The 107,637-nt window shown below is 42.2% G+C and overlaps 1 protein-coding gene across 5 annotated transcripts; it reads right to left on the bottom strand.

The window, feature by feature from the left end:
• Positions 1-13,038: 13,038 nt before the first annotated feature.
• On the bottom strand, positions 13,039-70,745 carry LOC144605081 (interferon regulatory factor 6-like). 5 transcript variants are annotated; one of them, XM_078420126.1, is made up of 10 exons: positions 70,643-70,745; positions 56,187-56,348; positions 28,828-29,026; positions 25,689-25,893; positions 22,700-22,734; positions 21,634-21,673; positions 20,189-20,479; positions 15,715-16,107; positions 14,493-14,611; positions 13,039-13,836 (listed from the first exon to the last, which is right to left on the bottom strand). In XM_078420126.1, the coding sequence occupies exons 3-10, from the start codon at positions 28,999-29,001 to the stop codon at positions 13,639-13,641; spliced, it is 1,455 nt and encodes a 484-aa protein (XP_078276252.1). In that variant the 5' UTR covers positions 29,002-29,026; positions 56,187-56,348; positions 70,643-70,745; the 3' UTR covers positions 13,039-13,638. The 5 variants fall into 5 exon arrangements, with proteins under 5 accessions (XP_078276252.1, XP_078276253.1, XP_078276256.1 ...); XM_078420127.1 differs by lacking the exon at positions 70,643-70,745 and adding an exon at positions 31,693-31,813 and having other exon boundaries at positions 56,187-56,459; XM_078420130.1 differs by lacking the exon at positions 56,187-56,348.
• Between the last annotated feature and the right edge of the window lie 36,892 nt (positions 70,746-107,637).

The raw sequence follows: 107,637 nt of genomic DNA on the forward strand, positions 1-107,637 counted from the left end.
GGCAGGCGGGGGGGGGGGGGTATGGATGATGTGGAAACGTTTTACCACAGAGATTGTGAAGATTGCAACAACGACTGAATAACAGGTCAAGAGAAAACTAGTGAGTGCTGGGATGTGTGGGGCTGACTGTCTTCAGGCAGCGTATTGGGACTGTGCTGTCAAGCTGGCTGAGTGGACGTAATCCCGGGGGTGGGTGAAGATTTGAGCGTGTGCAAGTGCTGTTCCGTCTGGTGTTGTAGCCATCTCGAGAACAATTAAAAAAAGAATAATAAATCTGTGTGTGTTTTTTACATTGGAAGTTAAAAAAACAGTAGTTTCTGCCGAATTTACACTTAAGCAGTGGGTCATTTCAGTCCATGCCGGAGTTTTCACTTCCCTTGAGCCACAGTTTCATCTAACCCCAGCAACATATGTTTTATTGCTTACCTTTAGGTAATTGAGTTGTTTGGTCTTAATTCTATGAAAGCTATTTGACTCGGTATGGTAGTGAGTTTTGTGCCTTTCTTTGGGTAAGGAGGTTAATCTTCCCATTGGGTACATGCAGCTCCTGAGTATGTTGCAACATTATTTTCAAATCTTGATTAGTGGTCTATTGGACGAAGACTGCCCACTTCCTCCATTCACTTTAAAGGTAGATGATTTTCTGGGCGACACACACACCCTCAATGTATGCATGAGTCACTCACCTGCGCATGAGAGCTGAATCACTTGACACTTCCTTGCACTCAGCAAAACCATTACTTTAAGCAGGTTTTTATTGTCATTCTTTCAAGAGAGGAAGGAGAGACAGGAACAATAGTCCTTTAACCTTTGCATCAGTTGACAAACTAGAGTTCTACAGCACGGAAACAGCCCCTGAGGCCCAACTTGCCACATCTACACTAGTCCCACTTGCCTGCATTTGGCCTATATCCCTCCTAAACCTTTCCTATCCATGCACCTGTCCAAATGGCTTTTAAATGTTGCTATATTACCTGCTTCAATTACCTCCTCTGGCTGCTCGATCCATATACCCACTACCCTCTGTGTGGAAAAAGTTGCTCCTCAGGTTCCTATCTTTTCCCTCTAAACCTATGTACTCTGGTTCCTGATACTCTTACTCTGGGTAAACAACTCCGTGCATTCACCGTATCTGTTCCCCTCATGATCTTATACACCTCTCTCAGATCACCCCTCAGCCTTCTGTGCTGCAATGAATAAGGTCCCAGTCTGCCCAACCTTTCCCAATAGTTCAGATCTCATATCCTGGAAACATCCTCGTAAATCTTCCCATGCACTTTCCAGCTTAATAAATTGCTGTGCATCAGTTATTAAGAATGTGACAATGAAATATTTTGCATAAACATACTATGGTTTTCTATGTGTTGGAAGGAACTGTAGTTGCTGGTTTAAACCGAAGAAAGACACAAAAAGCTGGAGTAACTCAGTGGGTCAGACAGCATCTCGAGATAGACACGAAATGCTGGATTAACTCAGCTGGACAAACAGCGTCTGGATAGAAGGAATGGGTGATGTTTTGGGTCGAGACCCTTCTTCAGACTGGAGAAATGGAATTGGTTTCTCCAGCTTTTTGTGTCTACATTTTTCATGTCAGCTGTGGTTTTATGAAAGGTTGACAAATCTAATGGTCTATTTGTTGGTGCAAGTTGCTACTTATTGTCTACCCTACAAAATGTGGTTACATAAAATAAGGGCTGACAGGGTTGGGGGACAGGGATAATAATGATAGAAGCTCGTTGATGGACAGAGAAATCAGGAGGGTTAAACTTTTTTTTCCATATTAATAGTATGGTGCTAATGGGGTGCATCAATTGGCTGAGAGGTAAGTGAAGGGAACATGTATAGGGTCTCCAAATTTGGTGCTGATATAGAACTCAGTGAGAAAGATTAAAAATGCAGTCTTTCAGGGGTTTGGATGTGTTGAGTGGGCAAGCAAGTGGCAGGAGTTTCCTAATGTAGGTAATGTGAGGTTATTTAGTACAATTGATTTTTTTTTAATGGTGAGAAACTGCTTGTCGAATACAGAGTAATCTGATTCATAAAAATGTAAAGTTAATGTAGGTAAAGCAAGTGAATTAGGAAGTTAAATGACTAGTGGTTGTTATTGCGGGAGGGGGGGGGGGTTTGATTACTAAAGTAAGGAAGTCTCTACAGTTGTAGAGGGATTGTTCTCACAATTTATGCTCTCCACCAAAGGAAGGATGTACTTGCCTTAGAGATTCACTAGATTGTTTTTTGGATGGGAGATATCGTACTTGGAGAATTTTAATTACAGTTGCCTGACACAGGTTTAGAAAAAAACATTGAGGGATTGGCATGTTGATGCTCAAATCTGTTTCCTCAGGCTGGAAAGTTCAGAGATATTTGGCATAATTTCATGGAGAAGATTGATATTTAGGATGGGTAGAGAAATTTTATTATTCAGTGACCTGTTAATCTTTAGATTGTCTGCCTGAGGGGGTCTGTGAATTCGCAGTCATCGGCATTGTCAAAGGGTTGGGTGAGAAAGTGAATGTTGCAAAATGATCCAGAATGACAGTAACTTTGTGGCACGGTCTAGCCTCCTGCAGGCGTTTGTTGCGTTGGTGACAATTTTGTACAAATTGTAAAGTTGCTGATGTGAATCATTGTTAGCAAACACAGGCAGGGAAAGGGAAGTAGATGAAAGAACAGGAAGGTTGGTGAGAAAAATACAGAACACAAACTGGTTTAAGCAGCATCTGTGGCAGCAAAAGGTGTAAGTCAATGTTTCAGGTCGAGACCCTACTTCAGAACTGCAAGGCCATAGATGGATGTAACCAGATGGCGTGGGAATGATGAGCAGGTGGAACTGGACAGAGGTAAGGAGGTAGATGTGGACAAAGGGAGAAGAAAACTAGGTGGATGATTGGGTAAGGGGGGAGGGAGTAACTGAAATTGGAAAAGTCAATGTTCATATCATTAGGCTGTAAGCACCCCAAACAGAATGTGAGGTGTTCCAATTTGCATTTGTCCTCTGTAGTGATGGAGAAGGCTGAGGACAGACAGGTCAGTTTAGGAATGGGAAGAGTTAAAATGACAAGCACCTGAAAGCTTGGGGTGGATGTTCTGGACAGAGCTTGGATGTTCTGCAAATGATCATCTATACTTGGTTTCACCAATGTTAAAGGAGGCCACATCGTGAGCATTGAATGCTGTAGACAAGGTTGGATGAGGCACAGCTGAACCAGTGCATTACCTGGAAGGCTTATTCAGCTCCCTGGACTGTGGTGAAGGAGGAGATGAAGGGACAGGTGTTGCTCTTCCAACAGTTGCAGGGGATTGGGTGGAATGGATGGGATGAGCAGACCAGAGAGTCATGGAGAGAGTGACCCTTTGTAGAAAGCAGAAAAGGAGGATGAGGGGAAGTTGTGGTTGGTGGTGGGATAGTTTAGACGCTGGTGGAAGTTGCAGAGGATGATGTGTTGGATGTGGAGTGGAGGGATGAAAGGCGGGGGCTGGGGGAGCTCTTCTGTCTCGGGAGGAGGATAAGAACAGATGTGATGGGAAGGAATTGTGTGTCGGGGCTACTTTACCTACGGTAGAGGGGAAGTCATGTTTCTGGACCAAGGAGGACATTTCGGAAGTTCTACATCATAAATCCTCATCTGGAGAACAGATGAGACTGACTAATTGAGAGGAATGGATGACAAAGTGGTCAGAAGTATAGTTAAGGCCCTGAAGGATTTGGTGGACTTATGGAAGATGTTAGAGACAAGTCTTTCCTGAGATGGAGACAGAGATCCAGAAAAGGAAGGGAAATATCAGAAATTATCCACATGAATTGAGGGCAGGGTGGAAGTTGGTGGCAAAGGCAATAAAATTGATGACTTTGCACCAGTACAGTCATCAACGTACCAGAAAAAGACTTTGGGGGTGTGCTGGATAGGCTTGGAACAAAGACTGACACACAAAGCCAACATGTATAGCTCGAGCACATGGCTATTCCTTAGACCTGTAGAAAGTGGGAATGTTGGTGGAAGAGAATTTGTTTGGTCTTTGTTGTAGAAAGAAGCCAAGGACCTGAAGACCATTCTAATGGGGCATATAGAGATGGATGTCCAGTCCAGTTGGGGCCAGGGAATTGAAAGGTATTAAATAGTGTAGGGCTTAAGAGATATCCTGGATATGTGGAAATGAAATGGGCAAGAGTAGACAGGATACAGCCAAGGTATGAAGAAATGGGATCAGTGGGCCCAGAGCAGGCAGAAACAATGGGTTTACCAGGGCAGTCTTATTTATGGATCTTGGATAGGAGATAGAAGTGTACAGTGTGGGTTGGGGAACCATTAGGTTGGAAACTGAAGGGGATATGATATTTCCAATGGTCTGGTATACAGTGACCCTGTGTTGTTTCATAGGGTTGTGGACCTGTTGAATGTATGAGGAATATTTGAGAGTTGCTGTCTGGTTTATAAAAGGTAGAGAACAGTGCATCAGACCTCTGCCCTTGTCTGAGAGGTTGATGATGAGGTTTGGATTGGGCTGAAATGGGATTAGTGCTGCACCTTTGGAGGGGGTGGGGTTGGAGTGTCCGAAGGGTGTAGTCACGGGCAATTGGAGAGGAAAAGATCAAATGGTAAAAGGCCAGAATGGGAAGTTCAAGTGGAAGAGGAGTGTTAGAGACAGGATAAGGAATCATCAATAGGAAAGTTGAGGACTTCTTGTTGAAGAAATAGTCGCAGAGGTGGAGGCAGTGGAAGAGCAGGTGTACATCATATTGGGCTCGTAACTCACTGCAGGGAGCCGCTGCTCAGTATCAGACAGAATGGTAAAGGCACAGCAGGTGAAGTATGGGGTCAGTGGGTGAAGGGTTATTTGAAGAGGGGGGGGGGGAGAGAGAAGAAAAATGGTGACAAGAACATGAGAGAGAAGGGTCATCAAACACAAAACGACAGACAGGACCAGGTTCTTCAGCCATAATGCCCGTGCTGAACATGATGCCGAGTTAATCCGCTGCTGCACCTGATCCATGTCACTCACTCCCTGCATATCCGTGTACTTATCCAAAGCCTCTTAGATGCTACGATCATATTTCTTTCCACTACAGACAGTGCATTCCAGGCATCCACCACTCTCCGTGGGAACAACTTGCCCTGCATAATCTCCTTTAAATTTTGCCCCTCTAACCTTAAACCTGTGCCCTACAGTCTTTGCCAATTCCATCCTGAGAAACAGGTTCTGCCTGTCTACCCTATCTTCTAACAGGTCTTCATGTTCCAGAGAAAACAATCGAAGATTGTCCAACGTCTCCTTATGGCTAATATTCTCTAATTTAGGCAGAATACTGGTAAATCTGCACCTTTCCCAAATTCTCCACATCCTCCCTGTAATGGGGTGAACAGAACTATGCACAATGCTTCAATTGCAGACTAACTAAATTCCTATATGTGGTCCTCCAGCCAGAATGATGCTCTTCCACCACAGCCTTTTAAGAGTAAGCCAGTTCTGAATTCAAACGACAAGAGGTTGGGGTAATTTGGGGTCTGGTGGTGGGAGATAGGAGCAGAAAAGTGTAGGGTCTCCAGGGAAACAAGGTGGGATCAGATAGTTTGTGGAAGAGTGGAGCCTCCTTTAGGTGTTGGGAGTATGGGGCCAGGAGGAAGAGGAGGTTCCAGTGGGTGTTGGGTCCTGTAGCTGGGTGTGAGGGAGAGAAATAGGAACTGAACCTACAACTTTCTAACTGAGAGGTAAGAATGTGACCAAACTGAACCACAATTGGGACAGGTTGTTCATCTCTTTCACCCTGCCAGGGGAATCAGAGAAAATCATTGGATTTTTTTTAAGGGACATGCATTCTGGTTCCCTGCTTACTGCAGCAAAGAAATGCCCAATGGAAGGGCAGAAAGGTCTGTGTAGGAATGGGAAGGAGAATTAAAGTGTCCAGCAACCAGGACATCAGATTGGTTCAAATGGGCTGAGCGAAGGTGTTCCGCGAAACGATCACCCAGTCTGCGTTTGGTCTCACCGATGTACGAGTCCACATCTTGAACAACGGATACAATAGATGAGGTTGGAGGAGGTGCAAGTGAACCTCTGCCTAACCTGAAAGGACTGTCGGGGTCCCTGGACAGAGTCGAGGGAGGAGGTATAGCGACAGGTGTTGCATCTTCTGCGGTTGCAGGGGAAGGAACCTGGGGAGGGGGTGGTTTGTGTGGGAAGCGATGAGTTAACCAGGGAGTCGTGGAGGGAACGGTCTCTGCGGAAGGCGGAAAGGGTTGGAGATGGGAAAATGTGGCTTGTGGTGGGATCCTGTTGGAGGTGGTGGAAATTTTGGAGGATTATTGTCTATTGTGTGTTTGCAACGTCTGATGGGGACTAGGGGGACTCTGTTACGACTAGGGGGAGGGGAGCAAGGGCGGAGCTGCGGGGTACCGAGGAGACAGGAGTGAGGGCCTCATCTATGATGGGAGAGGGGAACCCCCGTTCCCTAAAGAATGAGGACATCTCGGATGTTCTAGTATGGAACACCTCATCTTGGGCGCAGATGCGGCATAGACGGAGGAATTGAGAGTAGGGGATAGAGTCTTTGCAGGAAGCAGGGTGGGAAGAAGTGTGGTTGGGATAGTTGTGGGAGTCAGTGGGTTTGTAATACACTTCGGTCAATAGTCTATTTCCTGTGATGGAGACTGAAATCAAGAAAGGGGAGGGAGGTGGTCCAAGTAATTTTGAGTGCAGGATGAAAATTGATGGTGAAGTTGATGAAGTCCATGAGTTCTGCATGGGTGCAGGAGCAGTTGGTTGTTACTAGCTCTGGCAAGCCTAGAGCACAAAATCCTGGCTTCCTGTTCAGAGTAGGGGCCACTGCCACTCTGAACCAGGGTTTACTGCATTGACACATCTGCCTGATGGTTTTCAAATGAAAGTGCTGAGATATTGAGAGTCTGTTGCCTTTGGGCTGCTGCTGTCTAATGCTTTGAACTGCCTCTGACCCATGCCTAAAATTCCCCATTAATAGTTTTCCTCATACATGCTGCCACTGGCTGAATGATAATTCCTTTTGGATAACTACTGGATTGAAATTTAAACTTCTGGCTGGCGATACGGGAGAAATGGGTGGGTTTGAGTTACTGGCAAGCTTGATCCTGTACTCACCGGGAACATTGCTGTGTGGTCACGCATGTTTACTTTTCAACTCAGATCATGTTGGCCCTCTCTCCCCACCCACACACACTTTTTAAAAATCTGGACTTTGCTTATTTTTAATCTCTTGGAATTGGAAGCCCCCCCCCATCATCACATTTTAACAGTGCTTTTCATCTTATTCTTTACAAGAGGTTATACAGTATTTTGAACAATTGCAAGGAGTTAATTTAAGATTGGTTGAATCCTTTGATGGTAAACTGGGATAATTGTTACAGCCTAAGAGAGGCTTAGCTTGATTATTTTTCCTCAAGTTAGTAGGAATTAAAGGTTGTGTTTTCCTTTGGATTTTTTCATCCTATTTTAATTTTGTCCGTCTATTGTCTCCTTTCTGCAATTCTGATATCCCTCTTACATTGAGGCACCTTGAAATTCAATTGACAGCCTATACAGAATCTGGTCTGCTAACCTCCCACTTTCTATTTCATTGGGATAAATGAGAAGGAAGTTAGGGGCCCTGATTAACGACAATTCTCATTCTGTTGTAATAATGCATGTTTTTGCAGGTTAGTCTGTACAACAATTGCTTAAAAAGGTGCAGGTTTCTGGCTGAATGCTAACTGCCACATTCCTGATTTCATGCCTGACAGATCAGAGTGAAAACTTTATTTAAATCACTGATCAAACCTGAAATACAAGAGGTGCTTACAGCTGTGACTGACTCTAATATACTGCCCAAGGCAAATGTGACGCACTTCTCACCAGCTAGTTATTTTATCAAGTTTGAACAGTATCAATTGTGAATCTTATGATTGGGCAATATTTAGTGACATCCTATCCACACCATAAAAACTTAGTGTGCATCAAGCAGTTTTACTTTTCACTGAAGCTTATGAACCGTAAATTAGTTGAACTAATTGCCCAATACTTCCAGAACCTGGATTGTCCAGGCTGGCCCATTGTTTCAGTCTGATTTTGCTACAAGAATGTGTAGGAAAATAACTGCAGATGCTGGTACAAATCAAAGGTATCACAAAATGCTGGAGGAACTCTGGAGAGAAGGAATGAATGACGGTCCGGGTCGAGGACCTCACTACATGAATGTATTCCTTCTTATGATCCATTCTGTCCTGGTCCAATCCCTTCTGACCTTCATCTGTGACACCTCTGACATCACCATCATTTTGACTGTTTCCAATCTCCTGGTGCTAGATGGCCCATCTTTAGCTGGGGCATGCTATCTTTCAGCATCAGGGCCTGTTTCCCCGCTGTGCTGCTCTGTGGCCGACATTAGGATGATCTATGGGCCCTCCATTCTTCCTTGAACAGAGATAGAAACTGTTCCCCTCCACCAACACCCTACCTAATTGAACAACCTCCATTAATTCCACTCACTTTATCCAAATCAAATGGTTGAACCTCGTTTACATGGGCCTAAAGTATGTCTGGGTTCTGTGGGATACATGAAACAGTGCCTCAGACCTAATCAAGCTTCCTCTCAACTTTTTCTAGGACATTGACGATTGCACTGGTGTTGCTGCCTGCATGCAAACAAACATTTGCTGCCAATTTCTATCCCATTTTCACATGGTCCATCTCTAACTCTTACTTCCTCTTTTTGGATCTCTTCATCTCCATAGACTAGCACCAAAAATCCATTGCAAGTCCATAGAATCCCTCAGCTATTCTGAGTTGACTTGCTTCCATTCGGTCTCCTGTTCTGCACAGGTGGCTTTGAGACATCTTCTTTCTTCCAGAATTGTAGTTTCTCTTAAATAATCAAAAGAGGCCTTCATCGCATTTTATCTATTTCCTGTTTTTTTGGTCTCATCATCACACCTCCTGGACAGAACAAGGACAGAGGTTCCTTATTCCTTGCATTCCACCCCACCACTGTCCATACTCAATAGATTGCCCATCATGTTCATCTCAACAAGATTCTACTCCTCGAAGACACACCTTCCTCTCAGCATTTTTAAGTGACTCTCTAGTCTTCTCTCGCCACTGAGCGCTCCCTCTTTACAACACTTTTCTTTGGAACCACAGGAGATGCAATACCTACCCTTTCATCTTTTCCCTTCGTAGCTGCCAGGACCCCAAATCATCTTTCCAGGTGTCCATTCACACTTCTTCCAGTCCAATTGGTTGTGATGTTCAAAATTTGGTTTCCTTGCACAGATCGGGTACCTGCTTTCAGTCTACAGGAGCACTGCAGAGATTCTTGTTCCCTGTCATTTTAATTCTCCACCCCACCCCACTCTGACCTGCCTGTGGACTCCAGCAGTTATTACAAAGCCCAACATTAACGAGCAAGAGCACTTCTGTGCATATTGCACCTCAGACTTAATATCGGATTCTATTTCAGGCACTACTTTCTGTGTTTGTGTAGAACAAGCTGTTTCTGCTGAAAGACCATCTCTGATATTGGTTCTGCCTTTCTCCATTAACACAGCCTAGCCTGTTGGACAAGTCCTATAACCCTGCAGTTCAAACCATGCATGACTCTCTTGTTTGTATTCTAACTACCCTCATAGCCTTTGTTAATTTGCTTCCTCTGTAACAGCTCCCCTTAACCAAATTACCTCCATAACTGAATCCCCAGAGAAACCTAGACCTCACTCTTATCAGAGACATTCCCCTTGTCCTACTCATTCCTCTCCACCTTCTTTGCAACTTAAATCTAACTTGTTTTCTCTCATTTCCAGTTGAAGATGTGTCTTTGGCCAGAATTGTATTCTGGGGGGGGGGTTGTTGTCTTAAAATACATTTTGTCGTTGTATTTTAACACAAGACCCTTTCGAGAACTGCAATGATGGCTCCGCATTACTGTAATATTGGAAGACATCAGTCACCTCTGTCATAACGTGCTACAATTAGGATGCACTTAATATTTTAGAGGCTATGGTTGACTTTAACTGGAACAAGCTAATCTGGTTCAGCCATTCACAAAAAAGGCCATCTACAGTCAATGACAACGAATGCAACTGATTGATTAACATTTAAGTAAATCTCATGTACATAAGCAAATAACATGTTTTCTACACCAGGTTAGATGAACCATTGAAGCAAAACATTAATGTTTCCCTCTCTACAGATGCCGTTTGATTGTCACCATTATATTTGGGGACCATCCAATTTAGGACCCTGATGAGCAAAAGTATACGGCACAAAATGAGCCCCTTTTCATAACAGGTTCCCCGCTGAATGTCCAACCCTAAGTTACCATTAGCATCCTATAATTCCCCAAATAGGGAAGAACAGCACCAACCAGAATAAAGTGAAAATGGTTTTGTTTTCAGCAAAAACCTTTTTCTGTCAACCCCAAAAAGAAAAGCAGCAGTACAAAAATACCAGATGTACTAAATCATTGGCAAATGAGGAAGTTAACAAATTCCCCTAGTGCAATACCCTGACTGAAATAGCAATTTGTTTACAACCAAAGAAATATAGGCAATGTGTTACTGAATCATTTTGTGTTAGGACAGCTACAAAGGACAGGTCCATATCCAGTAGTACTTTGAGTGAAAGTAAACCACTTACAATTAACTGTTTCATAATTTATGGGTAAATTCAAAATCTGAATGAACATTGCCCAGGCTGGATGTGGGGAACATGCCTCCTGTTGCTGCATGAGTTAGTAAAACCAGACTCCGTGGAACAGACTAGATGGACATCAGTTCCTACCCATCCTGTGTAAACGATGCATGGAATGGATACATTGCCATGTAAGCTGCTGCAGAATCTGTGTGGTTACCTCAACCTAATTTACACAACATCCTGAGAGAATGCAAAAGCACAGAATGGCAATCTCCAAGGAGGGCAAGTGATTTAGATGGGTTACTGTACCATTGACATGGCACAACAGGCCATCCAGCCCCTGCAGTCCACACAAGGAATAAAAGAGATGTTGTCTAATTCCACTTTCCAGCTGCTGGTTCATGGTATTGGGACTCATCCTGGTAATTATTAAAATACAGTGCTTCAACTCTAACTTCAGGCAGTATCAGAATTACCCAATTACCGTCCCCAATTAATGTTCTCTGAGCTGTGCGAAATAGAATAGATAATGCAGATCTAGCTCACATTTCCGAATTTTATGACCACAATTAAATCTCCTTTCTGCCTCCTTTGGTCTAAACAACTTTGGTACCATCGTTGGAAATCCCCTTTAAATCTTCTCTCGTGGTTTGAATTCCTTTTTGAAATGTTAACTGTCTACTGTCAATATAACTCAAGCTGTGGCCTAACTTGAGTTATATTGACAGTTGAACAAGATTTCAGTACAAAGGCAAGAATGCTCTATTTGGGCTATGGAAAACACAAGCTGTGGCCTAACTTGTGTTTTCCATAGCCCAAATAGAGCATTCTTGCCTTTGTACTGAAATCTTGTTCAATATAATATCCTACATGCTGTCAGTGTAATATATAAATTTGAAACATACCAGACAGAATAAGGGACACGACACAGAGCCCCATAAATTCTACGGCAATCAACTTCCCCATCAATAAATCTCTGACCGAAGGATGGACGTATACCGTATTAAAACTCTCCAAACTCCTGTCATCACAATCTGCCCTATAGTTTTAATATGGTATCAAAGGCATGTATTTATTCTCTTCATGGAACCGAGTAATGATGATCATTTACGTCCACACTGAATTTGAAACTCATAGCAGCATCTGTAAAAGCTGCCGAAACTGGTTAACAATGCTTTTTTCAAGAGCCACATAGATTCCTGGGCTTTGTAAATTTAGATGACGAACCTAGATCTTTAAACTGATTATGCTTATGCTGGAAATTTGGGTTCAATTCTGAGCTCCAAATTTTCGGAATAACATGAAGGCCTTGGAGCAGATCGAAGAGAGATTTACCATAACTGCTAGTGATGAGCAATTTGTAACCCTGGTGTGGTATTTCAGTTTTACACAGTGGGAGGCCTGTAACCATCAAGGGTTAAGCAGTGACAAATTTTAACCCATCCATAACAGAAAGGTACAAGAACAGTAAATGAATGGCAAGATATAAACCATATGAAGGCAGGTGGGATTACTTTGGATTAGCATCATGGTTGCCTCGGGCATCATATTTTCTGTTCTGTACTGTTCTTGTTCTGATATTGCAACAGCAGGACTGTAGCCAAGAGTATTGAATATGATTCCATGACTGACACCGAACTTCAGTTTACTATACAAGATTTTTGGCCAACACCGGAGTCAAGGATTATGGATATAAATGCAGAGAAATTGAAAATGAGGCAGAAATTATTAGATCAAAACCTAATGAGTATCAGAGCAGGCACAAAGAACTGTATGCCTTACCCTTATTTCTTGTTTTTGTTCGGTCATATGCAGTGACAGACCTATGCCCTCTAGTAGTGATTCAGTGTTATACAACAACGCACTTATAACCAGCATTACTGGATTCAGGAATTACACAAAAATACATTTGTAGCTACCATTATTGTATCCGTATCTAATACTGTACTGATATACAGGGGTAGACCCAGCAGTATACTGCCCTAGTAATGACCTGCTCCCACTAGAACCATCTCCCAGTATTGTAAAGTGACAGAATACTACCCACATGTACCATATCCCAGTGTTATACAGTGCCAGTCCTGTACCCACCAGTACTGCACAGCAATTGACTGACACCCCATTATTATATAACACAAGATATTATATATCTTGTACCAGATACAACCCTGATTTAGAAAGTCTCTCCCACCAACTAACTTCTAGGAGAGCTTCACTGTAATAACACTGATAACCTCCCATTCTCTGATTTTTCGCCCCACTGATCGCTGGTCAGCCATTAATACATACTCATATAATGAACTTTCCTGAAGCTCTAAATTCACTAATCGACAAATTCAGAAAGAAAAACATAGAAAAATTAAACAAATGACTTGTATTGCAGAAGCATTCCAATCAAAATGTTGAGAGTGTAACAGGTTGGTGTTCCAGAGAGATACACATGGATATTAACAGCTCTGGTTGCTTTCCAACTAGAATCAGGCCAATGGTCTCAGTGGAAGCAATCACCAAGAAGTACTATTCACAAATTGAGTGTCACACTGTGTCCCCTCAGTGTTTTGTGATGTGAAATACACTCACTATCAAAGTTTATGCATCACAATTTGTAGAGTGGGATCTGATATCAGAACAATTCTGAGCTTCAAAATTAGATATATATACTTTGTCTCTTAATAAAAAAAACTAGATGTCTCTGAACAAATATTATTCCCTCTGTGGTATTGCAGTCTGATGGAAGCAGGAAGCAGTCCTTTTGCTTTGAGGGAAGGTGATAATGAAAAGGCAAATGCACAAATCCATGAAGAGGAAAGAGTGGTCTTTTAAACTGCACACTCAGCCAGTTCCAGCACAACGTGTAATGTTGAGATGGTTGCCTTGGTCTGTCTTCATTCAAACTCAAGCTTGCCCCTTGAAAGGTGTTAGCAGCAGGTTTTGAGCGATGATGTAAAAGGCTGGGCAGTATTCTGGAAGCTTTGTTTCCTGTGCTGTGAGCTTTATAACTCACTGTGGGTTAGCAGGTTGCATTGGCCACTGCCCTTGGCCCTGCTGGGACTGAAGTAACCGATGGAGTTCCTTAAATTGAAATACTACATTGTCCTTTAGGTCTGGGTTGGAAATCTGGAGACGAATGCTCCCACTATCAAATGATAGCTCTCCAGAAAACATCTCAAACATCATCCGTGCAACAACAGGAATCACCTGAACCAGCCACAAGGGAGGAATGGAAAAGATTGAACATTAAGTCACAATCATGAATAAACAACCTGCAACAAAGGCAGCAGATTTTACATTCAAAACTTCTTTACATAAGGATTCTCAAGAATCATATGACTGCAACCCGGATAGTAAGTATCTTATAACATAGCGATATTTAAGCTGGGGGAACAATGTGGACAGTGAAGTTTCACAAAGTCTACATGCAAGGATGCTTCATGGGAAAGGTCTCTCCACATTTTGGATCCTCCTGAGGAAAAGCATTGAAACAGGAAAACTTCTCAGAAGGGAAGGTATATGGAGGATGCAGATAGTGGAACCCATCATATGTTAATATTTAGAAATGGTGTTTGTTTCAGGCAGAATACCATTTCAGGAAGAGCATGCAACCATCAGAATTTGTCCTCGGATAGGCACCCAGACAATTTGGGTTAACCCAGGGGACAACGTCTAGACTCAGATCTGTCTCAGTAAGAATGTTCTCCATGTTGATGGCAACCTCCTGGTATTTCACTCGTGGATTTTTGTTTACAGCCCAAAGATAATCAGCAAGAGCAAATCAATCCTGCCCTCCTTCACTGTTCACGGGGTTCCTATACAGAGAGTCTAACCATTTCCCCAGCTCTAAGTGATTTCAGTACCTGCACCATGATCAACTTCTTGTCTTTGGGTTTACCATCTGGCCACTCCTCACCAAAGCAGAGCTGGATCTCGTAGAGCGGGGCAACACTTACTTGCCCCTTCTGATACATTATCAATTCTGTGAAGTAGAGAAAACATTGAAAGTTAAAACAATACATTGGTCAAGAGAAACCTTAAAGCATGTGCTGTCCTTCCATCAGAAGAAATTCTCATTGTGCCCTTTCACATTTTATATTGCTGAATAAGAAGCAAGAATGGGGGTTGGGGAGGGAATGAAGGGAGAAAAAGAAATATGGGACAAGAGGGGTGTATGGATGGAGGGAGGGAAAAGAGCAGGGTGACTGGAAGAGGTGGAGTAATGGATGTGCACTTGGGTGGGAGTGGGAGAAGGGAAAGAGAGGGGGATGACTTGAAATTGAAGTTCTATTCCCTCTCTTCCAGCCTTCACAATGCTACCCAACCAGCTAAGTCCTTCAGCAGCTTATTTGTTCCAGCTCCAGATTCCACCATCTGCAGCCTCTTCCATCTCCAAACCTTAGCCAACCTATTAATTCAACCAATGCTAGAAGAGCCACAAGCTTCCCGTAGACGGTCTAATGCAAGAAGGACCATAATTACTTAACTACCTGCAACATTTTTTTGGAGTGACCCGATATTAACAACTTATTTATTATGACACAGAAGGAAACCAGACAGCCTATCAGGTCCATGGTGGCTCCCAGCTGAGAAATCCCATCAGTCCCATCGCTCCTCTCCATGTTGCTCAGTACCTCTGTAATTTATTCTCTCTCACATGCCCACCAAAACAATTTGCTCCTCCTGTCATTTATCTATATTATGAGGAATTTAATTGTGGCCGCACGTTTCTGGTTGTGAGAGGAAACTTGCAAGTCCAGCAGAAGTCCAAGCAGTCATAGGCAGAATGTGTAAACTCCACGCTGACAACAGAATTGAGAGGGGAGTCTCTGGAGCCGAGGCAGATCTAACTGCTTGCCACCAGGTGACCCATTGTGAAACGTGCTATACTTGGGAATGTTCTTCTAAAGCTAGAACTAAGGAAAGTTGTGAGGATGAAGTATAATACACCACAATCACAGAGCTACAGCTAATAAAAATGGGAACTATTCCACTCCTGAATACAACAGAAGAATATCCCTTACTACGAACAACAGAATAACCCAAACAAAAAAAACAACTAACATTTAAAAGTAGTCAACTCACCACTAAGGAAGTTCTCTAAACTGAAAAGCTTGATCTTCTTCTCCCTCTCAATGGGGTTAGGACCTGATGTTCCATTAGCACAGGGCCCCGACCAATATACTTTACACTGGCACAGACGAATGGCGTAGATATCCTGCCCGTTGATCTCCAGGATCAGGCCCCGGTCCATCACATCCAGCAAGTGGTTAGTGTAAAATCGCTGCTTCTCATGAGGCACCTGGTCTGTGCTGGGGAAACGGACCTGCTCTAGGGTAATGGGTCCGAAGAGCTCCACTTGGTCTGGGATAGGGCCTAGGTCACCGTAGTACAGGCGACAGCCGTGAGGATTGCTGACAGTGATTAATGATCCCATCTGTTTGCCTCTGTATTGGAACTTCACATCCAGATCGGTCACTGAATCAAAGGAAGAGACAGACCTTGGTTAGACCACGAAACAGACAGCTCCTGTGATCAGGAATGAAAATTGATCAATGGAGGTGTGCAAGAAAAGCACTGCTGTTGAGACAAATTGTATGGTTGCATTGCAGGGGAAACTTGCAGTGCCCTCCATAATGTTTGGGACAAAGACCCATCATTTATTTAATTGCCTCTGTACTCCACAATTTGAGATTTGTAATAGAAAACAATCACATGTGGTTAAAGTGCACATTGTCAGATTTTAATAAAGGCCATTTTTATACATTTTGGTTTCACCATGTGGAAATCACAGCAATGTTTAGACATAGTCCCCCCATTTCAGGGCACCATAATGTTTGGGACATAGCTATGTCATGTATATGAAAGTAGCCATGTTTAGTATTTTGTTGCATATCCTTTGCATAGCAACATAGAAAATAGGTGCAGGAGGAGGCCCTTCGAGCCAGCACCGCCATTCATTGTGATCATGGCTGATCATCCACAATCAGTAACCTGTGTCCAACATCTCCCCATATCCCTTGATTCCACTAGCCCCCCCCCCCCCCCCTCCCCGAGCTCTATCTAACTCTCTTTTAAATTCATCCAGTGATTTGGCCTCCACTGCCCTCTGTGGCAGAGAATTCCACAAATTTACAACTCTCTGGGTGAAAAAGTCCCTTCTCACCTCAGTTTTAAATGGCCTCCACTTTATTCTAAGACTGTGGCCCCTGGTTCTGGACTCCCCCAGCATTGGGAACATTTTTCCTGCATCTAGCTTGTCCAGTTCTTTTATAATTGTATATGTTTCTATAAGATCCTTCTAAACTCCAGTGAATACAAGTCTAGTCTTTTCAATCTTTCCTCATATAACAGTCCCGCCATCCCAGGGATCAATCTAATTGACCTACACTGCACTGCCTCAATTACAAGGATGTCCTTCCTCAAATTAGGAGACCAAAACTGTACATAATACTCCAGATGTGGTCTTACCAGGGCCCTATACAAGTGCAGAAGTGCCTCTTTACTCATATACTGAAATCCTCTCGTTATGAAGACTACTTGAAGACATGCAATGACTGCTTGAAATCTGCGATTCATGGACATCGCCAGTTGCTGGGTGTCTTCGCTGGTGATGCTCTGCCAGGCCTGTATTGCAGCCATCTTTAGCTTATGCTTGTTTGGGGGCTAGTCCCCTTCAGTTTTCTCTTCAGCATATAAAAGGTATGCTCAATTGGGTTCAGTTCGGGTGATTGACTTGGCCACTCAAGAATTGATCATTTTTTAGCTTTGAAAAACTCCTTTGTTGCTTTAGCAGTATGTTTGGGATCTGTCTTGCTGTAGAATGAACCGCCAGCCAATGAGTTTTGAGGCATTTGTTTGAACTTGAGCAGATTGGATGTGTCTATACACTTCAGAATTCATTAGGTTACAACCATCAACAGTTGTATCATCAATGAAGATAAGTGAGCCAGTACCTTCAGCAGCCATACATGCCCAGGCCATAACACACCCACCACCATGTTTCACAGATGAGGAGGTATGCTTTGGATCTTGGGCAGTTCCTTCTCTCCTCCATTCTTTGCTCTTGCCTTCACTCTGATATGTTAATCTTCATCTCATCTGTCCACATGACCTTTTTCCTAGAACTGTGGTTGCTCTTTTAAGTACTTCTTGGTAAACTGTAACCCAGCTATCCTATTTTTGCGGCTAACCAGTGGTTTGCATCTTGCAGTGTCGCCTTTATATGTCTGTTCATGAAGTCTTCTGCGAACAGTGGTCATTGAGAAATCCACACCTGACTCCTGAAGAGTGTTTCTCATCTGTCGGACAGGTGTTTGTGTTTTTTCTTTATTATAGAGAGAATTCTTCGGTCATCAGCTGTGGAGGTCTTCCTTGGCCTGCCAGTCCCTTTGCTCACCAGTACTCTCTTAGTAAATAAGCTCAGTATTAGTAAACTCACCAGTGCTCTCTTTCTTCTTAATAACATTGCAAACAGTTGATTTTGGTAAGTCTAAGGTTTGGCTGATGTCTCTAACAGTTTTATTCTTGTTTCTCAGTCTCATAATGGCTTCATTGACTTTCATTGGCACAACTTTGGTCCCCATGTTGATAAACAGCAATAAATGTTTCCAAAAGTGATGGAAAGTCTCGGTGCTGAGAGCTCTCTTATACCTGCATTAAGGAGGCAATTAAACACACCTGAGCAATTACAAACACCTGTAAAGCCATGTGTCCCAAACATTATGGTGCCCTGGAATGGGGGGACCATGTATAAACACAGCTGTAATTTCTATATGGTGAAACTAAAATGATTAAAAATACCCTTTAATAAAATCTGACAATGTGCACTTTAACCACATGTGATTTTTTTCTATTACAAATCTCAAATTGTGGAGTGCAGATGCAAATAAATAAATGATGGGTCTTTGTCCCAAACATTATGGAGGGCACTGTAGACATACAAGGGGAAGAAAGGAAGAGAAGATTATGCTGGATCAAATTCAATTGAGAGATGAGAGAAAGTTTGATTTCAGCAATAAGGCTGATATGGCCCAGCAAAGCAGAATGCCCTTTTCTGTGTTCTACACATCATTAAGGACTCTGTGGGACTGGTAGCTGTTGATCCTTGCCTCTGCAAGCAATAACTACTGGGTCCAAAAATAGTCGATTTAAATCACACTTGAAACGCTGCAGCACGTAATCTACGTGGATAATCCCAACATTGTACTGATGGAATTGCCATTTTTCAGATCAGACATTAAGACATGGAACCTATGGGTGGGCTCAAGATTTCATAACATTGTTTGCAACAGAAGTAGGGGGGTTCTCTCCAGTGTTCCATTCAATATTTGTCCCTCAAGCAATATCACTATAATAACAATGAAGAGTCATTGACCTTAAATGTTACCCCTGCTTCCTTTTCCAAACCTGCTGCATGGCCTGATGAGTGTTTCCAGTATTTTCTGTTTTTATAAATGCAACAATAGACAATAGGTGCAGGAGTAGGCCATTCGGCCCTTCGAGCCAGCACTGCCATTCATTGTGATCATGGCTGATCATTCACTATCAGTACCCCGTTCCTGCCTTCTCCCCATACCACCTGACTCCGCTATCCTTAAGAGCTCTATCTAGCTCTCTCTTTAATGCATTCAGAGAATTGGCCTCCACTGCCTTCCAAGGCAGAGAATTCCACAGATTCACAACTCTCTGACTGAAAAAGTTTTTCCTCATCTCTGTCCTAAATGGCCTACCCCTTATTCTTAAACTGTGGCCCCTGGTTCTGGACTCCCCCAACATTGGGAACATGTTTCCCACCCCTAATGTGTCCAACCCTTTAATAATCTTATACATTTGGATAAGAGTATAACAATAAAGGTCTGGTCATTATCTGCCTTTTGCTAGTTGCTGGCGAGGGCATTGGAGATCCATGAGATTGCAGATGCTGAAATCTTGAACAAAAAAAAGCGTGTTGGAGGAACAAGCTCCACCTACGGAGGGAAATGGGCAAATGTTTCAGGTCGGAACCTTTCTTCAGACTCACCACCGCACTTTGATTTTTGCCTCCTGAGAATAAATTGGCTGCCACCTTTCCCACACTACTGCATTGACTACATTTCAAGAGTGTCTGCATTGCAAGGCATTTTGAGCCGAGAGGTTGAAAAAAAAGGGGTTTGTTCCCTCCCACTGGCAGGTTTAGCTCAGTGATGCAACAACTACACTTCTTAACAACTGTTATGGGTTGGAAATTTAACAATGGCAATCAAAATATTGCACAGACCATAGAGCACAGAAGTGGGCCATTTGATGCAAATGACATGCTCGAATCTTTATGCTCCAAATGTTCTATTTAAACTAAGCAGTCAGCAAATTCCTCCATTCCTGTCTCCCTCTCAATATTCAATTCCAGTTGCCATTACTAAACATTTTAGAAGAGGAGAGGTTCAATGATTTCTCCGGGATGGTTTCTCCTAAATGCAGAAGAGCAAGGCACTCAACTCTTGCAGAAGGACATTTCTATGAAACGTTATACATTCCCCAAATTGTGAGAGGAAGCCAATGAGAAGGAACAGTAACTTACGTGGCAGAGAGTTGATAAACATTTCAGACGTGGTGAGTGATAGGAACTGATCCACTTGCTGCAATGGGAGTGGATTATGAGGTCCCTGAGCGATTGGAGGGACATTTGATTGAACAAGTCCTCCATGAGCAAGATTATGTTGAGAGAGTTCACTGTGATCAAGGTTTGCATGAGAGAGGTCCCTTTGTGGATGTGTTGTGTCCGCGATCCCTCCATTCATACAAGAATCCGATACTGCGACCTCCTGTTTGGGCCAGGTCTGGGTTGGGTATGGTGGTAGGCTGGCATTATCTGGTGTGAGAAAGACCCAAAAAGAACATTTAAAAATACACTTCTTTAAAGCCAGGACACACCGGCGCAATACATCAGATGGTGGCCTTGGGGGACTTTTCATGTGGCATTCTAGAAGGAGCTTTACTATGTATCACACAAGTTGTAGCTAATCTGTGGAATCTTGATGGGACAATGAAGAGGGAGTTTACCCCATAAGTAACTCATGTTGCACCTGAGCTCGGTGGTGAAGTAGTTAGTGCTGCTGCCTCACAGCTCCAGGGAACCAGGTTTGAACCTGGACTTGGGAAGTTTGCATATCTTCGTGACTGTGTTGGCTTTTGGAAGGTGCCGCGATTTCATCCCACATCTCAAAAATGTGCTGGTAAGTAACTGACGACTATAAATTATTCCAAATGGGAAAATAATCAATGTGGAGTTGATGAGCATGTGACGGAATAAAGGCTGCAGGGAATGAGAACAAAAGCCACCTGTGTTGTAACAGTCACCTTTTGCTGCCCTCGTCCTGTGTTTCATGGGACCATGAAGTGGAAGTTTTAGTATCTGACTCAGGTTGCACCTGAATTGGAAGCATTTGGTGCACAATGTAACAGTTTTACTTTGTACAGTTTCAAATTTAACGACATTTGATACTGGTAGTAATCACTTAAACATCACTAGAAGAAGTCCCAGATTACCTCAGGGTTCTGTACTGAGAACTGTTTGTGATCTAAAGTGATCGCAAGTCAGAAATGAACAAACAAGCTTGTAAGAGAGGATCACTGAAACAACCGTGGTGGGAGAGGGAGTTGGCACGGGAAGAACAGCCATTGGCTGACGTTGTTAACTCAGTGAGTGAGGCAGTGAGTCTGCTCAGAGCTGCCAACTCTGCTCAGCCAGGCTGATTGTTGCTGCGACTCGAGGTTGTGGGGGGGTGGGGAGAGATTGGTAGAGAAGGCATGAAACGTCCCATTCCCATCCGCCAGAAGATCCCAGCCCACAGAAACCAGCAAATCCACCCCATCATCTTGCCGATTTCCAAAACATTTGCTTAAGTGTTCACAAGTCGAGCATTTGTGACCTCAGGGAACACCTATAAATTCATTCATAAACAGTAGAATTCCCCCCCTAATTTTCTCTATCAAGAAAAAACAACAAATGGCATTTGTTCTCACCTTCCAAGGTCATTGAAGGGAATAAAGCTTGGAGCTGGTGCTGTAAGGAAAACAAAAGCTTGCTAAAATACTGAGAAAGTTTATCTGAGAAAAAGTTTGTAAGTGTCCTCTGTAATAATTAATTACAGCAAAAACAATCAACAATGGATCTTAACCAAAACCAAGGGGAGGTGATAGAAACAGAAACAATAGTGACATTTAATATACATTTAGACAGACAGATGAAAAGGCAGGGTATCGAGGGATACAGGCTACGCGCAGGCTACTTAGATTGGCATCATTCTTGGCACAGACATGGTGCGCCTGTTTCTACGCTGTGTTACGTTCTATCACAAAAGTCCCATTTTCCAATTCCCACAGTTTGTGACTGATCACATGTGGGGCTGGTGGCACCACAACATATGGCTTTCATGTCCCTGGTCTAGGAACAGCAGGAAAACATTCTGCCCTTACAGTTTTCATTAGATCACAGGCATTAACATTTTAATACCGCCAACCCACTTTTTCTCTATATCCCTTACACTTTGATAACCCATCGTTCTGGATTCCGAATACTCTAGTTAATTTCCAGCATCCATTGGCACACAGGAGAAAAAGTTCCAGATTTCCTTTATCTTTTGTTTGAAGAAATAACTTTTGACATTACTCTTGAACATTCTTGCTAACTTTATTACATCCCTTTGTCCTAGATACTCCCTGTAGTGAAAATGAGTTCTCTGTATCAATACTCAAATAATAAATCTGTTTTAAAATCCAAAATTTGAATCTGTTTCAGGAAAGAGTTCTTTCCGAACTATGGGATTAGAGGGATTTTGCTCCTGGAAAATCAACACTGCAAACTTCAGAAATTAAAAACAGAAAACCAAAGTGAATGGTTTAGATTGACCTGAAACATTAACTGTTTCTCTCTCCTTAGGTATAAGCCTTCCAAGAACTTCCAGCATACTTGTTATTATTTCAGATTTCCATTATCTGTTATATCTTTCTTTGGGCAGGAATTTATTGAATGGCAATTTTGATCAGTCACACATTATTCACAGAACCTTACGTTGGCAGTTATACATACCTCATCTTCATCATCCCATCCATAGTCATTGGTCTCTGAGTGGAAAGAGAATATACATAAGATAAGTTAGTTAGCCTGACATCAGTGGTGGGGAAGATGCTGGAGTCAATTATAAAAGAAGAAATTGCGGAACATTTGGATAGCGGTAACAGTATCGTTACGAGTCAGTATGGATTTACGAAGGGGAAATCATGCTTGACTAATCTTCTGGAATTTTTTGAAGATGTAACTAGGAAAATGGACAAGGGAGAGCCAGTAGATGTAGTGTACCTGGACTTTCAGAAAGCCTTTGATAAGGTCCCACATAGGAGATTAGTGGGCAAGATTAGAGCACATGGTATTGGGGGTAGGGTGCTGACATGGATAGAAAATTGGTTGGCAGAAAGGAAACAAAGAGTAGGGATATACGGGTCCCTTTCAGAATGGCAGGCAATGACTAGTGGGGTACTGCAAGGCTCGGTGCTGGGACCATAGCTATTTACAATATACATTAATGACTTAGATGAAGGGATTAAAAGTAACATTAGCAAATTTGCGGATGAAACAAAGCTGGGTGGCAGTGTGAACTGTGAGGAAGATGCTATGAGGATGCAGGGTGACTTGGACAGGTTGTGTGAGTGGGCAGATGCATGGCAGATGCAGTTTAATGTGGATAAATGTGAGGTTATCCACTTTGGTGGAAAGAACAGGAAGGCAGATTATTATCTGAATGGTGTCAAGTTAGGAAATGGGGAAGTACAAAGAGATCTGGGTGTCCTTGTTCATGTCACTTAAAGTTAGCATGCAGGTACAGCAGGCAGTGAAGAAAGCTAATGGCATGTTGGCCTTTATGACAAGAGGAGTTGAGTATAGGAGCAAAGAGGTCCTTCTGCAGTTGTACAGGACCCTAGTGAGACCGCACCTGGAGTACTGTGTGCAGTTTTGGTCTCCAAATTTGAGGAAGGATATTCTTGCTATTGAGGGCGTGCAGTGTAGGTTCACTAGGTTAATTCCCGGAATGGCGGGACTGTCTTATGTTGAAAGACTGGAGTGACTAGGCTTGTATACGCTGGAATTTAGAAGGATGAGGGGGGATCTTATTGAAACATGTTCCCAATGTTGGGGGAGTCCAGAATCGGGGACCACAGTTTAAGAATAAGGGGTAGGCCATTTAGAACGGAGATGAGGAAAAACCTTTTCAGTCGGAGAGTTGTAAATCTGTGGAATTCTCTGCCTCAGAAGGCAGTGGAGGCCAATTCTCTGGATGCTTTCAAGACAGAGCTCTTAAAGATAGCGGAGTCAGGGGGTATGGGGAGAAGGCAGGAACGGGGTACTGATTGTGAATGATCTGCCATGATCACATTGAATGATGGTGCTGCCTCAAAGGGCCGAATGGCCTACTCCTGCACCTATTGTCTATAACAATTTAAAAAAAGGTGCAGTCAAACCTTGTTCCTGAAAACAATCCAAATTCAGCCTGAGGTTTGAAACCAGAATTGTTACTGGATCTTATTTTTAGTCAGCTATATGCATGCAACAATTCCAGTTACATTTTTAAAACAAAACGGAACTATGCCCAGTGTTAATTGTGTTCAGTTCAGGGGAGATGAAAATGGAATAGTTAGCAGGCATTTATGCAAATTGTAGCATGGGGTGAGCTAGGGAGATGATGCTGGTGTACAGAGGTTCACTAACAATTATGAAACATAGGAAGCACACTTGTGTACTTCTTGAAAGGAAATTGAATAAATACGAGAATAAAAAGCACTAACAAGAGTATGGAAAAAGAGCGATGGGAGCGATGAGACTAATTAGGTAACTCCCACAAAGAGCAAACACAGGCATTATGAAAAATGGCCATCTTCCGCATTTACAATGAATTATTCTGCAATAACATTTTCAATGGACAGTACGCCAGCTTAGTTTTGTAAGGATCATAAAATAATAAATTTTGTTTTAAAAATAGGTTGTAAAGTAACAGTGATACAAGCAACTACTACTGGAACATAGCCAAACCGCGTAAAACCTAAATATATTAACTAATTTCATGGAATGAGCTGGAGAGATGGTGTACAGGTTCAGAACGTCTAATGCAGAATCCTGTACACCAACATCAACACCTGATGTTTGGTCTGCAATTGAATTTAAATGCAGAAAAAATTAAGAACCACATACATAAACTACTATAATGAGACTCTGTAAACAGAAGAGCAATATTTTTTTGTATTTGCCATTTTGAAGGGGAAATGAGGCAAAGGGGGAGGTAAGAGAGGCAATGTACGAGGGGAGAGAAAGGTAGTGAGCAAGGGGGACACAACTGCAGACTTGCTTTGACGTGTTTCCAAGCATCATTCAAATTATCACTTCATCCTTTTCACATTTATCTCTCGCCCCGAAGATATGACTGAACCAGGAAATGAAAGAGAACGTCCAATTTTTTTCTCCAATAGACATGGCTGGAATGAAGCCCAGGCATCTTTTCATCTGGTAAATAATCTGTTTCATTGAATTCCCACCCCCAAGCCCATAAAGTTGAAATTTATCCTTTTTGTTCCTGGAACATTGAAACCAGTGAAGTGGTAGAATGTTTTTCTCTCATTAAAACGATGCAATTAAGAGTCAAGTTCAAAATGTGGAACTTAATTCATAAGTAGGTTAGACCAGATATCAATGACATTTTACGGAACCAGTTGTATTTAAAAAAAATAGAGCTGCTATTATTTGATATCTGCCGCACTGTGTTCGGACTACACCCTACAACCAACCACATTTATTGCATTCAGCAATGCCTCTTACAAGAGGGGGATTTGATCAATTCCCAAGTTGCTGGTCTAACATGAGTTGCGGCATGAGTCTAATTATTTTTGGACGAATACCAGAAAGGGAAATAAAAGGTTAAAGTATAATGCAAAGTCAGTTTCATATTTCATGCATTTGAGAGCAGAATAATACTGAAAGAGAGATGGGGAGGGAGGGCCTAACTAAACTATCGTTTTCCTGCAGTCACTACCTGGAGTAACGTTGCCTCCGTTGGACTGCTGAACGTCACACACTTGGTAGATCTTGTATGGCTGAATTGGCGTTTCCTTGGTACCGTCATAAATCAATTTGAATTCACGGCTCTTGTTGAGGGCACAACGGAGGTTCGCTTTCCATTTGGCAGGGTCTGGCCCATCAACCCCCTGGTGATATTTGCCCGTCTCCACTGCCCAAGCCTAGGGATGGGGAAAAAGGAAGATCACTAAACTAAAACAAATCACCCAAGAAACAAAACAAATACCACTTATCCATCAGCTATGGCTTATATGCAATATTCTCACTCAGAAGGATAACCATCATTGACTCAGCTGTCAGACACCCCTCAAAAACCATCTGTCAGAGGGTCATAACTCTTTGGAACTTTCTCTCAGAAAGTTGTGGTCATGGTGTTATTAATATAGAAAGGGGTGGAGATGGGAAGATGTGGCCAGTAGTGGGATCCCGTTGGAGGTGGCGGAAATGTTGGAGGATAATTTGTTGTATGTGATGACTGATGGTGTGGAAGGTGAGGACAAGGGGGACTCTATCCTTGTTACAAATGGAGAGAGGGGGAGCAAGAGCGGAGCTGCAGGATATTGTGGAGACCCTAGTGAGAGCCTCATCTATCATGGAAGAGGGGAAACCCCGTTTCCTAAAGAATGAGGACATCTCCAATGCCCTACTGTGAAACAGCTCATTCTGGGCGCCGATGCGGCATAGACGGAGGAATTGGGTGTAGGGGATAGAGTTTTTACAGGAAACAGGGTGGGAAGATGTGTAGTCAAGATAGCTATGGCATCAGAGGGTTTGTAGCAGATGTCGGTCACTAGTCTGTCTCCTGTGATGGAGATGTTGAGATCCAGAAACGGTAGGAAGATGTCGAAGATGGTCGAAGTATATTTAAGAGCAGGATGGAAATTAGTGGTGAAATTGATGAAGTCAGTGAGTTCTGCATGGGTACAAGAGGTAGCACCAATGCAGTTATCAAGGTAGTGGAGGTAGAGCGGGGATAGGGCTAGTGTACGCCTGGAACAGGGAATGGTCGACGTACCTTACAAAGAGGCAGGAATAGCAAGGGCCCGTGCAAGTGCCCATAGCTACGCCTTGGATTTGGAGGAAGTGGAAGGAGTCAAAGGAGATTCTGTTGAGGGCAAGGACCAGCTCTGCTAGGCGGAGGAGAGTATTGGTAGATGGAAATTGGCTGGTTCTACGGTCGAGGAAGAAACGGAGGGCTTTAAGACCCTCCTGGTGGGGGATGGAGGTGGAGAATGACTGGACATCCATAGTTAAGATGAGGGAGTGGGGGCCTGGAAAACAGAAGTTATTGAGGAGATGGAGAGCATGTGAGGTGTCTTGGACATAGGTAGGGAGGGATCGGACCAGGGGGGATAGGATGGAGTTGAGGTAGGTGGAAATTAATTCAGTAGGACATGAACAGGCAGAAACAATGGGTCTGCCATGACAGTTCTGTGTGGATTTTGGGGAGGAGGTAAAAACGAGCCGTGCCGGGCTGGGGAACAATAAGATTGGATGGAGGTTTTAGGAGGCAGAGAGCCGGAAGAGATGAGATCAGTAATGGTGTTGAAGATTAAGGCCTGGTGCTCGTCTGTGGGGTCATGGTCCAAGGATAGGTTGGAAGAGGTGTCTGAGAGTTGTCGCCTGGCCTCAGCCCGATAGAGGTCAGCGCGCCAGACTACCACGGCACCTCCCTTGTCGGTGGGTTTTATAACTGTCGGGGTTGCTGCAGAATGAGTGGAGGGCTGTACGTTCAGGAGGGGAGAGGTTAGAGTGAGTCAGGGGAGTGGAACATTTGAGGCGGTTGATGTCCCACCAGCAGTTAGAAATGAAAAGGTCTAATGAAGGTAGATGGCCAGCCGGGGGAGTACAAGAGGAGGGGTTCCGCTGGTTTATCTAGGGCCACCTGGCTAAAGGGGGAAGGGGAAGACCCAGTAGAACCCCTACTGAGGTTCCCTGTAGGGAGGGCGGGGGGCAGTAGGACCCAGCGGAGTCAGACCACGTGCTGTGAGACTCTGCCTCGTGGGGACTTTGGGTCCGGTGCCGAGCCTTGGACTCAGGTAAGGCATAGGCTGCGGTTCGCTGGTGGGCGGTGGAGTGACGAGGGTCGGCAGAGTCGCTAGTGGAAGCCCACGGGGAACTGGAGTCCGGGTCAGATGGGCGAAGCGTCGGTAGGCCCGGTCAGCGGATGGCGAAGTTTGAAAGTATTGCACTGACTGTAAAATGCTATTTCATCACTTCTTTACATATGCATAAAATATTTTTCAAATAACAGATTACGATGCTACTGTGGCAAGGCTTGAGGGACAGAGATTAATTGGTAATTCCGAAAATGTTAAGGTTTAGATGGAGATTGGTCAAGCAAATAAACTATAAGAGGTCTCCCCTAATCAAAAAACAAGATTATTTTAATTATCTAATTTTACATTATATTTCTTGTGGGCATGTGTGAAGTCTAACATAGAAAAGTTTTTTATAAATCGTTGTACTAGTTTACAAAATCTGCCTCTCCATAAATCCCAGTCCAGGTCCACAAGGCAGGGAATGCCTTTAACCACAAGCACCCATCAGCATGTGGAGGATAGGCACAAAGTGCTGCAGTAAATCAGTGGGTCAGGCAGCATCTCTGGAGAAAACGATAGGCGAAGAAGGGTCCCCACCCGAAATGTCACCTATCCTTTTCTTTCCAGCGATGCTGCCTGACCACTGAGTTACTCCAGACTTTGTGTCTATCTTTGGTATAAACCATCATCTGCAGTTCTTTGTCTGTACAGGAGGTTTGGTTGACATACTGACTTTACTCCTTCATCAGTCTGAAGAAGGGTCTCGACCCGAAACGTCACCCATTCCTTCTCTCCTGAGATGCTGCCTGACCTGCTGAGTTACTCCAGCATTTTGTGAATAATTACATCCTATGAAGTCAGTGGGGAGAAATATTCAGCAATCAGTGTATACATTCAACATTCCTCCCAAGCCTTTGTTTGCTTCCCTTTCATAGGTGACCTGGGTTTAAAAAAAAATCACCCTAGCCTCATATAGCTCCATTAAATGTGTTTGCTTCCCTCAATTTACAGCAGAAACACTTTGCACAAAGCAAACCATAATTGGCACTTTACCCTGAAAATGGTGTTGTCGTCATCCTGGGTTGGGACGTGCCTGGTGGCATGTCGCCAGGGGATTTGAAAATGCTTCCGTTGTTCATCCAGCCACATGAGCCCAGGATATTGCCCGCTGTCGACCTGCGCCAGGAGCCAGGGTTTCAACCGGATCCTCCGTGGTTGCATGGCCATCACTCTAAGCTCCTTATGGTCCAACCTGATAAGAATGAAGGCAATTGTAAAGTACAACACGTTAAAATCTACAATCATTTATGTAGCACATATAATAAAGCATTACACGGAAGCATTATTAAAGAAAATTTGACACTGAGGTACATTAGGAAATGTTAGTAGCGATAAACAAATACTTGGTCAAACAAAGACATTGAGGAGCATCTGGAGTTAGGAGAAAACGATACGAGGAAAATCCAAAGCACAGACTTTAGAAGACACAGCCACTGAAAGAAATTGGTGATACGGAGAAGGTCAGAATTAAAGGAGTGTAGAGACCATGGAGAGTTGTAGGGTTGGAGGCCAAAGACTTTCTGTTTGAAACTCTATTTACATCGAGAATTTTAATAAAAAGGAAGCAACAACTTCCTGACTTATGATTCAGCCACTCTAAAAATGAAAATATTAATTAACCCTTTAAAGCTGAATTTCCATTTGTTACTGACAAATTCTTCTTCGTCCTCCGTCCTTCTGCAGTTGTATAGGGCCATGGTGAGACCACATCTGGAATATTGTGTGCAGTTTTGGTCTCGTAATTTGAGGAAGGACGTCCTTGCTATTGAGGCAGTGCAGCGTAGGTTCATGAGCTTAATCCCTGGGATGGAGGGACTGTCATATGAGGAAAGATTGGAAAGACTAGGCTTGCATTCACTGGAGTTTAGAAGGATGAAAGGGGATCTTATAGACGCGTATAAAATTATAAAAGGACTAGTGATGCAGGAAAAATGTTCCCAATGTTGGCGGAGTCCAGAACCAGGGGACACAGTCTAAGAATAAAGGGGAGGCCATTTAAAACTGAGGTGAGAAGAAACCTTTTCACCCAGAGAGTTGTGAATTTGAGGAATTCTCTGCCACAGAAGGTGGTGGAGGCCAATTCACTGGATGAATTTAAAAGAGAGTGAGATAGAGCTCTAGGGGCTAGTGGAATCAAGGGATATGGGGAGAAGGCAGGCACAGGTTACTGATTGTAGATGATCAGCCATGATCACAATGAATGGCGGTGCTGACTCGTAGGGCCAAATGGCCTCCTCCTGCACCTATTTTCTGTTTCTATGTTTCTATAAGCCTGGGAAAATGGGCAAAGCTCACAGCACAGCACACTAGCAATAAGCAAGAAGGTGAATCAAGGAGTTGTAGTTTGAAGATGTGAAGTTAGGCAATCACAAACTATTTAGGCTCAACACATCTTAGAATATCTTTAAAGTGTTTCAAATAAAACGAGTTACATAGCAATCATCTCAGTCAATGGTGGCAGTAATCACAAATCCAAGTGACTAAACAGATTCCATTTCCTCTTTCCTTCAAATTCAAGCCTCAACCTGTTTGTAAGTACAATCTCTGCTTTAAATTACTCACCATTCTTTGCTTCAAGAGCTACTTCAAACATCACACGAAACTGCAAATTATTTTGCTCTTTCACTTCATTCAAGCTTCCTGGTTCAAAATGTAATTTAAATTTAAAATGTGCCAGCATCTATTTATTGACATGGAATTCCACTCCCCACATTTCACTAATTCCATGATCCTACTTATATACCCCATACTCTTCAGATCTATTATACTTGTTCTGCTATTAGCCACCAATTTAGATGCCAGTCCCTGTCATTTCATATTCAAAATTATAAAATCTTACAGTAATCTTGCACGGCACCCAAAACAGAACACTTGAGATACTGCTCCTCACTTCCAGATTAACCACGAGACTGTTCTTACTACTTTCTGATTTCTTCTTTCGAACTGGTTTGAATATTCTATTCTTAATCACCCGAAATGGTTGCCTGCAAGGCACCACCCGAAACAGAACTCCAACTTTGTCAAGAACAATCTTTCTTTCCAAAGGTGCTTGTAATTATATTTTTCTTCTATCAATCTAAAGGTTACATAGTTCTCTCCAGTAGTGCTTTGCTAGTTAATGTTGATATTAATTTAGATTTGTCTCTCCTTGAAAGTTGCACAGACAGGTCTTCCTCCCTTCTCCAATATAGTAAATAGACACAAGATGCTGGAGTAACTCAGCGAGTCAGGCAGCATCTCTGGAGATAAGGAATGGATGATGTTTCGGGTCGAGACCCATTTTCAGATCAGTCTCTTTGACTCCCCGACACACTGGTGGGAAGCAACCAAAGGGAACATCAAGAGGTTCTTCATATTTAAAGAGGTTCAGAGAGCAAGACAGAGTCAGAGGGAATTGTGTCAACTCCAGACAGATTTGCTGCAACTGCTCTTTCTGCAGTCGAGAGGGGTGGATGTGAGGGAGGAACTTAGAGAATTCAAGTGCCGGCAAGCTAGGCTCTTTACCTCCGAATCCTCCAAGATCATCTTCCGATCCAGGGTCCGCCCCGTGGGGCAGGATGAGACGTGCTCACGCTTCTTCTTCCATAAGGTTCACAGGGATCAACAGCCTTAGGGAGGAGGACGGCTCGGTAACATCCTTGCAGACGGACATGATGAGGATCTGCAGATCCTTTTATACGGGTTTGTACGACAGAAAGGCCACAGACAGCACCGCCTCCCAGAACTTCCTGTCCTCCATCACGGAGGTCTTGAAAGACAGCAAGCGGGAGAGTCTGGACCAACCACTGACCCTAGAGGAACTGACTGGCTCCATCCGTTCCTCTGACTCGAGTAAAACTCCCTGAAGCAATGGCTTACCGGCAGAGTTGTATTTGGCTCTGTGGGACTGGGTGGGCCCGGACCTGCTGGGAATGTACAACGACATACTTCTAGCCGGCAGCATGTCAGACTCTATGAGGATCGGCACCATCACCCTAATCTATAAGCAGAAGGGGGAAATGAATGATGTTAGGAATTGGAGACCCATCACATTATTGAATGTAGATTACAAGATCCTGTCTAAGGCCGTCGCCAACCGGGTCAAGTCTGCTCTAGGACAGGTGATCCACCCGGACCAAACCTGTGCTGTACCTTGGCAGGAAGATCTCAGACAGCCTGGTGCTGCTGAGAGATACCATTGCCTACATGCAGAACAGACGGGTGGATGCCTGCCTGGTCAGCTTGGACCAGGAGAAGGCCTACAACAGGATATCGCACACGTACATGAGGGACGTGCTCTCCCAAATGGGCTTTGGGGAGAAAATCAGGAATTGGATCCAACTGCTCTACACCAATATCTGTAGTGCAGTCCAAATCAATGGGTGGGAATCAGAAAGCTTCCCTGTCAGGTTTGGAGTCAGGCAGGGTTGCCCACTCTCCCGTCTTATTCGTCTGTTGTATAGAACCTTTTGCCGAGTCCATCAGGAAGGACATGAGCAAAAGAGGAGTGACAATGCCAGGCAGTGGGGGCACTCAGGTCAAAACCTCCCTGTACATGGACGATGTTGCCGTCTTCTGCTCGGATCCAGGGTCGGTCCGCAGATTAATTAGCGTCTGCGACCAGTTGGTTGGCCACGGGAGCCAGGGTTAAATGGCAGGAAAAGCGAGGTCATGCTCTTTGGCAACTGGCCCGACCGATCTTCCGTCCCCTTCACCATCAAGCCTGATGTCTTGAAGGTGCTGGGGATCTGGTTCGGGGTGGCTGAGGCGTGTGACAAGAATTGGCTGGAGCGGATAGCCAAGGTGGGGAAGAAACTGGAGCTGTGGAAGCAGCGCTCCCTCTCTATAACGGGAAACAATTTGGTCATCAGCTTTGAGGTGCTCTCGGGGCTGGTGTATGGTGCAAGTGTAGCCCGTCTCCCCCTCCTTCACCATGGGGATCACTTGGGCCGTCTTCCGCTTCATCTGGAGTTCAAGGATGGACCGGGTGCGACGGGCCACAATGCACAAGTCGGCAGACAACGGGGGTAAAAGTATGCCCAATGTCACCCTCACCCTGATGGCCACCTTCGTGTGTGGTTACATCAGGGGGAGCCTAGAGTCAAGTCACGTGGGCACTAAGTGTCACTACCTGCTGAGGTTCTACCTGTCCCCGGTGTTGCGAAGGATTGGCCTGGCGCAGATGCCACGCAATGTGCCAGTCAGCTGGACAATGCCACACCATCTGTTGTTCGTGGAAAGGTTCTTCCGGACCAACACCTTTGATCACAAGTCCATCGGGCAGTGGTCAGCACGGAACGTCCCGCAGGCACTGCAGGGGAATGACTTAATGGACTGCCCAGCTTGTCTGGCAAAATGCCTCATTGCCAGAACTCACCAACAAGCACCAAGACCTGGCTTGGCTGGAGGTGAGAGGAGCCCTCCCAGTCAGATCCTTCCTGCACCGTCAGAACCTCACTACCAGCGCACGCTGCCCTTGGGACGGCTGCTATGGAGAGGAGACAGTTGCCCACCTCTTCGCAGAGTGTGGATTTGCAAAGAAAGTCTGGAGAGGTTTGCAAGGGTCCCTGTCACGATGTATTCCGAGCAGCTCCGTCACAGAGGACTCTGTGATCTACGGACTGTTCCCAGCGACGCATTCAGAGACTGACATCGAGTGCTGCTGGAAGGTCATCAACTCGGTGAAAGACGCTCATTGGTCTGTCCGAGCTTTGTTGACCTCCCAGCAGAGTGAGATGTCCGTCGGGGAATGTTGCCAACTGACCCACTGCTGCCTGCAGGAGTACATGCTGAGGGACGCACTGAAGCTCGGTGCAGCCAATGTCAAAGCTCTGTGGAGGAGGACCATAGTCTAGTGTACTTCTGCTGCTGGACATGGGGGGCAGGGTGTGGTGGAGACGCCCCTCAAAATAAGGGAAGTGATTCCACGCCACTGGGCCACTTGAGTGGTAAGGGTGGGGGGGGGGGGGGGGGGGTAAAACTGTGTAATTTGTGTAAATGGTTTTGAATATATGTATAGCTTCCGAGAATGTTGGATGGTTTTGTAAGAAAACATTTCTTCACACAGAGAGTGGTGAGTCTGTGGAATTCTCTGCCACAGAAGGTAGTTGAGGCCAGTTCATTGGCTATATTTAAGAGGGAGTTAGATGTGGCCCTTGTGCCTAAAGGGATCAGGGGGTATGGAGAGAAGGCAGGTACAGGTTACTGAGCTGGATGATCAGCCATGATCATATTGAATGGCAGTGCAGGCTCGAAGGGCCGAATGGCCTACTCCTGCATCTATTTTCTATGTTTCTATGTAAGGATCATGTATTGTATATATTTATTTCTCAAATAATGCCTATTTTGAAATTTTTAAAATGGTTAAAATTCAGGAGTATTTTTGTTTGATTTCACAAATTCAAATTAAAATCCTCAGCAACACTGCATTTTTATATAGTATCTGATCATACAAATAATACAGTAGCCAAATTATTACTTTAATACTCAAATCTGAAGGAATACATGAACAATTTGATTGTTGATATTATTCGAGAGTAAATATTGTGCATGTAGCTTTTACCACCTTTTCCCAGAGATAACAGTAAACGCTTTAGTTAACAAAAAGAAAGTATAGACACCAAGAACAGCGAGATGTGATGACACGTTCACAGAACGGCGAGATGTGATGACACATTCACAGAACGGCGAGATGTGATGACACGTGCAGAACAAATACTAACACAGCAGTGTGAAGCGATACAGATTGGGAACAAGATGCAGACGAATTTTGCCAGAATTGCAAGAGATGAGGAATCTCATTAATGTTGAAATACTAGAGGAGCTGGATTGTTACCTTTAAAACGAGACATAGCCCATAGAGCTGTTCAAGACCATGAATGGCTTTGACAGAATAAATAAGGGAAAAAAACGTATATTGCAGCTGAACTGAAGAAAGAACTAGATGTCGCATACGTCCAATGCATTCCAAGAAGATAAATCCATTGCTAATCATGAGTTTCTTGCACTCACGTGCTGATGGCCACTATGGATTAATATGTAGGAGGAGAATTTGGGGAAGGTTAATAAGCACATGTAAAAACTTAGATTATGTGGAAATGATGGGGGGGGGGGGGGGTTGTAGTATTGATGGGTTTGCTCTGAGAGATGGATTGTTAAGAATCATGAAAATAAATGGATTTCCAACCTGTGCCCAGTCTTTGTTGCTCATTGAAATGATCAATTTCCAATTTATGCCGTTCTTCTCACTTCTAATAATGGAATTCACTCCAGTCATGGATCGCTCACGCCAGCTAGAAGGGCATCTGAAAGGCTCTAATTCAGAAGTGCGGCGTAACATTTTATTGGACTCTAGCGTGTCACAGTTCAAATCGTTCCTTAATATCCAGAAGAATGAGCATAAGCTAACTTGGCGGGTCAGTTCTTTGTCAAGATAACATTGCATTGTTGTAGGTCCAATCTTTCCCTTAAAACACTAAACTGAGGCCCCCTCTATTTGAACAAGTGTATGCAAAAGATCACACCAAACTATTCAAAGCAGAGTCGCAGAGTTTTTCCAGCATAACCTTTATTCTCAAACAATATCAACAAGCAAATTGCTCATGTCTTCCCTTACGATTAGTGGGCTTTCGGTGCTTAATTTGGCTACTGTGTTTGTGTTTCCGATCAGATACTATATAAAAATGCAAAGCATTTCTTTGTGAGGTTTCTAATTTGAATTTGTGCATTATTCAAAAATCAAACAAAAAAACTCCTACATTGTAACCAGCTACCTGGAAAAACAAACTCCAAATGCCATGAATATAAAAATAAAAACAGGAAGTGCTACAAATAGGCGATGGGAGAAGATATGTTACCCATTTCAAAAGGAGAAGGTGGTAAGCCTCACTCAGCCAGAGCATATATTGCACAGGGCACTAATCTAGCGGTTTATGTGAACTGAATATTTGCATTCAAGTTGAAATGTACAAAATTCCTTGGCATTTTGTATGCATGATCGATGTTTTCCTAGGCTGTACTGTTTAAAATCAAGGGTCAAAGTCTCAAAATGAGTTGTTGCCATTCCAGAGAGTGTTCCCCAACCGTAAACCATGGATGAACCATGACGTCCACTTCCAAGTGAAGTACAAGTCTGCAGCATTCACATCAAATGATCCCGAGCGGTACAGGAAATCTATCCACGACCTCCACGGAGCCATTAAGAATGTCAAGAGGGAATTCCGGACCAAGCTGGAGTCCCGAGGCAATGACACGAACAGCTGTAGATTATGGCGTGGCTTGCATGCTTTAACGGGATGCAAAGTGTCAAAGAATACAAAGAAAGCAACTGGTCTGAATGGAGTGCCTGGCCGTGTCCTCAGGATCTGTGTGGACCAGCTGGCAGAAGCATTCACAGACATCTTTAACCTCTCGCTACTTGATTTTGCTTCAAGATGACCACCATACTCAGTGCTAAAGAAAAGTAAGGTAGCACGCCATAATGACCACTGTCCTGTGGCTCTGACATCCACATCATGAAGTGCTTTGAGAAACTGGTGATGACACACATCAACTCCAGCCTCCCAGACAGCCTTGATCCACTGTCTACCATTGCAACATGTCCACAGCAGAAGACACCTCACTAGCCGTAAACACATCCCTGGAACACCTAGATCAAGACACCTACGTCGGTTTCCTATTTGTAAACTACAGCTCCACCTTCAACACCCATCCAAATTCCTGTGCCAAAGAATCAGCACATCCCTCTGCCACTGGATCCTCCACTTTCTGACCCACAGACCACAATCAGTGAACATAGGTGACAACACATCCTCCGCAATAATTCTCAACACCGGTGCCCCACACGGATATATTTTCAGTTCCTGACTATACTTCTCATAGGATCAGAATTGTAGGCTATTTAGCCCAGAGTCTGCCCCTCTATTTGATCATGGCTGGCCTATTCTCCCTTTCAACCCCATTCTTCTGCCTTTTCTCTGTGGTGGTTGTCATGAATCCATACAGTTTTTGATCAATACATTTTAATTGCTCAGCACTCAATTCAAAGACACTTTTTGGAAGAAAAAAATAACTGCACAATGCTGTTTGCATCGCCATAAATAGAATGCTTTATCCAAAAAACATTAGCTGTACATAAAGTATAGAGCCGCTGGTTAGTGATGATGTATCAGTCAAGTGAAAAGACTGGTCAAAAGTATCCATGGATGATTCAAGGGCTAATGATTGGCTGTCAGCATGGTGCCTCTGGATAAATGTATGCCTATAATAAGCAGCACATTCATAGGACTAATAACACGGCTAGTCTTCGTTTAATGTATCTATACAATAAGGATAGTAACAAAGTACAATGATACTAATAATAGACTGAATTACAAGGGGTTTGCGTGGGAAGATGTGATTGCCCTGAGGTTTGGTTGCTGCTTAATTCAGTGTAGATCTTCACAGCAAAATGGACTTTCAACCAAGCGCAAGTCAACCATGTAGTGAAAGATCTCAAAGCAAACAGAATTTGACAACAATCATTGGACATGTGTAGAAACTTCAGAGTTTTATAGTGTAAGAAAATAACTGCAGATGCTGGTACAAATCGAAGGTATTTATTCACAAAATGCTGGAGTAACTCAGCAGGTCAGGCTGCTGCCTGACCTGCCGAGTTACTCCAGCATTTTGTGAATAAATACCTCAGAGTTTTATAGGGTTGGAAGAGAAAATATTAAGGTATGACCATGAACCATATTGTAAGCAAAGGCAAAGATTTTAAAACTAAATAGCAAGTAGCCAAGGTATTTTCCAAGTAGTTGCATTGGTTGCAGAAGAGAGTGCGAGTTTGAATGTGAGCCCACCAACTTTAATGTGATCCCACCGCCTGTCACATCTCACCATCTCCACCCCTCTCCAACTTCAGCAGAGACCACACTCTCCGCAACTCCTTGGTTCACTCATACATTCACACCTAAACTAACCCCTCCCCGGGTACTTTCCCCTGCAACCGCAGGAGTTGTAACACATTATCCCTAGTGTGACGCACATTCTTTTTGGGCAACCTGCAGCCCAATGGTATGAACATTGAATTTTCCAGTTTCAGGTAACCCAGGCATTCTGTGTGTCTTTCTCACTCCCACCAATCCACCCAAGTTCTCTCTCCCTTTGTTTTTTCCATCCCTTTGTGTTCTGGAAAATAACCTTGCACCACTTGGTTCCATCTGCCTATCACTCCCATAGTAACCTACCTGGGTTTCTTTTCCCAGGTTCATCTTTCCTATCTCCTTCTCCATCTGATTCTATCTGCCATCATCTCTTTCTCATGTGGTGCCACCTATCATCTACCAGCTTCTGCCTCAGCACTCCCTCACCTGGCACCATTTGCCTGTCATTCCTCCCTTCCTACCCACCTAATTCCATCTTTGCCTACTAGCCTACCACAGAACTGCACACTATATTCCAATGTGGTCTCACAAACAACGTACAACTGCATCATGATGTCCCAACTTTTGTACTCAATATCCTTTCCAATGAAAGTAAGCATGTCAAATGCCTTCTTCACCACACTGCCATTGGATTCACTACTTACAGCTCTGATCTGACCTGTTGGTTGTGGGACTATTCAGATTTGTCGATGCCATGCTCCTTCTGCTATTTATTAATACCTTGTTGTAGCCTGGCCGGGATGACTCTTCATTTCTGGGTGTGCCTGGTACTACCCTGGGCATGCTTGATTATACACATTGTACCAGAATTATTATTATGTTTAATAGTATATTTTAGGGCATACTAAGAAATCCAAGGAAGAGCCATTTCAATTGGCCAGACGAAGCAGCAAACTGCAGGGCTGGGAGAAATTTAGAATTCAACAGAGGAGGACAAAGGGGATAATTCAGAGGGGGAAAATAGAGCATGAAAGAAAGCTTGCGGGGAATATAAAAACTGTAAAAGCTTCTATAGATATGTGAAGAGGAAAAGATTAGTGAAGACAAATGTAGGTCCCTTACAGTCAGAAACAGGTGAATTTATAATGGGATGCCTCCCCACTCTCTCCCCCCCCACTCACCCCCCCCCACTCACTCCCCCCCCCACTCACCCCCCTCCCACTCACTCCTCTCTCCCCCCCCACTCACCCCCCCCCCACTCACTCCCCCCCCCACTCACTCCCCCCCCCACTCACTCCCCCCCCCCCACTCACTCCCCCCCCCCCACTCACTCCCCCCCCCACTCACTCCCCCCCCCACTCACTCCCCCCCCCCCACTCACTCCCCCCCCCACTCTCACTCCCCCCCCCCACTCTCTGCCACCCCCCCCCACTCTCCTCCCCCCCACTCTCCAAGAAGGGTCTTGACCCGAAACATCACCCATTCCTTCTCTCCAGAGATGCTGCCTGTCTCGCTGATAGAGAACTGGTTGGCATTCCTTCTCTCCTGAGATGCTGCCTGACCTGCTGAGTTCCTCCAGCATTTTGTGGATGCATTGGTGATCATTTCTCAAGGATCACCAATGATCACCAAGTACTCAATGAGGTGGCCCTAGAAATTGTGGATGCATTGGTGATCATTTTCCAATGTTCTATAGACTCTGGGTCAGTTCCTGTGGACTGGAGGGTAGCTAATGTAACCCCACTTTTTAAGAAAGGAGGGAGAGAGAAAATAGGAGATTTATAGACAAGTTAGCCTGTCATCAGTAGTGGGGAAGATACTTGAGTCGATTATTCAAGATATAATAGCAGCACATTTGGAAAGCAGTGACAGGATCAGTCAAAGTCAGCATGGATTTATGAAGGGGGAATTATTCTTGACTAATATTCTGGAATTTTTTGAGAATGTAACAAGTAGAATGGATAAGGGAGACCAAGTGGATGTGTCTGAAGAAGGGTCTTGACCCGAAACGTCACCCATTCCTTCTCTCCAGAGATGCTGCCTGTCTCGCTGAGTTACTCCAGCATTTTGCATCTGCCAGTGTATCTGGACTTTCAAAAGCCTTTTCAAGGTCCCACACAAGAGATTAGTGTGCAAAATTAGAGCACATGGTATTGGGGGTCAGGTATTGACATGGATAGAGAACTGGTTGGCAGACAGGAAGCAAAGAGTAGGAATTAACGGGTCCTTTTCAGAATGGCAGGCAGTGACTAATAGGGTGCCGCAAGGCTAAGTGCTGGGACCCCAGTTATTTACAATATATATTAACGATTTAGACGAAGGAATTAAATGTAACAGCTCCAAGTTTGTGGATGACACAAAGCTGGGTGGCAGTGTGAGCTGCGAGGAGGATGCTATGAAGCTGCAGGGAGACTTGGACAGGTTGGGTGAGTGGGCAGATGCAGTATAATGTGGATAAATGTGAGGTGTCCACTTTGATGGCAAGAACAAGAAGGCAGATTATTATCTGAATGGTGGAAAGAACTGCAGATGCTGGTTTAAATTGAAGGTAGACACAAAATGCTGGAGTAACTCAGCGGAACAGGCAGCATCTCTGGAGAGAAGGAATGGGTGACGTTTTGGGTCCAGACCCTTCTTCAGACTGATCTGAATGGTGTCAGATTAGGAAAAAGGGAGGTGCAACGAGACCTGGGTGTGCTTGTATAATCAGTCACTGAAAGTAAGCATGGAGGTACAGCGGGCAGTGAAGAAAGCCAATGACATGTTGGCCTTCATAGCGAGAGGATTTGAGTATAGGAGCAAGGTGGTCCTACTGCAGTTGTACAGGGCTCTAGTGAGACCACACCTGGAGTACTGTGAGTAGTTTTGGACTCCTACTTTGACGAAGGACATTCTTGCTATTGAGGGAGTGCAGTGTAGGTTCACCAGATTAATATCCGGGATGGCGGGACTGACATGTGATGAAAGAATGGGTCAACCGGGCTTATATTCACTGGAATTTTGGATGAGAGGGGATCTTAAAAAAACAATAAAATTCTTAAGGGATTGGACAGCCTAGATGCAGGAAAAATGTTCCCGATGTTGGGGGAGTCCAGAACCAGGGGTCACAGTTTAAGAATAAGGGGTAGGCCATTTGTGACTGAGATAGGAAAAACCTTTTCACCCAGAGAATTGTGAATCTGTGGAATTCTCTACCACAGGAGGCAGTGGAGGCCAATTCACTGGATGTGTTCAAGAGAGATTAGAAATAGCTCTTAGGGCTAACGGAATCAAGGGATATGGGGAGAAAGCAGGAATGCAGTACCAATTTTGGATGATCGGTCATGATCATATTAAAGGGCCAAATGGCCTACATCTGCACCTATTTTATGTTTCTTTGTCTCTGCTACAAGCCCTGAGGTTTTAACGAACAATGTAATACTATTTTACAACTTCTGATGGTTCTTTGCACCTCATGGATACTCAACTTTAAGCTATTGGGCCATAATGAATCAATTTTGTTTAACAATATAGTATTGCAACACAATACAATCAAAGGCAAACACTGCGCAGTCTCCACAAGAACCATGCAGTGGTCAGTCCCAGCAATACCATCATATGATACCATTCCATTTTTCACCAAAGTTCTGTACTATATATTCTGTATGTCCATTACCAAGTGTTACACAGTGGTAGTATCAGTAGGAGTTACTCATTAACAATTTATTTGTCTGATGCTCATTCTAGAATTCCATGTGGGCCTGACCCAAATATGGATTACGAGTGGAGTTCAAAAGGTTGGGCAAGAGTGCCATTTCTTGACATCAAACGAGCATTTGACCAAATGAGACGTCAAGGGACCAACAAAGAATCAGGAAAAAAACATTTCCTCAGTTCCAGTCTTATCTAGAATAAAGGAAAATAATTGTGCCTTTTGGATGTTAAATATCTTAGCGCCAGGACTATGGTTCTTTAAGGCAGGATCCTTCAGCATGAGCTGCTTAATCAGTGTTCTTCTCTCTATAATAACACGTGGAGATGTTTGCTAATAATATCATACTGTGCCCCCCACAATGTTTGGGACAAAGACCCATCATTTATTTATTTGCCTCTGTATTCCACATTTTGAGATTTGTAATAGAAAAAAATCACATATCATATCATATCATATCATATATATACAGCCGGAAACAGGCCTTTTCGGCCCACCAAGTCCGTGCCGCCCAGCGATCCCCGTACATTAACACTATCCTACACCCACTAGGGACAATTTTTACATTTACCCAGCCAATTAACCTACATACCTGTACGTCTTTGGAGTGTGGGAGGAAACCGAAGATCTCGGAGAAAACCCACGCAGGTCACGGGGAGAACGTACAAACTCCTTACAGTGCAGCACCCGTAGTCAGGATCGAACCTGAGTCTCCGGCGCTGCATTCGCTGTAAAGCAGCAACTCTACCGCTGCGCTACCGTTAAAGTGCACATTGTCAGATTTTATTAAAGGGTATTTTAATAAATACTTAATAAAACCGCCACTTAAAGCGGAAGTGGCGGCGCCTAACGGCTGCGGCTCGCTAGCAGTCTGTTCGTCTTTTTTCCTTTTTTTTTTGTTGTGTGTCGGTGTTGGGATGGTTTTTTGTTTTTTTTTTGGTTGTGTATGTGTGGGGGGTGGTGGTGTGGGTGGGGGGGTGGTGGTGTGGGTGGGGGGGTGGGGGAAACCTTTCTCTTTTAGGTCTCTTCCTCACGGCGCGGGGTGCGGCTCGGCCGCGGGGCCTTCCATCGCCCGGCGCGGCTTCGGCCGCTGGACTTAACATCGCCCGGCGCGGCTCGGCCGCTGGACTTAACAGTGCCCGGTGCGGCTTGGCCGCGGGGCCTTCCATCGCCTGGTGTGGCTCGCCCGCGGGGCCTAACATGCTGGTGCGGCTCGGCCGCTGGACTTAACAGTGCCCGGTGCGGCTCGGCCGCGGGGCCTAACATCGCTGGTGCGGCTCGGCCGCTGGACTTAACAGTGCCCGGGCCGCGGGGCCTAACATCGCCCGGCGCGGCTCGGCCGCGGGACTTTTCATCGCTGGTGCGGCTCGGCCGCTGGACTTAACATCACCCGGTGCGGCTTGGCCGCGGGGCCTTCCATCGCCCGGTGCGGCTCGGCCGCGGGGCCTAACATCGCCCGGTGCGGCTCGGCCGCGGGACTTAGCTGTGCACGGCTCGGTCGCGGGGCCTTCCATCGCCCGGTTCGGCCGCGAGACGTCTCAGCGCCCGGTGCGACTCAGCCGCGGGGACTTCCATCCCCTTGCGGGGACTGTGCGGGTCGGTCGGGGACGAGCTGTCTGTCCGTGGGCGTGGGGAAGAGAGTGGAAGAGAGTGGAAGTTTTGTTGCCTCCATCACAGGGGGTGTTTGGAGTCACTGTGATGGACGTTTGTGTTGGGGTCATGTGTCTTGTGTTCTTTTTTGTGTGTGACTGCTATGTAGTTTCGTTCGGTACCTTGGTACCGAATGACAAATAAAGCTCTGTTGAACTGTTTTATACATTTTGGTTTCACCGTGTAGAAATTACAGCTGTCTTTATACATAGTCTCCCCATTTCAGGGCACCATAATGTTTGGGACACATGGCTTCACAGGCGTTTGTAATTGCTCAGGTATGTCTAATTGCCTCCTTAATGCAGGTATAAGAGAGCTCTCAGCACCTAGTCTTTCCTCCAGTCTTTCCATCACCTTTGGAAACTTTTATTGCTGTTTATCAACATAAGGACCAAAGTTGTGCCAATGAAGGTCAAAGAAGCCATTATGAGACTGAGAAACAAGAATAAAACTGTTAGAGACATCAGCCAAACCTTAGGCTTACCAAAATCAACTGTTTGGAACATCATTAAGAAAGAGCACTGAGAGTACTAATCGCAAAGGGACTGGCAGGCCAAGGAAGATCTCCACAGCTGATGATAGAAGAATTCTCTCTATAATAAAGAAAAAACCCCAAACACCTGTCCGACAGATCAGAAACACTCTTCAGGAGTCAGGTATGGATTTGTCAATGACCACTGTCCACAGAAGACTTCATGAACAGAAATATAGAGGCTACACTGCAAGATGCAAACCACTGGTTAGCTGCAAAAATAGGATGGCCGGGTTACAGTTTGCCAAGAAGTACTTAAAAGAGCAACCACAGTTCTGGAAAAAGGTCTTGTGGACAGATGAGATGAAGATTAACATATCAGTGTGATGGCAAGAGCAAAGTATGGAGGAGAGGAGAGGAGGAACTGCCCAAGATCATTCTTGGGCTCATTCCACAGCAAGACAATGATCCCAAACATACTGCTAAAGCAACAAAGGAGTTTTTCAAAGCTAAAAAATGGTAAATTCTTGAATGGCCAAGTCAATCACCTGACCTGAACCCAATTGAGCATGCCTTTTAAATGCTGAAGAGAAAACTGAAGGGAACTAGCCCCCAAAACAAGCATTAGCTAAAGATGGCTGCAATACAGGCCTGGCAGAGCATCACCAGAGAAGACACCCAGCAACTGGTGATGTCCATGAATCACAGACTTCAAGCAGTCATTGCGTGCAAAGATATGCAACAAAATACTAAACATGACTACTTTCATTTACATGACATTGCCGTGTCCCAAACATTATGGTGCCCTGAAATGGGGGGACTATGTATAAACACAGCTGTAATTTCTACATGGTGAAACCAAAATGTTTAAAAATGGCCTTTATTAAAATCTGACCATATGTAATTTTTTTCTATTACAAATCTCAAATTGTGAAGTACAGAGACAAATAAATAAATTATGGGTCTTTGTCCCAAACATAATGGAGGGCACTGTATTCTGTTCCATTCACAGCTCCTCAGATAATTAAGTAATCTCTTCCCATATGCACCAGATCCTGAATATACACGCTTGGGCTAATAACTGGCTAGAAACATGTAATGCACAAATGACTGTAGGTTAGGCGTTTCATTAGCCATTAGATATTACCTCTCATGTGTAAGTAATTGGTAGTATATGGGGGAAGTTGATGGGAATGTGGGGGAAATAAAATAAGGTCAGTGTAAGTGAGTGATTGATGGTTGGCGCAGACACAGTGGGCCAAAAGACCAGTGTCCAAAAGGCTATATAACTTGGTATTTAGCATGAGTAAAACCATGGAGTTTGAAGAAAGGTTGGGAAGCGATTCAAGATCTTGAGGCTTCATCAACTGAAAATATGGCCTGTTGAGAGAGTGATTAAAAGTGGAATATACAGGAGTCCAGAATAGATTACGTACAGAGATATTCAGATAAAGAACATGATGGGTAGAAGCTGCAAATCAGCAGGGAGAATAATCAAATCCAGAGGCATCAAAGCATGGATCACATTTTCAACAGCAGCCGAACTAAAGCAGAGGTACAGTTGCAGAATTGATAGTAGAGCTAACACGAGTAGCATGTTGATTTATTTGTGCTGTTCGCGTGCTTTTCAGAACAACATAATATGCCAAAGCAAATCATAGGAATTGAAAATGTCATTCTGCTTCAGCTAGTGGTATTCTAGCTGAAAAATCTTTACTATTTTAAAGAATGGAGAAATTATAATCAAGCAGGAAAAAAAAAGCCAGGTTGGGGAGTGGAGACGGTGGGAAGGTTTGTTTTCACTCCAGAAAAGGTGGATAAGGAATGACAAGACAGGTCTTTAAAATTATGAAGGGTTTTGGCAGGATAGACCATTTTAAAACAATGAAATAGAGTCTCAAACTATAGGGCATGAATTTAAATACAGTGCATTCAGAAAGTATTCAGACCCCTGTGCATCTGTGCTATTTGATCAACTACATTGTATGGGGTAAATTCTACGTTCTCTCCAGTCTTTGAGTAAAATAGTTTCTCCCAAAGCCCTCACTGGATTTATCGTGCCTACAGTGCATTCAGAAAGTATTCAGACCGCTTCACGTTTTCCACATTTTGTTACGTTACAGCCGTATTTTAAAATGGATTAAATTCATTTTTAAAAAATAATCAATCTACACACATTACCCCATAATAAAAAAGCGAAAACAGATGTTTAGAATTTTTTGCAAAGTAATTTAAAAGAAATAACGCCAAGAGGGCCGTCATGTACCTTTTACTGAGGAGTGGCTTCCGTCTGTCCACTCTACCATCAAGGCCTGATTGGTGGAGTGCTGCAGATATAGTTGTCCTTCTGGAAGGTTCTCCCATCTTCACAGAAGAACTCTGTCAGAGTGACCATCGGATCCTTGGTCACCTCCCTGTCCAAGGCCCTTCTCCCCCGATTGCTCACTTTGGCTGAGCGGCCAGCTCTATGAAGAGTCCTGGTGGTTCCAAAGTTCTTCCATTTACGAATGACGGAGGCCACTGTGCTCTTCGGGACCTGCAATGCTGCAGAAATTGCTTTATACCCTTCCCCAGATCTGTGTCTCGACACAATCCTGTCTCGGAGGTCTACGGACAATTCCTTCGCCTTCGTGGCTTGGTTTTTGCTCTGGCATGCACTGTCAACTGTGGGACCTTATATAGACAGGTGTGTGCCTTTCCAAATCATGTCCAATCAATTTAATTTACCATTGGTGGACTCCAATCAAGTTGTAGAAACATCTCAAGGATAATCAATGGAAACAGGATGAACTCAAGTTCAATTTTGAGTGTCATAGTAAATGGTCTGAATACTTATGTAAATGTGATATTTCAGTTATTTCTTTTTAAGTACTTTGCAAAAATTTCTAAACATCTGTTTTCGCTTCTTCATTCTGGGGTATTGTGTGTAGATTGATGATTAAAAAAACCCAGAAATTAATCCATTTTAAAATAAGGCTGTAACGTAACAAAATGTGGAAAATGTGAAGGGGTCTGAATACTTTCTGAATGCACTGTGGGCACGATAAATCCATGGGGGCTTTGGGAGAAACGATTTTACCCAAAGACTGGAGAGAATGTAGAGTTTACTCCATACAACGTAGTTGATCAAGTAGCACAGATGCATTTTATGTAAAACCAGACGACAATACAAAGGTGAAACAAACGGAAGACTATGTGGATGAAGCTTGAGAAAAAGTTGAAGGAGACTTGTGCAGAGCATAAACATCACAGTGGATCAGTTGGGCTGAACAATTTGTTGTCTGTGCGGTAGACCTACTGGTGGAACATGCAGATATTTTTTTTCCCAGTTTCCCCATCTCATGCATCATACATTTGATAGAGTGATCAGAGATGCTCTTTCCAAGACTCCAGTTGAATTCCATTTTCCAGACAGTGCATGAGACTCTGCCTATGATTTATACTTCCTGCTAGGACCAATTTGGAGCTTGACGTGGAACAAAAAGAAAAGTCTCTGCATTCTATTTATTCCTTGTTCATCAGAGACATGGTTAGCCAAGGAATTCAGCCAACCGAAGAAAGCAGCTGGAGATTCAAGTCCTAGAATGCAGCACATTGGGCCTGTAGCATCAGTATTGGCTTAGAGAATTTGGAGTGTGCTCCACCTTTCAAACAGGTCATGACTAATCCTTTGTTCCATGTCTGATATCCTTGCTTAACAGGTCTTGGTAATAAGTCAGGTGTTCATTTCATTACTCCAGCATTCTCTTCTATTCGACTTTCCATTTTAACCTTACTTCCCCCCTCCTCTGGCTCTGTACTTACTGAAAACCTTTATAGACAATAGACAATAGACAATAGACAATAGGTGCAGGAGTAGGCCATTCAGCCCTTCGAGCCAGCACCGCCATTCAATGCGATCATGGCTGATCACTATCAATCAGTACCCCATTCCTGCCTTCTCCCCATACCCCCTCACTCCGCTATCCTTAAGAGCTCTATCCAGCTCTCTCTTGAAAGCATCCAACGAACTGGCCTCCACTGCCTTCTGAGGCAGAGAATTCCACACCTTCACCACCCTCTGACTGAAAAAGTTCTTCCTCATCTCCGTTCTAAATGGCCTACCCCTTATTCTCAAACTGTGGCCCCTTGTTCTGGACTCCCCCAACATTGGGAACATGTTATCTGCCTCTAATGTGTCCAATCCCCTAATTATCTTATATGTTTCAATAAGATCCCCCCTCATCCTTCAAAATTCCAGTGTATACAAGCCCAATCGCTCCAGCCTTTCAACATACGACAGTCCCGCCATTCCGGGAATTAATCTAGTGAACCTACGCTGCACGCCCTCCATAGCAAGAATATCCTTCCTCAAATTTGGAGACCAAAACTGCACACAGTACTCCAGGTGCGGTCTCACCAGGGCCCGGTACAACTGTAGAAGGACCTCTTTGCTCCTATACTCAACTCCTCTTGTTACGAAGGCCAACATTCCATTGGCTTTCTTCACTGCCTGCTGAACCTGCATGCTTCCTTTCATTGACTGATGCACTAGGACACCCAGATCTCGTTGAACTCCCCCTCCTCCTAACTTGACACCATTCAGATAATAATCTGCCTTTCTATTCTTACTTCCAAAGTGAATAACCTCACACTTATCTACATTAAACTGCATCTGCCATGTATCCGCCCACTCACACAACCTGTCCAGGTCACCCTGCAGCCTTATTGCATCTTCCTCACAATTCACACTACCCCCCAACTTAGTATCATCTGCAAATTTGCTAATGGTACTTTTAATCCCTTCGTCTAAGTCATTAATGTATATCGTAAATAGCTGGGGTCCCAGCACCGAACCTTGCGGTACCCCACTGGTCACTGCCTGCCATTCCGAAAGGGACCCATTTATCCCCACTCTTTGCTTTCTGTCTGTTAACCAATTTTCTATCCATGTCAGTACCCTACCCCCAATACCATGTGCCCTAATTTTGCCCACTAATCTCCTATGTGGGACCTTGTCGAAGGCTTTCTGAAAGTCGAGGTACACCACATCCACTGACTCTCCCTTGTCAATTTTCCTAGTTACATCCTTTATGACTTACATTTTTCAATCATGTAAAAGAGTCAGACTAAAAAATGTTAACTGCATTTCTTTTCACAATATTCTACCTTAGCTGAAGAGTGATTACAAGATTTTCAGCATTCCAGAATCCACAGTAGTTTGTCGTTGTGAAAGTTATAAGAGTCATCGGGTGATACAGCATGGAAACAGTCCCATTGATCCACCAAGATCATGCTGACCATCGAGTACCCATTTTTACACTAATCCAACCCCAACCTAATTTATTCTCCTTACATTTCCATCAACTTCAGGGTGGCACAGTGGCGCAGCAGTAGAGTTGCTGCCTCACAGCGCCAGAGACCCGGGTTCAATGCTGATTACAGCTGCTGTCTGTGCGGAGTTTGACTGTGACTGCATGGGTTTTCTCTGGGTGCTACAGTTTTCTCCCACATTCCAAAGATGTGCAGTTTTGTAGGTTAATTGGTTTCTGTAAATTGCCCCTACTGTGTAGGATTTGAAAGCGGGCTGACATAGAACTAGTATAAAGGTGATCGATGGTCGGCGTGGAGATGGTGGGCCGAAAGGCCTTTTCCATACTCCATCTCTGAACTCAACTACACATGAGGGAAAATCAGGAAGTCAAAACAGGAACTTAGGACACCTTTGGCAAATGAGGTAAAGGAGAATCCAAAGGGATTCAAGGAATATTCATTATTGCTTTATTGTCACATGTACTGAGATACAAGGTAATATTTTATTCTGCATGCTAGCCAGGCAAATCAGATCACACACGAGTTCATCAGATAGTGCAAAAGAAAATAAAAGGAGTGCACAATATATTGTTACTGTTAGAGAGAAAGTGCAGATTAAAAAAAGGCACAATAACGTTTTGGAAGATCAGGAATAGCATAAGGGAGATCCATTCAAGAGTCTGATAGCAGCTCGGTAGATGTTGGTGTTGAATCTGGTGGTATTAAGCTTTGTATTGGCTTGTGGGATGGTCTTGGCCAGAGCAGTTGCAATACCAAGCAGTGACGCAGCCAGATAGAATCTGTAAAAACTGGTAAGAATTATTGCATACATGCTGAGCTTCCTTACTTAGCCATCTGAGGAGGTAGAGGTGCTTTCTTGGGCATAGCATCAATGTAGTTGAACCAGGACAAATTGCTGGTGACATTGAGACCAAGGAACTTGAAGCAGCTTCAGGGAGTATAGTGAGTGGCTGAGCAAGCAGCCTGGTAGAGCACCTGTGTGGAAACAGGCCCATCGAGTCCATGCCGACTGCTGATCATTCGTTCACACTGGTTCTATCTGATCTCACTTTCCCACTCCCTACACACTAAGGGCTCTTTACAGAGGCAAATTAACCTTCAAACATACTTTGGAACGTGGGAGCAAACCGGACGGAGCACCCGGAGGAATCCCATATAGTTACAGGGAGAACGTGCAAACTCCACACAGCGATATGGTCAACAATTCAAAGTCTGAGAAAAGGTGTCAATAGACAATAGGTACAAGAGTAGGCAATCCGGCCCTTCGCGCCAGCACCGCCATTCACTGTGATCATGGCTGATCATCCACAATCAGTATCCCATTCCTGCCTTCTCCCCATATCCCTTGACTCCACTATCTTTAAGGGCTCTATCTAAGTCTCTCTTGAAAGCATCCAGAGAATTGGCCACTGCCTTCTGAGGCAGAGAATTCCACAGATTCACAACTCTCTGGGTGAAAAAGTTCTTCCTCATCTCCATTCTAAATGGCCTACCCCTTATTCTTAAACTGTGGCCCCTGGTTCTGGACTCCCCCAACATCGGGAACATGTTCCCTGCCTCTAGAGTGTCCAATCCCTAATAATCTTATATGTTTCAATAAGATCCCCTCTCATCCTTCTAAATTCCAGTGTATACAAGCCCAGTCGCTCCATTCTTTCAACATATGACAGTCCCGCCATCCTGGGAATTAACCTTGTGAACCTACGCTGCACTCCCTCAATAGCAAGAATGTCCTTCCTCTAATTTGGAGACCAAAACTGCACACAATACTCCAGGTGTGGTCTCACTAGGGTCCTGTACAACTGCAAAAGGACCTCTTTGTTCCTATACTCAACTCCTCTTGTTATGAAAGCCAACATGCCATTAGCTTTCTTCACTGCCTGCTGTACCTGCATGCTTGCTTTCAGTGACTGATCAACAAGGACACCCAGATCTTGTTATACTTCCCCTTTTCCTAACTTGACACCATTCAGATAATAATTTGCCTTCCTGTTTTTGCCACCAATGTGTTAACCTCACATTTATTATTGTCATTGTTATTCAAAAGCTCCATGATTGAGTGCACAACTAATGAGATGATGCCTGACATGGACCTGTTATGATGGTGTGTGGTGGACCAGATGAAGCTGTTCCTAAGTATGGTGGTGCACGCTTTCAAACTTCTGTACCTTCTGCCCGACGGGAGCAGGGAGAAGGAATGATCGGGGTAGGAAAAGTCTTTGATTAGGTTGGTTACTTTTCCGAGGCAGCATGAAGAGTAGATGGAGTCAATGGACTGGGCTACATCTACTACTTTCTGCAATCTCTAGGGCAGAGGTGCAATCAAACCAAGTTGTGATGCAATCCGACTGTATGGTTTCTGTGTTGAATCTGTAGACGTTTGCAAGAGTCATTCGAGACACGCCAAATTTCCTCGGTCTTCTAAGGAAGTAGAGGCACTAGTGTGTTCTCCTGGCTGTCGCATTAATGTGGTTGGCACTAATATTACCAACAATCTTTCGTGGATCAAGCCCTCAGCCATCTCCACTTCGGCACAATTGATGCTAATTGAGGCATGTATTTTACCACGCTTCCTGAAGTCAATAACTGGCTCATTTGTCTTGCTGACATTGCGGGAGAGGTAATTGTCCTGACACCATGTTACTAAGTTCTCTATATCCTTCTTGTACTCTGTCTTATCATTGTTCACGATCCGGCTCACCACAGTGGTGCTGGGTCTGCAAATTTGCAGATGTATCTTGAACCAAATTTTGCTGTACAGTCGGGAATGTATAAGGAGTATAATAGAGTACTGGGAATGCATCCTTGCGGGGCACTGGGAATTATTGTGGAGGACGTCACCTATTCTCAGGTTAATTGGCTGCTCTAAATTGTCTCAGTGTGTAGGTGAGTGGTAGAATCTAAGGGGAGTGGATGACAATATGGAGAGAATAAAAGCTATCCTACCCATGTACCTGTCTAACTGTCTTTTAAATGTTGCAATTGTACCCACTTTAGTTTAGAGATACAGCACAGAAACAGGCCCTTCAGTCCACCGGGTCCGCGCCGACCAGCGATCCCCGCACATTAACACTATCCTACACCCACTAGGGATTAGATTAGCATTGGATTAGTGTAAATGGGTGGTTGATGCCATGGTCTCAGTGGGCCAAAGGGCCAGTTTCCATATTGGATATCTCTGAACCATTACAAAGTACTGGCAAGTCCACATTTGGAGCGCTGTATACAGTTTTGGTCACACTGCTTAACAAGGATTTTACGGAGTCCGGAGGTTTGAGTCATAAGGAGATACTAGATAAGCTAGGTCTTCTTTTCCCAGAGCAAAGATAACGTGAAGTGCTTGTCTTGTCCCCAGGGTACGTGAGTCTAAAGCAGGAGGGCATAGGTTTAAGGTGAAAGGGAAAGATTGAAAAGAGGTCCTAAGGGTCACCTTTTTTCACACAGAGGTGTGTATATGGAATGAGCAGCCAGAGACAATTGTAGAAGGGCGGTCACGGTGGGGCAGCGGTAGAGTTGCTGCCTTGCAGCGAGTGCAGTGCCGGAGACCCGGGTTCGATCCTGACTATAGGTGCTGTTTGTTCGGAGTTTGTACATTCTCCCTGGGATCTGCGTGGGTTTTCTCCGAGATCTTTGGTTTTCCCCCACACTCCAAAGACGTACAGGGTTGTAGGTTAATTGGCTTGGTAAATGTAAAAAAAATTGTCCCTAGTGGGTGTAAGATAGTGTTAATGTGCTGGGATCGCTGGTCGGCGCGGACCCGGTGGGCTGAAGGGCCTGTTTCTGTGCTTATCTCTAAACTAGATTAGGTACAATTGCAACATTTAAAAGACAGTTAGACAGGTACATGGGTAGGAAAGCTTTGGAAGGATATGGTTGTAACACAGGCTAGTAGGATTAACTCAGTTTGGCAACTTGGTGGGCATGGACGGATTGGAGCGAAGGGTCTATTACTATGCATATAGCTCAATGAAAATAAGTATAAACCACAAAAATTCCCCAGATTGAGGTTGTAACTAGCGTGGTGTCACAAGGAGCAGTGTTGAGGTCTCAGCTGTTCACAATTTATCTCAACAATTTTGCTGCGGTGACCATGTGTAATATCTTCCAGTGTGCTAATGATACAAAGCTGGGTAGTGGTATGCTATGAGGCTTCAGAGGAACATAAATAAATTTCTATAAAACTCTGAAAGGAACAGAAGGGTAAAATTGAGTGGAATGGGAGTGCACCTGATGGAACAGTAACTCGAGTATGAACCAATAAGGGCAAATGTCTACTTGTGTCTTGTTCACTCTATGTAATTCACGGAGTCATAGAACTGTACAGCATGGAAAAGGGCGGCACGGTGGCGCAGCGGTAGAGTTGCTGCCTTACAGCGAATGCAGCGCCGGAGACTCAGGTTCAATCCTGACTACGGGCGCCGTCTGTATGGAGTTTGTATGTTCTCCCCATGACCTGCGTGGGTTTTCTCCGAGATCTTCGGTTTCCTCCCACACTCCAAAGACGTACAGGTATGTAGGTTAATTGGCTGTGCAAATGTAAACATTGTCCCTAGTGGGTGTAGGATAGTGTTAGTGTGCGGGGATCGCTGGGCGGCGCGGACCCGGTGGGCCGAAGGGCCTGTTTCTGTGCTGTATCTCTAAATCTAAAAAAATCTTTAAAAATCTAAAATGGCCCTTTGGCCCACCTTCTCCATGCCAATCAAGTTGAACTATTTGGCTAGTCCCATTTGCCTTAATTTGGCCAGTAGTCCCCTCAACCTTACTATCTGTATATCTGTCCAAATGTCTTTTAAAAGTTGTAATTGTAACTTCTATAGCTTCCTCTGATAGCCGATTCCAGTTACAGAGTACCCCGAGAGAAAAGATTGCCTGATCCCTCTTAAATCTCTAAACCTCTCATCTCAAGCCTATGCCCTCTAGTGTTTTAATCTTTACCCTGGGAAAAAGACTGTGAACATTCACCTTATTCATGACCCTCATGATCTTAGAACGTAGAATAGTACAGCATAGAAATGGGTCCTTCGGCCCACAATGTTTGTGCCAAACATGATGCCGAGTTAAATTGATCTCATCTGCCTGCACATGATCCATATCCCTCTATTCCCTGCACTTCCATGTGCCTATCGAAAAGCTTTGTAAACTCAACTACTGGATCTGCCTCCACCACCACCCCTGGCAATGCATTTCAGGCCCCACCACTGTGCCCTGCATATCTCCATTAAACTCCCCCCCCCTCTTACCTTTTAGCTATGGCCTTTAGTGTTGGACATTTCTACCCAGGGAAAAAGGTTCTGACTATCAACCCTATCTCGGCCTCTCATAATTTTATATGCTATCAAGTCTCCTCTCAATCTCTGATCTTCCAGAGAAAAGTCTCCCCTCAACTTCCGAAGCTCCAGAGAACCCTGTACACCTCAAAGGTCCCAGTCTATTCAACCTCTCACAATAACCTAATCCTGCAAACCTAGGTAACATCCCAGTGAATCTCTTTTACATCCTTTCCAAGTTAATCTGTGCAAAAGATGATTCTTGCATCATTGCCTGCAGATTGTTTGATTGGTGAACATTAGATTTCAGGCATATGAAACAAAAAAGTTGATAGAAATCTTACATCTAATTCTCTGTCGAGGGTCTATGTTAAAATATCCTTATTTAATTTTGAAATATTTGGGGCAAAACAGATGCCATGTGCAAGTTACATATGGTGGGGGTTGGTAGATAGGGATTTAAAAGTCAGGGGAAGATAAACCTCTGCAAAACAATTTGTCTGCTGATGCAGCAAGTTCTAAAACTCTCCTCACTTTCAAAAGAGGTTGCTGGTTGAGTAGAGATAACAATTTAAAAGTAGGTGAGTAACATAAAAAGGAAAACCACCACTAGACTAGCTTTCATCACCTCAAGGGAGGTTAGAAATTAAGTTTATATATATTTTTATTAACTAGCTGTAGGATTTTACATTGTTGCATCTCTTTGAAAATCAGATAGTTACTCCTGATTGAGGGCAGCTCACATACAACAGTCGGAAAATTTTACATAATTAAAATGCATTGTCGCATTTGTGGTTCCTTGAAATCATCATCACTATTTATTTTCTTGCAAGGAACCACAAAGAAATTGCTTTTCTTGGAGAGCATCTACCAAAACAATCTGTTTGGACTGGAGGCATGGAACATCCATTGCACCGGGACTATGATGAGGGGCAACATACACGGTACCAATGAGGAAGTGTTTGGATTTTCTATCAAGAGAAAAATCAGGACGAGTTTAATGAGAATGCCTGTGATGTGTAAGCATAGACCATTCTTAGAATGAAAATGCAGAAACTTGCTGATAACCACGACATGTATCGATGTCTCTCTCAGGATCATCTTAAGCACAAACTCTCACTGGGACTAAGAATGGAAGTGAACTTACTAACGCAAGAGAGGCGATCAATGCCCACTAGAAGGAACACTTTCAAGACCTCGTCAACAGTGACTGTCCTTAACAGGATCTTTGACTCCATCCATAGCAAACAATCCAATCTAACTTCACTGCAACATCTGGTCAATAAGTCGTCAAAAAGGCCAATACAAAACCCCGCCAAAGATTCAGGACGATGTTAATACTGTAGAAATTCTAGGAATTAAAGTCATAAATTCACAAGCTAATATCCCACAGCTAGGAAGAGGAAAACATGTCAAGAGGACCTCAAAGTCGCTCTAAATGTAAGTGTCTTCAAGAAAGGAGACAAATCTGCAGTCGGTATTCCAGAGTGGTCTCCATTATCTGCTAAAGTCAACACCAACTGCTCTCTTCAACTCCGAATGATATTGTCTGAGAGTGGATCTGCAGTTATGCAGCGACACTATGCAAATTGTACTTTCATGTTCAGCGTTCATTCACTGAAACACGAGACAATGGGCCTTACCCTTGACTTCTGCAAAACAAAAAAAGGTCCTGTACCAACCCTCCCTCCCTGGTTGTTCAACAACTCTCCCCAACAGTAAAAGGACACAACGTAACCCATTTCTCAACGAAGACGGACATCAAATATAAAATCCTCCATCACCTCCAGCACCAACAGTTTTTAGTTGTCTCAGGAAAAGCGTGAAGATCAAGACCATGAATATCACTGACAGGTCACTCAAACTTTTAAATACGTTTACAAAATGAATTCAAATCACATTAATCCTCCCACAAAAATAGATCGACTGTAATATTTGCAAAAATCATAAACACGTGACAGGTACTGTCACGGGTACACAATGATGCAACTACCTCAACGCTCTCGGAATCGCAGCAAATTGAAACACGGAAGCTGCTGACTTTAGCAGAAAACAACAAGTCACTTTGTCTAATTTGCAACACAGTTAAAAAGTTACGTTTTATTTTTTCTTACCGTAAATCCCGACTGACGTCGGAAATTTGACAAACTGATCATAGGAACATTGATTCGATCGATTCCGATCCCAGCTCCAGTGTCAGGTTTTTTTCGCGACCAGAGGCTTCTCCCTTTTCGCCTGGATTTTTCTCCGTGTTTTAACGCTATTGGAAAGATGAACTGTTTATTTGTCAAGTCGGCTCTGCTCTCTGACTTGTGATAGTCAGAACGAAAGTGTGTTATTCCTTTTTGAGCACCCAGATAGAGGATGTGAGAGATCTAACCTCACTTCCCGAGTTTCAAACTGAGCTATAACAATCTGGCCGTAAAATGACGCCGATCTTACAGCTGTTCCTTGCGCAATCCCCACCCTTCCGGGTTCTTGAGCCAGGCTCGGCCAAAACAGGTGAGAAATCACCTGGAGAAAACACAGAGTCCGGGGCAGAATTCGGAAGCCCGACAGTCCCGGGGAAGAGGTTACGCTTTCTCCAAAGCAGTTTATTTACAGCAGGTCGCTAATCACCCAACTTGGAAATAATGCTTTCAGAAAAGACAATGTGTGTGAGAGAGAAAGAGGAACATTCAGTAAAGTTACAAAGTCTTAGCCGGAGCTGTGTTCCTCGGGTGTACCTCGCCCGAAAATATTTTCAAAATAAATACGTGACTCAACCTAGCATTACTTCATGAAATATTATGACCGACAATGTTAGCAAATTTGGCAATCTCTCCCCACGTGGTAAAATTCTACAAACCTCATTTTCTAGAGTTTAGAAGAATGAGAAAGAGTATTTTTTGCAACGCATTAAAGAGTAGATGCAGGGAGTCTCGTGGGTTTTTAAGGCGCAGGATAGTACTGTTACTTCTACAATCATAAGGCTGGAAATCTTTGAATTTTTCTTTCTTTCAATGACTGAGTCAGCAGATCGAGTAGTGCAGGACAGGCCATTCAGCCTTTGATGCAACTATAAACTGCACATCTGCCTGCACATGGTCAATTTCCCCCCATTCCCTCAACGTCGCTATATTTACCATAAACCTTCCCTGATGTTTTCTCCCCACAGCGGGCATCTACCACTGTGAGAACAAACTTTCCTCATAAATCCCCCTTAAACTCCTCCCCCATCACTTAAGGCCATGTCCTTTTTTATCTGACATTTCCATCTGTGGAAAAAGATTACCTACCCTATAATTACCTCTCATAATTTTATGTACTTCTATTAGATTGCCCATCAGCCTCGACAATCAAAGTATGTCCAACCCCTCTTTACAACGAATACTCGCTAATCCAGGCAATATCCTGGTGAGCCTCTTCTGCACCCGCCCCAAAGCCTTCGCAACCTTCCTGTAAAGTGGCGACCAACGCGATACACCAAATATTGCCCACTCAACACCTCTACTGGTGCCTTATTTACCAACTCATCCACTTGTTTTGCCACTTTCCAAGAGTTAAGAGCTTGCATCAAAAGATCCCTTTGTACATCAATGCTTCTGAGTCCTGTCATTTCCTCTTATATTTGACCCTCTCATGTGCAAAACCTCACACCTGTCAGGATTAAACGCCATGTGCCATTTCTCTGCCTACATTTCCAATAGGTCCATATCGTGCCGAATCCTTTGACAACTTTCCTCACTATCCATTACTCTGCCAATAATAATTTAAAGCTACCTACTGCAATTGCTCTGTGGCTTTCTAAATCATGGATTTTTGCACACCAATGAAATCAAAGTACACAGGAATAGGGTAGGAAATTAAAGTCGATTAATATATTCAATGGTGAAGCAGAGTTGTGAAATTGTATGGCCTATTACTTTTCAAAGTTCCTGTTAAGTAATTTGGCAAAAAGGTTGGCATGGCATGGTGAGCTTAGGAGTCTGTTTTTGCATTGTGCAACTCTATGACATTGAGATTGACAGGCCAGCTGTCTTTTTTGATATTAATTCAGTGAGAAAAAGAAATGTGAGCCAACACAATGAGCCCAATCTTCGGAATTTTTAACATCCACCTGACCCATCACAGAATCTTCAAACACAGAAACAAGTAATTTGACCAAAGAACTCTACGGTGTTGTTTATCCAGTTCTTTAAACCCATGAGTGTAAACAGATAATTTAACATAGAATGTGTTACAACCATACACTTGACATCTCAGTTGTTGTAATCTTAGAACTACTTGGATGGGAATATGTTCTTAATACTACTTTGGAACAGAATAGAGGTAGCGTTATTCTACATATAATTATGTTGGCACTGTTCCATTCTCTACCAGTGACTTCCTTTTGCATGATGATATTAACTCAATAATACCCGAAGTGTAGCCTCATATAAGGAATAAAACCTGCAAGTGTGGTATCTCAGAATGAGGTGAAAATTTTAAGTTGTGTTATATTGACATATTTTCCTCCAACCCTTTCTCCACATTTTCAATGTTGACTTGCCATTCTTGATTAACCAGTGAGCACTGTAAATGCCAACCCAAATCAGAAAATTAAACCCAAGGTCTTTCTTATTTGTAGGGCTTAGTTAAACAAAAAGCAATCGCTTTCCCCCTACTATTTTTGTAAGGCTTGGAGGGCGTGCAGAAGAGACATGCCAAAAATGATTTTAGGGATGATGGACTTTATGTATATTGGAGAAGTTATGGTTATTGTCCTTGGAAAGTGAAGTTTACAAGGAGAATTGATAGAGGTACTCAAGAGAGAGCTGGATCAGTAGCTAAAAGGAAATTATATTCATGGCTGTGAGGAAGGAGGAAGGGAAGTGGAATTAACATGATCGGATATACGCCTATTGCAGATTCAATGGACCAAATGGTTTCCTTCGGTGTGTAAACAATTTGTGGTACAAATAATTTACAGCACAAAAATTGTGTCTATACACATTCTCCCGTTCTAAATACCTCAAAATATCCATTGTGTAGGAAAATAACTACAGATGCTGGTACAAATCGAAGGTATCACAAAATGCTGGAGTAACTCAGCAGATCAGGCAGCATCTAGGAGAGAGGGAATGGGTGACGTTTCAGGTCGAGACCCTTCTTCAGACTGAAGAAGGGTCTCGACCCAAAACGTCGCCCATTCCCTCTCTCCTAGATGCTGCCTGACCTGCTGAGTTACTCCAGCGTTTTATGATATACTCAAGATATCCATTTATCACTTTATCCACATGGGCTTCCATATTTCCCGTTTAGTGGTTAATGCTATATATATCTCAACTGTTCCTTGTGGCCAATTAGTTCCACTTTCTAATGACTCTGTCATTAGACCTCTAGAAAAGACAAGGTTTGGATTTGCCAGCTAAAGAAAAGAGAACCAGTCTGTTCAGTCTATCCAAAGAATCACCTGTCCATCAGTTGGTTAGACGCTTGCCTAAATCAAATTGCAGGCTAGTTAGCTGAAATTGAAGAATGTCCCTTGGTCGCTTACAGCCTAGTGGTATGAACATTGAATTCTCCAATTTCAGGTAACTAACCTACAAACAACCAACCACTCCTTTTCCCCTCCTCTTTAGTCTGTGCCCCTCCTGAATTTGCACCCGTTTCACCCCTTTCTCTCTCTTCCCCACCACCCCCTGTTCCCTTTCACCAATATTCCTTCCTCTGGCCTTATCTCATTTTTTTTGTTGCTTCATCTTTGGCCAAAGTCCAACCATTTACCTACCACCCCCACCCCCCCCTTCACCTGTATGCAACTATCACTTGTCTGGCTTTCTCCTCCTCCCCCCCCCCCCCCCCCAACCAATCATTCTGATGAAGGGTCTCAAGCTGAAGCGTTATCTATCTGTTTTCCAGAGATGCTGCCTGACCCGCTGAGTTAATCCAGCACTTTGTATCTCTTTTGTAAACCAGCATCTCCAATTTACAGGCATGTGAGTGAGGTCAAAAAGAGGAAAACAGCCGACAATAAACAGCGGGGTAAAAAAATTGGAATATGTTTTATATTTAGCGCCATGTAGATGTCACTAAAAATATTCCCTATGATTATTATACTCTTAAATGATATAACAGGTTGAAGACTTTATTATAATACCCAAGAATTTTCCAAGAATATGCCGTACGTGTATAATAAAATTACGAATATGAAATTAAACACAAATGACTCAAAAATGCATTTACATATGATTAGCAAGGGTGTGCATTTCTGCTCTACCTTGGTTCTAGTCCTGGGGAAAACAAACTCGCATATGACCACTAATTACAGTAATTTAGACTATAATGTCATCTTGCTTATTGAAGTACATATTGAAGTACTTGTTGAAATAAATTCGCACATTAATTGACAATCAGCCCAAAAAGGTGGTAATTGGCTTTTCTGCTGCGTGTTATATTTTAACCCCGTCTTAATCAATTTAGTTATATAATCTTGCACTTAAATTTAATATTTACTCATTACAGTTCCACCACTGATTTTCTGGCACTCTTGGTTCTAGAGCACTGCTGGTTTATCCAGCCAGCCAAGGAAGTCGGCTGCTATGGGGATAGATGTGCTGGCTCCAGGTGGGTTGGAGTTCCAGAGCCCCGACTGCAGGTTGCAAATTCAACCCACCGATCGGTCGCGGAAGTCCCGATGAGCTCGAGATTGGCTGCCTTGCCCAGCCTAGGTGCCACATTTTCGGGGAGACTTCCAGGGTGGGGGGATTTCTCGTGGAACCCCTAGCAACCTCTAGCGGAACCCTAATGTTCATTATAAGTCTATACATCGTTTATTTATTTTTTATTCTTTTTTATTTTCTGATCCGATTTCTCCATTTTGGCAAATGCGATTTTGACAAAGTGAAAAATGCGGAAATCATGCAAAAAGCACGATAATGGATTTAAAAAATGCGGAAATTTGCGGAAAATTCACGACTGAATTTAGTTTTCATTTAGTTTAGAGACCCTTCGGCCCACTGAGTCCACGACAACCAGCGATCCCCGCACACTAACACTATCCTACACACTAGAGACAATTTACAATTTTACCGAAGACAATTAACCTATAAACCAGTATGTCTTTAGAGTGTGGGAGGAAACCGGAGCACCTGGAGAAACCCCACACAGGTCATGCGGAGAACATACAAAGAGCACCCAGTGTCAGGATCGAACTACAAGGCGGCATCTCTACCACTGCACCAACGTGCTGTCCTTGTGCAGTTGATTGTGTCTACAAACTGGTAAAACTGATTGCTCTCTTCTTTTTATTTCTAACTTTATTATTAGTCACTTTTTGCTTTTGTTAACCTTTTGTAACTCAACCAGTAGTGTGCTTGGTATGAAAGTTCTGCTTTTTAGCTCCTTCCTGAGTAAGTTCCCCTTCTTAAATTTGGTTCTTCAATTTTTTTACTGGCTGACTTTCAGCACTCATTTTTTGTTCTTGCTTCTCAACTCAAAGCATACTTTTTATTTCTTCACTTTTTCATCTTTTCTGTTAATTTAATTGGAATTTCCCCTTTGCAGCCAGTGGTGGCGAGGAAGAAAAAGGAATTGACCTGCTTCTGGTTCTTTCCCGAACACTTGAGAATGATTTCAAGAATGAGTTCTACACTGGATCCTGAACATTTGGAAAGCACAAAGCAACAGGAAATGCTCAAAATTAATCATGGCCCAACATCTCCAACTGTATCTTCACCAATTTTTCTCCCCCCGACTTCTTGATTAGCCGAGGCGTAAACCCAGCAATCGCCAAAGGCCCCTTTTAGAGGTCTGATCTCCTGCCATCCTCATCCTTTCATTGACTACTTATCTAATTACTCCCTTGACCACACCCCCCAATCCTACTTGAAACTACCAATGGCTCCGATTCTTCTTGCACAACCTCCTTGAGCACTGTATCATTTGCAGATCCCTCTGCCATCCTCTTCCTTGCTTGCTGATCTAATCTTAAGTTTCTGATCACCTGAACCTTGGACATCACCTTAGCCATGGGCGTCATATTTTGAATTCTGAAAATATTCAACACCCTTTGCGCTATTTCCTACCTTCCCAAAATAGATTGTATGCAATGGCTTCATTTTATGGTCTTTGTAGAAAACTTACCGTACAAATCAAATGTGTCCGTTAAAAGGACAGGCTGCTCACATAAGAAGGGCTGACTGGGTAGCTTCAGAATTCACTGAATCATCTTCTAAAGTTTATAATATGCTTAAACTGGTGAAATCTTATTTTCAGCATTTAATTACTGACATTATTCAATTGATGTCTTAGCAGCAACATAGCTAAAAGCATTCTATTGGTAACCGTTCTGATGCATTGTAGAGTTTGCAGCAACACCGGCAGCTGTCGAACCAACGTCACTGTACAATGAAGGATGAGGATACCTTTCAACTTAAGGATAAGGGGAAGTCTTTTAGGACCGAGATGAGAAAACATTTCTTCACACAGAGAGTGGTGAGTCTGTGGAATTCTCTGCCACAGAAGGTAGTTGAGGCCAGTTAATTGGCTATATTTAAGAGGGAGTTAGATGTGGCCCTTTTTGCTAAAGGGATCAGGGGGTATGGAGAGAAGGCAGGTACAGGCTACTGAGCTGGATGATCAGCCATGATCATATTGAATGGCGGTGCAGGCTCGAAGGGCCGAATGGCCTACTCCTGCACCTATTTTCTATGTTTCTATGTTTCTAACAGCATTAGAGTGTTCAGAATCAGATAGAACCGAAAAAAACGTTGAAAATCATAACATTTCTCAGTAAAATTAGACAAATTATTTTCCTGTTTCATCTTGTGTGTGTTTTGAAGTCTTAACTACTTTGCAGTTCGCAAGGGAGGTTAAGCTTTGTTCTCATAGTAGAGATGGAATTGACTGGGTAAATGTAAAAATTGTCCCTAGTGTGTGTAGGATAGTGTTAATGTGCGGGGATCGCTGGGCGGCGCGGACTTGGTGGGCCGAAAAGGGGTGTTTCCGCGCTGTATCTGAAATATGAAAAAAATAAAATATGAAATATGTTCAAAACCAGAGTTTTAGGATATGAGATACGAGGTATAAAGGGATCTTAAGAAGATGTTTCTCGCCCAGGAGGTTGGAATCTGGAACACTGCCCGAGGTGTGGTGGAGGAAGAGACTGTCAAAAGATTTAGAAATTATCGAAACAAGCACTTGAATTGTCAAGGCATCGTAGACTTCTGGCCTAATAAATCGGATTAGAAAAGATGACTTGTTAGTCAGCATGGCATGAACATGGCAGGCTGAAGGACCTGCTTTTTTTCTGCATTACTCTCTGGCGTTATACTGAGTTTACGTTGTTGACGGTTGTGCAATTGACTAAAAAGCCAACCACCCATAAATGAATACATGTTTTGACATGCACTGCTAAGAATGAATTGACTAGAACTTTTAAAGGTGAAACAACCTTAATGTATGACTGTGAGATAAACTTATTCAGTACAATACAAGCAGATACCATAAAGATCAGGATAAATTAAATTTGTTAACTGGAATTAAATGCAAATGTTTTAAGTGGTGGAATTTGTATCTCAAAATTGAAAGATTGTGGGTATAAATTCAGCGCCATAGTTTTGAATAAAAAGCCCAGGTTGGCACTCCACCGTGCACTGATAGATTACTGCATTATTAGAAATGCTGTCTTTTGGATGAAGTGTTAAAGTTGGATGTAAAAAAAAAATCAATGGTACTATTTAAATGAAGAGCAGAAAGATTCTCAGAATCATCCTGGACCCAATATTTTCACTACAACTCAAACCAAAAAGTCATTTCCTGGCTATTTTATTTCATTTAGGGTACATACTGCACGTTTATTGGCAACTAGGTTTCCTGCATTTGTACAGGAAATATATATTTGAAATAATTAATTGTGAAATGCTTTGAAACATCCGACGGCAGAAAGGTTCTAAATTAAAAATGACATGGATTTATTTATCGAAGGCAAGGTAGTAATCATGACATTGCAATTGGCCTTCAGTAGCCAAGTGGTTTGTTTGCAGGGTACAAACTAAAATCAGTTGGGCCTCTTATCATTGCCCAGTGACTCATCCAGAAATTGTATGCGGAATATATTTTTTTCAATTTTGTGAATTGAGCAATAAAAATAAAAAAACAATAGAACTCGTTAGGAAGTTTCTGTTGTTGGAATGCTTATGGCCATTAAACTCAAAACTCAGATGAAATCTAATAGATTGGCCAAATGCTTGACCATGTACATCATTATATGATTATTTTATTTTTAGAAAAAAATCTTTCCACGGTATCGGTTACAAGATCAAAATCAAGTTCCATCTTGATGATAAACATCTGCACCAGTGTTTGGAGGACATGATAAGATTCCTTGTATTTTTTAAATGCTTTACAAACATAATTGTGGACAAATTCAAAACATCTTTACTTGATAACATATTCATTCACTCAGGGCCCAAGGAGAAATAAATACTTCATATAACTTAAGCCCCAGGAACTAAATGAACACCAATGACCAACAATTGTTTTCTTTAAGAAACAACAGTGAACATTGATAAAAGTAATGGATTTGATTTTATATACAAGGGTTATCACAAATCTTTTGACAAGGTGCTACTGATGCTAGTTAAATATAAATTCATAAAATTTAACTGATAAAGGCCACAAAGATACAAATTTGGCTAAGAAGTAGTTGATATGAATAGGAGAGTTAGTAGATTCATAGAATTGCTCACGCACAGAAGGCTATCAGCCCATCAAGTCTATGCTAGAGAATAATAATAATGTTCTCTAGGAATCGGTATTTAAATCGTTCAATATATTTTAATTGGACAGTACTTTCAAATGCTGACACAGATACTGCAGTCTGAATGGCCTCCTTCTGTACTGTATGATTCAATAATGTAGCTCTAAGGTGGCTCATAAACCACTGCACAATCAAGATAATTAAGAGACCATGGGATAACTGATGAAAAACTGCAGATTCACAGCAAATTCATGATATAAATTGAATTGAATCATGTAATAATGATATCCCCCACCCAATGAACCATAGACATTGAAATGGCATTAATATTAGGAGGGGTATTTTTGGCACCTTTTAGTGCTTCTCAGTTATTTCTTATCACTGATTGAAGCTGGCCTACAGTATATCACTTGAATAGAACTGCCCTACTTGATGTCATGAGATTCCTCTGTCATGATACTATAAGTTGAAAGAGTGGGCAGCGAGCAGCACTTTCTGTTCATGAAATTTGGAAAGTACTGTTAAAAGGAATTTCACGTTACATATCCTCTTCCAGTCTGAGTCTTACTTTCATTGAAAAAATATAGAATAAGAGCAAAAAAAAGCAATTATTAGGTGCTTTATGAAATAATCATTTAGTTTAAATTGGCATATCATTTCAGGAGGGCTGCTGTCTCACAGCGCCAGAGACTTGGGTTTGATCCTGACTACAGGTGTTGTCTGTGCAGTTTGTACGTTCCCTCTGTGACTGTGTAGGTTTTCTCTGGGTTCTCCGGTTTCCTCACACAAGGACATCCAAGTTTGTAGGTAAATTGGGCTTCTGTAAATTGCCTCCAGTGTGTAGGATGCAAAAGTGCGATCACAAAGAACTAATGTGAATGTGCAATCGATGGTCAGCATAGACTCGGCGGGCCGAAGGGCCTGTTTCCATACTGTATCTCTAAACTAAACTAAAGATTCTTGGCCTGGTGATAGCTTTCTTACTGAATTAGAAGGTTCTGGATTCATTCCCTGACAAAATCTTTGCCATTTTAATGCGGCGCTCAGGGTGTGCTGCACTTCGTAGGGAAAGCCTTAGTCAGGTAATCAATGGAAGTTTCGAGATTCACAACTTTCCTGAAGAGATGTTTTTCTAATATAAAGCACAGGAAGTCTGCCTTGTGCAATTTTACAGTTAAGAGATTTAGATTCCCATTAAAGCACTCAAGTTTTGCACAAAACTGCTACTGACACAAGTTATTCTTCACCAGGATTTTACAATTTTAAAGTTGTTTCTATTCTGCATTAATTTACATTTTCTAAACCCAACAAATGCACATAATCTTTTAAAATACCCTCATACATGGAATATTACCAGTGGCTCACACACTAGACTGCATGACTCTAAGCCAGTAAACTGTTCAGGTAGACACAAAATGCTGGAGTAACTCAGCGGGTCTGGCAGCATCTCGCGAGAGAAGGAATGGGTGATGTTTCGGGTCGAGACCCTTCTTCAGACTTGTTCAGGTCCTCGGGAGAAATTAATATTAAAAATTAGGTTGATATTTCTGTTCTCTTTTTAATTAATATGAAACAAGGACCCTCCTGCTCATTTGTGGATTAAAGTATCTTGCATCACGATTGTGGAAAAAAAAGATTTATGCTCGGTATCTTGATCAATATTCATCCCTCAATCCAAAATTATATTCATATTCTTTGTGGGAATCTGCTGTCTGTAAAATTATGATTTTATTTCATTGGCTGCATAGGGCTTTGGCATGTCCTCAAAGATTCTAAATGAAAGAAAAACTTTAATATTTTGCCATAAAAGATTTTCTCACACATAATGATTTTCACAAAACCACTATTCAAATGAGCTAATATCATGTGGCATTTCTTAAGATCCTCCCGTGTCTGGGATCATAAAAGTATAGGCTTCCATAAATTTACTCATCACACACACTCTTTTTAAGGAAGTGATTTTAACTAGTTATCTTAAGAGTAATTAGAGGCTAACGGTGTTGTTTTTCCCCTTTTTTGACAGTTGCTTGGTTTCTATTTTGAAGAGGTGATTTGAAGATTTTAAAAAATATTACCTTTTTTCCCAAATTTGTGAAAAAAATGACACCAAGCCAAATAGGAAGGTATCAGGTGTTTAAAAACGTGGCTACATATATACATATAAGGGTGTTTTTTTGAAAATATAGCTAGAACATGCTTAGTTTAATTGCACACATTCCTGGGAATGCATCAATTAATCTTTTCTTTGCAGGAAATCTCCCACAAAAATACTTCAGAGAAACTTGATTCTGATGGATGTTAATGATTAAAAAAAAGAAAGGTCCTTGGCAATTTTGCAACTAGGATTAGGTCAGGATCAGTCATGATCTTACATTGCCTGTTTGAGGGGGGCATATTTCTTACGGTGTCCTGCTCAACAATAAGCATTCATCTCTGAAAAGTCAATTACTAGTCATTATTAATGATATTCTGCAATATTACTGCACAATAAGAACAAAACATCATGTGAAGATCTTAGATATGATAGAGTGCTGATATTTATCTATGTGGTAGTAAAAATAATCATTGCTGTTGTTCAATAACTAATTGATCTGCAAATCTTGAGGGATAAAAGTATTGAGGATGAAGTGGCACCATGAATCTATCTATTTTTAATCTATTATCACTTTGGAAAAGATCTGTTGACTGAAAGATGCTCCTCGATTAATTTTAATCACCTCTGTATAGTTCCAGAGAGCCATGTTAGAGTACGACAGATGGAAGTCTTTATTCTTATACTTTATGAGGTTGTGAAGAACTCTTCATAAGTATTAATAGACATTCTCCTTCATATTTTTGAGTTTCTGAAATGTAGTTTTGGGTGCATTATCCCAGAGGGAGTCAGATAATCCCAACAGCATTAGAGATTGTATCACAAATAGAAAAAAAACATTTGGCTCAGACAAAGTCCTAGATTAGTTTGATTATCTGAGGGGTCATCGGACAGGAAAAGCACAAGAACAGGCCTTCAGTGCACAATGTCTGTGCCAAACATTAACATTAATATAAACATTAATTAACAACCCTAATGCATATCTCACCATTCCCTGCATATCCATATGCTTATCCAAAACTTTAAATGCCACTAACGTATCTGCTTCAACCACTGTCCCCAGCAGTGTTTTCCAGGTACTCACCCCCCTCTGTGTAAAAATCTTGCCCCGCACAAGATTTTAAACTTTGCCCTCACCTTAAAGCTATGTCCCCTCGGATTTGATTTTTCCATCCTGGGAAAAATATTCTGACTGCCTACCCTATCTATGTCTATCATAATTGTATTAGGTCTCCCGGCAACCTCCAGCATTCGAGAAAACAATCCAATTCTATCCTTGTAGCTAATACCCCCTAATCTAAGGATCGTACCAGTATCGGCTCTGCACCCTTCGAAAGCCTCCACATCCTTTCTGTTATGGGGGTGACCAGAACTGCACACAATATTGCAAATGCAGCCTAACTAAAGTTAATATCAGATGAATTTTCCAAAAAATATTTCTATTTTATTAGGCCTCCGACATTTTGCCAATGAAAAGGGATTAAGAGTTTGTTTGTGACTGTATGAGTTTTTGTAAGTACTGGGTATATTTAATGGACAGCTTTTTCTGTTCATTAACCTTCTCTTGTTACCCACACTAGAGAAAAAGTTGATGTTTTAGATTAATGTAAAAATTTAAGAAAAATGTTACTTGTGAGAGTGGGTTGGCATTTTACCACGTAGATTGTAGATTACTTGGTAGAATGTGTTCATGAATTCCTGGGCTAACACATCTTCCTTTCTCCATTTACTTACCTTTCTTACCTCCTTAAATTTTGTTTTATAATTTTTGCTGTTTTTGAACAATAGCCATTCAATTGTGATGTCTGCTTATTTTCCCTTTAACAGACATTGCTTAACCCATTCACAAGAACAGAAGAAAATAGGAGGCTACCTGGCACATCAAACCTACTCTGCCATTTAATATTATCAAGAGCTGTCTGCCCCTAGCCTCATTTCCACTGTTGTGCCTGTTCTGCAGAACCTTAATTTCCCTAATCTTTCAAAACATGTTTTGTTTTTTATTCCAACTTTCTGGATTCCAACTCATTTTGCTTTTGTATTATGCCGATAAACTCTGCACTTGCTAGCTGAAAAGCTTTCTTTTAGTAAAGTAATAATATAGCAACATTAGCAGTTTTTTACCTGTCAGAAAGGGGCAGCCTGAAAGAAGTTTGAGACACAAGAGACTGCAGATGTTGGAATCTTGAGCAAAACACAAAGTCAGGAAACATCTGGGGAGGTAATGGACAGGCCACTTTTCAGGTTAGAACTCTTGTTCAGTTTGCTCTGAACCTGTCAATTCCTTCCCCAGAAGCTGCTTGGCCAGCTGAGTTCTTCCAGCAGTGTTTTGCTGAAGGAAGTTGGAATAGATTGGAAAATAGCAAGTTGGACAGAAAGAAAATGTGCAAGAAAAAGTCAATTTAAAATAAACTGTTCCACTTGCATTGTTAATAGTGCCTGTGAGAAACTTAATCCAAAATTTATGTACCTTTGTCTCTCATTTAGTATACAATTTTCTTGGATAATACAGCAAAAGATGTAAAAGATACACAACTTTGGTAGTCAAAGGGTTCCATTGGGAATGCAATTCATGATTGCATCCACAATGTTGAAATCAAAGTTGATTGTCTTCTTGGCATGGAATGAATTGTGCAGCACAACTTACACCTAATTGTAATTGTTATTGAACAAAAATATCATAGCTTTTGCCAGAAATCAAACAGAATTTTTATAGAATTCTTAAATTAAAGGGGTTGGACATGTTAGAGGCAGGAAACATGTTCCCAATGTTGGGGGAGTCCAGAACCAGGGGCCACAGTTTAAGAATAAGGGGTAGGGGCAATTTAGAACAGAGATGAGGAAAAACTTTTTCACTCAGAGTTGTAAATCTGTGGAATTCTCTGCCTCAAAAGGTAGCGGAGGCCAATTCTCTGAATGTATTCAAGAGAGAGCTAGATAGAGCTCTTAAGGATAGTAGAGTCATGGGGTATGGGGAGAAGGCAGGAACGGGGTACTGATTGAGAATGATCAGCCATGATCACATTGAATGGTGGTGCTGGTTCAAAGGGCCAAATGGCCTACTCCTGCACCTATTGTCTATAAAGATCAGAATGGAGGGGAGCATTTTCTCCTCTTGATATACCACAGTATAATTATGCATTTTGCAGTAAACTTTGTTATCGCCCGGATTTTTATTTTTCAACAGTCTCGTGGCCAGTCTCATCTTCAACCAACTATAAACTTGAACTCATCCAAAACTCCATTATTGTCCTAACTCACACCACATCCCGTTCCACTCAACCCCCCTGCGTTTAGCAATAATTCTTAAGTAACACGTTACATTTTTATCGTTTTTTTAAAAATTCCTTGTTTCTTCGTCACTCTATAAGTTTCCCCAACTCCATAATCTACCCAGTTCTTATTTCTTTCCCGATGCTGGACTTTGTGCGCTTAGTTTTAATCACTGCATTTTTATTCCATTATTCGTCGACGTACCCCGAGTTGTCTCAGCAATAAAATCTGGAATACCCTAGAGAACCTCAAAACCCCATTATTTCAATTTAAAAACACTACTTGAGAGGTCGACCATGAGACCAAGATTAAGTTAAATCTCCTCTTGACTTACAAATGCTATCCAAATGGAGATATGTTACATGACAAGGCAGGGGTAATTTTGAAAACATAATATCGTTATTTACGACAGTGCGTGGCAAACCATGATTAAAGTGCCCCCCCAGAGGGATCCCACCTGAATGATATTTATACTGACTCACTGGGCATGTTGCTGCTAGGCTTGGGGCGGCCTGGCAGCTTCAAGACATCCAACACCTCAATGGCGTCGTAGCCCCGGCGGCGGCGGCCCATGGTTGCGGCCCATCAGCTCAAGAGGATGGAGGCGATTGGTTGCACCGAACATGACGGCGCTCGGATGCCCGCGCGCGGTTTCCAGAGTAACGGGCGAAAGGCGGCGGCGGCGCAAAAGAAGTACTTCGCGAAGCAAATTTACGTAAAGTTGTAATAACGTTTTTATATTTTTATATAGCTGTTAGTGATTTATGACAGAAAGACGTCGCGTTTCAACGTTTACTATCTCTCATCCACGACCAACGTTTCTCGATTGGGGAATAAACCAGGTACAACATGGAAAGATCAAGGTGGAGGTTCCACAGTAGATGCTGCCCGACTGCCTGTGTTTTCAACATTTACTGTTGTTTCAGGTTTGCAGAATCTACGGGCTTTGATTTGATTTTCAAATGTATCAATATCTGGTGAATTTCATCCATGAACCTATAAATGTTGGCTCTTAAGTCCCTGACTGGAAACAAACCTAAGGCCTAATTTGCTTTTGCTGTCCATTTTAAACCCGGTGTCTTTGACTCCTTGGGAGACCTTCAGTATAGCTAAATGAATGTTCTACAAATTATAGTAGCTCCCAGGGATCCACTGATATTTCTTGCATGGTTTAAAAATATAACTTTAAACTTGTGGAAAGATTTTTGCATCAAGAGTGGGGATATGTTTAGACCGATTGCCAAATCTTTTTGAAGAATGCAGTGACATTTTATTATGTATAATATGTATTATTATGTATATATTATTTCATTAATAAGATTCAAAATAACTATGTTGTGAATTTATACACTTTAAAACATATCAAAGTAATAATTTAATTAAATACGTGGACCAATCATTTGTTACTGAAGCAAATAGGCAATGCAATAGAAAATAGAGCATGAATGACTTTTTTGGTGATATGTGTTGGGCAAGAGCTTTGTGTTTCATATTTATTTTCCTCCACATGACCACTTCAATTTTATATCCAATTCAACATTGATGTGTACTAAATTCTCACTGGACTTGAGAAGGTAGATGTGGTGGTGAAGTTACCCCTGGCTGAGGTGTCTGGAACAATGAATTCCAGAATCTCAGAATAAGTGGTCAACCACCAATGAGAGAAATGATAAATAGTTTCTTCACCCAGCTAGCAATTAATATTTGTAAAAAAAACTGAAGAGGACAGTGGATGCTTAATTACTCAGTATTTTCAAGACAGGTCAATAGACAATATGTGTAGGAAGGAACTGCAGATGTTGGTTTAAACCGAAGGTAGCCACAAAATGCTGGAATAACTTCTCTGGAGAGAAGGTATTTTACAGATTAATACAATAGGTATTTTACAGATTAAAGGAATCAAGAATTGTGAAGGTTAATGGAGCAAAGTGATGTTGAGGTAAAACAAAGATGAACCACCATTTTATTGAATGGGAGAGCAGACACAAGAGGCTGAACAGCCTACTACTTTTTGTTTTTTTAATGTAAAGTAACCAGATCCTTCTTCTCAAGTCCCAAGGGAAGCATGGACTACCAAGGGGGCTGAGGATTTTTTTTTTCACATAGTAGGTGATGGGTATTACAGTATGGAAAAAGCTGCTTGATGAAATAGTTGAGCCAGGTACAATAACAACATTTAAAAGACATTTGGGTAGGTACATGGATAGGAAAGGTTTAGAGGGATGTGGGCCATACATGGACAGGATTAGATGCGATATCTTGTTCGGCATGGATGATTAAGGCAGAGGGACCTGTTTCCGTGCTGTTTGATCAAGTATCAAGAAGCTCTGATCAATCTTCTGACTCTAAGATATTAGTGCTGTCAATTGAACTAAGTTGATGAGACATACCAGAAACATGAGCAAATTTGTCTGGGATAGAGGAGACCTCTTTAGAACTTGAGAGACTTTGGTTGTTGCAAACTCTTAACTTCTATATTTGGATATTTCCTTTGACATGGAAAAAGGCCATTTCATGATTGAGTCTCACAGTCCAATCCCATTCTCCCACTAGTTTTCCCAATAACCTATTCTCTCTACATTCTGTTCACACCACTCTTCTCCAGATTCTCGCATTCACTAATATTGTTTGGTAGAATTTCAGATACAGTTTGAGGGTGAACTTCCCACGTCAAAAACCAATGTCTTCATCTTAAATGAGGGTGGACTGGATAAATAAGTGAAGAAATGGATCAGTAAATGAGCATTGACCGCTAATTCATAACAGTCAGCAGAAATTTAACCCAATGAGAAAGGATTTTCATGAGAAAAATAAACCATCTATGGTTGATAAAGGAGGTCAAGAGTAATATTAAATTGTAAAGTTGGGCAACATTAAATTGTAGCAAGGGCTAGTTGAAGACTGATGGATTGAGGAATGGTCTGAAACCAGGAACACAACATGATACCAGTGGATTGGAAATCAGCAAATCTAACTTTGTTCAAGAAGAAGGAAGACAAAAGGCAGTAAATGATAGGGCAATTTATTTAACATCTATTGCTGGCAAGATGCTTGAATCAATAATCAAAGAAAAAAAAAAGTTATCAAACCAAATTAATATGCGGCGGCATAGTGGTGCAGGTGGTAGAGTTGTTGCTTCACATCACGGGTGACCCGGGTTCTATCCTGACCATGAGTGCTGTCTATGTAGAGTTTGCACGCTCGCCCTGTGACTGTGTGGTTTCTTCCAGGTGCTCTGGTTTCCTCCCACATCCCAAAGAGGTGTGAGTTTGCAGATTAATTGGCCTCTCTAAATTGCCCCTTGTGTGTAGGGAGTGGATGCATATGTGGGATAATATCAAACTAGCGTGAATGGCTGATAGATTGTCAGCATGGACTTGGTGGGCCGAAGGGACTGTTTCCATGCTGTACCTCTAAACTAATTTAATGAAAGGCAAACCATATTCGACAAATGTGCTTGAGGTTTTTGCGGATGAAACAGGTAGATAGAGTGGAACCTATAAATGTGGTGTATTGGTGCTTTCAAAAGGCATTTGACAGGTCCGACATAAAAAATTTGTGCACAAGTTTGGAGTTCATGGAATTGGATGAAGTGTGTAGCATGTTAGTTAGCACACAGATACACAGAGAGTTAATAAATAGGTATTTTTCAGGTTGGAAGTATGTAAATAGTGAGTTTGGTTCTGACCTGGAGGCGGCAGGAGAACATGACGCATGTAGGAAAGAACTGCAGATACTGGTTTAAATCGAAGGTAGACACAAAATGCTGGAGTAACAATCTGAAGAAGGGTCTCAACCCAAAACGTCACCCATCCCTTCTCTCCAGAGATGCTGCCTGTTCTGCTGAGTTACTCCAGCATTTTGTGTCTACCCAGGAGATGAAATATCCAAGTTGTCCAATTGACATGAAAATTGGTGGAAGGTCACGCTGTGATATGTGTCTCTGCAAAGGAATATAGATAGATATGGGTGCAAACTTGCCAAATTGAGTTTAATGTGGGAAAATGTGAGGTTGAGCACTTCGCTAAGAGGAATCAAAAGGCAGACTGTTGTCTAAATGGGAAAGAACTGCAAATGAATGAAGTGCAAAGGGACCTGAATGTTCTTGTGCATGAATCCCTAAAAGTGAGCAGGCAATGGTATATTGGCCTTAACTGCAAAAGGATTGGCGTTTTGAAATAGAGATATTTTACAATTATACAGGGCGGTGGTGAGGCTGCACATGGTGTGTTGTGCAGTTTTGGCCCCTTTAATTAAGATAGCATAGAAACATAGAAAATAGGTGCAGGAGGAGGCCATTCGGCCCTTCGAGCCAGCACCACCATTCATTGTGATCATGGCTGATCATCCACAATCAATAACCCTTGCCTGCCTTCTCCTCATACCCCTTGATTCCGCTAGCCCCAAGAGCTCAATCTAACTCTCTTTTAAATTCATCCAGTGAATTGGTCTCCATTGCCATCTGTAGCAGAGAATTCCACAAATTCACAATTCTCTGGGTGAAAAAGTTTTTCCTCATCTCAGTATTAAATGGCCTCCCCTTTATTCTTAAGGGCCTGTTCCACTTAGGCGATTTTTTTTTAGGCGACTAGAGGTGACTAGGCTGTCGCCACATGGTCGCCAAGTGTCGCCTGTATGGTCGTGAGTAGTCTCCAAAGAATCGTCGTGTCTTTCTGGTCGCCGCTGGATTTTCAGAATGTTGAAAAGATTTCGGCGACAGTGGGTTTGATGCCGATGAGCGTAGCTTGACGTATCCTGAAGTAGGTGCTGTCATCGGTTGTCGCCAGGTGACGTAGGTTGTCACTGGTGCTGACTTCGGTGAATTCCAAGTGTGGATTAGATCACCCATCAGTGATCTCCCGGTGGCTCAGCACTTCAACTCCCCCTCCCATTCCCAATCTGACCTTTCTGTCCTGGGCCTCCTGCGTGGTCATAGTGTGGCCAAGCGCAAATTGGAGGAACAGCACCTCGTATTTCGCTTGAGCAGTTTACATCCCAGCGGTATGAATATTGACTTCTCTAACTTCAGATAGTTCCTCTGTCCCTCTCTTTCCCCTCCCACTTCCCAGTTCTCCCACTAGTCTTCCTGTCTCCTACTACATTCTTTCTGTGTCCCGCCCCCTCCTCTGACATCAGTCTGAAGAAGGGTCTCGACCCAAAATGACACCCATTCCTTCTCTCCCGAGATGCTGCCTGACCCGCTGAGTTACTCCAGCATTTTGTGTCTACCCATCAGTGTAATGTGTCCATAAATGATGTTAGGTTTTGTATGTTTTTGCACTTGTATTCTTTTTAAAGTTTGAATTTTAAAGTTTGAAGTTTATTGAAATTTATTGAAGTTTATTACAATATTTTTGTATGCACTGTTGTACGTTCTTATCGACCTTTTAAAAAATGTGTTTGTTTCAATATGAATAAAGGAAATTCTTGACATTTTGACGGAAAATTGATGTATGAAGTTATTGCATTTCAGAGTAGTTTCTCATGGCATCACTTTCAAATAGTCATGATGCAGAATGATTGGAAACCCTACCGTACACCCCATTTATAGGGAAACTGTGGGATTCCATTGTTTTGGAGGCCAGAATGACGTGAATTGTCTTCAGTTGCCTTCAATCTTTAGGGTTGTAGCTCGCGGGTGGACATAGTTTGACTTCGGTTGTTGTAGGTTGTCGCCTGTGTGGTCGTAGGTTGTCGTAGGTGTCGTCGTAGGTGCGGTCGTGGGTGGACGTCCTAGGTCGCGATGATTGGGTCGCCGGTTGTCGGTACCTTGCCGTAGCTTGACGTCGACTAGGTGGTAGGTTGTTGTAGCTTGTCGTAGACATTGTCATAGGGGGGGTTCTGTCGCCGGTTTTTCAGTGACCTGCTATGATTATTACAGTCTCCGGCAGTCGCCTAAATGATCGCCGAAGTGAGACAGGCCCTTTAGACTATGGCCCCTGGTTCTGGACTCCCCCAACATTGGGAACATTTTTCCTGCATCTAGCTTGTCCATTCCTTTTATAATTTTACATGTTTCTATAAGATCCCCTCTCATCCTTCTAAATTCCAGTGAATACAAGCCCAGTCTTTCCAATCTCATGCTATTATATTATCTTCAATCCTACAATCTCTTAGGTAGACACAAAATACTGGAGTAATTCAGCGGGTCAGACAGTATCTCTGGACAGAAGGAATGGGTGACGTTTCGGGTCGAGACCGCTCCTCAGTCTGAAGAAGGGTCTTGACCCAAAACGTCATCCATTCCTTCTCTCCAGAGATGCCACCTGCCTTGCCGAGTCACTCCAGCATCTTATGTCTACCTTCGATTCAAACCAGCATCTGCAGTTCTTTCCTACAATCTCTTAAATTGAGTAATGTTCCTGAGGGATATTAAATATCTTTCAGAGTCCAGGTACACAAAATCTACCATTTTTCAATGTTCTGAAGAAATGTGAAGAAGGGTCCTGACCCAGAACGTCGTGTATCCATGTTCTCCAGAGATGCTGCCTGACCCTTTGAGATACTCCAGCATTCGTGTCCTTTTTAGACTGATAATCTATCCTATCTATGCTTCTCATAATTTTGTATACTTCTATCACATTGCCACAGGGTCTTTGCTCCAGGGAAAACAGACCCATTTATTTTAACCTCTTCTTATACTCAAGCCTCCAATCCAGGCAACATCCCTGTGAATCTTTTTTGCACCATCTCTAGATTAATCAAATTTTTCCTGTAATGTGGTGATCAGAACTGCACACCATACCTCAAATGCAGCCTAACCTACGTTTTGTACAACTGTAACATAACGTTCTAACTCTTGTACTCAATGAAAGTAAGCATGCGATACGCCTCTTTGACCACACTGTTCAAATGTGTTGCCACTTTCAGGGAACTATGTATTTGTACCCCTGGACCTCGCTGTTCAACACTCACCAGAGCCCTGCCATTCACTGTGTATGTCCAGTCTCCCAGTCCAGGTTCAAAAAAACATATCTGCTCGGAAATAGGTCACAGATCATGTTTTCTAGGAATGGGGGGGGGGGGGGGAAGGTGAGGGGTATAAGTAATGGGATGAAATGAGAATAGGATTCCCCAGTCTCTATTGAGCATCCCTTACCAACACATCACCTCAAACAGTTGCATTGGAGGATAAAAAGGGCACATTTCTGGGATGAGGGGATTGTCTTATCAAGAGAGGCTAAACAGGTCATCTTTATTCTTTGGAGTTTAGAAGAATGAGGGGTGACCTTATTGAAACATAAGATCCTAAGGGGGGGCATTGTTTTCACAGAGGGAGATACTCAAATGAGGGGACATGGTTTTGTTAATGAAAACTGAAGAATGTCAAATTTCTTCTCGCAGAGACTGTTTTTATCCGGAATTCTCTGCACAGAGAGTTGTGGAGGCAAGCTCAATAGAAGTTTTAAAGTGTAGATAGATCTTTTTTTTGAAAGATTGGGAGATCGAGGGCTATCTGGATTTGGCAAAGAGAAGACTGAGACCTAGCGTGGACCACTGTGATAATGTTGAATGGCAAGGCAGGCTTGAGTGGCCAGGTGGCCTGCCTCTGCTCATATTTTCTTGTATACAAAAGAGTACTTTATAGTAGATAATTAACTTACCAGTCCACACAGTTTGAGATGTGGGAGAAAACTGGAGCACCAGGGAGAAATCCATGTGATCATAGGGAGAAGGTGTAAACTTCACATAGATAGCACCTAGCGTAAGGATTTGGCCTAAATTTTGGAGCAGGGGCAGCTGATTAATAAGATAGAACAACATTTTAAATAAGTATTTAATAATGCACACAGGAAAATTGCTGGAAATACTCAGCTAGTCAGCACCTTTTTCTTTGAGAAACCGTATTAGCATTTTGTCTAAGTGATCTTTCATCTGAAATATTTTGCTTTTGTAATTAATAAGATTTGTTTGTGTTTTATCCCAAGACCTATCCCATCCTCCATATCATTTGACTGTATCACAATCTCATTGCTGTCATTATTATCCATATCTTTCACACTTCCAAATTTGATTATTTAATGCAGCTTTTTCTCACTGTCTCAACTTACACCAAACATTAACTCAAAACTGACATGCAAGGCTTGCAGGTTTAATTTTATCTGTAGTTTTCTCAGTTAATCAGATATTGCTGGCATTGTCTATCACATGAACAATGGCATGAAGTGGACATTTTGCATTATGCATTTGATTGTATTATACATATATAGAAATTACTGGAAATATTAATTAATAATAATGAAGAAATGGCAAGTTGCATCCAGGAATCTCACAAACATTGTACTTAATAATCTATTTCCTTTACTAACAATTAACAATGGAGCAAGACAAATTAGGATCAAGGTATTTCATATTATATTTCATATTTCCTTATGAAACCGAAGGAGTCTAGGTTGGCCTAGAGCAATCCCATCAATCACATTCCCACACCTATTTTACAATAACCTTATCTCTCATCTACCTATTAACCAACATCAAAACTGCTCCCCGTATACTGATTTTTCCATCACTCACACACACTAGGGCCAATTTACAGAGATCAGTTCGCTTAACAACTAGTACATATGTGGTAGGAAATCAGAATACCCGTGGGAAATCCATGTGGTCACAGGGAGAATGTATAGGCTCAGCAGAGACCGCACTGGAGCTCGGAATTGAACAATGTTGCTGAGGCTGACAGCCTGCTGCACTACCTGCAGTGCCACTGCGCTGTAGATGCAGAAAGTCATAAAAAGAGAGGAAATGGAACAAATTGAGACATAGGAAAATATAAAACAAAAAGCAAAAGCAAATGCAATATAACGTACAGGTATGTAGGTTAATTGGCTGGGTAAATTTAAAAATTGTCCCTAGTGGGTGTAGGATAGTGTTAATGTACGGGGATCGTTGGGCGGCACGGACTTGGTGGGCCGAAAAGGCCTGTTTCCGGCTGTATATATATGATATGATATGATGATGATGTGTTATGTATTGGTATTGGGTTGTGGTAAATTTCATGTTAATGGAAGAGTATGTGTGCAAAATATGTAACTATTTTTACTTGCAATGTATCCCCAAAATATTTTCAAGATAAATTAATTAGCATTTCTGAATATCTTGCTTCAGAAAATTTCATGTTCTCTTATTATGACAAGAATACTGGAAATAAAGTATTGCCAGGGCATGTACAATTACAAAAAATAATTTCTGATATTACCAGTAGGCAGGAGCTGGGCAGAGAGGAGGGTTTGCTCCTGAAACAGCACTGACAGTCAGCATTTACATTCATTAAAGTCTCAAATTAATTTTCAATATTTATTTCATTTCAAAGATATTTTTAAAAACTATTAAAATTGAAACAAATGGATAAAGATGAAAATTTATAATATGAAATAATTTATCAATATTTTTCTGAATCAACCATTATCTACATCTGTTCTTGCCAACACCCGTTCTTTAGAAACTATGATAAGTTATAACAATGCATTATCAGTTCAAAAAGTAGATATAGGTTTGGCTTCTTGGCCTCTGAGATTTGATTAACTGCGGGATAAAAATTGGAAATTTTGGGGTAAACAAATCAAATGGGCAGTGTTTTGTATATTTATTGAAAGCTTGGTTCAAAGACTAAGTCACTGTAACCCCAATCAGCATGGTGCCTTTTCTGGATTAGGTACCTCCATATTGCCCCTTGTGTTGGAAAGCACTGATTCCCAATAGAGGTACAGATATGCATTCCATGTCTGTTATCAATGGGTGATTTAGTGGAAAGGTTCTCTGACATAAGAACAATATTGCAAGTAATAATGCTTAATTTTGAATTATAATGATGTTTCTCGTTTTTTTAAATTTGACCTTGCAGGTTATTTTTCAGTGCATAAAATTGGGAGAGGACTTCACAATTTATTTTTCCGGGTTTGGAAAAGCAGAAAGTGGTGGAAATTTGCAATAAAAACAGAAAATGTTGAAGATACTCTGGTCAGGCAGGGTCTCCAAAAAGAAAAAATATATATATATCAGGTCGATGACCACATTAACGTTATTTGAATAAGAGTGGGAGAGTTATCTTCCTGACGAATATGTATCCCTTAGAATTCACCATTTCAAAAATAGTTTATTTAGTCAAATATTTCATTGCTGTTTGAAAAACATTCTAGGATGTCCAGAGATAATGTAAGTTTCCATACAATGTAAATTCATGATTTTTTAATAAAAGTTAAATACTTTTTAAATGCTGTGACTCAGAATGTACATAATCACAGTTGGATGAATCCAGTCACTAGAAAATGAGTCCTTTTCTATCTTCTCAATTTAGAAACATAGAAACATAGAAAATAGTTGCAGGAGGAGGCCATTCGGCCCTTTGAGCCAGCACCGCCATTCATTGTGATCATGGCTGATCGTCCCCAATCAATACCCCATGCCTGCCTTCTCCCCATATCCCTTGATTCCACGAGCGCTCCATCTAACTCTCTCTTAAATCCATCCATGATTTGGCTTCCACTGCCCTCTGTGGCAGAGAATTCCCCAAATTCACAACTCTCTGGGTGAAAAAGTTTTTTCTCACCTCAGTTTTAAATGGCTTCCCCTTCAGTCTAAGACTGTGGCCCCTGGTTCTGGACTCGCCCAACATTGGAAACATTTTTCCTGCATCTAGCTTGTCCAGTTCTTTTATAATTGTACATGTTTCTATAAGATCCCCTCTCATCCTTCTAAACTTCAGTGAATACAAGCCTAGTCTTTTCAATCTTTCCTCATATGTCAGTCCCGCCATCCCAGGGATCAATCTCGTGAACCTACGCTGCACTGCCTCAATTACAAGGATGTCCTTCCTCAAATTAGGAGACCAAAACTGTACACAATACTCCAGATGTGGTCTTACCAGGGCCCTATACAACTGCAGAAGAACCTCTTTACTCCTATACTGAAATCCTCTTGTTATGAAGGCCAACATTCCATTAGCTTTCTTCACTGCCTGCTGTACCTGCACGCCAACCTTCAGTGACTGTTGTACAAGGACACCCAGGTCTCGCTGCACCTCCCCCTTACCTAATCTAACTCGATTGAGATAATAATCTGCCTCCTTGATTCTGCCTCCAAAGTGGATAACCTCACATTTATCTATATTATACTGCATCTGCCACGCATCTGCCCACTCACTCAACCTGTCCAGGTCACGCTGCAACCTCCTAACATCCTCTTCACAGTTTACACTGCCACCCAGCTTTGTGTCATCTGCAAACTTGCTAGTGTTGCTTCTAATTCTCTCTTCCAAATCATTAATACATATGGTAAACAGTTGCGACCCCAACACAGAGCCTTGTGGCACTCCACTCGCCACTGCCTGCCATTCTGAAAAGGACCCGTTTACTCCTACTCTTTGCTTCCTGTCTGCCAACCAATTTTCTATCCATGTCAACACCCTACCCCCAATACCATGTGCTCTAATTTTGGTCACCAATCTCCTGTGCGGGACCTTATCAAAGGCTCTCTGGAAGTCTAGATACACTACATCCACTGGCTCCCCTTCATCCATTTTACTTGTCACGTCCTCAAAAAATTCCAGAAGATTAGTCAAGCATGATTTCCCTTTCATAAATCCATGCTGACTTGGACTTATCCTTTTACTGCTCTCCAAATGCACTGTTATTACCTCTTTAATAATTGACCCCAGCATCTTTCCCACCACCGAAGTCAGGCTAACTGGTCTGTAATTCCCCGTTTTCTCTCTCGCTCCTTTCTTGAAAAGTGGGATAACATTAGCTATCCTCCAATCCACAGGAACTGATCCTGAATCTATTGAACATTGGAAAATGATCACCAATGCGTCCTCTATTTCTAGAGCCACCTCCCTGAGGACCCTGGGATGCAGACCATCAGGCCCAGGGGATTAATCATCCTTCAGTCCCATTAGTCTACCCAATACTATTTCTCGCCTAATGAAAATTTCTTTTCCTAGATCCTCTGTCTTCCAGTACATCTGGGAGATTGTTTGTGTTTTCCTTAGTGATGTGTTACATATTACCTGTCTCTTGAATTTGTGATGAAAATAATTCTCACCCCACTAAATGTACCATCTTATATTAACGTTCTTTGTAAGATTCCAAAGCATACAAATGTTTGAAGGTATATTTTGTTAGATTTGAAGAAGTGCAAGCCAGACCTTGCTTAATAGTTGTAGAATAAATCACGTGTTTTCTGAATTATAGAAATGTTTTTTCCCATAGCAGCTCCTATGAATGAGTTTTCCAGTTTGCTATTTTGATGCAGTTTATGCCATTGCCTAATCGTAGTAAGAAGCTGAATTAAGAATTTAAATCTTGCAAAGCAAACTTGAACCCAGCTAACTTCATCCTGTTACATATACCTGTCTCCTGAAGTACTTGTACCCAAATCTCTAACCTAAATTAACACCTCAATACAACAAAATTTTAGTTTAGAATATGGTAAAATTTGGTCTAAAAGCTAGAATTTTATTCATTCAAAGAAAAGACTACAAATTTTACCATGTTCTTAAAGAAAATATTAAGGTGTTAATTTAAGTTAGAGATTTGGGTACAAGTACTTGAGGATACATTCTAGCTTATCTTTTGGAAGAAAGCAATTGTAAATGAAATCTATTGTAAAAGATTACCCTTAATTAATACACAGCTTTGTTTGGATTGTTACAGACATAGCCAGATGGGCATCTTAGCATCGAGTCCATGCAAACTGCTTTTTCTGACACAATGGCACACAAAGATTTAGGTCGGACTGATGTAGTCAAGCATTTCTCAGTTCTCTCTAAACCAGATGGCCCAGTAAGTATTTACCAAGGAAATTTCATGCCTTAAATTTCCAGTGTTTATGCCATTGCACGGTGATGATAAGAAACGGAATTTCCTATTTCACATAGGCAGCTTGAACCCAGAAAACTTGCATTCTGAAAGTTTATAAAGCACATACTCAAATCTCTAAGGTAATTTTATCATATTTAAATTGTTAATTTTTCTTTTTAAATTTTTGTAAAGCCTGTTCTTTAATAGTGCTTTGTAGTGGTACATAGGCACACAGATTTAAGTTCGAGCAACATAGTCAAGCATTAAAATAGGTTTTTTCTTCGATCCCTCTTCTTTTTCTTTTTCCACATGTATACCCATTATATATTGCCCATATTATCTCAACCTCTCGAGCAAAGGGGAACAGCCTTTCATTACACAGTCTGATCAGAATATTTGTTATTTTACTCTTATCAAATCTCCCCTCAGCCTAATATCCAAGCAGGACTGGTTTACTATTCCAAAGCTCATGGGAATTTTGGGAGTTCCCATGAGTTACCACTACCAGCTTTTCTTCAATCCAAAATACAACCATCTAGATCATCCTTCAGTTGTTATAACATGAACCAAAGTACCAAATTCCAGGGGTGAGAGTGACTAGCTTTGACATCCATATAGTTTTGACTGGGTCATGCATCAATGAGACTGGGTAAAAATAAAGTAGATGGAGATTTAGGTTGGAGTTGCATTCTTGAAAATAGGAATGTAGTTGTGGTGTGTGGGAAGGATCTACAGATGCTGGTTTAAACCAAAGATAGTCACAAAAAGCTGGAGTAATTCAGCGGGACAGGCAGCATTTCTGGAGAGAAGGAATGGGTGATGTTTCGAGTCGAGACCCTTCGCCCTGAAATGGGGGGACTCTGTATAAACACTGCTGTATTTTCTACATGGCGAAACCAAAATGTATAAAAATAGCCGTTATTAAAATCTGACCGTGCATTTTAACCACATGTGATTTATTTCTATTACAAATATCAAATTGTGGAGTACAGAGGCAAATAAATAAATTATGGGTCTTTGTCCCAAACATTATGGAGGGCACTCTAGTTCTCAGCATTGTAATGTACCAGTTCCGTAGACAAAGTCCAATGTCCACAATAAGGCAGTACTCTAGCTTATGGAAGGACTGTTCAGAAGCCTTATAACAGAGGGGATGAAGCTGTTAAAGCTACTAAAACTCTTGTTTGTTCACTTGTTCCTGAACTACAGCCAAAACAGTACACGATAGAGCGACAATTTTAGGTCCACTTTACTCACCGTCGACCTGTGGTCCTATAGCAGAAGTTTCATTGAAATTGGTGTTTTAAAGTTTAAAAAAACTGCACATGTGCAGTCGGGGACCCGTTGATCTGGTACTTACATAAGATGACCGCCGCATCCGCGTGTGCACAGAACAAACGCGACCGCGCCTGTGCAGTAGGGGCCCGTTGATCTCGGGTAGCGGCAGGGCTCGGCCACCTGTCTCTTGGGGGCGGTTTTGCCGGCTCCGAAGCGGCGGGAGATCCAGGCCTGGTGCCGGGGAAAGCAGCTGGAGCCTGGGCCTGGGGTGGGCCAAGGGGAAAGTCGGCAGCAGCGGCGGTGAAGCCGGTCGTTGGTGGAGGTGGAGGCCTGGCGCTGGGAGGGGAGGGGGGAGTGGGGGAGAGGAGGAGGAGGGGAGGGGCAGGAGTGGAGGGGGAGGGGGAGTGGAGGGGGAGTGGGGGAGGAGAGGGTGCTGCACCAATGCAGGAGAGGTTTGGGCCCAACGGGTCCACTTGGTCTCGTTATATCTAAATTTGCAAAGCTCATGTTAACAACAGTGTCTCAGAATTAAACTCAAGGAAATTTCCAGAGCAAATCTCCTCCTTGTCAGTGTCAATAAAACCCTAAATAATTGATAATCTCTGTCAATAGCCCAGGAGGAATGATGGAGAGAGGGATTCTTCCTACTACTAAACGCTAGGATCATCGTGCATATCTTGAGAGAGAATGCAGGAATGCAATGACCTAAAGAACATGAGAAATATTAGAAGAAACTATTTTAAGCAGACAGTTTATGAAGCAAATGCCATAGGGAAAGACTTAAAATTAATTTCAGATATCCATCTAATATCTGTTTTAAATTTTAAAAAAAGTATGGCACAAGGCTAATGGAAGAGAGAGCAGGATAATGCAATTAGTTTCCACAATTACTTTTGCAAAAGCCAGTGTGGACGAGATGGGTTGATTGAGTGCCATCTATAGTCAGCTGTGATTTTACAGGATCCTCCAGAACCTAGAAATGTTATCGCCTGAAGTTACATCAAAAGTAATATTATACAGAATTTTCTAGCCTCGACACATTTCATTTTTTTTTACCTTCGAGGAGATTGTGTGATTGAATGGATCAATGGCAAATGTGTCTTCACCCCACCTAGATGATAGATCAAATGTTTGTACTGGACGAGTTTTGAAACTTTTTGTTTGTAAACCAGGACAGTGAAATTGAAAGCAGCTCAGCGGAAAGTCGAGTTTCTAGCAAGTCGAACGTTGCATCAAAAAATGAAAAAACCGCCGTACATCAGGTATGGAACAGATAATCTTTTTTGGTGTGTTGTGGAATGAATGTTATCCAAGAGAACCCTGCTCCAAAGTGCTATAGAGTTTTGAAGTCTTGACAGATGGACAGGATAGAGAGCCTGAACCTATATGGGGCAAGGCAGCGGGCATCTCATACTATACCGAATGCTGCTTAAAGTTTTGTAAGTGATGGAGACGAGTGGGAAGCCTTTCCAGTGACAAACGGCGTGAAGCAAGGTTGTGTTCTTGCCCCTTCACTCTTCAGCATGGTCTTCTCTGCCATGCTGACCGATGCCTTCCGTGACTGCCAGGATGGAATACACATCAGGTACAGGACTGACAGCAGGCTGTTCAACCTCAGGCGCCTGCAAGCTGTTACAAAGGTGAAGGAGACCATCATCAGAGATTTTTTGTTTGCTGAATACTGGGCCCTCAAAGCCCGCACAGAGCAGAAGATGCAGCATGAAATGGACTGCTTCTCACAGGCCTGTGACAACTTTGGTCTCTCCATTAGCACCAAAATGACAGATGTTATGTACCAGCCCGCGCCTGGAAAGCCCTACCAGGAACCACACATCACGGTGAAGGGGCAGAATCTACAGGCAGTCGACAGCTTTACCTATCTGGGTAGTACACTCTCACGAGTGGTGAACATTAACGCTGAGGTCAACAACAGGACGGCCAAGGCCAGCGCTGCCTTTGGGCGACTCCGAGGGAATGTTTGGGAGTGGAGAGGACTCAGCCTTACCACCAAGCTGAAGGTCTACCGTGCAGTGGTACTCACCACTCTTCTCTATGCCAGTGAGACCTGGACTGTCTACAGCAGACATGCCAAACAGCTCAACCACTTTCACTTGAGCTGCCTACGCAAACTCCTTCACATCAGGTGGCAGGACAAAATTCCCGGCACAGAGGTCTTGGAACGGGCCGGAATCCCCAGCGTCCACACTCTCCTACGGAAAGCCCAAGCCAGATGGTTGTCAGAATGCCCGAGAGTGCCAAAACAGCTTCTGTATGGAGAACTGTGTCAGGGCAAGCGCTCAGTAGGAAGACAGAAGAAACGGTTTAAGGACTGCCTCAAAGTGTCCCTCAAAGACTTGGACATCAACCTCAGCACTTGGGAGTCTCTTGCTCTGGACCGTCCAACCTGGCGTAGCAAGCTCACCACAGGAGCCCGTGCAGCAGAGAACAGACGCACTGCAGAAGCCCAGAGGAAAAGCACCGCGCGCAAGCCCCGGGCTACCTCCAATTCCACTGCAGCACCCATCCACTTGTGTCCTATGTGTGGGCGTGCCTTCCGGGCCCGGATTGGCCTCACCAGTCACTTCCGGACCCACAGTCACCAATCCTCCAACTGAAAGTGAAGTCATGGTCATCTACGAACCCGAAGGACGAACAACAACAAGAAGGTTTTATCTTTCATCTAGTCTCTGCTCCCATGATGGAGAATGGTGTGGATGAGGAAGAGAGATGATAGGTGAGTCACAGCATATGTTATGTGTCTTTGCAGTAGAATTACAATCCATAAATAATTGGAGACAAAAGAGGTGACTGTTCATTGTTCATAAAATTACTGAGTGCTCATGTGTACTTACTTGTATTTAATAACCATAACCATATAACAACTACAGCACGGAAACAGGCCCGTTCGGCCCTACCAGTCCACGCCGACCACTCTCTGACCTAGTCTCATCTACCTGCTCTCAGACCATAACCCTCCAATCCCCTCTCATCCATATACTATCCAATTTACTCTTAAATAATAAAATCGAGCCTGCCTCCACCACTTCCACCGGAAGCCCATTCCATACAGCCACCACCCTCTGAGTAAAGAAATTACCCCTCATGTTACCCCTAAACTTTTGTCCCTCAATTCTAAAGTTATGTCCCCTTGTTGGAATCTTCCCCACTCTCAAGGGGAAAAGCCTACCCACATCAACTCTGTCCGTCCCTCTTAAAATTTTAAAAACCTCTATCAAGTCCCCCCTCAACCTTCTACGCTCCAAAGAATAAAGACCCAACCTGTTCAACCTCTCTCTGTAGCTTAAGTGCTGAAACCCAGGCAAATGTCTAAAACAAATGTTTATATATCTGATTTAATGCAATGGCCTGAAATGTTAGCTATGTTTCTTTTAGCAGATGTTGCCTGACCTGCAAAATGTTTCTCTCATTTTTCATTTTTTTCATTTCACATTTCTAGCATCTGTAGTTTTATTAACATTTTCAAAGTTATGATTATATTTTTTATGTAAAAAATGATATATACACCTTAAGATTTTCTTTATTCAAAACCTTTATTCAATGCATTTCATGTTCAAAAATTGAAAAAACTTATGATGGAGATTATTTATAGAATTCCTATATGTGATTGCTTTAGGGAGGCGCTGTTGATTCAAGTCCTTGGGACAGTGAAGAGGAGGGCCTTTCTAAACATAAGGAGATTGAAGATGAGAAGAGGTAAACATGTATATGATATTTAGATGTGCTGATACTAAAAATTAGTACAGATAAAATCTGAAATGAGAGAGGAGGCGCATGCACAGGTGTTCCATCTCCAGCAGTTGCAGGGGAAAGGGCCTGCCATTGACAAAACCACACACACTCCCTAATTAGCCCATTTTCTTCCAAATGTGAGTAAATCCTATCGCTAAGAATCCTCTCCAAAGCATCCTACCACTGAAGTGAGGCTCACTGGTCTTCAAACTTAGTTTAGAGGAAAAGCATGGAAAGTGGTTTGAAATAGCCAGAAAGAACAAGGGCAAACTGGAAATGAAATAATGTTATCATGAGATTTGCTTCTTGTCAAGACAAGTTGATCTGGTGTCTCAATGACACTCTCTGTGGTATAATGCAACATTCAAGACCCATCAGATCACTCTGAAGCAGGAAGGGCATGCTGCAGTCATCAGCCCAAATTTCCCATACCTGTGGATGAGGCTGTTACGATCTTGGAAAAGTTTCCATCAACCTTCCAAACCCAAACTTGCATCCCAGAGTTAGGCTAACTGATATTCCTGGACAACTTTATCGCCAAGTTTGAAATAGATACAATCCTCTGGTAAGACATGATTGGTAAGGAGTTTCTAGGAAAACAATAATCCAAATAGAGTTTTCCTCAGCACAAAATGCTTAGGACACAGGATTGACAAACCCAAAATCTTGGTTTGCCAGAGATAAGAAGAGAACCACATGGCAGCATGCTCTACCCAGGAAATGGCCTCTGTTAGATTATGCCAGTGTTTGAGTAAGAGATCAGAAGGATGTTTGGATCAGATGCCATTACAGATATTGATGTCTAATGGGCTACCATCTAATCATTTATTATTTCCATCAGACTGGTCTCAAAACAACAGCAACTATAGAAACACTAAGAAAATCAGTGTTGAAGGTCTGAAGGACCCTGGAATGATAATTCCTCTTGGACAGCAACTTGACAACCCAAAGCCAACAGGAGCCGCAGACTGTTCACAGTATCTGGACCATCCTGAAGACTCTAATTAGACTGGTGAAGAGATACTGACTTCTAACCAGAAAGCACGTGGACTCATTTGATGAGATTGAACAGGAGATACATAGATACATAGACAATAGGTGCAGGAGTTGGCCATTCGACCCTTCGAGCCAGCACTGCCATTCAATGTGATCATGGCTGATCATCCACAATCAGTACCACGTTCCTGCCTTCTCCCCATACCCCTTGATTCCGCTAGCCCTCTTATTTGCAGACGTTCTTGATTGAAACCTGAAAATAATAGAATACACATAACTTTATAAACAGGCAATGGATGAAAATGAACCAGACAGAATAGCACTAAAAACTATAAAATGCACAGCTTCTTCAGTACTGCCGAGGTCATTGTGGTTCAACACTCACTAAGAGCCAAAAACGGAGGTAGATTTATCAAAGCTGGGAATGGGGCCAATGTATACTGAAAGGAAAACTCTTCTATTATGACTGTTCTTGTAAATTTTGCTGTCTGTATAAACGAGGTCATAAACTCCATTTGGTTGAGAGTAAATGGTTGACCTGTTGAAATTCTAGAACGTCAAGGAAAAAATTGCATGTTCCCAACCTTGTCTCCCATACCTGGAAAGAGAAAGGTGTACCAGGGTATATCAGAGATGTAATCATGACCAACTGCATGACTGGTAAACAAGAAGGTGAATGCAGTTGGAGAATGATCTCCCTCTAGCTGCTACAGGAAAATTCACTGAATCCTCCTCAGCTATCCACTCACTCCTATGGCCAAGGAATGGGAAATCATTGTTAGATCTTCAGTGAAGTATACTAGACATCCATAAAACAAAGGTCCTCTGTCAACAACCCCAGTGTGGATTGATAGTAGATCTTTCTTGCTACAGTCAATATTTGTACAACACTGCCCTGCACACACACCAAGAGTCCACACCAAGAGACTGGGAAACAATCTTATCTTTCAATACTTTTTAATAATGAAATGCTATTTAATAATGAAATTGACCATTGCTTTCTGTGCACCAGCCAACTATCTTGGGGAACGAGTGTTTGAAGATCTAGACACTGGAATTTAGAAGGATGAGGGGGGATCTTATTGAAACATATAAGATAATTAGGGGATTGGACACATTAGAGGCAGATAACATGTTCCCAATGTTGGGGGAGTCCAGAACAAGGGGCCACAGTTTAAGAATAAGGGGTAGGCCATTTAGAACGGAGATGAGGAAGAACATTTTCAGTCAGAGGGTGGTGAAGGTGTGGAATTCTCTGCCTCAGAAGGCAGTGGAGGCCAGTTCGTTGGATGCTTTCAAGAGAGAGCTGGATAGAGCTCTTAAGGATAGCGGAGTGAGGGGGTATGGGGAGAAGGCAGGAACGGGGTACTGATTGAGAGTGATCAGCCATGATCGCATTGAATGGCGGTGCTGGCTCGAAGGGCTGAATGGCCTACTCCTGCACCTATTGTCTATTGTCTATTGTCTATAGACCTTAAACTGAACACAAAGCTCGTGGTTCACCAGGCAGCAGTAATCTCTGCTCTCCTGTATACCTCTGAGTGATGAGCAAGCAACAACATGCACCTCAAAGCATTAAAGCAATGCAATAAATGTTGTCTCTGTAAAAATCCTACAAATCTACTGACAAAATAAGCAAAGTAACATTAACACCATCTCACAGGCCAATATCCCCCAATTACACTTCATCAAATATGATAGATAAGCCAAAGATAGACACAAAGTACTGGAGTAACTCAGCGGGTCAGGCAGCATATCTGGAGAAAAGGGCTCAGTGATGTTTCGGGTCAGGACCTTCCGACCCGAAACGTCACATATCCTTTTTCTCCAGAGATGATGCTTAACCTGCTTGAGTTACTCCAGCTCTTTGTGTCTATCTATGGTATAAACCAGCATCTGCAGTTCCATGTTTCTACATGATACGCAAACCATTTTGTTCACATTCCTAGCACAGACATTCTGTTAATAGTTCCAGCCACTGTGGTAGTCCAATTGGGAAAATAGATGAATTGTGGATATTCTCAAAGTATCCTTGAAAAATTGTGATATCCTCACTGACTCAAAGGAATCCTTAGATGATGACTGCCCAGATTGGAGAAAGACCATGCAGGATGATGTTGAGAACCTCGTTTCACTGCGACAGACACAAACAATCTCAGCATGGATGGCGGAAAGATTATATCTCTTCCCAAAATACTTTCCAGCTTCTCAATCAAACACCTTCTGTCACAGAGAAGGCATAATCTTGGGTCTGGCAAAGACATTATCAAGAACCCACAGTACTAAATTGGAAATGGTCATCCTTGATCCCAATGAGGCGACTAAGAAACAATCAAAATCTACAATCGTAAGAATAGGAAGGCAGATTATTATCTGAATGGTGTCAAGTTAGGAAAAGGGGACGTACAACGAGATCTGGGTGTCCTAGTGCATCAGTCACTGAAAGGAAGCATGCAGGTACAGCAGGCAGTGAAGAAAGCCAATGGAATGTTGGCCTTCATAACAAGAGGAGTTGAGTATAGGAGCAAAGAGGTCCTTCTGCAGTTGTACATGGTCCCTAGTGAGACCGCACCTGGAGTACTGTGTGCAGTTTTGGTCTCCAAATTTGAGGAAGGATATTCTTGCTATTGAGGGCGTGCAGCGTAGGTTTACTAGGTTAATTCCCGGAATGGCGGGACTGTCATATGTTGAAAGACTGGAGCAACTAGGCTTGTATACACTGGAATTTAGAAGGATGAGAGGGAATCTTATCGAAACATATAAGATTATTAAGGGGTTGGACACGTTAGAGGCAGGAAACATGTTCCCAATGTTGGGGGAGTCTAGAACCAGGGGCCACAGTTTAAGAATAAGGGGTAGGCCATTTAGAACGGAGATGAGGAAAAACTTTTTCAGTCAGAGAGTTGTAAATCTGTGGAATTCACTGCCTCAGAAGGCAGTGGAGGCCAATTCTCTGAATGCATTCAAGAGAGAGCTAGATAGAGCTCTTAAGGATAGTGGAGTCAGGGGGTATGGGGAGAAGGCAGGAACGGGGTTCTGATTGAGAATGATCAGCCATGATCACATTGAATGGTGGTGCTAGCTCGAAGGGCCGAATGGCCTACTCCTGCACCTATTGTCTATTGTCTATTGCCTAAACCTAACATTATAGCTTGTATCAACATGGGTAAACTACAGCACTTCTGAATGTACCATTGAAGGAACAAGTGATTTTCTAAACAAATTGGTTTCATAATGCATACTTGTGTATTCTGTTACTTCTGAAGAAACTTAACAAATCACATTGTTACCCTTGCCCTTCTCTGACTCAAGAAAAATTATTAGCAAAAGTTGCTTCTGAATATTGTACAGAGAACGCAGTTGTTGTACCTGCTACAAATTATCTCTCTTCTTAGAACGGTGAGCTTCAAAAAGTTACCAGGCCATCAGAGATCAAAGCAACAGGCATCAACCAAACATTCACACAATCTGTATGAAGATTTTAAAGAGACTTTGAAAGGTAATGGAGATATCTTATATTTTCACAATTTACAATTCATGGACTAAATAGAAAACTTTGAATATATTCAGTACATGGATAAGTGTCACATAGATAAAACTAATGGATGATTCAAGTGTGACTCAGTCCTTTCAGGTAGATAGTAATGTAAAATTTATATTTTAGAATTTACTTTTTGTACTTATTGACCTAACTGCAGAAAACATGAGATAGTTTTGTTTATACTCTGTTGATCACCTTTTTAATGTTTTCCAGTTTTCTTCTACACTGTTGTTTTGCCAGTACTGTTGCTCATTTTAATCTGCTCTTCTGTGACCATTTCCTAAACCTAGTTATTTGTGCCATCACACTTGATGTCCTTCTCAGTTACCACATTAAAGTGTGTTCTAGGCATGGTTGGCTATATGTTTCTTTATTTTAACATATCTGCTGTGGTTCATTCCCTATTACTAGATTCAATAACAATCTTCTTTTGTTGGGGTTTTGACATATTAGAAAGAACCATATACATTTCAAAAACACAACTCCCTTGCTCCCTCCGTCTACTTCATCTGTCCTTTTAATATCAAAGTAGTCACACTTTTTAGTAAACATTTCTCTATGTTGCTTCCATATTAGATAGTGCATCCATATGAATTCTACCTTTCTCTTCATTATTGATTTATTTCTTCTATACTACTTTTATTCTGTCATCACTAATAATTACTGTTAGTCCATTTTCCTCATTCCTCTTTTTATCCTCTGTTTTCTTAAAAAAATTATTTTATACAATCTGATGTTTAATTTCTGGTCCTGTTTCGTCTGTAGCCATGTGTCAGTAATCTTTAGCATGCTTGGTTTCTCCCGATACACGATTGCCTCCTGCTCCCTTGTTATATTTTGGGCAACATTGTTATGGAAATCATATATGTTTCTTGAGATTTTTTATATTTCTTTATTGTTTAGTCTTCCCATCTCTTCAATGAAATTCTAAACCTTTTAACATTTGCCACCAAATACCTAGTGTTGGAATGCTAGAAACATTCCATCCTTTGTTTATATCCTAAAGTTATAATGACCTGTTTGATAACTAAATGTAAGCATAACTACACGTTTTTATAAATCAAACAGTAACTGGTTTCTGCACCAGCTCCACATATTTAAAGTGGCAGCCCTGCTAAGTGGAACCATTTCTCCAGAATCAGAAAATCATTGGGTTAGGCTTCTCCCTGGAGACTTGAGTTTATTATGTAAACTGGCATACCTGTGAAATGTTGAGTGCTGCACTGTCAGACGTATCTTGTGAAAGAAGCAGTAAACAGACTTCTGAATTGCATTAACAGAGCAGTTGGAAGAGAAGTTAACTTCAGGCACATTCTCAACCAGGTGGATATATAAAATTCCAAGGTATCATTTTGTAGAATTCATCAATATTTCAGGTAGTATAAGAAAATAACTACAGATGCTGGTACAAATCGAAGGTATTTATTCACAAAATGCTGGAGTAACTCAGCAGGTCAGGCAGCATCTCAGGAGAGAAGGAATGAGCGACGTTTTGGGTCTCAACCCTTCTTCAGACTGAAGAAGGGTCTCGACCCGAAACGTTGCCCATTCCTTCTCTCCTGAGATGCTGCCTGACCTGCTGAGTTACTCCAGCATTTTGTGAATCAATATTTCAGGTGTCAGCAATGCTTTTTAACAGTATTTTATGTCACCAATGTCTTTTGAAAGCATTTCTGTGTACACAGTGGCTGCTACATGTAATCAATTAGTGCATTGCTGATTAAATCAAGCTGTAAGTTATTACTGTGAAATGTCACTGAGGATGTGAGCAGCACAATATTAATTTGTTTTTTTATGTTAAAAAATTGATCTCGTGAAGATTTTTTAACCTGATATTTGTTCTTATTCATCTAGATACAGATTTGGTAGGCAGACATTTCCAATCTCCTGGGAAATCTCAAATGAAAAAACATGATCAAAAATTGGAGATTCTCAAAAAATCTTCAGGTTCCAAAAATAGACCCGCAGAACTGGATCCAATGATTCAGTCAAGTAAGTGAATTGTAGGAATACATTTTTGTTAAGTTGAAACATGAGATTATTAAGCAATAAAAATGCCCTCCCCAACCAAATTTGGAACATTTTTGATTAATCTCAAGTCCATCATCTTGTAATATTCTTCCATTCCATTCTCTCTGGAAATCCTTGCAGTTCCCTCTGTATTACTATTATTTTCTTCCATACTTTCCTTGATACAGTTTTTAAATTAAGTTTAATGATTTGTGGAATGGCATCTATATATTTTTTTCTAATCTCTTAACATGTGCCCCTGGTATTTGAACCGAAGGGTTTATGCAATTTCAGAATGAGATAAGATCGTAAGCGGTGAATAATATAGTTGTGTGAGGGACGGCCTGGGTGAGAGGGTGGGCAGAAGATTGAGGCTACATGTTTGCTGATTTGTTACTTCCTCACACCTCCAGTCAACGAGATTTGGTCATGAGTTCTGGTGCTGCCTGCGTGGAATTTGCGTGTTTTCCTGTGATCCTGTGGGTTTCTATGGGTGTGCCAGCTTCCCTCTCAAAGATGTGCTGGTTGGGAGATTAATTGGCTACTGTAAATTATCCTTATGGCAGGTGGGTAGTAGGTGAATTGGAGGAATCAATGGACTAGTTCATGAGAATAGGTTAGAAGGAAATAACTGGCAGAATATGATTAATGGAATTGCTCTGAAAGTCAGCAGTGACTCGATGGACTTGTATGTCATAAGAAAATATGAATATGAAATCTGTGGCAAATGAACATAATTTTAGACTACATGCGGGTTAGCAACATTTGCAGAATATTTTGATTGATCATCTAAAATAATAAAAGCAGTGGAGGCTTTCTTTCGCCAGGCTATCCTGGATGGAGTGATTCATCAAGCGAGACACAACCAATATTCTCTCTTTATGAACGAGACAACCAGATGAAGAAAGACCAAGCCGTAATAGAGGAAAAAAAGCATAAAGGAAACATTAAAGGTGAGAAAAATAGCAGTTGTGTAATAATTCTCAGTTGAGTCTTCAGGAGTGATTCACCATTTAAAATCTTAAAATTAGTCTTGGCTAAGATTTTCTTTTTGATATTTTCTCATTTAGTACCTGCATCATTGTAAAGCTGGACTAGAATTTGCTCCAAAGTGGCCCCTGGAGTTCAAGCCAGGAACAACTTTCATGAGAGCTTAAAAGTTTAGCTAATCTGCTTTGAGCAAGTTCAATATTGCTCTTGTCAATTAAATCAGAATTCAAAACCAGAGCAAAAATCAAATTGCCTCAGGAACTCAGTGGGATAGGCAGCATCTCTGAAGGGAAATGGACAGCCGATGTGTTGTGTCAAGACCCTTCATCTGGACTATTAGTATATTATACAATAAATTGTTAAGGAATAAGAAACTCCTTCCATTCCCTCCCTCCCCCCACCTATGGAAATCTGAAACAACTTTTACTAATGTCAAATCAGCATATGTCATTTGTGTTTGCCTAAATCAATTTATTAAAATTGAACAACTTTCAACGCAGTGTGGTATTAAACAGCAATCACCCTTCCTGCAGCTGCAGTATTTTATTGTCATTCTTAATGTTGCTCTGCTCTCTGTTGACAAAGTAGTTGTTAAAGAATAAGTCTATATTCTCTAATTAGCTGTAAAGAAAAACAAGAGTAAATTAATGTGAATAAAATGGTAACCGGTAGAATAGTTGAGCAAAAATAAACTGTGGACAGAACTCAATGGGTCAAGTGAAGGTAAAGGGATAATCACTGTTTTGTGTTATAACCCTGTAGTCCCATGTATCACTAGCAGAAATGTTGTACTCATCCAGTATGTTCAGGAGATTGATTCTGGGAGGCAGATTTAATAAAACAAATTACTTCTAAAACAGAATGTAATCTTGATATAAATACCGTAGCATAATAATGGAGCAAAATATAACTGCATATTGAACTCCATCTGCTTGTGAACCCATGTTCTCAATTTGGTACTTACATTTTCTTTCCAAAAAGCTGATGGTATTTTTATTGCCAATTCTTGTAATGCATATAAATAAAAATAAAGGTAAATTTGTTTTTAAAACATTATTTTGCAGACTCATTTGACTAAACAAATAAATAGCGAAGTCATCTTGAATTCAGATGAATTTTTTGTGTTTACTACATCAGGGAAAAGTACTCAAAATAGCATTAAGAGAAGGGTAAATTTAGGAAAATGGTACCTGGTCAATGATGCCTCAATCACTGAAAGGCGTTTCTGTCTCTTTGAAATAAATTGGGTTTTTCTCAACCCAAAAATATTTTGACTGAATATAGGGAAGTTTTATGATCACTGATCCTTAGCTTAGATTCTCGTGTCAAAAAATTATTCTATTTAGAAACCTTAAAGAAGAACCTGAACCACCTCAGCATCCAGCACAGATCAAGCCAAACATCCACCCACAAGCCCTCCACGGAGGACTCTCGGACCAACCAGCAGCTTGTTCGATTTTTATCCAAAGAGAAAACTGAGGGTGAGAAGACTTGTTCTGAGGCTGGAGTGTCTTCAACAGAGGTAATGCACCTCCAATTATGAAAGCTAATGGATGTTGGTATTACCAAAATAAACACTTTTCTCTTTTCATATAATTAAAATCCCATATTCCCAATCTGTTGGTCACCTGATTGAATTCAAAGTAAATCGCCTTCTATTCTACTACAACCTTTTACCTCAACTCAACCTTGCACTACACCAAATGGCAATGTTCATCATTTCCTTTTTCAATCATCCTGTAATTGGGGCCAATTAAGTACCATTCTTTACACAAGGCACCCTAATTAGTAAATTGATTTTACAACAATCTCTGAAACACATCTTTATAATTTCCTATATCAATAGCTGTACAGCCTTTCTGAATCTGATAATTTCATTCACGTGTTCATCGATTTTATTATACGAAAAACGTAGGTTTTGCTTCAGATAAAACTATGATTTCTTGATCCAAAAGAAAGCAGGAAATTTCTGGCCCATTTTTATTCCTCAAATAATATTAGCATTTAAGATTTTCTGATTGTTACTTCACTTTTGCCTGTAAGATATTGCTACATACAAAGTGTTTGCCATGTTTCTTATTTTACAACATAACTACATGTTTGAATGGCCTGAAAGGGCAATAGAAGTTTCTAAATAGTTTCTGAAAGAGTGCAAGGATTATTTTAACATATTTTACCGTCTGACAAACTATTGTAACTATTTTCCCTGCCAAAAATTCTATTTAAGCTGCTTTTTCCATTTGAATCTTTTATTGATTGATTGAAATATAGAGAATGAAAAAGGGCCCTTCAGCCCACCAAGGCAATGCCATTCATCGATCACCCATTCACACTAGTTCTATGTTATCTCACTTTTGCATCCATCCCCTAAACACTAGGGGCAAATTGCAGAGGGCAGTTAACCTAGAAACCTCCACGTCTTTGGAATATGGGAAGAAACCAGAGGACCCAAGGGAAACACACGGGATCACAACGAGAATTTGTAAACTCTACACAGACAGCACCCAAGGTCAGGATCTAACCCAGATCTCCGACACTGTTAGGCAGCAGCTCTATCACTGTGCAGCCTGGAATACGGTTCCATGGGTGTGGTATTGTAAAAAAATATATTGACTTTTAGCTGTGTCTACCAAGTTTTAGCAACTTTTGGAGGAGGTTGTGCTATCATAAAAAATAAGGATAAAGAAAAGTGTGATAAGTGCATCCTGAGAAGTCCTCCGCTGCACAAATTTATATTTTGCATGTTACAGATATCTTTGACAGTGGTGAAAGCAGGTTTAATCAATAAATTTAGTGGGGTATTACATGCTTCGGATTGTTCTGTTGATGTTTCCACTTTCTTCAATATAATTGATTTATAAGCATTAAATGACCCAACTTCCTATTGTTACCTTAGTTCATTTTCTTGTATATATAGTTAATTTAATTGTATATTGTATAAGATTCCCCTGTCCTATTCGATAGCATTAAATTTTGATTTATAAATATGTAAATTAGTGTCTCTTCCATAGCTTGGACAGGCAAATGTTGGCTTTACTGAGGAATCTGTTGAACCTGAAAATGTAGGGGTAGCTTCAGAGGAAAATATCGTGGTTGGAATCGTGAAAGATGCTCCTAGTCATAAAGAAAATAAGTGAGTTGATCAAATTATTGTATTCTGGTTGCCTACATCATGGAAGATGCAATCATTTTAATCCTTCCATTTTTCATTCCTCAGCCTAATCTATTATTTTGATTTTGGACATCAGAACTTCTATGAGACGAAGAAGGAATATAATGAAGCTTGCATTAGTAACCTCGCAGACTGGTGAGCTAGCTTGGTTTTAATGTAGTAGTACCCTTCAAAAGGACAATTTGATCCAAAATTAGGAAAATTGAAGACGTTGTCTTAGTACGTAGCTATTAATTATGTCTACCTTCTCAGAATATGGTTAACTGTTATTATTTCACCATTCTACTTAATGCAGAACTGATCTTCTTATCCCATATCCTCCCTCATAGTATTTCTATCAGATCAGAAAGAATATATTAAATATTGACTATATACCTGTACTAACACATCCTAATTATGAAACTTTAATTTATGTCATATAACCTCCACACCCAATTTTTGTAATTGCAATCTCTCCCTCCCAATGAAGTTTAGAATATCCATAATTTATCAGTCTTTATGAAAATCTCTACAGTGCTGGATATTCATCATAGAGGCACAGAAGACAGCAGATGCTGGAATCTTGCATAAAAAAATAAATTGATGGATTAACTTAGCTTGTGTGATAGCATCCCCATCAGTCTGAAGAAAGGTCCCAACATGAAACGTTGTCTATTCATTTCCCTCCACAGACACTGCCTGACCCGCCAAGTTCGTTGGATATCTATCATCGTGGTTTGCCTGGTTGTTTGATGTCACTGTTCAAAATTTTCACTTTTATATTCATATGATGTCAAAATGCAAATTATGCATTTTGACATTATTGGAAAGTGCTATTTAAGATGGTAAAGATGGTGAATGTGGTCATTTCCTCCAATCCCTTAATCCCCTAAAGAAGGGCAGCTCAGTGGCGTAGCGGTAGAGCTACTACCTTACAGTGCTAGGGACCCAGGTTCGAGCCTGGCTACGGGTGCTGTCTGTACGGTGTTTGTACGTTCTCTCTGTGACCTGCATGGTTTTCTCCGGGATCTTCTACTCCCTTTAACCCATTACAGGCAAAAAAGCCTTAAGTGATCATAGTCATCTATCAATATATTACTAAAACTCTGTTTATTTGTTATTTGTTATGAGGGTCGATGTATATATATTTTTTAGGATGTTTGTTATCAGCCGTGTTTTGTGCCCCTGTCACATGATAATGCTACAATTTTAGCACCACCTTACTCACCTTTGTCGCGGGGACCGTTTCATCCATGTTTCAATAGACAATAGACAATAGACAATAGGTGCAGGAGTAGGCCATTCAGCCCTTCGAGCCAGCACCGCCATTCAATGCGATCATGGCTGATCACTCTCAATCAGTACCCCCTTCCTGCCTTCTCCCCATACCCCCTCACTCCGCTATCCTTAAGAGCTCTATCCAGCTCTCTCTTGAAAGCATCCAACGAACTGGCCTCCACTGCCTTCTGAGGCAGAGAATTCCACACCTTCACCACTCTCTGACTGAAAAAGTTCTTCCTCATCTCCGATCTAAATGGCCTACCCCTTATTCTTAAACTGTGGCCCCTTGTTCTGGACTCCCCCAACATTGGGAACATGTTTCCTGCCTCTAATGTGTCCAATCCCCTAATTATCTTATATGTTTCAATAAGATCCCCCCTCATCCTTCTAAATTCCAGTGTATACAAGCCCAATCGCTCCAGCCTTTCAACATACGACAGTCCCGCCATTCCGGGAATTAACCTAGTGAACCTACGCTGCACGCCCTCCATAGCAAGAATATCCTTCCTCAAATTTGGAGACCAAAACTGCACACAGTACTCCAGGTGCGGTCTCACCAGGGCCCGGTACAACTGTAGAAGGACCTCTTTGCTCCTATACTCAACTCCTCTTGTTATGAAGGCCAACATTCCATTGGCTTTCTTCACTGCCTGCTGTACCTGCATGCTTCCTTTCATTGACTGATGCACTAGGACACCCAGATCTCGTTGAACTCCCCCTCCTCCTAACTTGACACCATTCAGATAATAATCTGCCTTTCTATTCTTACTTCCAAAGTGAATAACCTCACACTTATCTACATTAAACTGCATCTGCCATGTATCCGCCCACTCACACAACCTGTCCAAGTCACCCTGCAGCCTTATTGCATCTTCCTCACAATTCACACTACCCCCCAGCTTAGTATCATCTGCAAATTTGCTAATGGTACTTTTAATCCCTTCGTCTAAGTCATTAATGTATATCGTAAATAGCTGGGGTCCCAGCACCGAACCTTGCGGTACCCCACTGGTCACTGCCTGCCATTCCGAAAGGGACCCATTTATCCCCACTCTTTGCTTTCTGTCTGTCAACCAATTTTCTATCCATGTCAGTACCCTACCCCCAATACCATGTGCCCTAATTTTGCCCACTAATCTCCTATGTGGGACCTTGTCGAAGGCTTTCTGAAAGTCGAGGTACACCACATCCACTGACTCTCCCCTGTCAATTTTCCTAGTTACATCCTCAAAAAATGCCAGTAGATTTGTCAAGCATGATTTCCCCTTTGTAAATCCATGCTGACTCGGAATGATCCTGTTACTGCTATCCAAATGCTCAGCAATTTCGTCTTTTATAATTGACTCCAGCATCTTCCCCACCACTGATGTCAGACTAACTGGTCTATAATTACCCGTTTTCTCTCTCCCTCCTTTCTTAAAAAGTGGGATAACATTTGCTATCCTCCAATCCACAGGAACTGATCCTGAATCTATAGAACATTGAAAAATGATCTCCAATGCTTCCACTATTTCTAGAGCCACCTCCTTAAGTACCCTGGGATGCAGACCATCAGGCCCTGGGGATTTATCAGCCTTCAGTCTCATCAGTCTACCCAAAACCATTTCCTGCCTAATGTGGATTTCCTTCAGTTCCTCCATCACCCTAGGTTCTCCGGCCCCTAGAACATTTGGGAGATTGTGTGTATCTTCCTCAGTGAAGACAGATCCAAAGTAACGGTTTAACTCGTCTGCCATTTCTTTGTTCCCCATAATAAATCCCCCTGCTTCTGTCTTCAAGGGACCCACATTCAAATTGGTCTTATATTTTTTAAGTTACAGAGATAAAATTCCCTTATGTGGGGGGAGGGGGGGTGGGGGTGGAGAGGGGGAGTGGGGGTGGGGCAAGGGGAGGGGGAGTAGGGCTGGGGAGGGGAGGGGGAGTGGGGGTAGGTGGTAATGTGGGTGGGGGGAGTGGAGGGTGTGTGGGGGGGAGGGGGTGTGAGGGGGAGGGGGAGTGGAGCGTGCGAGGGAGGGAGTGGAGGGGGGAGGTAAGGCTGGGAAGGGCAGGGGCGTGACGAGGAGTGTAGGTGGGGGGATGAGGAGGGGAGGGGAGAATGGGGGTGGGGAGGGGAGGGAGGGGGCAGTAGGGGAGGGGTGGATGCTACACCGATGCAGGAGAGGCTTTGTTGTAAAGGCTCACTCTGGTTGCAGCGCTGGCAACACGGGGCCGAGGTGAGTGGCACCCTCTCCCCTTCTCTGTCCCCCCTCGATCGCCTATGGCCCCGGGAGACACTCCCCGCTCGGCAACGGGCTTCGTCAGTTGGAGAGGGTTGCCACGCCCACGGGATTGTCAGTTGGGGGAGGGTTGCCCCAGGAGAGGCCCACAGGAGAGATTTGGACCCAAATTTAGTATATTTACTAAAACTCTCATCTTGTATGTTCCGTATGTTTGTGCCTGTTGTTTCTGTGTCCCGTTGTTTTGTTATGCCTTTCTCATCCACAAAAAAAGGTACACGATCCGCAGAATTTTAGGCCCATCTTACCATTGTCCTGGGGAGTGTTGAACATAAGTCAGATTTTTAAAGTTAGAGACATTTTAAAGTTAAAAAATCACCTTATTAAACCGAATGCTTGCCATGTTCAGCGTATGACGTCACAATGGGACCCGCCCAAGTGACGGCCAATGAGGGAGGAGGGGGCCCAGGGATTCGGGGGTGGGGGGCGCTAACTTTAACAAATGTGCTTCCCCCGGCGCCCGCTCCGGTGTGCCTCGTGCCTGACCTTAATCCCGTGGTGCAGCGCAGCACTAGAGGCGGTGGCAGAGAGTTCACCAAGATGGCCGTCTTCACCGCTTCCCGCCGATCAGCGCTGCATGCACGGGGACAGGTAAGTGGCTTTTCCCTGGCTGCCCGCGCACGGCCCCGGGGGACGCTCCCCTCTTGCCAAAGGGTGCACGGATTGGTAGGGATGCTGGGCCCGGCATGGCCCCGGGGGACACTCCCCGCTCGCCACTGGCTCGTGCCCACGGCCCGAGAGACACTCCGCGCCCAACAACGGGTGCACGGATCGGTAGTGTTGCTGGGCCCGAATGAGAGCTTTCCACCCAACGGTTCCGGTCCCAAACCTCTCCTGCATTGGTTGAGCACCCTCCCCCTCCCCCTCCCCCTCACTCTCACCCTCCCCCTCCCCTTCCCCCTCCCCCCTCCACTCCCCCACTCCATCGCCCCTCAACCCCCTTATCCCTCTCCTCCCCCCAACTCACCCACTCAATCCCCTCTGAACCCCTTATCCCTCCCACACTCACCCACTCCATCCCCCCTCAGCCCCCCTCCTCCGGTCCCCCCCTCACCCATTCCATCCCTCCTGAATCCCCCTTATCACCCCCCCCTCCATCAGCCACGCCCGCAGGACCGCCCGCAGCAGAGATTTGCACCCAATGGGTGCACACCCGTCCAGTAAGACTTAAAATTCTGTACTGACTTCTCTAACCTATCTCTCCTTACCAACCTTCCTTTAACTTCCCACTTTGGCCAAGATTTTAGCCATTCTTCGTAATATATCTGCTTTGTGGTTTAGTGAATCATGCCAAGATTTGTTTTTAATCAAGTCATGTAAAGTGCACCTGCAAGAACTTCAAAGTTGCATCGTTTGGTTCCTATCATTAAATAACACATGCAACCTAACCCCTTTACCTATACAATAAAATCTAACTTTGAGTTGGAATTGAGGCTGCTTCTGTCATCTTAGCCCTATCAAATTGCTTTCTGAAAATTACATGATAGACTTGGCATTAGCTGATCATTCTAACAACAATTTTGATGGCATTTGAGGCTTGGTCCCTCTTTATTGCACCAAAGTCTTCGGAATTGGACTTAAATGTATGATTTTCTAATTTGTGTTAGAGACATTAATGAGAAATATGTTTCAACATATTTAGCAGTGAATAGTTATATGTTAATATGTTTTAACATATTTAGCAGTTAATAGTTAGCAGTGTTAACTTTTTTTTATGTGCAATGTATTCTGCTAAAGTAAATCTTTTTATCCATGATGACCAGTTATTAAGTAAATAAATCTAAGTTTCTTTTAAGTTTAACAGAGCAAATTGAAGTGATTTTCAATTGCAGTTTGAAACTTAATGTTTGCTTTGAGCATGGAATGAATTATGGTAACTGTTTATATCATATACATGGGAGTTCTCTGATGGATAATTGGTGAAACCGTAGGAAATAGGAAACTAATTTAACATTGCCACTGACACTATCTCCACAGTGCAGCAAAAGTGGCAATATGGAGGTTTTTGTCTCCATTTATTTTAATATATGTATATATATTGTAGATGGATATAAATATTTAGTTACAGATGACTGTCTAACTTTTTCAGGTCTAATGATGTGATTCGGCATTGTTGGAGAGAGCTGTTTGCGGTGGTAAGGATCCTGATGAATGTGGTCACTTTGTTTTTGATTGAATTGGTGAATTTCTTAAGTCGGTCGTTCATCGAAATCCTAGTGGCTGGACTCTTGACAGCAATTGGAGACCATGTGCTGAAGCCACTGCTGGCGACTTTGTTCAACAGCCTGCTGCAACCCATCATGATATTCCAATTGAATATTTTCATTGCCATAAGAAACCTCTTGAACCCTTTAATCGACATCATCAGAAGACTGATAATGCAAATAGCTGCATTGTTGCATGCCTTCAGGCTAGTGGAAGTGAATTTTAATCGTGCTCCGTTCACCCATCAGGAAGTGTAACTAATCGAGTTGCTATTCTAGGATGAGTACGAAAATTCTTATAAATCCAGGTGAAATTTGGTTGTAAGCGAGCATTGCTAAGCTGAATTTTTCAGTGACCATCAAATATTTCTACCGAACTGATCAGTTAGTTTAAAGACAGTTTTTATTCAAAGCCAGTGGTACTAGTAATATATTCTAGTAAATTGGATCTTCACATTTTAATTGAATACTCCTTCTCCCAAGTCTATTGTTATCAGGAGCTTGAATAGTGCTTGTGCTCAATTCTCTTGTTTGGACATTGCTTATTGCTTGTACCCCTGACCTCTTTTGCAGGAATTTTTGTCATACACTATCTTCCATGTGGTTTATTATGTTTGCTCTCATATTTTGTCATACAGGACTTACTATGTCAATGCATGTATGCTGCATCTGTGATCATTTGCTCTTCTAAACAAGGATTAGTCAGTATTCTGCCTTACATGGTTCCCATTTCTCAAGATATGGTAGCCACTTGTACTAGTCTGTACAATCAAGATAGGCAGCTTTGTGGTGGATTCTAAGATAAATCTACCATTACATTTATTGAACCATTAAGAATGAGAAGGTCAGTGTTGAGTTATCTACTCTGTGCAAGAATGCTGGCGGTTTATCACATCTAACAGTTTATGGGTTCTCATTTTTGATTGGCATCTAGTAGGAAGTGTGCGTGTATGTGTGTCTACACTTTTTCTGAAGTTTCTTTTCTCCATCCATTAACATCTTTGAGTCTCTGCACTCCTCCATTTCTGTACTCTTGCACATCCTGATTTTAATATTCTACATTTGGTAGCGATGCCTTCATCTTTCTAGGCTCTAGAGTTCTCAGAATCTTTCCATTTATCTACAGTTTCTCCTTTTTGTTGTTTCTCATAGGCTATATTTTAGGCCAATCTATTGGTCATCTGTCCTATAATCTTAAGTGGCTCGAGGTCTAATGTTGTTAGATAATGCTTCTATGCAGTGCCTTGAATATTTGCCAATCTTTATGGTACTATGTAAATTCTAATTGTTTTTCCTGTTCTTTAATCATCCAAGTATTTTTATGCAAGTAACATTTGCCCAGCTCTTGCTTTCTAACATTTCCTGTAGCATTACCACCAGTACCAAAATACTTTGTTCATTTGTTGTGCTTAGTTGATTTTGGGTTCATACTGTGCCTGAGACTGTAATGTTTGCTTAGATACAAGGGTCTGGCTTAGCTGGTTACACCTTAATATTTAAGATACTTCTGACGAATGTCATAAATGCTACAGAAATGCAAGTAATTTTTATTCTGCATTAGGAATTTAACATTTGCTGATATGACTTGCGCGAGGGCCACAGAAAGATATTTTCCAACTGTGATCCAATCTGAAATATGTACTGCTACAGAGTCTTTATAATGGTAATCTTCCTTCCAATATTCTAGGATTATAGTTGGATGAAAATTATGACTTTGGATCAGTGATTTTTTTGTGACAGTACAACGTACCAACACCTCTAAAAAGTTAAAATTAGATTGCCGTACAGCAACCAATAGTGCCACATGAACTGTTATATATGTACTTCCACCTTTTTGTCCATGAAAAAGCTCTGCTTTGGACCAATGATTCCCAAAACCATCCACCACTGTGATCCTTTCTCATTTCATGTTTAGGTCTGTTGTAAAATAATTTATGCTGATCAATAGTTATAATCAGACAACACTTTCTTATCATTGTTTTGAGACTGTCAGAATGGTAGACAGTGAAATAAATGAACTTTGGTTCTGTTTTGCTGGAAGCATGGATATGTTCCTCAGAAACTAATCCTGCTCCACATTTCAGAGCACAGAAAATATGCTCTGAAAAACAAAATGTGAATTTGTTACTTGCTACTGTCTTAAGGAAAACAGTGGAATAGTTCGCTTTTAAATGATGATTATATCACAGCAACATTTAAAGTCTTGCTTCCTTGGTCACTGGATTGTAATATGATGTAAGTCTCTAAGGTATTTAAAATTTGTAAAATTTTAAAGGATTTATTTAACAATTGCCGCAAAGAGAGTTGAACTCCCGTTCAGTATAATAGCAGGGCAGAGGTCTCCTATTCACAAATTGGTAGCAGAATAACAAGTTGTGGAGTACTAGATTCCCATTTATTGGAACAACAGAGTTTACGGCTTCCTTTTGAATAGTCAGCAGTCCCAGTTGCAGAGTAACTAGATTAGCATTCAAATGATTGGCCTATCCTTTAGGGATCAATAGAACACTGGACGTTCATTTATGGTGTGAGTAGTTCCAGTAGTAGAGCACTTCAGAGGATTGGTGGATACAACATTAGGGGCTGAATTCCCAATAGCGGGATTGGAAGAGCATTAAACTCCTTTTCAAGGACCACCGGGTGGCAGCCACTTGGGCAACAAACTATTCTCAATGAATGAAATTCCCACATACAGTACTTTACTAAAGCTGCCAGGTGGAATATCTCGAGGAACACCACAAATGGATGTGGGGTGATAAATGAACAGTTCCGAGGATAGTCCTATCAAATTATTCTTCTCGTTGTGGAGTGTTCTCTCAACAGAGCAAGAAATAAGAGATTAAAGTAATATCCTTTACCAGCTGGAAGAGATTATAAAACTAAATTCAGGTTAGAATTAAAGGACTGTATTCACATTTACCCTGATCAAACACAAATGTAGTTGAGCCCATTGTTTAAGCATAGCGTGTAGTGCTTCTGTTAAAAATGAAAGAGGAATGTCAACACAATTTCAACCTCTTTTATCAAAGACAAGAATGCATTGAGGATTTTGTTTATAAATATTGCCCAATACAATTCAGAGACTTGAATATTTTTGGGGAAATGATTCCCAAATGTGTTCAGATATTCCTAATGTGCTCTTTAGAAATAGGTTAGTTATACCTATGCACATCAGCCCAAATATTGTAAAATGTCCTTTAGTC

Source organism: Rhinoraja longicauda, chromosome 23 (genome assembly GCF_053455715.1).
Source record: "Rhinoraja longicauda isolate Sanriku21f chromosome 23, sRhiLon1.1, whole genome shotgun sequence".
Lineage (NCBI taxonomy): Eukaryota > Metazoa > Chordata > Chondrichthyes > Rajiformes > Arhynchobatidae > Rhinoraja > Rhinoraja longicauda.

What these genes read in the sequence shown, in the direction of transcription:
- LOC144605081 (XM_078420130.1), bottom strand. Translation starts at nt 29,001, where the DNA reads ATGGCCATGCAACCACGGAGGATCCGGTTGAAACCCTGGCTCCTGGCG. An exon ending in GATGGGATGATGAAGATGAG is followed by an intron (nt 21,674 to 22,699) that starts GTATGTATAACT and finishes TTTTCCTTACAG; the next exon opens with CACCAGCTCCAAGCTTTATT. An exon ending in GTTTATCAACTCTCTGCCAC is followed by an intron (nt 16,108 to 20,188) that starts GTAAGTTACTGT and finishes CCTTTGATTCAG; the next exon opens with TGACCGATCTGGATGTGAAG.